The 115,572-nt window shown below is 51.7% G+C and overlaps 3 protein-coding genes and 1 long non-coding RNA gene across 8 annotated transcripts; 2 read left to right on the top strand and 2 right to left on the bottom strand.

Annotated features, from left to right (window-relative positions):
- Positions 1–19,755: 19,755 nt before the first annotated feature.
- On the top strand, positions 19,756–39,061 carry LOC121672984 (retinoic acid-induced protein 1-like). 2 transcript variants are annotated; one of them, XM_042045972.1, is made up of 5 exons: positions 19,756–20,442; positions 29,719–35,335; positions 36,531–36,624; positions 36,931–36,980; positions 37,358–39,061. In XM_042045972.1, the coding sequence occupies exons 2-5, from the start codon at positions 29,735–29,737 to the stop codon at positions 37,370–37,372; spliced, it is 5,760 nt and encodes a 1,919-aa protein (XP_041901906.1). In that variant the 5' UTR covers positions 19,756–20,442; positions 29,719–29,734; the 3' UTR covers positions 37,373–39,061. The 2 variants fall into 2 exon arrangements, with proteins under 2 accessions (XP_041901906.1, XP_041901905.1); XM_042045971.1 differs by lacking the exon at positions 19,756–20,442 and having other exon boundaries at positions 29,689–35,335.
- A 322-nt stretch (positions 39,062–39,383) lies between these two features.
- Positions 39,384–49,961, bottom strand: LOC121672986 (sterol regulatory element-binding protein 1-like). Its single transcript, XM_042045973.1, has 19 exons — positions 49,663–49,961; positions 45,963–46,346; positions 45,648–45,817; positions 45,436–45,576; positions 45,139–45,357; positions 44,938–45,052; positions 44,644–44,855; positions 43,988–44,192; positions 43,385–43,569; positions 43,036–43,297; positions 42,764–42,930; positions 42,512–42,680; positions 42,325–42,433; positions 42,143–42,252; positions 41,919–42,051; positions 41,584–41,746; positions 41,160–41,345; positions 40,970–41,081; positions 39,384–40,409 (listed from the first exon to the last, which is right to left on the bottom strand). Exons 1-19 carry the CDS (start codon positions 49,766–49,768, stop codon positions 40,186–40,188), a joined length of 3,372 nt encoding a protein of 1,123 aa, XP_041901907.1. The 5' UTR covers positions 49,769–49,961; the 3' UTR covers positions 39,384–40,185.
- Positions 49,962–54,053: 4,092 nt separating this feature from the next.
- Positions 54,054–110,858, bottom strand: LOC121672983 (TOM1-like protein 2). Of its 4 annotated transcripts, XM_042045969.1 has the most exons (17): positions 110,756–110,841; positions 96,138–96,358; positions 92,132–92,216; positions 91,112–91,190; positions 89,372–89,521; positions 85,025–85,159; positions 83,936–84,094; positions 83,138–83,254; positions 80,369–80,502; positions 77,766–77,814; positions 76,565–76,688; positions 75,637–75,754; positions 73,338–73,413; positions 70,177–70,242; positions 62,517–62,576; positions 59,938–59,974; positions 54,054–59,407 (listed from the first exon to the last, which is right to left on the bottom strand). In XM_042045969.1, the coding sequence occupies exons 3-17, from the start codon at positions 92,167–92,169 to the stop codon at positions 59,259–59,261; spliced, it is 1,491 nt and encodes a 496-aa protein (XP_041901903.1). In that variant the 5' UTR covers positions 92,170–92,216; positions 96,138–96,358; positions 110,756–110,841; the 3' UTR covers positions 54,054–59,258. The 4 variants fall into 4 exon arrangements, with proteins under 4 accessions (XP_041901903.1, XP_041901901.1, XP_041901902.1 ...); XM_042045967.1 differs by lacking the exon at positions 96,138–96,358 and having other exon boundaries at positions 110,756–110,858; XM_042045968.1 differs by lacking the exons at positions 70,177–70,242; positions 96,138–96,358 and having other exon boundaries at positions 110,756–110,858.
- A 413-nt stretch (positions 110,859–111,271) lies between these two features.
- On the top strand, positions 111,272–114,025 carry LOC121672987. Its single transcript, XR_006019090.1, has 3 exons — positions 111,272–111,377; positions 112,216–112,389; positions 113,789–114,025. It is a non-coding gene; the product is annotated as an uncharacterized LOC121672987 (long non-coding RNA).
- Positions 114,026–115,572: the final 1,547 nt, after the last annotated feature.

The following is a 115,572-nucleotide window of genomic DNA, read 5'->3' as shown; positions in this document are numbered from 1 at the left end:
CCGAGGGTGTGCGGACAGAGCTTTTTCTGGATTTATTTTTCTCTTGTGCAACTCGTGTGCTGCTGCGATTGAATGGATGCACGGCGCCGGCATCGCGGAGTTTGGGGAGGGAGGGGGGATTATACGTACGTGTGTCTGTGCTCTGTGTGTGTGTTGTGTGTGTGTCCTATTTGCAGCAGCAACGGAGGAGCCGGGGGGCGTGGGGGGGGGGGTTGTTTTGCTTTTCTGGAAGTAATAAAGAAATTTGCAACCGGTCCAAAACCCCTCCTGACTTGCGGATTGATGGGTGTCTGAACAAAGATACAGCTGAGACTTGGAAATGTTTGTGTGTGTGGAAGGGATGGATTCGTTTTGCTTGTCCTGACTCCCTACTTTTGCAAAGTTAAAATAATAATGGGCACGGGGCTGCGAAATCCTCTGCAGAGGGAAGTCTTCCCGGGGAGGCTTATTTAATTGAGGAGTTATGGATGTGCATGGTTTTATACTTCCAAAAGTTGCGGCGGTGCCGCGGGCGGGCGCCTGGCTCTCCTTGCCGTTGTCTGCACGTGAGAACGCTGACTTGATGGATTTTCTTTCTTTTATTCGGTGGCTGGCGGGGCAGGAAAAAATGGATCTAGCAGATAACCCAAGGAATCGTGGGGTTTGCACATCTGGCTGCGCCTTTGGAAAGCCCCTCGGTGGGACTTTCACCTCCCGCTCCCTTTCTCCCACGGCAAATTTTGCCTCCCGATCCTCCGTTGACATTAATAAACAAACAAACCAGGGAATAACCGTGGAGCCCAGTGAGGGGGCTCGGAGTGCTGCCCGGGGGTGGGGGGAACCGTGTGCTTTTGTTTTAAATAACGAAACGGCGATGATTGAAAACATATGAATAGGATCCAATGCCCCCCGGGGGCGTCCCGGGCCGGGGGGGGAAGAGCTGGAAAACTGCTTATACGACAGAAGCAGAGCTTGAATGAGTGTGGTGAGATGAAAGGCGAGGGGTCCGTCCCTCGCCCGGCTGCGAGGGGGGGCGATTCCCAAAGGCAGAGGAATGATCTCGGGGGGGGGAAAGCTCATTGGGGTAAACGAAAAAAAAAAAACCCAAAAAACCACAACAAACCTGAAGTATGTGATTATATCCCATCCAACTTTGCCGGTTGCGGCGTTAATAGAGCTAATTGTACTCAAAAATAATAAAACCGGGGGGAAATATGCCTGTGTGTGGAGGGGGGAGATGTGTGGAGGTCCCGAAACCCCACCGGCCCCCCAAAAGCGCCGCCGAGGTGGGGCATACCGAGGTGGTATCCAAACGTGGCCGGATTGTGTTTATTTGGGCGGAAATAAAGATGGAGCAACTGCCCTGGGGAAGGCTGTAATCCCCCAGGGAACGGCTCCGAAACCGCGCCGGTGCTGCCCTTCGCTGCCTGCCCTTCGCTGCCTGCCCTGCCTGGCCTTGCTTTTGTGTTTGTTTGCTTCCGAGGAGGGGGGAGAAGGGAGCTGGGGGGGGGCGCGAAGGCGGGGAGAAGCCGTGAGGGCGGAGAGCCGATTTAAATTGGACTTAATGGATTCCCAGGGCAGCTCTTTTAGATGAAAGTCAAAATAAGAGCCAAAGTGAATCTCAGCAGACCTGTCTGTTGCATTAGAGATGCAGCCCTTCCTCTCCCTCCCTCCCTCCCTTTATTCTTTAAAAGAGAGGGGGGAAAAAGTGTTATCCGTACGGAAGACGGCGTGGAGTTTCTCATTCCTATAATGCGAGCTCTAATTGAAGAACTTGCAGCCTCTTGGGAGAGTCTTTACTGATAGCTGCTTTTGTTATTCATGCCGCGCTCTGTTTTCTTGGGATTTTTTGGGGGGGCTGGTGCAAGTCTGGCTGTGCCGGGTGTGATGCTGTGTTCCCCCCCAGGCTGGCTCTGTGGGCTGATGGCAGGTAGGACCCCCTGGTCCCCTCCTCAGGGGGTCACACCGGGCTCCCCCGGGTAGGTTGTGCTGTGCTGGAGGAGGAGATGAGCAGCTGAAACCCCCTGGGAGCTGTCGGGGTGAGATGCTGCAGTCTTGCTGCGGGTGGCTCTCATCCTCACAGGACCCCCTGGGATGGGGATGGATCCTGCCCAGCGTGGCACATGGGAATGGGTGCAAAGCAGGGCTTCTGCCTCCTGCTTGCGTGCATTGCAATGACTTAGGGGTGCCTTGGGGTGCCACAAGGCTGCTTGGTGCAGAGGGCACAGTGCAGTCCTGCTGTCACAGCTCTCCTATCCCACGGGGGTCTGTGGTGTCACCTGGAGGGGACAGGTGTTGTGTCAAAGCTACATGGATCCTCTGCCCACCCAGGGTGAGGAGCAGGACACAGTCACAGCGCACAGGACTTGTGCTGGACAGGAGAGGAGAGTTTCCCTCCTCTCTTGCCTTTTCTGTTGTTCAGGAATTCAGGATGGGGGTGCACAGGGAGACTGGCAGATGGGGCTCCCCCTTTCAGAGATCTCATCACCCCCACTTCCCCTCCCAGCCCCCGTGGGTGGCCAGAGGAGGTGGTGGCCATCCCCAAGCCTGTGTCCCTGGTGATGCTGCCCGTGGCAGTGGGCTGGTTTGATGCAGCCAAAAGCTCCTGGGGGGAGGTCCCTGTTGTCCCTGTGTCCCTTTCCCAGCCTTGGGCACCCGTTTGAACTACACTTGAGCTCTACATGGATGAAAACAAGAGCCACAAGCCCCGGGGCTGCTCTCGGTGGCATTTGGTGGCTGTGGGGTGAATATGGCTGGGGAAGAAGATGTGCAAGCAGGATGGGGCTCCGCCAGCCCATCGGCTTAGCACGGAGGCAAAGCAGTTAACCTGGACATCTGATCTCCCCGGGAATTGTGTATTGACCCTGACGGCGATGCATCAGGAGCGACAGACTCTCCATCATCGATCCCTCTCCTCCCATCACCAGGTGTCGACACTGACAGTCGTGGAGCCAGCTTTAATTTCAGGCCTCTGGCTCCAACACGTAACACTTAGCCATGGTCCCAAGGTGCCGCCAGGCTTTGCAAACAAACACCTCCACGGGCAGGTGACCATCCCCATTTTGTGGCAGGGATGGCGCTGCTGCGGGTGGCCAGCTGAGCTGGGGACAGAGCTGGCAGGGGACCATCTCAGGGCCGTTGGGCAGGGTGACATTGTAGCCTTTGGTGGGGGATCCAGGGATGACCTGGAGTTCCTGCTTTGCCAGTCTTTGCTAGGAAAACCCTCTGATCTGGTCCCCTTGTGCCATCACTGTTGAACAGCAGAGGATTTGCTCAAGCTGGGGTGTCCCAGTCTTTTTGTAGCCTCTTCTGGGTGACCTCATCTGGCCTGGATATGTCTTGCCTTCCCTACCTCTAAAATGGCCACTGCCAAATGTGCTGGGTGGTCAGGTGTGTGTGCCACAGAGACCTGCTGGGGAGCGTGGTGGGTTTTTTGGGTGCCTGGATTCTGGGCAGGACGCAGGCACTGGCGGGGGCTGGCTGGCACATCCTCCTTCCCAGCATCTTGAGATTTCCGAGACGCACGCAGCCAAGCTGAGGCTGAAAAAGCTGCTTGTGGTTCAAGAGCATCTCCTCGACAGAGAAGAGAGGGAGGCTTTTCATTCCTCCCTTTCTTTTGGAGCTATCCAAGCTCCCCATACCGGTGCAGGGGCTCTTCCTGCTCCCCCTTGCAAGGGAACGTTAAAAGCCAGGGGCAGCGGATATCTTGACACCCCGTCAATCCGAGCCTTTTACAGCAGCAGTCTCTGAAGGCTGGCACTGCTGCACAGAAGAAAACAAGTGAGAAGAGGGGGGGAGGTGAGAGCAAGCCTTTGCAGCCGACAATCGATAATTGTGGTGTCACTCACTGCCTTGGAAGTTCCCGCATCCCCACAGTCGCTGGTGGAGGGGAGAAGGGGAGGGTGAGAGCTGGGCTCTGCCCCGCCAGCACCGGGCATGGGGCAGGGAGGGTGGCGGAGGGCGAGAGCCTGGCCCCGAGCAGGAGCCTCCCGCTGCATTACTCACCACTTGATGTAGCTTGAACCTTTCAACTCCCTCCCCTTGGGGATGGAGCGGGCTGGGCAGAAGGTGTTGACGGAAAATGCACTCCTTTCTTAGCTTTGAGGGTTTTTGTTCCCCTTTCCTTCTTTTTTTTTCCTTCCCCACCTCTTTCTATGTGCATTTTGGGCTTTAATAAACCCCCCAAAATATAAAAGAAACCCAAAAAACCCCCCAACCCAGCTCGCGCTCGTGTGTCTCTGTCTTAGCAAAAGCCGAGGCAAAAGATCAAGGAATTCTTCCTTTTGTGCAGCTTTCAAGACCAAAGATGTGCTGGTGAAAAGGGGAGGCTCAGAGTACCAGGCACACACAAGTGTTAAAGGAGAGGCTTCCCTTTTGTCTCCAAGGCAATCAGCCGGTGAAGGGATCCACAAATTAATTAAAAATTGCTCTGTCTTGATTGAGTTATTCCTGCTCGCATCCCACCTGCCTATCAAAAGACTGGGAATGGCAGGAGGAAATTCCTATTTCTTTCCCAAACAGCTCAGACACGTACCACGGTCTGTCTCGCTTGCCTTTTATCCCAGGCAGCAAAGGAAATAAAAAAAAGAAAGGGCTGGCGCGGTATCCAAAGAGATCTCTCCCGGAGGATGCGTCCCCTCTCCTGCGCTAACAAATGCTGCGGTATTTGGACGATTTGGAAGAAAAATGAGCAGATTTATGTGTCAGGCATGGGCCAAATTGTAGTTGTAACTCCATGAAGTTGATGGAGATCCATCGGAGATTAATTTGGCCCCAGGTCTGGCGCTTGCTCCGCAGGGAATAGGCTGGATCTCTGCCTTGGTTGAAACGAGGTATTCAAATGGGTTTGTTGTGGCTGTGCTATGCCCAAGTGGTAGAGCCGAGCAAAAATCCCAACTGGTTGTATCCCCGGTGCCAAAGCACCATAGATGCACCTCGAGCTGTCAAGTCCTGCACAGTCTCTACTGCATTTACCACTGAGAACGCTTCAAGGGGGTAGATTTATCTGTAGGGGCTGTACACAAGTCTCCCTGTGTGCTTTGCTAAGAGGCTTGAACTCTGTCCCGGTGTCCTGATGGGGGAAGCCTTTCTCCCCTCCTGCTTATGGGATTTTTACCTGAACCGAGCCTGCGCCAGGGCTCAGCCTGAGCCCCAGAGAGCCCAGCCTTCCTTCACTGGGCTCAGGCTCTGGTTTGAGGGGGCATCATCAGTCAGTGCCTCTGAGCAGGATTCGAGGGGGTGGTTTGCTGCTTTGCAGTCAGACCTTGCTTCCTCCGCTTTATTGTCATCTCCGCTCTTAGTCACCGCTCGATGCCTCACCAGGGGACACTGCTCCTGCTGCATTTATGGCAGCCACTAAAATTGGCTGCTCCGACGGGGAGGGACACTGGGCATCAGGGAGGCTCTGCCCAGCTCCCTTATGGTCCTTGGTGTCGTGTGGGGAACGTAGGGGAGCTGCAGGGCAGGTCAGTCACCAAATGGGTCCCCTGTGCTGAGCTGAGGATGGACCTCCAGCTCTGCTGGGTCCCTCCAGCTGATGCGTGAGGGGATATGGGAGCAGTGCTGGAAAAGAATGGCAGCAGCCACGTTCTCAGGTGGAGATGGCCGGCGTGTAAATGAAAATCAGATGCTCGATAAAGTAGGAAAGCATAATTAAAAACGTTCACAGCTGCTGGCTCGCAAAGCGTGGGCACTCAGTGATCCAGCGAGGCACAGCCATCCCCCCCTCCCCAAACCCCACAGCTCTCATCCCGCGTCGTCCTGTAATAGCGTGTCCTTCACATGCCTGTCGCTACATGATCTATAGAACAGGGCTGGCCTCTCATACCACTGCCTTCCACCAGGCCGGTGACTGGAATCTCCAGAGGAGACTCTAGTCCTATCATAGCATGTCCTTCACCGTGACTGCTGCTGCACAGAGACATGGCAGCACGGGGCTCTAATACCTTGTAATTCACTGTGACTGCTGTGGCAGGACCTGCACCGTGCTGTGCTGCCGCAGCCCTTCAGACCCCTTGGCTTTTGCATCTGCTTTTGGGCTTTAGAGCAAGGGCTGGGTGGGAGGGGACATATGGTGGTGGGACCTTGGAGATGTCCTGGGCTTGGAGCCTGGTCCCTGGCTCCCTGTGGGCGTGGGAAGGTGCTGAGTATCCCTGGGACACGGTCCCATCCTGGCTCCTGGGTGGTTTAAAGGAGGGAGTGCTGGGGGCCAAGCCCTGCCTTGGCAGGGGAGAAATCCCTGTGAGTGTGCCAGGGTGAGAAATGGCCCTTGGATGCAAAGAAAGCATCCTTCCTCTGGGTGCTTTGGGCATCATAATAAATGTCAATATCTCCGTGCACACAAAGGAGAAGGGGACATTTGGCTACCGAGCGCGTTTGTTCCAGGAGCTGATTTACTTTGAAGACTTAAAGGGTTCTTTGATGCTTCCCTCTTCGCTGGTTAACCCTGTTCCTTTGCCAGTTAAATAGAAATGCAGCTGCCATCAATAAAGCCCTTCTGGAGGCTGTTCCATGGACATTGCCACACCGCTCCCAGTGCTGTGCTGGACGTTGCTCCCTCTTCCATTGATCTGGTTTAGCTTCTCCATGGGCAGAAGGCGGCTGCACCCCTGAGCTTTTGCTGCCCTGGTAAAGCAAGGATCCCTGTGAGGGGTGAGGGTTTTCCAGCCAAGCAATGGAGATCCCAATGTTCACAGCATCCCCTTGGAGCTGTGGGCCTCAGTGCTGTGGATGTGCATGGAACAGGGTGTGGGTGACCATGGCTCAGCCAGGAACCAGATTTGGGGTTGCTGCTTTGTGTTGCTGGGTTTTCTTTGAAGAGGAGGCATTGGAAAGCCTGGAAGCTGGAGCCTGCAAAAAAAGTGAGGATGTCTTGTCAGGGCTCCCAAGATGGGAGAAGAGAGTGTTTGGTGCTGAGATGGATGAGGGAGCAGATTTTGGGAGCTAGTGCTTCCCTGCAGCATGATGCTCGGCTTGTTTTCCAAAAAACAGGATTTGGCATCTCCTGTTTTGCTTCCATACAAATTGTCAGCATTGTTGCTGCTCCTGCTTGCAGTGGGGAAGGAGGAATTTGGCCCAGTGGCTTTTTTTCCTCCCGCTTCCCCCAGCAGCCTAGGCTACAGATCTGCAAACAGCTGTAAGGATAGCAGAGATCATTAGCTGGCAGGATCAGATGAGATAGTTTCTTAAAAGGATTGTCTGATTTCTCTATTGATCAGCCTGATTTAAAAGGGGGAGTTGGGTCAGAGGGCATAAATTATCATTGAAGGAGGGGTGAAGGCCTCAAAGGCTGTGCTGCACTTAGCTGCAGTGCTGAGGAATGTATCTCTGGGCAGGGACGTGCAGAGCTGAGCACCGTGGCTGCCGGCCAAGCTGGGTCTCCTCTACAGTGAACTGGGAACTGAGTCAAGGGAAGTGCATTTAAACTTGGGTAAAGAGCCTCTCTCTCTTCACCAAACTGGTTTCTGCAACCCCCACTGGTATGGCAGCAGTGGGTGTTTGGGGTCAGAGGGGGAAGGGGTGCAGCGTGTGGCCCCGTGTGAGGTTTGGGGTGCGGCGATGGGTTGGGGCCACTGTGGGGTCCTGCTGGCTCTGAGCTCCCTCCGTCCCTGCCCGGAGAGAGGATGCTCTCACCCTGCAGAGACCTGCGACCTCTCTCTGGCTTTCCCCAGGCTCCCTGTGTGGTCTCCAGCGAGATTTTGAACCACGGGAGGTTTCTGCCTCCCTGGCTGTAAAATGAAGCTAATCTGCAACCTGAGGTTGCTGCTTTCCCTGTTCTTGTGATCACTGCCCAGGACTTCTGCATCTCCTGCCACTGGAGTCACAGGACTTGCAGGCTTTGCAGTGGCCCCCACAGCTCTGGATTATGGGAAGAGGAATGGGAAAACATCCAGGGAAAATAAGACACCATTCACATTGATGGCAGAGGGTCTGGTTTTGGGGACATGGCACATCTTCCACACCAGCTTGCTCTGCTGCAGCACGGATCCTTATTCATTTTTCCCTCATTCTCATCCATCCTCATGATGGAGGAGTCTTTTGTGCCCACGTCAGTGTCCTGTCTCTACCTTCTCCCAGGGTTTGCATCTCCCACAGCTCTCTGGGGCAGGACCGTGGGGATCTGCAGTGGGGTTGTGTCACTGTGACAGGGTTGTGTCACTCCAACAGGGCATGAGCTGGAGCCAGGACAGGCTGTCTCAACAGGGAAAGCTGCAGGAGCACTTTGGGGATGCCAGATCATCCTCTGATTGGGGTCTGTGCCCTTTCCAACCCTGATGGAGTTTGTTCCTCTTATTTCTGGCTGTGCTAAAATGAAACGGTGCAAGAAGTGTGATTTCTGGAGCTGTGGGCAGGTCTGAGGTGCCCCAGTGAGTGCTGGGTTGGGGCATCTGCCTGGAGAAGTGTCATGGGGGAGGCAGACACAGCCACACTGCTGGTGTCCCCAGGCTGGGGGGCTGAAAGTGGGCCTGTCTGCCCTTTCCCAGTGCTGTTCCACAGGCCAGTGGTGCAGCCAAGGCTGCTGCCCACCCTGGTGCTGCCCATCCTCTTGCTCCTGCCCTCCTGCATGGAATCATTGAATCACAGAATCATGAAGGTTGGGAAACCCTTCTGAGACCATCGAAGTCCAACCGTTAACCCAACACTGCTAAGCCCACCACTAAACCATGTCCCCAAGTGCCACATCCACACATTTTTTGAACACTTCCAGGATGGATGAACACTCCACCAATACCCTGGGCAGCTTGTTCTGATGCCTGACCACCCTTTTGGTGAAGACATTTTTCGTAATATGCAACTTCAACTGCCCCTGGCTCAACTTGAAGCCATTTCCCCTTGTCCTATCACTTGTTACCTGGAGCAGAGCCCGACCCCCACCTAGCTGTACCCTTCTGTCAGGGAGTTTTGGAGAGTGAGAAGTTTCCCCCGAGCCTCCTTTTCTCCAGGCTGAGAAGTTTCCCTCAGCCGCTCCTTGTGCTCCAGATCCTTCCCCAGCTCCGTTGCCTTTTTCTGGATGCACTCCAGCACTTCAGTGCCTTCCTTGGAGTGAGGGGAACATCCCCATATGCCCCATCCCTGTGCATGGTGGCTGCTGGGGACAGCAGCATGGTGGTTCCCCATGACGTGTGGCTTGGAAGGAGATGAGCCAAGTCATTATCACACAGCGCTTCTGCCAGGTGGAGAGCAGGGGACCAGCATCCCAGCCCAGGGCATGGCTGGGAGCAGGCAGTGCCAGGCAGAGAGTTCAAAGGCTGAGCCATGGCAGCAGGGGCTCGCAGCAGCCCCACTCCCACTGTGGAAGAGAGCATCTCTTCCAAGCATCCGCCAGCACTGGCCTCCCGGCATGGCTGGGGGCGCAGCCACCAGCGTGCGGCAGCTGGGCCGGCATTATCCTGGAAATGTCATCCGAATGCCAGCCCGCCGGTGAGCGCCAGGACGTGGCAGGAGGCGGTGACTCGGCTTGCCGGCATTGGCTACCATTTTAGAGGAAATGTGGAGCGGCGGGTAATTATTTCTCGTTCTTAATTGAAATTTCAGCCTCAGTGGTTTGCGAGAGCAGGCGGGAGCAGGAGCACAGGCGAGTGTGACACGAACGCAGGGCTCGTTGTGGGATGAGGGGGAGCACGAGTGAGCCAAGCCTGTGGGTGGCAAAGCATCTCCCAGCTCATGCAGGGTGCAGCACTCCTGGGAAGGAATTCCCATAGCCCACAGCATGGCCTGCTCACGGTTGCAAAATAAAACCAACCCTCCAGAACGCCAAGATTTTAATTTTTTTTAGCGGGGGAGGATGGTTTATTGTTTCTTTATTCCTGTATTTCTGTTTTGCTTCGGATGAAGGGCCAATTAACTGGAATTAGGCGCTGCAGCCTGGCACCCTGCGTCGGCTCGGAGCAATCAGGTGTAGCGCAGCATGGCTGATGAGAGCCAATCAAGATGTATAAATGAGGTGTTGACATTCAAACAGCAGGTACCCGCGCCGCCCGGCCGCAGCCGCGCCTGCGTGCTGCCGAGCCCGCAACACGGGGCCAGGCACGGAGAAGGGCCCGGCCCGGTGGGGCAGCCAGGTCTGCTTTGGCTCCGAAGTGTTTTGTGTTAAGCGTGATGGTGGGGACACACTGAGCTGCCCATGCTGGGGGTGGTGGGTGTGAGGGTTGGTAGTGGACACCCCTGCCAAGGTCTGTTTACTGGCAGCTCCTGTGCCCAGTGCTGATGCATCCCATGGTCAAGGAGGTGCAGCAGCTGCCCAAGCCCTTAGCGCTTCTCCAGGGTGGGGAGCCAAGAAAAATATTGTTCCTTTGGGGAAACTGAGGCACGGAGCAAGATGGTGGACAAAGTCCACAATGCTGGGGCCTGGTTTCACCCTCAAGGTTTTGTATTTCCATTGCTGGGATCAGTTTTGCCTCCAAGTCCCTGGGGCTGAACAGCATTGGGACACATCTGTTCCGCCACTGCCTAGGGACCATGGATGGTGACCTTGGTGTGACCACCATGCTGGCAGGTGCAGGGCCGGCACCCTCCAGCAGTTTGTCACCCTCAGCTCTTGGGTTGCCATAGCTGCCACCATGGGACACCCTGGGAGGTGGGGACCAGGGACACCAGTGGCGTGGCAGCACCACACAGGCCAGAGGAGCTCAGAGGCCATCCAGGGAGGAGAAGGCAGCTCCGTGGCGAACAACCTCATCAGCGTTTCCTGTCTCACGATGGAGAAATCGCATGTGGTGAGAGGCTCTAAAAATAGGCTCGGCAAACTTTTAACCACATTTGCAGATGTTAAAGGTAAAGCCAGAGCAGCTCCAGGGAAGAAAACATCCCTGGCCGTGCCTCCCTGGTGTTAACCCTCAGCTCCACTGGTGGCAGGGAGCCGGCTCTGAGGGCAGGAACCCCCGGATGGGCAGCGGGGCCGAGCCTCTGCCTCGTCGCATCGCTCTCCTGCGCGTCCCCATTAAGCGTGCGGCGGGAGGACATTAGGAGCAGGAGCACGTACTGGCAGGCTCTGTCTAACAGCGCTGCCGCCTGACCCTGATTTGTAGCAGGGCTGAGCAGGGAGGTTTGCTGTAGTGTTACAGCTCTTCCTGTGGTAATAGCCAGCCGGGCAGCACTCGCACAGCACTGCCAGTGGCACCGGGAGCCCACAGTGGCACAGGGAACCCACGGCTGATGGGGTGGGAAGGAGATGCTGTAGCTGGGTCATGGCACATTTGCTTGCAAGAGAACTGAGGGGGCATGTGGGGACACGGTGTTGCTGCTGGAGTTGTGTCTCCCCATGGCAGCAGTGCTGGTGCCCAGCATGGTGGCAGGGACACGGCTGAATCTGCCGCCTGTCCTTGTCCCTACCAGCCCAATGACCCCATGTCCAGTGGCTTGTCCTGCACGCTGCAGTGGGTGCATGCCACTGGTGTTGCTGTCTCCTTGCCTCCTGCTCCTGTGTCACATCATCAGGGCTGGAGTCATTTGGGGACAGTGGCCAGGGCTGCCACGTCCTCTCCCAGCTGAGGCGTCAGCTCCCTGATGGTACCCAGGGGATGTTGTTTCACTTCCCCCTATTTCTGCCATGCCAAGGGTGACAAACCATCAGGGGGTGCCAGCCCTGTGCCCACAGTGGCCACAGCAAGGTCCCTGTGTACCGTCCCTGTGGGGATCTCTGTGTGGGCATGGATGCATCCCATTGCCATGCATTCCATGGGACTTGCAGAGGCAAAACTGACCTGGTAATGAAATGGACATAAAAAACCTGGAGGGTCGAGGTGAACCCTAAGGCTGTGGTCCTTGTGGAGGGCTGGCAAGGGGCGTTCTGCCCACAAAAGATGGAAGAGGCAGCACCATCTGCCAGCATCGCTCCGGGGTGCTGTGGTCCCTGGCCTGTGCCAGCCCCACAGTGCCAAGTGGGAGAGAGCAAGAATCTTTACCCTCACGAACATGGGAGGTTGACTTGGACCAGCAGAAAGATGAAAGAGACAGAGAGAGGGAACGATTAAAGGGAAGAAATCGAGATTCCTCGCGTTACCTTGGCTGCCCGCTGCCTGATGCTGGCAACTCGCCGGCCCTCGGCACCTCTCGCACGCAGCTCAGTGCTGGGGCACAGGAGGGCACATGACTTTCTCCTCAGGAGGGAACTTCCCAGGAAGATTTTAATAGTTGCTGTTTGTGTGATGTCTGGGGGAATCCATTCCTTTCTGTCTGCCATTGCCTGGCTTCACCTTCTGCTGCTGGCAACTGCTGCATCCTCACGGCTGCATTTGGGGTGATGGTTTGGGTTGTTGTCAGACTTCACCTGCAGCCCTGGAGGGGAAAAACTGTCCCTCAGAGTTTCATTTAGCTAAAAAATCCAACCCAAACCCAACCTCAAACAGGTGCAGGCTGCCTCAGGGTGGAATGACCGGGATGCTGGGGAGCAGCGCTGGTCCCCAAGAGTCTCCGCTGGCCACATCGGGATTGGTGTTTTGGCAAAAGGTATCACCTTGCCAGTAGGAATAATAGCCAGGAGGGGGAGGGGGCTGGGGCAGGCAGACAAGCAAATCCGTTTTATCAGACGCTGCATATTTTATGAAAGCACATTTCAGCTCTTCAGCCTTGGAAAGCTTTTCATACCCTTTAATTTTCTAATAAAAAGGAATTACGTTTGCTGAAAAGCCAGTAACAAGATTCACTGTCATTGTCTTTTGTACAGACCATAATTCCTGGCTGGGGCTCCTGCCTGCAGCCCCGTTGTGTGGTCCCAGGTGTGGGTCCAGAGTGCTGGCAGGGGGGCCCAAGGGCCATGGCTGTGCCGGCAGTGGGCAGGGGAGAGCTTTGCCAGTGGGAGCTTGTGGCAGGTGCCCAGGAATGACGAGGGTGGAGGTGACCACCACATTTGTCTGCATCCACAGTTATCCCTCTTGGTGCCCAGCACAGATCCCTGAGAAAGCAGCATCTGGTTTTGAGGTGGTTCCTGTTGTCTGTGTGTGCCAGGTGGGACGGCCTTTGAACCAAAAATCAGTTTAATTGCCTGGTCATTGGCCTTATAACTATGAGCTTGAGAGTGGTGTGAAGTCCTGGCGAGGCTGGTGGCTGGCAGACAGCTTTCCTGGTCTTTGATGTGACTGGGACAGGTTGTGGTTACACACGTGTCGGAGCAATGGGGTGTCTTTGCTGGTGTCCCCCGGCTCCGCGCTGGCCCTACAGATCTGACTGGTGAAAACGTTCAGCTGGGCAGCTGGCGATTCCCAGTTATCCCCCGCCATCATGGGTAGCCCTCCTGCAGGCTGCAGGATCTGGCATGCAAACAGCAGCTACCACACGTGTGATTTCAGCAAGCCCAGGGCACTTCCAAAATCCAACCAACCACAGCCTGTGACAGTGTGCAAAGCATGTCTGGGTGCCGGCTGGGGCCGGCACCAAGAGCCACCATCTCCTCCCAGCTCCCCGCAAACCCCGAGCACATCCTGGCGGTGTTTGCAGCATGGAGAGCCCTTACAGGTTTGCCCACACCCCACTTTCCTACAGGGGTGCATCCCCCTCCGAGCGCTGGAGCCGCAGCTCTGCCCGTGCCGCGCGGGCTCCCGGCCGGCTGCCACGTGGCACCAGAACCACGATGCCGCAGCCGCTGGCGCTCCGTCTCCTTCCGAGTTGCTCATTTGAAGTTTCAGCTTGCCGGCTGTTTTCATGCAGGTGGGATGCAAAACCAGCCCACAAACACCAATAAATATCTTCTATATCCTCCCCCCCCGCCTCCAATTCTCGTTTTCATTCTTACTTCCCAGCTGGTTTTGGGGGGGGAAAATGGGTTTTCAAAGCTTTCCGTAAACGTGTGTAACAATAGGAAGCATTGCCTTTTAGCCTGCGGCCGGCACAGTTTTAAATGAGGTCCCAGGTAGTCATGGTTACCTCTCCTCTTCAGTAAGAGATGACTTTTATTTCCTGCCTTTTGTATTTGCACATCTCAGATATACATTCTCCTAAACCATAATTGGTATTCACGGATAGACAGGAGCGCAGGAGCGAGCTGCCACAAGAGGGGAAGAGCCAGATGGACGCAGGGGGTGTCAAGGTCTCCAAGCCCCCAAACATCAGGAAATCTTAATTTCAAGTCATTTTTCCTCCCCTGGCAAGGGCGGGGAGGCAGACCTGTCTCTCCACAGCCTCAGGGCTTGTCCTGATCCCACCTCCCTCGCAGCATCCTGGTTAGTCTGGTTGCAGCGCCAGAATTTGGGATTCACCCTGTGGTCCTGCAAGCCGTGTCTGGCATCCTGCATCCCTCCCAAGCATTGTGCTGACCTGGGAGGGTGAAAGAGGGGCTGTCCTGTGCCCCTTGTCCCCAAGCAGAGTCCTGACCCCCCAGGCACTTGGGGGGCCAAGCCTGCACCCCTTGATTTTTGGAGGCCCGAAGGGGAAGCAGAGCTGTGGGGCTGTGCGCTCGCAGCGGGCACAGCCTGGGGAGCGGGCGCGGGAGGGAGAAGCGCTCAGCAATGATTGATGAAAGATCATAGCCTCATTCCACGGGATCATTGCTCAGAGTGTGGGCAAAGCTGCCTGTCCCAAGGGGACCATCGCCTGGATGCATGCAAGCCTGCAATTCAGGGCAGAGGGGATGCAAAGCCACATATTTTATGCCTTTTTTTTTTTTTTTTCTCTCTCTCTCTCTCTCTAAAGCACCAGGAAAACAAAAACCCAAGCTGTCTAATCAGAGACAAGCAGATTCCACCCACTTCCTTGGAAAACTTGCATTTGCTAGGAAATCATCTCGCTGCATTTACAGCAAGCAGAGTGCCCCAGCGGTAGCTCGTGCCTTTCTGGCAGGATGATAACCAGCGCTGAACAATTATTGCGCTGGAGCGGGAGCAGCAGACATATTGGCTTTTCTCAGCCAGCAGGAAAGAATTTGCAAAACTAAGCAGGCGACTGGAGCAGCTCGGATTTGCAGCGTTGGATGCGCGGTGCCGGGGATTCACAGCTCACCAGATTTGCTGGTGGCAGCATATCAGGGACTCACACACCGCATGCACCTGGGCTCCTATTTACATGATTTTTTTCTTCTTCTTGTTTTTTTTCTTTGCAAGGGAAGGGCCTGTTTTTGCTGCCTGGGAAATGCCTCTGATTCCCAGCTTCCCCCATGGATGCTCAGCCCCCCAGGTGTGCGCTTGGGCAGTGCAGAGAAGTTGTTTGCTTTTGTATTTTTTCCCTTTTAATGAGAAAAATGTGTACTTGTCACAGAATCGTAGAATGGTTTGGATTGGAAGGGACTTAAAGTCCATCCACTTCCACCCCCTGTCATGGGCAGGGACACCTTCCACTATCCCAGGTTGCTCCAAGCCCCATTCAACCTGGCCTTGGACACTTCCAGGGAGGGGGCATTCTCAGCTTCTCTGGAAACCTGTGCCAGGGCCTCGCCACCCTCACAGGAGGGTGTTCTTAAAAAAAATTCTGAAAAAATACTGTCAAAATTGTTGTCAAGGAGGTTGTCCTTAAAACCCAGTGCTGGGAAGAAAGGCAGAAGTTCCAGCAGGATCCTGCCCCATGCCAGCCTGGCTGCCCTTAGCATCATCAGAGGAGCAGGGTCTGTCCGAGGGTTCCCAGGGGAACCCTCTTGGGACACAGACACAAATCCCCAATCAAGGCAAAACTCCTTTGCTCAGTTGTAACTTCAGTCAGAGATGTATGGGATTGCTGGAGCAACTCCCATCCCCCAGAGGTTTTTGGTTCTTCCACAGGTAAAACTCTCCCTGACTGCGGGTCCCACATCTGCCCTTGGCTTCTCCATGGGCTGAGCAGAGTGGAAGCAAAGAAATCCCTTCTCTTCAGGCTTGTGGGGTTGGGAACTGGATCTGTTCCCATTTCCCTCTGCCCACTCACAGCAATCCCTGTCTCTGCTGGAGCATTTCTGAACGGGACGCTCCAAAGTGGAAAAGTGGCACGGTGGGGTTTTGGTGTGGATTTGAACTGTGTTCCCATTTTGGGTGCTGTTTGGCAAGGACAGCGAGCAGAGCCTGGCCCAGGATACTCTTCCCAGCCCTGCTCGGGATGCAAACTGCGCATCAGTTGCACCAGCAGCTGATGGAGACTCCAGTATATTAGCAGCATTAATTAAGTTACAAAAATTATGCATGTTATCAGTTATGAGACGACCTTTCATAAACTCAGCTATTAAAGCAATAAAGCATAACCCGCTGGTCCTAACCAGTCTAATGGCTGGCTAAGAGCGTGGTTTTTCACATAATACTTTTAGCAGGTCATTAGCCAAGCAATAAGATAACGTGGAGAGCCAAAGTGATGTGCGGGAATGGCAGCGGAGGCAGAGACAGTGCTTGATGAGGGGACACAGGGCTGGGGGTCACCCATCCTCCCACACTGCTCGTACGGGTGTGCATGGCTCTGGTGGTGGCTGTGGTGGGTGATGGTGGAGTGGTGGCTGATGCCGGTGTGCTCCCAAGCCTGTGCCGTGCTGAAATCCCAGTGCCATGGGGCAAACCCAGCCCTGGGGCAGGTGTGGGGCTGGTGTTGGTCCTTCCCAGCCCTGGTTTCACTGCCAGAGCCCACCCTGCAGAAGGGAGAAGAGGTGGTGTGATGTGGCCATCCTGGCTGCAGTCCCAGTGGGCTGTAGGATGAGGATGGGGACCCTGACCTTCCATGAAGCCAGGGGTGGGATGGAGGGGCCTGGGCTCCCTCCGCCTGAGTGGTCTTGGTGTACGGACAGTGCTGGTCTCAGCATATGGTTGGTGTTGGTCTCTCTGGGCTGAGACTCTGATTTGGGGGTATGCAGGTTGGTCCCCTCCCTGGCATGCCTGTGGGGACATTCGAGGCATCCAAGGCCACCCAGAAGAAGCCACCAAGCCCTGGTCCCCAGGTCCTGCTCCCTCCACACACTGGTGCTGTTATTGAGCACATCCCAGCCAAGTGTGATACCCTCCCTACCCCTGTCTATGCCACGAGACCTGGACATGCCAAGAGCTGCACCACAATCCAGCACCCCCGGCACCCCCGAAGCGCCTTTCCCGGTCCCCGCCAGCCGTTTCCAAGCACTGACCCTCTCCATAAACAAAGGAGAGGGAGAGGGAGGGTGGCTGGCATGTTAATATACTCTCCCCCCCTCTTTTCCTCCCTTCATCCCTCTGGGAAAGGCCTTTGCAGATATAAGCAAACCTTGATTAAAAGCTGCCTGACAGGCAACGGCAGCAGCAAGCAGCAGGCAAGGAAGCTCTCCAAGTCCAAAGGGAGCTGCTTCTGCTGCTGCCGCTGCTGCCTCCATTCTCAGATGTCCCTGATCCTTTAATCAATCACAGCCGCGGAAGAGAAGAGCAAACACCCGTGCCGGGGCAGAGGTATGTGCACGCATTCGTTCCAGCCGCAGCCGAGGCAGCAGGGCGGCCGCACGCCTTCGGCTGGAGGCACGGAGCCGTCCCCGCGCCTGGAGCTGCCCTTTCATCTCACGGAGACAAGCAGGGGCTGTGTCCCTGTTGGTGCCTCCGACAGCCCCAAGGATTCAGGCGTGGAGGATGGTACCCCACGGGGTGCAGGTAGCGGGAGGAGTGCGGGCAGCCTCTTGCCCTCTCCCCAGGTGCTCCAAGACGCATTCCCGGGTAGAGGATTCTCCCAGCTCCCATCCCGTGGGCTGTGCCACACCGGCACTGATGTGTCTGGCTTGCAGCGAGCGAGGAGAATGGGGTGTTTGCAGATGTTGGGGAGCTGTGGGAATGGAGGCTCCACAGGGAGCCAGCCTGGCTGTTGTGTCTAACACGGGGCTGGCCAAAACCCACCCATCCTTTGATTGGCACCCCATGGCTGGGCACACGGAGCAGTGCCCGTGGCTCCTGGGGTGTCCCCCTTCGGGGAGCAGAGCCCCATCCTGGGCTGCGTGGGGCGGACAAGGATCCGCTCCAGCCCCGGAGGGCCAGGCAGGGCCTCACACCAGCCGTGGCCATGCCCGGAACCACCAGCGTGCAGAGAAACCGCCCACCCCCGGGATGATTTGTCACCAAATCCTGTGTGTCACCGCGGGGCTCGCTCCTCGGAGCGGCTGGAGATTGGGGGCGGAGGGAAGGGGAAAACACGTCGCTTTAATAAAACCCAGCAAAAACCTCTCGTTCCTGACATGCTTCCCCAGCTCGCGTGTGGCAGCGGGAGCTCCGCCAGTGCGAGGCCGGCAGGGGCAGGCAGGGACCACGATTTTCCTGCTTATTTTTGCCGTTGCTTATTTTTAGCGCCGCGTCTTAATATATTGTGACAGTGCCCTGGGACGTAGCGCGCCTCCGGTCGCAGGAGAAGGTGTCTGGGGCAGAGCTGCTCGACGCCGCGAACGAGTTGCAGCCAATCTCCGGCACGCCGCCGGCTAACGAGGCACCCGCCGCTAACGGGGGTCCCCGGGGAGCCCGGGGGAGTGGCGGGGATGAAGCTGTGCATTGAATTTGTCGGGGCTCTGCAGGGAGGGGCTTGGTCTTGGGGGAGTCACGGGTTTTAATATGTTTTTTTAATTAGGCCGTTCTGGTAATGACGGGCTGGTCACTGGCAGAGCTGGTGCCAGGCAGGAGCGGTGCCTTTGTAGAGAGGGTGCCCGCACGGACAGGGACATGGATGGTTTGATGTTTCAGGGACCTTGTGCGTACTGGGGGACTCCAGTGCTGTGCTGACTTCGATCTCCCTCCTTGGAGCTGGTTTTTGGGAAGGGTTGAGTGGTTTCCATACCAAGGTGTGCCTCATGGTTGCCTTTCTGGACCTCCAAGTGGGTTTTGATGCAAAGCAGAGAGGCAGCTGGCAAAGGCACAGATCTTACTGGGATCAGGATGAGATCCCACCAAGGCAGGGGTTGCCAGCACTGGCTCAGCCATGGGGGTAATTCTGGTGGGGATGCTGTGTCCGTGGGGAGATCTGGGTGCAGCGTGGTGCTGGGTTTGGCAGCAGGAGTCTGTGTGCACGGGTGCTGCCTGCCCCAAGCCCATTAGTAACAGATCTTTGTGGAATAACCCTCCTCATTAAGGAGAGCTACCCCATGTGTCAAAGCCACTTTATAAGGAAATTATACTCAGCTCCAGCCGGGATGTGCGTATGTAAATGGGGCGATGCACAGCCCTGATTGAGACATCATGGGGCAGCTCAGCCTGGGACCCCTGGGAATCTTCGATTCTGGGGGAAACAGGAGCTCCAGAGGGGCTGGAGAGTGCTGGTGGTGGGGGATGCACCTCAGCCACCTCCTGGGGTTTGGGAGCCCCTGTGTGCACCCAGAGTTTTGGCAGGAACCGTGGACCTGGTTAGGGCTGGAATGTCTCCAGGTGTTGGAGGCTCCAGCATCCCAGCTCCAGTCGCCACATCTTCCCTACAGCATTGCAAAGTATCTCCTCTCTGCACTGTGTCACCTCTCTTGGTTTGGAGGAGCAGAGGGGAACCCCCTCTATTCCATCCCACCCCCCAATTTTGTCAAGATGTCACTGCATGCCCAGCACTGGTGGAGGAAGTGTGGACTCCTCCTCTGCTCCTCATGTCATGACCTGAAGCCCTACTGAGCTGGGATTAAATCCTCCTGACCACACATCTGAGGTGTTGGGGTGCTCCACACACACATTTGGAATGTTGGGATGCTCCAGTGTTTGGGAGAAGCAGGAAGAATGTACCAGAGCTGAACCCATCACAGGGCTTTGCCCAAAGGACACCGTGAGACACCGAGGTTCTTCACACAGCACCTGTGCTCACTGCTCCTTTCCAGGAAGGAGTGGACACAGCACGCACCAGCACCCCGGGATCCAGCTGGAGCATCCCCATATGCCGGGACATTGGCACCTCTTTGTGGAAACAGGGTGGCAGCTCGGCAGGGAAGTGAGACCCTTCTTTTTTTTGGCAGCGTGTTCCTAATCAGCAGGACCCGCGCGTTCCGCCGCAGGCACGCCGCGCACTGCTATTTACGGAGCTACTTGAAATACACCTGCAAGAGGGGAGAGGAGAGAGGAGCGCCAGCAAGTAAATAACCCAGCAACCCGACGGAATGAAAACAGGGAGGAGAGATGCAGCAACTGAAGGCAGAAAAAAACCCCAAAATGAATTGTGATGTGCAATTGAGGGGCTGCGTCCCAATTGTGCCGTGGTTTTCCACCAGGGTGCTCACTGGTGTTGGTGGTTGGTGGGGAGACCCCATCCCATTGTTGGCCATGAGGGTCTCAGTGCATCCCTGAAGTGGGCAGAGGGATGGATGGATGGATGGATGGATGGATGGATGGATGGATGGATGAAGCCCTTTGCCCACCTCCCCACTTGCTTTGTTTACCTCATGCTGCTGTTCAGCTCCTGCCTCCCCCCACCCTTTTCTGAAATATTATAAATCAAACAGCTTAAAATGTAAAGCATCAAAAATTCTAAAACCTTCATCTATTATTAACTGTGACAGTAAATTCCACCTCTGAATGTTTCACATAGCAACTGTTACCAGGACTCAGCATCCAAAGCTGATGTTCCAGCAACTTTCCATCACGGCGCTGCTGCTGTTCCAGCGATGCTGACACCGGCCTGGTGAGACTGGCTGCCACTCCCAACACTTTCTATGGGATTGGGATGCCAGCAGAGAAACCGAGCTCAGATTTAGTGAATACAGCCCAGGATTGGAAAGGAACTTGGTGCCTGCATGTGGGAGCTGGTGGTGGGATCCCCCATCATGGTCCTACCTCTGTGTTGGTCATGCAACCCCCCCAAACTTCGTTACTTTGACCATTGTGTTATGAAGCACCATAAATAACAAGGATGGGAATGGAGTGGTTAAAATAAATGGATAGGGAAGGGTTTTTGCAGGGGTTGGTGTTTGCCTTTCTACCTCTGCTTTGTCCCGGTGCTGGATGTTGTTGTGGCCCCTGAGTGGTAACCTTCACCCTGGCATGGGCAGGGCGTCTCACTGCTCTGAGCATTGGGTTGTGGTGAGTTTATGGTGTCCCAGGTGCCCACAGGGACCAGGAGCCAGGTGTTCACCACTGGGGTTTGTTCACGTTTCAGTGGTTGTTTGCCTTCCCCGTGTGCCATCGTGGCTCTGTTCTGTGTTGTGTCCCCAGCCTGGAGGTTGAGCTGGGGTGTTTTAGGTTGGATTTGCCTGCATGGCAGCACTGTGAGCCTGGTTGGAGGTAGGGAGAGCCGTGGCTCTGCAACCCCATGGAATGCTGAGCCTGCTCTGCTGAGAGCCCCACCAGTGCACCGGCACCATGACCATGGCAAGGCTCACACCGGCACCCCAAGTACCCAAAAGCACCCAAATTCCCCCAGCAGCATGCACCAGGCCATGCCTGGTGCCCCCATACCCTGGCACAGGAATCCTTGCCTTGCCGTCATCCTGGCTGTGCCACATTCCTGCAAATCCTGTGGCTGCCCACTGGGATCTCGTGTCGTGCCATGCCATGCTGTGCTGGCTGCGGGGCCAGGCAGCAGCGGCTGCTCTGCTGTCTCCCCAGGGACAGGCAGCAATTTTCCTGCTCTGAAGAAGCTTGTGAAGGTTTGAGTGAATCTGGGAAGCAAATCTAATTGGCAACCTGGTAATTCCTCGGGGGGACATGTACTTTGGTCATATCTAAGTACATTCCAGCCAGTGTTTAAGACACGCTGAATCCAAACTTGGACAGTCAAATACCAGCAGCTCTAAGCTCCTTATCTATTTCAGGCAGATTAACTCCTTAATCATCTCTTTTGGAAGTTCCCTGCCCCAAATTCCTCTCCCCTCCTCTTCCCCCTCCCCAGTTTTTCAGCAGGAACAAAAGGAACCGATTTTGCGGGGTGCCAAAGGTGGGGACGGCGCCTGCCGTGATTGACAGAGTCAATAACCGGGAGCCGGGAGAAGGCCTTTGGAAATCTGCTTCCCACTTCACCTGCCCCAGTATTTGTCTTCAGGATTTGAAGCTGGGGAATATATAATACCAAAATAATTTACCACACAGCATCAAACCTCGATTTATTATTTTCAGCCTTCTTTTCTTTTATATTTTTTTTGACTTGATTTATTTCTTTCAACCCCTTTTATTCTTATTTTTCCTTTTCCCCAAGGGATTTTTGCTCAGCATCCCCCTAGCAGGTGACCACTCCACAGCCCCCAGCCCCGCTTGTGGCAGGGGGATGCTCATCCCCTCCCTGGCAGGCACAGGAGGCCGTGCTGAGCCATGGGGACGCAGCCGGTGCTGGCCACTGTCACTCAGGGGAGTGTCAGAGCATTACGCTTCATTACCGAGCTGTCTGCTGCCAGCAGGGGATGGCTTAGGGCAGAGCCCGGCAGCAGCACAGCCGGGTTTGGCTCCGGTGGATGGACCTGTCTGTGGGCAGATGCTGAAACGTGGCAGCTGTGGGGTGCCCGTATCTGAGGGGTTTGGCTGCGATGGCAGTGGGGAGCTGGTGGTTGCTGGATCATGAGATTGGCTGCCCAAAAAGTGAAGGCAGGAGTTGCCACAGGAAGGCAAAAGGGGGACAGGGTAATGCCCCCCGTAACAATGGATCCTGGTGAGGGGGTCTCAATGGGGCTGGGACTGGGGATGTCTCTGGGATCACCAGTGATAATTGAATAGCGCTCATCTAAAACACAGGTGTAAATGTCCCCATGTACCCGACATGGTGGGGACACTGGGACAAAGCCCCATCTCCTCCCAGAGCTTGAGGTGGGGAGGAGGCATGGGATGGTGCCAGGGTCTGTCCTTTGCTGTCAGCAGCCATCCCACAGCAGCTGAGGCCTCCTGGTTTTTGATGTTGCAGCGTGAACTTGCCGGAAGTTTTCCCAGTAGAGAAGCTGGCTGTGACCAGGGATGAGCCAGAGCGGCTGGACCCAGTGGCACATTCAGAAGAGCTGGGAATGTCCTGGGGGTGATGGCCACCTGCCAATCTTTGGGGTCTCCAGTTCTGTTGGGGATGGAGAGATGCACTGGGGAGGAGGTCCAGGATCCTAGGGCTGGGACATGAGCCTGCTCCATTCCCATGCTCCTGGGCTGGCACTTCCCAGCCTCAACACTGTGGACAACACAAACCCGGACCACCCTACAGTGGGGAAACTGAGGCACAGCTAGAGAGTGGTCCTGGTTTCAACCCAGTGGATTTTCCAGCTCCAAGCTGCTGGGTGAGTGCCAGGTCCTGCCACCAGGTTTGGTGTTGGTTTGCTGGGCTGAAGGGTCAGCAGGTGCCAGGGGACCACGAGCCATCCCTGTCACATTCCCCAGTGAGTGCAGCCTTATGCATCCGACCGCATCCATGAGCAACCATCACAAGATGCAGACCAGATCCAGGACTCCAGATCCATTCCCTCTCCCATACTTGGGAGAGCTTTTATTTGCTTTTATTTTTGTTGCAAGAAGCATGAACCCCTTGGGGCATCAGCATCCCGGAGGAGGGTGCCAAAGGCATGGCATCTGCTCCCTGCCTTTCCTTGCAGGGATGGAGCTTCTGTCCTGCTTCTAGGGAAACTGAGGCAGGGGACAAACAGGATGTGGGAGGAGGGAGGGTCAATATTAGCGGTCACAGTAATGATTGGAATGGTTAATTATTATTGGAATTGAAGTGAGTCAGGCTGAGAGCAGGAGAGGAGGGAGGAAGGAAGGGAGGAAGGAAGAAGGATCCAAACCTGTCAGGCAGAAAATGAGTAAAGAAGAAAAACGTGAGCGTGTGGGGAACTGGCCAGGCTGTTGCTTTGCACCAGCACCGTGCTGGCCCCATGCTGCTCACTTGGGGTGAGGCTGGAGGGGTGGCTGAAGGTCACCATGGTGGTGACAACAACCCCACGGCCACAGCTGTGCCCATCGGTGCCCTGGCGCCGTTGTACTGACAGCTCCAGGCAGGTCTACACCAGGATTTGGGTTTGGAGGATGGAATTGCTCTGGATCCCTCCTAACCTTGGCTGTGTTTTCAGCCTCCTGCAGGGCTGGTTTTCCTCTCCCCTCAGAGCCCCAAGGTTGATGTCCAACCGCTGGCTGGGAGTGCGATCATGTGGAGCCTCACTCCATGGTACATCCGGCCATGAATTTTGCTCCGGAGTGGAACACAGTTCATCCCAGAGAGGGGATTTGCCCAGGAAGGCTCAGGCTGAGCATCTGTTTTGCTGTGAGCCTCCAGCCTTCCCCCCTCCCCTCCCTATTTTCCTTTTCTTATTTTTCCTTTTTTTCCCCCCCTCTCCCCTTTTTCTTCTTTTTCCCTTTTTTCTTCCTTTTATTCCCCTTTTTTTTCCTCCCTTCCTTTCCAAATCCTTCCTTACCGACTGACATTTTCCACCACCAAGAAAAAGACACAGCAGCTTGCTCTGACTCCCAGAACCTCCCATCACTCTCCCCAGCCCAACCCTCTGCAAGCCTCCCATCCCTGACATCAAGGATCCAACCCCCCCTTTCCAAAATAAAGGAGGAAAAACCAAGGGGAGAGAGGCTGGAGCTGGCGGCTGAGCCGGATTTCCATGTGAGGGGATGAGGTTGGGGCGGCCACGGGCTTCCCCTGGCAAGCGACAGAGGAACCGGGGCCAGCAGAAACGTTGAGTCATGAGTGCGGTTCGCAGGCGGTGGATTTTTTCCCAAGAAAAATTCCTCACTGGGGAGGAGCAGAGCTGGGAGGGGAGCAGCAGTGAAGGACTGTGGCCCCCAAATGGGACACTGATCTGGGGATGGGGATGCACCCCATTGCGATGGGAATTCCCTGGGCAGGTTCCACCCCCCGGGAGGGCGGTTTGGGCTGGAGGGGAGGGGGGGGACCTGCCCAGGGAATTCCCAAGCAGCTGGATGGGAGGAGCAGCGTGATCTGGGGGGGGGGAGGGGGGGGGCTGCAGAAGATGGGGACCCCATCCTTCCTCCTCCTCCTTACCCACATCCGCCCACCCCCACGCAATGGGCGGCGCAGCTCCAGCTCCATTTATCATCATCTGCGGGCAAGTGAAGTGTGCAGGGAACAGCTGCTCCGGTCGGCTGAGCGCCGAAATGGGGCGGGACGCGGGGCTGGGGGGGCGCGGGGGGCTGCGGGCTGCCCTGGGGTACCATAACCCCCCAGTCGCTGCTCTGGGAAGGAGCACTGGCATGGTGGGAGATGGTGATGGGAGGGATTGGGGAGGTGTATTAAAGGGGTTCACTGGAGGGAGAGCACATTATTGGGGTGCACTGGGGCAAGGGTGCACTAATGAGAGTACATCGAAGGGGTGCACTGGAGAGAGGGTGTATTAAAGGGGTTCACTGGGGAGGGGGACCGTTATTGAGGTGCATTAAAGGGGTTTATTGGGGGACAGTGCAGTAAGGGGGTGCATTGAGGGGGTGCACTGGGGAGAGAGTGCATTAAAGGGGTTCACTGGAGGGGGCACTGAAGGGGGGGTGCATTTGCAGCGGGTGTCCATGGGCTGCAGGGACAGACAAACAGCAGCAGCTCCACAACTGTGCGGAGGGTTTGCCCCTACCCCGCACGAGCCCCACGGGTCCCTCTGCACTGCTGAGGGGGGTCTGCCTGTATTCCATCCCCCCAGTGGCTCTCATTCCCAGCTCCTGAGGCAGGATGCCCTTTCCTGGTCTGTCCCACACACCCCGGCTCCCCCCCCGCAGCCTCCCCTTTTCTCTCCTCCCTTAATAATCAAATTCTCCGGAGCACTTTGCGGTGTGGCAGCCAGCCAGAAAGGGTTTCTTTAAACTCCACCAGCTCACAATTAAACAAATCCGGGGCTGACGCTACTCGATAGGCGCTTATTCCCCTCCCTGAGAGCTGCCGGGGGATCCAGGGGGGTCCAGTGCCTTCGTTCCCAGCTCCGATACCACCTCACCGTATGGGGCTGCACATCTGACTGAGGGACGAGGGCTGGGAGGGGGTTTGCGCCAGGGGTTTGGGGTGGGGAACGGGGTGTCCGCTGTGCCAGCGCTGCTCTGATGGCAGAGCATCCCCCTGCAAGAGCGTGCTGCTATTTTTAGTCGCTGAGTCCTTGATGGCGCAGCATCGAAGGCAAGGGAGCAGCCGGAGGAGCAGCAGGGCTGGATCAGGCCCCGCGGGATGAGCAGCAGCTGGGAAGCAGGGCCAGCGTGCAGGGAAACGGGGAATACCCTTTGCCCCCTGGGGCTGAGGCGTTGTGGGTTTTGGGTGCTTACCGAGGGTCCCTGCCATGGGAAGTCCTGGGCTGCCTTCAGAGGGCTCCGGATCTGGCCATGCCATGTCCCTGCCAGGCTAGAAGAAGGGGGAGGAAAGGGGAGAAGGCAGGGAAGGAAAGAAGCAGGAGTGGGGGGAGGAAAATAACACGGAATCCAGCCACGCAGCACAAATCCTCCTGGGCGGCAGGCGGGCTGCGGGCCACCGTGTGAGCGGGCGGCTGTGCTGGCCTGGCAGTGCCGTGTGGTGGCCCAGCTCGCTCCCAGCACCAGCCCCGTGCCATGCATCAGCCCCCCGCACCATGGCAGCCCCCTGCACTTGCAGTGTGACCCTGTGCACCATCATAGCCCCAGGTCATGCCCTGGTGCTGGGTGGTGCATCAAGTCCTTCTGTGTGCCCCATGAGTGACACAGGGGCTGTGCTGGGCTGTCCATGCTCCCTTGGGGCCAAGAGGATGGGATGCTCTGTGGTGGCTATAGCCAGCAGTGAGCACTGCTCCTTGTGTTCCGGGGACAGGGTTGCACCGGTGCTGGTCACCATGGTGGCCCCAAGTCCCTGCCTTCTCCCTTCCCAGGGACCCACACCATGAGCCCTGGCCATGGCACAGCTTTGCCAAGGGCAAGTGTCCAGCCACAGCCATGCACTGACAGCCCTGTACAGATTCCAATCTCAGAGGCAGTGGCTAGAAACTTCTTCAGGGTCAGGAGAGCATGTCCAGCAGGGACGTGGCAGGGACAGTGAGTGTGCAGGGCCCCTGGGACCAGCCACAGCCACCTCCCTCTCCGGGGGAAGGCCGTAACCTCCCTGCTGTTGACAGCTTGATTTGATGCCATTAAAGCGTTTGCTCGGAAACAGCCTACATCAGGCACAACATCTGGCACAGCCCTTCCCCAGCAAAGCTGTGGCAGATCCAAGGGCAGAACTGGCCTCTGGCTCTGCCAGTGGGTCCGGGTGCTGCTGGTGATGAGTGTGTCCCCTGCCAGGGACGGCCTGGTGCCCAGGTGGCCCACAGGGACATGGGACCACGGCTCTGGCTCATGGGATTTCAGCTGGAACATATTCCCTCTGTGCATCCCTACCTCTGTGTGCCAATGACTGATCCGTCCCCTCGCACTGTGCGCTTTTGCTCATCCTGACATTGTCCCAGCTGTTTGTAAAATTAACAATAATTAATTAATAACAATAATTAATTAATCATGATAATTAATAATAAAGGAGAAAGGGGAGAAAAGCTCCCCCTAAAGCTTCAGCCCAGGGTCTTCTCAAGCCTATTTCATTTTTCAAACCCACTCCCACACAGCATGAGGGGCCCTTTGCTCCCATTAATTCTCCTACCACTGCCCAGGGCTGCCCCACAGCCTGGCTTTGATTTTCCTGCCTTTGTTCCAGCAGCACTGGCACAGGGCTGGCACAGGACGACATGCTGTGGTAGGCGGCTTTTGTGCCAGCTTTCCAGATGTTTTTGACCCACCTTTTCTCTGGAATTTAGGCTTTATCTGCATCCAGTTGCCTGCAGAGCCTGCAAGATGCAGCTGCAATATGTGGCAGTGACATCGAAAACATCCCAAAAGGGGATGGGGAACAGGGAAAGATGGGGTGCTGGGCTAGTGTGGGTGGCACTGAGCCTGGCTCCAGTGGTGCCCGAGGACACCTTGTGATCGGTGCATCCCTGAGCAGCTGGTGTTTATGGAAATAGAGCTAAATAAAGCCCCGTGTGTGTGTGTGTGTTTGTAGACCCCTAAAAGGTGCTGAGGTGTTACTGGTGGGTGCTGCAAGGAAAAGGGACCGAGCTGGGACTCGTCAAACCAGCAGTGTGGTTTATGTGGCTGTGGCAGAACCTCCAGCAAAGGGACTGTCTGGAGCCATGCAGCGTTTGGCATGTTGTGGTGGTGGCATGACAGTGGTGCAGGGACATGTGGGGACACAAGTGAATCCGTGTCCTGGCTCAAGGCTGCCTGGCACCACAGGAAAACGTGCCAGGAGCTGGGGTGGGCTCGGCACAGACACCACCAGCACCCCACCCCTCCCCTCTTGTTACACTCATTGCCTTGATGGAGGCTGAGGGGACAGCACTGGTGTCACCGCTGCGTCACTGCTAAGGGAGCAGCACTGGGGATGTCCCTGGACAGCTACAGACCCTTGGGGCTGCCCTAACCCAGGCTGCCAAATCTCAATTCACGTTCAAAACAGGGTTGTGTCCACCCCAGTACCTTCAACCCACTGGTGCTGGGGACAGGCAGGATGCATCCCCCTCCCACCAAGCCCTTCATTAGCCCCCACAAGCCACTTGACTGCCTAAAGAGATCAAACCAGTGACCCAGGTGTGTCTCTGCTCCCAGAGCAAGCGGGGTGAGGAAATGGGGAGCTTTAATGACGACGGTGGTGAGGCACTCAGTAATGACGGCTGCTGGCGGGAGCAGACAGCTTCCAGATGGCATCGCACCGGGGCAGAGGGATCGCTGGGGCCGGGGGGGCTGCAGGAGGCAGCAGCCGGCAGAGACGGGCAGAGCCAGCAAGTTGAAATGACTTTTTTTGCAGCAGAGCCTGTGGTTCTGGCCCTCTGTGCTGCTGCTTCCAGTAATTAGCCCAATAATTAAAAAGAATGGCGATAAGAGGGGTGTGCAGAGGCGCTCGCAGGATCCCGGCATCCCTGGGGAGGCGTGTGAGAAGGGCGGGAGTGATTTGCAGATGTGAGGGGTGGTGGATGTGTGAAACACAAAGCAGGGCTGGAGGACCCCGACACGGTGTGGGGGTCACTGCACCAGGTGGAGCAGGCAGGGAGGGGTGGGCAGCTCCAGCAGCAGGGGCAGGAGGGTGTCTGGGCCCACTGCAGGCAGGGAGGGGGCAACCAGATCCCAGCACCCTCCTGCCCGTGGGCACCGTGCTGCCATGCAAGGAGGTGGGATAGAGGGGAGTGCAGGACGCTACAAGGTGGGGATGCAGTGCCAGGCAATGTGATGCAGGGTGACATGGCACGATGCAGAGCGATGCAAGGTGACGTGGAGCCAGCTGCTGCCATCCAGGGCAGTGCAGTGCACAGGGAGGGGATGCAGGGCAATGGGATGGGATGCCATGCAGGGCAATGAGATGCAGAGCCATGCAAGCCGATGCAATGCAGGGCAGCACGATGCAGGGCGATGAAATGCAAGGTGATGTGGTGCAGGGTGATGTGAGGTGAGGCAGGAGGATGCGATGCAGGGCAATGCAATTCAGGGCGATGCAATGCAAGGCAACACAATGCAGGGAGTTGAAATGGAAAGTGATGTGATGCAGGATGATGCACAGCAATGTGATGCAGGGCGATGCAAACCAGGGTGATGAAATGCAAGGCAACATGAAGCAAGGGTAGCGTGAGGCGATACAACGCAGGGCAAATCAGGGCGATACAATTCAGGGTGATGCAAGGCAACAAGATGCAAGGAGATGAAATGCAGGGCAATGTAATGCAAGGCAACATGATGCAAGGAGGTGAAACACAAGGTGAGGTGTTGGAGAGCAATGCAAGGCCATACAGGCAATTCAATGCACCATGGGGTGATGCCAGACAATGTAGGGCAATGTGAGGTGATGCAGCATCACGTGCTGTATTCCAGGGCGGCTGTGGGGCGATGCCCAGCAGTTGAGGTGAGGTGAGGCGATGATGCCCCCATGGTGCAGGTGACGCTGGCCTTCTCGGTCCCCGGCCCACCACGGTGGCGACGCTTCATTTGAATTCTCGCCTCTCTCTCTTCGCAGATAACAAGCCCGCGCCATGCAGTCCTTTCGAGAAAGGTGTGGTTTCCATGGCAACCAGCAGAGCTACCAGCCGACTTCACAAGATACATCACGCCTGGAGAATTACAGGCATCAAAGTCAGGCAGGGCCGAACTGTGAGCGGCAGAGGCTGGTGGCGAAGGAGTACTACAGTCAGCAGCAGCTGCCATATGCGGGCTATGAGAACAGCGCCGTGGAGAAATACCACCGGGGAAACAAGCAATTAGCGGGGCAGCAGCTGCAGGGCAGGCCGGCCTTTTCCAATTACACCGTGCAGGAGAACAGCCCTTATCCGGCCCGGTATTCCGGGGACGAGAGCCTGCAGGCGTGGGGTGGCCAGCCACAGGCGCTGCCCGGCGGCGTGGCCAAGTATGAGGACAACCTGATGAAGAAGACGGCGGCACTGGCGGGTGGGCGGCCATACCATGAGCCAGCAGCCACCTCGCTGCCCTTCCGGACTCACTTCCAGCAGCAGCCGCAGCAGCAGCAGCAGCAGCAGCAGCAGCCGCCCGCACTCCCCTACCCCAAGCTGCAGCGGCAGAAACTGCCCAACGATGTCTCCTCACCCATGCCCTTCTCACAGAGCCCTCACTTCGGGCAGCACTCCCAGTCCTTCCCTGCCTCCTCCACCTACTCCTCGGTGCCGGGGGGCAGCCAGCCGGCACACTCCTACAAGAGCTGCACGGCGCCCTCGGGGCAGCCGCCACTCGAGCGGCCCCTGGGCAGCGCTGCCAGCCTGGCCCCTGGCCCTCGCGTGCCCAACCTGCACGGCTACCAGCCCAACCGCATCGGCTATGAGCAGCCCCCGCAGCCACCGCCGCAGCCCCCGCAGCCACCGCCACCACAGCCCCCACAGCCACCACAGCCCCCGCAGCCCCCACAGCCCATGCAGGGGCGGCATCATGCCTCAGAGACCCTCCACTACCAAAACCTGGCCAAGTACCAACATTACAACCAGCCAGGCCAGACCTACTGCCCGGGCGATGCGCCGCCTGTGCGGACGCCGGAGCAGTACTACCAGACCTTCAGCCCCAGCGCCAGCCACTCGCCGGCTCGCTCCGTCGGCAGGTCCCCGTCCTACAGTTCCACTCCCTCCCCACTGATGCCCAACCTGGAGAACTTCCAATACAGCCAGCAGCCGCTGAGTGCTGGTGCCTTCCCAGCTGGCATTGCTGACCACAGCCATTTCATGCCGCTGCTGAACCCTTCTCCCACCGATGGGACGAGCCCCGACACTCAGTCTGGGAACTGCAAAAACTTGCAAAAGGAGAAGCTGCCCGAAAACCTGCTGTCAGACCTGAGCCTGCAGAGCCTTACAGCACTCACCTCCCAGGTGGAGAACATCTCCAACACTGTCCAGCAGCTGCTGCTCTCCAAAGCAGCTGTGCCCCAGAAAAAGGGCATCAAGACCCCAGCAAGGACCCCCGAGCAGCTCAAAGGGCAGCACTGCAGTCCTGAGAGCAGCACCTACTCGGCAGAGCAGGTGGGGACCCCCCTGTCCGACCCACTGAGCACCCCCCAGTCTGTCCACGCTGAGACACAGGACACTGACTATCTCAGTGGGTCAGAGGACCAGCTGGAGAGAAGTTTCCTGTACTGCAACCAGAACCGCAGTCCTGCCCGCGTCAACAGCAACTCCAAAGCAAAGCCTGAGTCAGTGTCCACCTGCTCTGTGACCTCCCCAGATGACATGTCCACCAAATCAGATGACTCATTCCAGAGTATCCATGCCACGCTGCCCCTGGAGACCTTCACCAAGTATGTGACCAATGAACGGGACTGCCCCCGACTGCTCCTCAGCGCCCTGTCCCAGGAGGAGCTGGCTTCTGAGATCATTGTCCTGCAGGATGCCATCAGCGAGAAGGCGGACAAAGCCTGGGCCAACTTGCCCATGCTGAGCAAGGAGGCCACTAAGTCCCCCTTCCAGCTGGAGAATCACCGGCCCAGCCTGGACTCCATGGTGAAGGGTGCCTGGCCCAGCCAGGGTGACTCCAGCACGCTCACTGAGCCCCTCAAGTTGGACAAAGCTTCAGGGGCCAGCACGGGGAAGGACTTTAGTGAGGAGGTGTATGAGGGTCCCCAGGTGGAGTTCACAGCCACTGAAACCAAGGATGTGCTGAAGGACACGGCCCCACTGGCCTTCAACTCCAAGCCCAGCATCCCGGCAGCAACGTCAAGTGCGGGAGCCACTGGCTACAGCTGCTACTCAAACACCACTGCCAACTCGGTGGCGTCTGAGAATGCCATGGAGCATTTTGAGTGGCCGGAGGAGAGCCTGGGCGAGGCCTGCCTGCGGTGGAAGGACCTCCAGGCCACCGACCTCCCCAAGGGCTTGTTCCCCAGCAAACTGGTGAGCTCCTGCAAGGAGAAAAAAAACGCCTGCGGCTTAGACCTGTGTGATGGAGAGCAACCAGCCAAGAGCGAGCCAGTCCAGGACTTTGGCCAGCAGGTGATGGAGGAGGAGGAGGAGACACTGACCTACGATGAAGCAACAAAGGCAGACAGCGAGAGGTGGCTGCAGGACACCCGGCACTGCTGCTCGGCCGGGGACTTCAGTGAGATCCCCATCATCTCCTCACCGGATCTGAAAGAGTCAGACCTGGAGGCAGAGGAGTACTCCTCTCTTTGTGAGCTGGCTGGCTCAGAGCAGAAGTCAGTGACATACGATGCCTCACCACCCAAGCCCCCAGAGATGCCGGCCGTGCTGTCCTCCAGCGAGGTGCCTGTGTCTGCTGAGGAGACTGTCAGCACAGTGGAGAAGGAGAGCTCAGCTCCCACTCCACGCCTCTCCGGCCAGTCCGTCATCCTGCTGGGCCCTGCTGTGGGCACGGAGACCAAGGTGAAGAGCTGGTTCAAATCCTCCCTGCCCCACATCCAGCCTGAGGAGGAGAATGGCGGAGGGGAGACGTCTCACCTGGAGGCAGCTGATGCTGAATCTGCCTCATCGGTCATGGTGAAGCAGCAACTCACACCCGAAAATGTGCTGGGGAAGATGGAGCCTGTCTCACGGGGCAAGAGCCTCCGCCACAAGAGGGTCCACTGCCGGCTGCCAGAGGGGGATGGCCCTGGCAGCACCATGCTGAATCCATTCGATGAGCTGCCAGCAGCCAGCAGTGTGGCCGGCACCTGCCTGGGGCCAGACGGACAGACGGAGGTACCGAGCAAGAGCACCCAGAGCCAAACGCCCCGGTTTCCAGCCGAGGGCCTGCCAGCACGCATGTGCACCCGCTCCTTCACCGCCCTGGCCGAGCCCCGCGCCCCCGCCCCACTGGAGGGACTGAAAGCCCCCGCACACCAGGAGAAGCTGGGGAAGAAGCCTGGCTGCGGCGTGAAGCAGCGGGTGGCTTTCAAAACCAGGAAACGCAACAGCCGGCCGGCCCCCAGGGTTGTCCAAAACACCAGTGATGCTGCACTCCTGGTGCCTGGCTTGGTGGCGGCAGAGGAGGTGGCAGGGCCGACACCACTGGAGGGGGACGCGGTGGAAGCTGGGGAGAGGGACCAGCGGTCGATGATCCTGCGCTCCCGGACAAAGACACAGGACGTTTTCTACACCAAGCGGCAGAGGGGCAAGCGGGCAGGTGATGTCCGGCTGAAGAACTGCAAGGCACCCAAAAAGCTCATATCCAACAACCACCTCCCACCTGCCTTCAAGCTGCCAGCACCGGGCAGCCCCCACAAGGAGGGCAAGGTGGGTGCCCGGATGAAACTGCCCAAAGCGGGGCCGGGCATGGGGGGCAAGATGTCAGAGCGGCCCCTGCACTCACTGAAGAGGAAGTCCACCTTCATCTCCCCAATCCCCACCAAAAAGAGGAACCTGGTCCTGCGGAGCAACAGCGGTGGTGTGAAGGAGGAGAAGCCAGAGGGTCCCCCCAGCCTCTTCAAGAAGATGCCGGTGGCCAAGAAGGTGAAAGCCAAGCTGCCTCCCAAGAGCTCTGGTGAAGCCATCCCGAAGCCCCCCCTGCCAAAGGAGGCCCCTGATGTCTGCATCAAGATCACCTCCCGGGCAGCTTTCCAGGAGGCCACTAAGACCAAAGTGTTGCCTCCCCGCAAGGGCCGCGGCCTCAAGCTGGAGGCCATCGTCCAGAAGATCACCTCTCCCAACCTGAAGAAGTTCACCTGCAAACCAGCAGCCACAGCAGTGGCAGCCACAGTGGCTGCCTATGGCTCCTCCCTGAGCCCAGCTGGGGTGGAACGGGAGCGGGTGGTGAAGCACAGTGGGGTGGCTGTGGCAGTGGGCGACGCGCGGCTGCCCAAGCTGGCGGCAGCACAGAAGATGCCCACAATGCCGGTGGCTGAGCCGCTCTGCCGGAACCCCAATGGCCGAGCACCAAAGGGGAAGCCGGGTGGTGGGAAGAAGCTGTCCCATGATGGCTGCCAGGGGGAGGCCTGTGGGTCAACGCCAGGGACCCAGTCCAGCCCCAACGTGGTGGCCAAGAACCTGGGGCTCCTGCCCAAGAAGAGGAACCGCAAGGGCAAAGCGGCAGCGCTGGGCATGGCCAAGGCGCCCCTGAACCCTGCACTGCCACCACCGCTGCCCCGGGAGCGTGTGGCCGGCCCGGGCGGTGCGGAGGAGGCGCCTCGAGAGAAGAAACCAAAGACTGAGGAGAAGGAGGCAGGGAGCAGCGACGGCCCTGCTGAGGGACGTTCTGCCGCCGGGTCGGCGCGGGGCCCGAAGCCGCGGGCCAACCACTCCAACTACAACGGCTACTCCAAGCGGCAGCGGAAGCGTCTGGGCCACGGCAAGGCCAAGGCGGTGCCGGCGCGGTGCAAGAGCCGCGGGAAGCGGCGGCGGCAGCCCCAGCAGGCCCCGCTGCTGCACCCCGCCGAGCCCGAGATCCGGCTGAAATACATCTCCTGCAAGCGGCTGCGGGCGGACAGCCGGGCCCCGCCCTTCGCTCCCTACGTCCGCGTGGAGCGGCGCGGAGAGTTCACCACCACCTGCACCGTCGTGAACTCGCCCGGCGACGAGGCGCGGCTGCAGCGGGGACCGGCCGGGCCGGCGCCGCGGCCGCGGGCGGCTCTGCCCGCCTCCTCCACCATGCACATGGGGCCGGTGGTGTCGAAGGCGCTGAGCGCCGCGTGCCTGGTCTGCTGCCTCTGCCGCAACCCCGCCAACTACAAGGACCTGGGGGACCTCTGCGGGCCCTACTACCCCGAGGACTGCCTGCCCAAGAAGAAATCCCGGCTGAAGGAGAAGGCGCGGGCGGAGGGACCGGGCGAGGACTCCACCGTGCCCGCCGCAGCCGAGCGGGCGCCCCGCGGGACTGAGGGCGGCTGCGGCGGCGGCGGCGGGAAGGCGGCGCGGCCGGAGGGGGCCGCCGAGGCGGCCAAGCAGAGCGCGCTGCGCTCCAGCCCGCGGGGCATGTTCCGTCGGCTGCAGAGCTGCTACTGCTGTGACGAGAGGACAGAGGGCGAGGAGGCGGCCGAAAAGCCCCGGCGGCACGAATGTCACAAGGCCGAGTCCCCGCCGCAGGAGCCGGCGGGCGACACGCAGGAGCACTGGCTGCACGAGGCCTGTGCCGTATGGACCGCTGGGGTTTTCCTGGTGGCGGGGAAGCTCTATGGGCTGCAGGAGGCTGTCAAGGCGGCTGCAGACCTGGTAAGAGCTCGGCCGCACGCCCGGGGCCGCATCCCGAGGCGGCATCTCCCGCTGGCCTCCTTCAAGCATTCCTGTGTCTGCACCTCTGGTCGGGATGAAAATTAGGAGTTTTGCCCTGGGAAAGCAGGGCGGGTGCTCAGCACCGTGAGCCCCGCTGGGTCCCTATGAGATTTGTGCTGCTGCGTTGCTGATAGCACCTGAACTCTCCTTTTTAGGCACAAAAATACCTACGGTATTATGTTTTAGGAAGGCGACTGGGCCCCCCTGGGATTATCACATCCCCTGGCCCAGTCCTGTGTTGCACAGGGTGGCTCAGAGCAGGACAGATGCTGCAGGGTGGGAGATGAAAATGGGCACAATGCGGCCTGATGCCACCGTGATGGGCAGCAAGGGAAGGGAAGCTGGAGGGAGGGGAGGACGCTGCCCTGCTCCTCTCCCGCAGTAACTGAAGCAAGGCCGCATTGTGTGAGCAAGATAGGGAGGTTGCTGAAGGGGACAAGAAGTTGTGGCTGCCCCATTCCTGGAGGTGTTCAAGGCTGGATGGGGCTTGGAGCAACCTGGTCTAATGGAAAGTGTCCCTGCCTGCGGGAGGGGGGTAGAATGAGATGAGCTTTTTTAGGGTCCCTTCCACACCATTCTGGGATTCTGTGACGTGGATTTTTAGTACTAGGGAGAGGGAGGAGACAGCCTCCCATCAGAGCCTGGGCAGGAGGTTTCCAGCAAGTCCCCCAGTGCCAGGTTTGAGGGCTGGCTGTATTCCTAAGCCTGTGTGCTCATTTCATGGCTGTGTGGAAGCTGCTGCCCTCACCACAGAGCCAGGTCCTCCCATCCCACCCTCACCCGCTGGGGATGGGGCAGGCTGGGCACAACCCAGGTCATGTCCCTTCACCTTCTTCCCCATGGAGCACAGCTGTGGGCTCAGTGTTATCCAGGAGAGTGGTATGGCAGGTAGAAAGCTCGTGCATGGCTGCAGACAGCCAAGTGACAGGAACGGTGTTATTCACAGTGTGCTGACACGGGAGGAAGCATGTTGCCTGGGAGAGGCAAGGAGGGGCTGGAGAGAATCGGGGACACCCGCGTTGCCCTTGCTGCTGGGGCTGTTGTGGTTCTCTTCTTCTGCACTGGGCTCTGACGGGGTTTCTCTGTCTCTCCACATCTCTTCTTCCCTGCTCCGAATTCCCGGGTGCGTGTACAGAAGTGCTCAAGCTGCCAGCAAGCAGGAGCCACCGTGGGCTGCTGCCAGAAGGGGTGTCCCCACACCTACCACTACGCATGTGCCGTCGACACAGGTGAGCTCGGCCACGGGGATGGGGCACGGGGTCCCGGGCACTCTCTGAGCCAGCTGAACATGGGGCCTGTTGCTCCAAGGTGAGGGGTGGGCTCGTGGCTCACTGGCTTGCCAGGATGGTGATGCCCACTGTGCTGGCAGCACTGGCAGGTGTCACAAGCTTGTCTGGCCTCACCTGAGCCCTTCACACAAACGCTGTGGCTGCTTGGTGGCCATGGACCAGGGGGACACTGCATTCCCCCTACTCAGGGACAGCTGCTTTGCAGCGCAGGATGTCCCCTGACACATCCTTGTCCCCTCCTCACAGGTTGCTTATTGACCGAGGAGAGCTTCTCTCTGAGATGTCCCAAACATAAGGTAAGCCCAGAGCCAGCCCCCTGTGCACCCTGCAATGCTCTGCAGCTCCCTGTGGCATGAGGACCTGCCTTCAGACCCCAGATTCCTGGGGACACCCATACTGGATGCTCAGCTCAGTGTGGGCATCACATCCATGGGGGTATCAGGGGGGCCAGTGACTGCATGCATGACTGGGACTCCCCAGATGGGTCTGAAGGGTCTTATCCCCTTTCCTCAGCACAGATGAGGTGGTGAATGATGGTTGAACTCCTTCTCAAAGCGCTGTGTCCCGGTGGATGCCCGGTATTGGTGGGGCGGGGGCCGATGGGGACAACACAGGGCCACCTCCCCCCGCCTCCAGCGGGATCCCCGGGCTGACACCTCCGTTCTCCCCGCAGAGGCAGCCGGTGTAGCGCCCGCGGGCACCCGCCCCGCCGCCAGCGAGGGACCGGCAGAGGAGGCAGCGCCTGGAGCGGAGCGGGGCCGGGCCGTACCGGGGACCCGCCGCTGCCCGTGAGCGCCCCGGGACCCCCCGGGACCCCCCGGGCCCGCTCCGGGGGGGCGGAGCCAGCGCCGGGCTTTCCTTCCCGCCGGGTCCCGGCAAAACCCGGTCTGGATACGCGGGGGACGGATCGGGATCCCCCACCCGCGATGGCTGCACAGGGGGGCGGGGGGGTGTCCGTGTACAAGGGGGGGTCCCGGCGATGTTGTCTTACTCTGGGGCCGCCGGACCCTCCGTGGGTCCCGGCTCTCAATATCACACTGATCTGATCTGAGATGTTGCCTTCAGCAAACCTCATGGTGTCTGTATATAGTTCAGCGGAGAAAAGGATAAAAAAAAAAAGACCAAAAAAAGACCAAAAAAAAAGGAGAAAAAAGAGAAAAATGAGAAAAAAAAAAAAAGGCAAACAACGGCCTGCTGTTTGAAACGTCACTCTGCTTTTTCTGTTTTGTTCTTCCATCTCCTGTTTGCCCCCATCCACACCCAGGGTGCTGGGGGGGCTAAGGTTGCTTGGCCAGGCTGGTGGGCACCCACTGAGCTGCCCCAGCCCCACTCCCATACCCCAAACCCTGACTCATTGCACCACCACCCTCCCACTCCATGTGGCGCTGGCACTGCTGGGCTGGGGACACCTTGTCCTGCTGTCCAGGACCCCCCAAAACCCACCCTCCTGCCTCTGCTTGGCTTCACCAGCACCCATTCTGTGGCTCGTCCTGTGCTTCTGCTGAACTCCACAATTCTCCATGCTGAATTGGAGGAGGAGGAGGCATTTGCTTCCTCCTTCCACATGGGCCTGGCTCACCCCTCACTGCCCTGGGTTTGCTCAGCTCCCTCGGCTTTTGCTTCCTGGCCACCTCAGTGGAGCTGGGGGGCTGCCCAACACTTCAGTAACCCCTGCCCATGTCCCCAGGCTCCACAGCCCATATTTGTGTCACCCACACCCTGACACAGGTGGCAACCAACCCAGGGTGAACCAACTCCAAATCTCATCCTAAAAATGGCCACTGGCTGCCACCCACCTGTGCAGCATCCTGCAAAGGGGGGCACACTGCTGGTCCCATCCGTGTCCCCCGTAGAGCCAGCGCCCCATGTCCCCACCACCTCTTGTGTCCCCTCCATCCCACCCACCCCAAGGTTTGCTGACCACACAATGTCTGTTATTTCAGCAGCTGCCTCGGACACAGGAGTGAAAAACACAAAAGAGGAGGTGAGAAAAACAAAAAAAAAAAAAAAGGGAGAAATAATAATAAAAATAATTAATTTAAAGAAGAAGAAAAAAAAAAATCCCTGTGTCCTTGGCAGCGTTGCCTGAAATCTGGCTATTTTTAGTGACATCTTGTACATATGACTGTAAAATGGTAAACCGTGTGTATTATATATTGCCTCATTATATAGTGTATATATATGTATACATATACATATATATAATATATATGAAGACTGTAAATGTTAAGACTAGTGTTCTTATTAGTATATTGCTTCACACTGAAGATTGTGTGTAACAAGCTGTTTCTAAAAGATGTTTATTTTCCTTAAGAGTAAAAAAACAGGTCATTGCATTCAGAGCGTCAATAAAGATACAACGATTGTTTTGGAAGTACGTGGCGCCCTGCTCGTGGCCTCTCTTTATCCTTGGGGGGCTGCTGGGGTCCCCCCTGGGCTGTGACAGCCCCTGGCTGGTCCTTTGTCCCCACAGGTCTTGCTGGAGGGGATGGGGTATGGGAACAGGGAGACAGCACTCGCCGGGACATCATGGGGTGAAGAGGGGGTGAATGGGGTCCCTCAGCACCCAGTGCCCCCATCCCTGCCACCTTTGTCCCCCCCTCCCATGTAGCCCTGTGGGGACAAGGCATCCACAGCTGTGGGGGGTCCCTTGCCCCCCACTTTTGGTGTCAGTCCACCTCCAATCCAGCACACACCAGTATAAATAATCAGCTTTAATTGTCTGTACAAAACTCTCCAGCTATGAAAATACCGTTTAAAAAGGGAAAGGGGGAATGGGGGGAGGCGAGGGGAGGGGTCTATGTACAAGAGGGGGTGAAGCAAGGACAGAGGTGCACCCACCAGCCCCCCAGGAGCCCCGTGCCACCCTGCCATCCCTTCTCGCAAAGCCTGTCCGTGCTCCGGGGTGGTGGCAGCTCTTAACGGGGGGGATCAGTGCTTGGGGGGAGGCGATAGGGTGGGGGACCCCTCTTAGCTACCATGGGCATGGTCGGGGAGGGGGCACTTCACCGCTGCCATGGGGCCAAACCTCCTAAACCAAGCCCCAAACCCAGGGGGTCGTGCAGCAGTGGGACCCACGGGGGGCCGGGCAGAGACCCCAGGAGGGGCCCCCACCGTGTGCACTGAGGGGTACAGGTGGCACCGGGGGATGCAGGTGGCACCGGGGGGGGTTCCGGTGGCACCGGGGGCAGCTGCCGCGCGTGCCGGTGCCCTGCAATACTGTGACAGTGTCACTAGAGGTCCCCACGCCCCGTCCCCCACGCGGGCTGGGGACACGGACACGGCCGTGGAGGGGGGGGAGCCCACCCAGGGTACCCCACGTGTGGCGTGGGACCTCCACCCCGCGCCCACATCAGGCACCACCCGACCCCTCCGCACCCATCCCTTCCCCTCCAACACCGCTCCCTAACATCATCCTGCAGGGAAACTGAGGCACGGCCTCCTACCGCCCCACATCCCGCACCCAAGGGGGTGGCAGGGGGCTGGTGGCCCCTTCCCCACCTATCCCGACGTGACGGTGGTGCCACTGCCCAGCTTGATGATCATCTGCTGGCAGTCGTGCAGCGTCCGGCGGTCGCCCAGCTTGTCCAGCGTGCGGGCAGCCTCGGCCAGCATCCCCACACGCTGCCCCGGGCCTGCCAGGAAGCTGGGCGGGAGGTAGCAGCAGGCCAGCAGCAGCGCCTCGGCGTGTTCCCGTGGGGTGGGGTGGCTTTCTGGCTCGCCAGCTGCAGGGGACAGAGCCAAGGTCAGCACCAAGGGTGCCCGTGGACATCACTGAATAAATCTTGAGGGGCTCAGCATGGGGATGGGGTTATTCACCCACCCTGGAGCTGGTGCCACCACCAAAGGAGGGCCTGGGAGCTCACATGTCCCAGGTCTTGGGGTGCTGCAGGTGGGGTGTCCCACCCCATGACCCACCATCTGTGGTGTTGGAGTGCTGCAGGTGGGAAAGGGGTGTCCCACTCTATGTCTCACCCCGTACCGCATCATCCAAGGTTGCAGGGGTGCTGTGGGTGCAGATGGGGTTTCCCATTCTGTGTCCCACCACTCAAGAGTTGTGGGGACTGCTGTAGTGGTGGAGCAGGGTGCCTGCCCTATTTCCCATCCTCCAAGGTGGTTACAAAGGTATCCCACCCCATGTCCCACCACCCAGCGTGCAGGGGTACTGTGGGTGCAGAGCGGTGTGTCCCACCCCTGTCCCACCACATATCCCACCACCCACGGCTGCTGGGGTGCTGTGGGTGAGGAGCAACGTGTCCCACCCCATCTCCTACCCCGTGCCCACCTGTTTTGCTGCCCTGCACCCCTCTCCTCCGCAGGCTGCGGTCCAGCAGCTGGTGGGTGCGCGTGGGGCTGGCCCGGGCCATCAGCCTGGCAGTGGCTTCGTGCAGGAACACCTGGATTGGGGGGGACAGTGAGCACAGGCGAGTGCCGGGCACCAGGGGACCCAGCAGGTGGCAGGTCGGGGGGCTCACCCGGCGCATGGCGGGGCGCAGGGTCTGTGCCAGGCGCCGGAGGCTGCTGAGGTCCTGCTGGAAGCCACGGAGCTCCAGGGCGGATGCCTGGTAGAGGCAGCTGCGCTGCTGGCTGGCCCCCATCTGCTGCTGCCACAGGTTGGTGCGGGTGACCAGGAGCAGGTCACAGAGCAGGAGCTGGACTGCCTGGAAGGACAAGGGGATTGGGGTGAGCAGGGGGTCGGACAGACGGACGGGGGTGCCGAGGAGGTCCCTGCGGGCAGGCGCTGCTGCGCGGGACCCCCGCCGGGCTGCATGGCAGGGGCATTGCACTCCCAGTCTGACACATGCAATGCAACTACAATGCACCCCCGCGAGGGTCGGGGGCACCTCCCGCCACGGCTGGGGGCTCGCGGCCGCTTCGCGCCTCCCCAGCCCAGCTCACCTTGTCGATGGTGCCCTTAGGGGGGCTGCCCAGCTCCAGGCTCTCCCGCAGGCAGCTGCTGGCCTTCTCACAGTGGCTCAGGGTGGCCTGGCTCCCATCCTGTTTGCTCAGCAAGGCACGGACAGCTCGGAAGGAGTGCAGGGCAGCACGGGCAAGGGGCTTCCTGCAAGGTGGAGGACACATGGTCACTGCAGACCCCTCACTGGGCATGGCTGTGCCCTTCTTCAACACCCATCAGGTGCTCCAAATGTGTTCAGAGAGGCTGTGCCAATCCAAGGGGGAGGGGAGGCAGGCAATGAGGTTCCACCCCTGTCCCCAATGTCCCCAGCACTCACTCAGAGCTCTGCAGTGCCCGGGGCATGGTCTCCACCAGCGGGTAGAGGCGCTCAGCCCCCTCCTCATCTCCCTGCAGCCAGTGGATAACGATGCCAATGAAGGATGCCCACCACTTGGACACGGGGTCAGTGCCTGCGGGGTGGGAGGGACACAGGAGCAGGGTGTTCCCACTCCCATGGCCCCCCACATGAAGTGATCCCAATGGGGGATGCGCCAGCCTCACCTGTGACAGCTGCCAAGCCGGAGGTGATGGAGGGTGCGGGGCCAGGTGTGCCACTGACATCTGAGCAGCCATTGAGCAGCTGGAGGTACTCGAGGGCGTCAGAGAACCGCCTGTGGAGAGGGGCTGTGAGGTGGCTGGCTCTGCACCAGGCAGGGGGAGAGGGTGCCCACCCCAGCACTCACCCCTCTCCCTGGGCAGTGGGACGGCCGGGCTCAGGGATGGCCACACAGCACAGCGCCTTCTCCAGGAGGTGTTCACGGAAGAGCTGGGTCACCTGTGCCAGCGGGTCCACTGGGGCACAGAGGTGGGGTCAGCGGGTACACCACACCCCAAAATGGGCGATGTGGGGGTTTGGGGGCTTGGGATCACCTGGGTTGCCAGCGGAGCTGTAGATGGTCTCCCTGGGGACACCCTTGACCGCCCAGTCCCCATCAACGAAGAAGCGGTGGCCCAAGGGATGGCAGAGCCACTGCATGGCAGGGGGCACAGCCCCACCATGGGACAGGGCCACGCGCCGGGCACTGCAGAGGAAGGGGCGCTGCAGGGAAAGCAGGGGGTCAGGGGAGACCTGAGACCCCAATCCCAGGGGACACAGGGGATGCCCCAGTGCCCCACACTCACCGCCAGGAAGTGGAAGCAGCGGTGCAGGCTGGCCTTGATCCGCAGGGCAGCTGCCACATAGATCTCAGCCAGCGCTGCCACAGAGATGGCGTCACCGGCGCACTCAGCCAGGTTGACGGCGCTCAGCGCCAGGTTGATGGCCAGCAGATGCCCTCCAGCCTGCTTCCCTGTGGGAATGGGGGACAGGAGGCTCAGGCATGGGGTCAGGGGGTTGTGGGGACACGTGGGGCACAGGGGTCCCGTCCCTCAGTCCCCGTGGCATGGAGCTGTACCGGCGAGGTGGAGCTGGTGCAGACGGTGATAAGCCATGGCAGCGTCGCGGGCGCTCTGGCGGACATGGGCAGGGGGCGGGGGGTCCGGGCGCAGCCCTCCGGCACGAGCGGCCAGCCAGCGACCCACCCAGAGGCGCTGGAGCAGGTGGCGCAGGAGTGTCCAGAGCAGGCTGCAGGCCAGGTCCCCGTGAGAGGCCGGCAACGGCCGCCCCAGCGCCCCAAGCGCCGTCCGCAGGTGCTGGGCCCCCTGCGCGAAGTCTCCCTGCGCCCCGGAGAGAGAGGGTCAGTGCGGGCAGGGTGAGGGGACAGGGCAGGGGGGGCAGGGGACATCATGCACAGTGGGACATACCCGGTCGAGGTCGAGGTCGGCCTGCCGGCGGTGCCGCCAGAAGAGGATGGAGGGCTCGGAGTGGGGGCGAGTGACGGGCTCGCCGCAGACGAAGAGCCGCACCACCGCGCCCAGCACCAGCGCCACGTTCAGTGCCCAGAAGGCCAGCGTGGGCCACAGCCACTGCGTCCACCCCCATGGCTCCTCTGTGCGGGGATAGGGTCAGCAACACCCTGCCAATGCAGCCCCATGCCCACCCCAGGGTGTCCATCCCAGTGGCTTTCAATATGTGCCCATCCCAGCAGCATCCACCCAATGGCCTCTCCCCCATGCCCACCCCAATCATCTCCCATCTCAGACCCACCCCCTGCTAATGACCTTCACTCCATGTCCACCATGACCACCTCCACTCTGATGGCCACCACTCTGACACCCCCCATACCAACAGCCTTCAATTCGTGCTGACCCAAACAGCCTCGAACCAGGTAGCTCCTACCATACACCCACCCCAACATCCTGCACCCTGACAACAGCCTCTAATCCATGCCCACCCTGACAGCCTCCATCCCACACCCATCCCAACAACCTCCATCCCAATGCCCCCCACCCCACACCAGAGCTTACCCAAAGTGCCAGACTCAGCCATGATGCTCCTGCCGGGACCAGCAGTGTCCTGGCTCTCCAGAGGGGCTGGGGAGCCAGAACCCCGGAGGAGGGAGGCCAGGGGGTTGAAGGAGAGGCAAAGGAACACGAAGGCGCAGAGGGCCATGCGGGAGCGGTCCAGCATTCCCTGGCTGCTGGGCGAGGGTGGAGGGTGCTCCTGCTTCACCTGCATGGGCAGAGCTTCTGTGAGCTCAGGACACAGGCATGGACATGGGATGGTGAGGCACACACATGGGATATAGGGCCCGGGATATAGGGCATGGCATCCAGAGCATGGGATACACAGCATGGAATATCGGTGTGATGGAGGACCGGCATGGGATATAGGCAATGGGATATAGGGCTTGGGGTACAGAGCATGGTGAATGAGACACAGGCTGGAATACAGGGGCACGGATTTCAGGGTATAGACATGGGGCACAGAGCACATTTTAGGGTAGAACAAAATTGCCTCCACACCCAGCCCCAAATCATGTGAGGAGCAGCCTCAGAGAACAAGACCAGGGCTCTCAGCTCTTTCTCCATCTGGTACACTTTGCCTTTGGCACCTCCTACATGAAGCAGCAGATCCCCTGTCCCACTCAGGGCAGGGAGATCCCCCTGGGGCCCTCCCTCACCTTGCCATGGTCACAGAGGGGGCTGTCAGGCTCTGAGTCGCTGCTGCTGTTGCTGCTGCCGCCACTGAGCGAGAGTGGGCTGCTGTGGGATGGCGAGCCCACGTCTGAGGGCGGCGGCGTGAGCATCTCCATCACCTCTGCCTTCACCACCTCCATGGGGGCCTCCACCTTGGCCCCCCGCCTGCAGTGGGTCCCCAAGGCATTCGCGGGCTCTGCAGGAAGCAGAATAAGCTGATGGCTGCTGGGGGCATGGAGCTGAGCCCCCCCCACCCCAAGAGCTGCCCTTCCACTCACGGTTCTTCTGCATGGCCATCTTCAGGGCGAGGTTCTCCTGCTTCAGCTTCTGGTTGCTCTGCTGCAGGAAGCGGATGTACTCGATGGCCTTCCTCAGGATCGCCGACTTGTTGAGCTGCCAGTGGGCAGGGACGGTTGAGCCCAAATGCGGGGCAAAGACCCCCCATTGCCCGGCCCTCCCCCACCACCCCCCACTCTCACCTTGGCCTCAGTGCCCACCACCAGGTCCTTGAGCTCCACGATCTTGTCGTTGATGGAGGAGCGGTAGCGCTTCTCGATGGCGTTGTGGGCCGTGCGCTTCTCGCCCCGGCTCTGCACCAGCGCCGGCTTCCCGCTGGGCGCCAGCCGGTTGATGGGCAGCTTCTCCGCATCCACCACCAGCGGCACCGTGGCCAGGATGGCCCCTCCGCTCACCAGCGCCTGCGGGGGTGCAGGGTGGGGTCAGTGATGGTCCTGAAGCAGCCCCCCCACCCCGCAGCTTCCAGCGGTGGGACCTACCGGCACCTGGAGCGGGGTGGCAGAGCCACTGGCACTGGTGGCCAGGGAGGCAATGGTGGAAGTCTTGGTGCTGCTGGTGTCTGTCTTGACGGCCGTCAGCAGCAGGGAGTCAGCCTTGATGAAATGGGGCTGCAGGAGAACCTGAGGCGCAGTGGGGGGTCAGAGGAGCTGTGGGGGTCATCGGGACCCCCCACCCCTGGCCCTGGGCTTACCGGCACTGGCTGGATCTGTGGCGAGACAGACTGGGTGGTGGGGGCGGCGGGGGCCAGGAGCTGCTGGGGTGCCACACTCTGCACGGGGCCGGGCAGTGTCACGGGCTGGCTGGGTTGTGGGGCGGGCAGGGGGCTGGGCAGGGTCTGCCCCACATTCCCAGACTGCACAGCTGGGCATGGAGCAGAGGACAGCGTTACAAGAGCCCCTGGCACCAGCCCACCCCGCACAGCCCCATCCTGCAGGGACACGTCCCCCCTCCAGCAAGACCTCCATCCTGGGAGCCCCGATCCCGCCCTGCACCCCCAAATCCTCACCAGGGAAGCTGTGCTGGTTCTGGTAGCCCACCAAGGGCTGGGGAGTGAACGGGCTGGGGGACGCAGGGACGAAGCTGGGGGCCAGTATGACGCCGGGCTGGGGCTGGCTGCTGGGCACCACAGATGGCTCCTCCTTGACACCCAGCGATGGCGCCGGCAGGAGCGGGGCCGGGGGCTGCGGGGCAAAGGCGGCCACCCCGGGAGACCCCACGTAGGCGCTGCCGCTGGGGGCGGCGGGGGGCGGCTTGCTGGGACCCAGGAAAGTGTTGAGGGTGCCCGGCGTGGAGGGGAGCCCCGAGGGCACGGCGCTGTCCGGGGCACTGAACGATGAGTCAAATAGCCCCGAGAAGTCACTGTCTGGCGTGTTGATCAGCTGCAGCATGTCTGTAAAACACACCCCCCGAGCCGTCAGCTGCTGCTTCGCACCTCCCAAGGTGGGCCTGGGCTGGCCCTGTGCTGCCCTCCCCACAGTGTAATATTTTGGGGGCAGATCCCCATAATCCAGGGGCAAAATTCCCCAAGAGCCCATGAAGCTGCTGTGCCCCGTTTCTCTCAGCCTCGCAGCCATCCTGCCAGTGGGGAAACTGAGGCACAGCGCTCAAAACGGGAGTGTCGGGGCTTGGCCAACAGCAATCTGTGGTTTTCAGCCTGGTCTGGGAATGCCAGGGCACACCTCAGCCTGTCTCTGATGTTGAGAGGGGCTTGTGCCAGCTCATTCATTCATTTACTCTGTACTGGGAACCCGACAATCCCCAAATCAGCCCCTGTATCAAGGGGAGGGGGTGCTCGTACTGCGACAGTGGGGTGGCACCCCCGGGACGTGCCAGACCCCCGTGGCAGGTCTGTTTGATCAAAACAGCCCTCAGGGGGGCAGCTGGGCAAGGACAGGGCTAAAACAGCCTGAGAGGGGATCTATCCCACTCAATGGGACCTGAGTGCCCTGGGGTGCCCCCACAGACACATCGGGGTCTCTCCACTGAGGTGTCCTGGGATGCTCCCCCCAGGCAGGGAATGCCCCCATCCCAGTACCCCCAGGTTCATCCCACCGGGGACACACAGACCCCAGGATACCCCGCACTCCGGTACCCCCAAGCGCACCCCCCTGCACGCGCAGACCCCGGGATACCCCCAGGGCACCCCCCACGCACACACCCCCGGGATGTCCCCACCGAGCCACACAGCCCCGGGACACCGCCTGCCCCATGGGGTGCAGCACTCCCAGAGGGACCAGGACGGTGACCCCGCCAGACGAGGAGGAGGCGGCTGGCGAGGCGGGGGTACCTTTAAAGGCGCACTCCCTGCAGGTGGGAGTGGAGGGTCCCCAGGAGGAGGCTGCAGCCCCCGCTCAGCCCCGTGCCGGGCAGCGACGAGGCCCTGGGATATTTTAAAGCCATGTTCTCGCCTCCTCCCCGGGGCCCTCCCCGCGCTGCCCGCGCCAGGGCTGGAGCGCGGCCGGCGATGGGGTGATGCGACTCCGCCAATCGCCGCCTGCGCGCCCGCCGGCCGCCCCCGGAGAGCCCCCGGCGCCCAAGGTGAGCCCGGCACCGGGTTACTCGCGGGCACCCGCCGCAACCCGCCCGCGGTTACTCGGGGTCACACCCCGTTAACCCCTTTGCCTGCGCCCCATCGCCCCCGGGGCCCCCCAGCCCCGTGTGACCCCCCTCACTCATTGCCCAGGAGTCCCCCCGCAACGATCGGGGTCTGCACACAGCTCTGTTACACCCAAAAAACCATTCAGCCCCCGGCATCCTGCCCTGTGCAGGTGGGTGTCCTCCCAGCTCCCTCCCTTCCACTCAAGAGACACACACACACACACCACACCCCCCAAGGCTCCCTCGTGATCCAGAGCAAAGTCTAGGGTTGCAGAGAGGGGGTGCTCCCTCCTGTACCCCCCCTCGCTTCCTGTTGCCCAGACTGGGGGTGGGCACAGCTGTCCCACCCTCCTGGCACCTTCCAGGTGTTCCTATCCTGTGGCACCCGCTGCCACCCATGCCATCAGCAGGACATGGGCACCCACCAGTGCCACCTCCACCCCCCCTATGGGACCCTGTGGGGCAGAGACACACGTCTGTGGGTCCTGGCAGGTCCCAGCAGGCTCAGGGCACCCACATCCCTGGGCACACTTCCCACATCACCCTAGGGTTGGCACAGGCATGAGGGACAACCCGTGGCCAACTGGGGACCAGTGACAAACCCACTTTGGGCAACTGTGGGGTACGAGGTGGCCTGGCTGGCTGTGATACAAAGGAGCATGGCAAAACCCCACAGTGGGAAAACCTCATCCCATACGGCACCACTCAGCCCTGGCACAGCTCCTGCTTCCCTGCCCACGCCAAAACCTCGCCAAGAAAAGCAGGTGGCACCTGGATCTGCTTTGATCCACCCCAATCACCACTGGGATGAACCTGCAGACCTGGGATGCCATCTCCACCCCAGATCTCAGAGGAGAGACCACCACGGACCACACAGTGGGGCAGCTGTTGGAAGGTTCAAGTCCTGCTCCCGCCTTGCCGCGTATTCCACCGGCTGTGCCGGATGGCGTGGACCAGCAGAGCTGGTGGAGCATGTGGCAAGGCGGGTGCGGGGCTTGCCGAGGGCTGGGATCCCAAATTTTTTGGAATCTCCGTTTTTTTGGGATCCCCAATTTTTTGCTTCCCCAGTTTTGACTCCCCAATTTTGTGGAAACGCTGAACTCGGCGCACGTGGTGCTATGGTGGTGGGAAGTGGGTCCCCTTGAGGAATGTGTCCCTTTGGGAAGTGGGTTCCCTCCGGGAATGGATCCCCTTGAAGCATTCCCATCCCAGGGACCCCGAGACCGGTGGGGAGGTGGGTGTTGGCGGGAGGCAGCCCCGGGGCTGGAGCAGAGCCGCCCCATCTCACCACATGCCGGTTGCATGGGTTGGGAGAACCCAGGCGTCCTGGAGGGAATGACCGAGAGTAACCCCGCCGGTGACGTCACGGAGGGGCGGGGCTACCGGCGACACGATGCTGTGACCGGGAACGGGGGGGGGATCGTCGGGGCTGTCCCGGTATCGGCACCTCCAGCCCGGGGGTCCCGGTGTCCTGTGTTCCCCCACTCCGAGCCCCCCGCTATGGACCGGCCCCCGGTAACGGAGCCAGCGCGGTTCTGCACCGACTCCGCGCTCCAGCAGCCCCGTGTCCCCCTCCCCACGCCGGGCCCGGCACCAAGCCCGGTCCGCCGGCCAGCACCGAGTCCTGGTTGTGCACCGATCCCACTGCCCCGGCCATGTCCCGGTACCAAGTTCCCTGACCGTGCACCGAGCCTGGACTCCCCGGCCACGGCCACGCACCGAGCGCGCCCGCCCACTCACCGAGCCCCGGTTATACCCCCAGCCCGGTCCCGACCACGCATCGAGATGCGGTTATGTCCCCAGCCCTGTTCTGACCGTGCACCGAGCCTGGTTACACCCCTACCCCGGACCCGGTTGTGCCCCAAGTCCCGGTCATACCCCTAGCCATGTCCCGACCACACACCAAGACCCGGTACCGCACCGTGCCCAGCCCCCGGCCATGCACGGAGCCTGGTTTTCCCACAGCCCGGTCCCGGTCATGTACCGAGCCCCAGGACTGCACCGAGCCCAGAGCCCGCCGTGCACCGAGCCCCGGTTACTCCCCCAGCCCTGTTCCGGCCATGCCCCAAGCCCCGGCCATGCCCCATCCCGTCCCCGCCGGGACCCACCGTCGATGTCGCTGAGCAAGGCCGTGTCGATGTCGCTGGCCCCGGAGAGGCCGAGGGACGGTGCCAGCCCCTCCAGGGCCGCGTCGTCGAAGGCGAGAGAGCTCATTCCGGCGGCTCTGGTGGCTCCCGGTGGCTCTCGGTGGCTCCGGTGGCTCGGGCGGCTCTAGGGGCGACGGGACCGCCTGCCCGCCATGGCCGCGCTGGCCCGGGCACAGACACCACGGGGACGAGCCGCCAAGTTGCTCCCGCGAACCGTGCCCAGAGCTGCCACCGGGAGAGGAGGGCGGGGGGGATGGATGGAGGCGGGTCCGCCGCCGCGTCCCGCCCCGCCCCGCCTCCCCGCGCCGCCCCGCCGCACCGGGACCCCGGCGGCACCGGGCAGGGACCCGCGGCACCGGGCGGGGAGCTGGTGCACCAGGAGCTGAGCAGGGAGTAGAGCAGACTGCAACCCCTGAGCAGGACACCGTCCTCTGGGGATGTCACCGACCCCTGGGGATGTCACCGACCCCTGGGGATGGGCACCGAGCCCTGGGAACAGACACTGAGCCCGGGAAAAGTCATCGATCTCTTCGCGTGTCACTGAGCCCTGGGGACATCATTCACTCCTGGGGACAGGCACCAAATCCCTGGGCTGGGCTCTAAGCACCTGGGCCGGGCATTGACCCCCTCAGTCCCAGACAGGGCACACAGGCAGCAGGTGGGAGGGCCAGCATGGGCAGGAGGTGGTGGCCGTGGCTGCAGAAGCCTCTGCACCTCGTGGAGGCCACGTGCTGGGCGCGAGGTTGGGCGACTGAACCAGCCCTCTCAAGGGCCCTGTGCCTTCCATGTCCCAGCTCCAGGGCTAAGAGCACATCCCACCTGTGCTGCCTGCCCATGGCATGGCCCACGGTGGGAGAAGCTCACACCCCCCTGGTTAGGGACACACCAATGCTGCCTTGTGAGCCTCAGCTGAGCCCATGCACCCTCCTGAGGGTTGTGGGATCCAGGAAAAACGCTGGTGCCATTGGGATCAGTGCTGTGGCTGCTGCCCAAGTGTGGTGGGTCTCAGTGTGGGAGCCTCATGCCAGGACAATGCCATGCCCTGTGCCCTGCAGAGCTCCATGGTCTGTCCTGCTGCTGGGATTCATTTAGGACAAGAAAATGTGCTGCAATATCAGCTCTCTGGAAGTTTGCCCTCTCCTCTTCTGTGTCACCAAGCACAATCTGAGGCTACCTGGGAATTCATTAAACCTGGCTGCACCTTAGAAACTTCCCTTCAGCCTTACTGGCTCCCACGTGGCAGCACAGCAGGCACCCCTCTGCAGTGTGTGGCACGGAGCACCCCAGGGCTCATTGGGGACCACAATGAGCACCCTGTGTGTGCACGTGGTGGCAGCAGAGCTGGGGGTGCAGAGCCCTGCTGGTCCCCTCTGCACCCTCACCCCCACTCCAGCCTCCTCAATCCGGGGACATTGGCCTGTGCCCGAGCTGGGGACAAGCCCAGGGAATCCTGGCTCAGCTCTGCGCCAGCAGCTGGGGCAGCGTCACCCACACATTGGGCACCATCAGCTGCTTGGACATCCCTCACCCACAGCAAACATCACTGAGGGAAAACCCTCGGGAGATCCATGACCTGCCATGGGACATGCAGGGAACAATGTGCTTCCCTCCCATTTTTATTGGAGTCACTGGGGAGAAGCCAGGCTCTGTGGTGGTGCGGTTTCCCTTTCCCTGGTGCAGTCCATGTGCTGCAGGAGGAGAGGGCAAGTTTCCAGGGCTGGGGAGATGGATGTGATGTGGCCCCCATGGATTTAGAGCAGCCTCGTGCAAGCATGGGGGTCACAGACCTTTAATAACCTCTGCAAGATCCGGGGCACAGCTCTCCCTGAGGGATATAGAGGAACAAAACCACATAAACACAGAGGGGGAAAATCGCATACAAACATGGAGGGGGGAAATAATACATGCAAACACAGCTTAATCTTTGCACGAGCTGTGTGCAAAGCTGGATTTTGCCAGGGCCCTTCCCCGATCCCGATCCACAGGGTCCGAGGACGCCGGGAGCCCACACGTGGTGCTTCCCCTGCTCCGGGGTCGGGGGGACACCCCAGCAAACAGCAGCATCCTCCGTGCACTGGCGAAGGACGAAGCAGCGCGGAGACTCCGTGGGCCGGGTTTGGGGGCGATGGATTCCACGAGGGGTGGGGCTCCTCGGGGTGCGCTGGGTTGCGGAGTACGGAAAACCCCGCCCGTAGGACCAGGGCCACGCAGCCAATAAGCGCGGCGGCCCTGAGTGGAGTGATTCTACATCACGGCTCGGGGCCCGCGATTACATCATGTCAGTCCTGCGGGGATGGCGGACGGGCCACGTGGTCGCTCCGGAGTCGCTGAGACGTTTTCCTGAGCGCAGGCTGGGAGGAAACCGCAGGATGAGACAGAAAACAAACCGGCCCCGGGATGGCTGGGCTCTGGCCGCCGAGCCGGCCGGGCGGGCTGGTGCGGCTCCGCGGGGCTCAGGCGCTGGAGCATCTCCCCGAGCGGCACCGGAGGCAGCCGCAGCTCCGGGACGTGCTGTGCCTGAACGGAGCATTCCTCATCTTGCTGGCCCCTCGCTCAGCCAGCTGGGCTCTCCCAAACTTAGACCCCGGGTGTTTCCCACCTGCCAGCACACCTTAGCCCTGCGCTGGAAGCAGCGTGCCATGCTCCGTGCCCAGCCTTTGGCATCCTGCCTGCCCCGGAGGTTGTTTTGTTCTGGCAGAGCGCGGCGTTAATCATTAATTTGTGTCGCAAACAGATTCAAAAGCCTCTTCTCTCCTTCACTGCCTGTAACTTGGCTTTGCCAACTGTCCCTTCCTGAGCCACAGCTTGGGGAGATGCAGACAGGTTTGGTGGCACTCCAGTGCAGCCCCTGGTCCGGGTTTATTTACCCTCAGGTGAAATGGGAAAAGGTAAACGCCCCTGTGGTCATTTCCCATTTGCTGCCCATTCCAGAAAGCAGTGACACACAGCCTGCCCGAGGCTTTTCCCATATGGGGCTCCGTGTCATGCTCTGTGCCTGGGCTTGGCAGCCCACGGTGGAGGGCAGTGATGTGTGGAAGCCCCCAGCCCATGCTGGGAGTTTGCACGGTCGCTGTGGGAGCAGGCTTGGAGAAGAGAAGACCAGCAGGGTTCACAAATCTGGGGAAGCCATGCTCAGTTTGGGAAGTTGGATCACCAGCAGCTGGAGAGGCACAAATGGGAAAAACAAGTCCCTATATGCTTGTCCTGCTATTACACTCTTCCCTTTGCACTCACTCTGGCCCCTGTTGGAGGCAGAATTTGGGGTTAGAGGGATCTTTCCCTCATGAGTGTAACCGTGAGGCTGCGGAGGACAATGCGGTGAAGCTCCTGGAAGGAGCAGCCCCCTGCTCCCACAGCCCCTTGCTCCCACAGCCCCCACTCCCACAGTCCCTGCTCCCACAGCCCCTGCTCCCACATCCCCCACTCCCACAGTCCCTGCTCCCACAGCCTCTGTTACCACAGACCTCTGGCACAGCGCTGGACATTTTTGACCCAGTGCTTTTTGTGTGATTCTGCCCTGTCAGGGTAGCAGCAGCTCCACACCTTTCCCAGCAGAACAGATCCAGGCCAGGAACCTCCCTGAATGTATCTGACATCGAGCCAGGCACATGATCAGCACGGGGTAAACAAGCTGGGGCAGGGCTGTTTAATGCTAGTATATGGCTACAGGGAGGGGAACCCATCTTTCCAGCTATTCCACACCCCCCTTCCCCAGCTTTAAACCATCAGCATGGCTCTCCATGGGCAGGATGGAGGGCACCATTCTGCCGAATAAGTTCAGTTTGGCCAGTGCCACTTCTCCGGGGTTCCTAAGCTGGTGCTCTTCCTTCTCTGCCCATCAAACCCACCATCATAATGGGGATGTTGGAACAAATTCCTGGCTGATGAGTCAGGAATGTGGCCCTTGGATGGGCTGGGAACATCACCCACCACTTTCTAGGTCACCAGGGTGGTGATCCACAGTTGCCCTCCAAGAACTATCAGTTAAGCCCTGCCAGGTGGGCAGGTGTCTCACTGAGCACCCAGGTTGTCACCCGTGTGTCTGCCTGATGTCAGTGTCAAAAGAGGTGCCAAAATTTAATGGGACACGAATTTAGCAGCACAGGCAACACAGCACCGAGCAGAGCACAAGCCACGCAAAGACACAACGAGAAACTGCTGGGGACAAGCCTTCTCCCAGAGGGAATGCCCAGGTTCTGTCACCCAGAGGACACCAGGGACTCCAAATTTTGTCATCTGTTGGGCACCCAAGGGCCACACGTGTCCCCCGTGCTCACTCATTCCCTGTGCTCAGGCCAGGCAGTCGAGCCAAGCGAGTCCCCAGCTGAGAGAGAGACGATAGCACTCCCAGCTCACACTAATAGTGTATTTATTGGAATATCTCACATGCAGGAACCAAGGAGATGATTTCTGGAGCAAGTTAAACAATGGCAGATTAATACAGTTGTCTTGTCCTTAACAGAAACACTTTCTACTTGAATACAGTGATGTTTTAGTGTTGGGTTTCTCTGCTTTTCGTGTATTTTGTTTCTCTTTACATAGTCGATCTCTTTAAACAGTTATGTCCCTTTTCTCCCCCTACCCCATTCCCAAACAAAAAAATATCCAGTATCTTCAGTAAATAAATATTATCCACCTTTATCTGGAAAGCCTACAGCTGTAATATACAGAGAAGCTATTACACAGGTTATGTTTGTAGGGTTAACAACAGCTCATGGGAACATGTAGGGAATGAGGAGCTCATACTCATAAAAACACGGAGCAGGGTGGGAATTTCAGAGTAGTGGGTTTGTCACAGGCTAAAGAGAACCAGCACCAGAGCTCGGCATTGCCCAAGGCCAGCTGGCTCTTGGTGATACACAGCCTCACCTCTCTCCAGGTGAGGAGGAGGTGTGGGGAACCTGGGGCTGGAGCAGGCAGGCACAGCCTGCTCCAGAAGCTGCGGTTTGGGGTGGACGGGTGGAAGGTGCTGTGTGGGCACCTCGTCTCCACAGCCCATAGCAGCAGAAGGGTTACCTCCAACACAGCTCTAAATCCACTCACTGCTTCATTATTTCCATAAAAATAACTGTTCTGAGCTGTGTTTTTCCAGGGGAGGCTCCACAAGGCTTGTGGTCAGCCCTGAGGAGGTAAACAATGACGGAGCTGGATGGGGATGGACGGGGATGGAGATAGCACAAGCAGTTCCCACTCCAGGGCTCCCAGCAGCTGCAGGAGACTCAACAACTCATTGGATGAAACAGAGTGTTGGAAACCCATCTTGTTTGCTCTCCTGGGCTGCACATCCTGTCCCTGTAGGTGACATCAGGAGAGCAGGGAACAGAGGAGCAGGGACAGGCTGTGCTGGCCAGGCTGCGGAGCTCCTGCACAGAGGGACCATCACCCCTGCCCTGGGCCTGAAACCACAGCCCGGATCTGTTCTTCCACCACTGGAGGGAAACATCTCGCCACCACAGCCAGCTCCCAGTCCTCCATTTCAAAGTGGAAATAGCCAATCAAAAAATGCTGAATGAAGTCAAACAAACAGAACCTCACTAAAAATCCTTCAGCTTAGAGGTGGAAGACCAGCCCTGGGGATGGCAGAGCTGGGTTGATCAGCACATCCCAGAGATGGAGGCTGTGATAATCAGAAGGGAAAAGGTATGTTGGAGGCTACGTGAGGGTCCCAGTATGGACCAGTCTCAGCATTTACGCTGTTCCCTTTAAGAGACACCGTGCTACGTTTCTATGAGCAGTTCTCCTATGAGCCTTGCCTACATCCTAAACACCCTAAATGTCTGTACAGCACATTTTTATCTATTACACCTGCTGAAGATGCAGCTGAAATCCACACACGACAATTAAAAAAAACAGAACCCAGAGGATATATTTAAATAGAAACCATTGAATCCTTACATCTCAGCACATGAAGAGTTAACAGAAGAGGTTAAAAAAACACACTGGAAAGAAAATATATAGACAAAATAAATATTTTAACCTAGAATAGGGAACGATTAGAACTTACAAAGGACCCCAAGAATAATTTAGTGTCATTGAGTGTCAAGCTGTGATTCCTAATATGCCTAGAAAGCACTGGGATGTTATTTCTTATGGAAAGTGGATCAGGCTGCGGCTCCATCCCTGTTCTTGCAAGCGTTGGAGCCACGCGAGTCCTCTGCCCACTTGCACAGAGGAAGTACTTAAGAGTGAAAGCGGAGGAAGGATAAACCGAGAAGTTGGTCTCCTGAAGTGAAAAACCCCTTCCCTTTCCCTCAGACAGTTCCCACCACTCCGGTTTTCTGCAGACCACAAGAGGACAGGGAAGATGAGAGATCCTGATACAGGACATTTGGGAAGCTCTAGCGTAGCTCTTGTATTTGTTAAAGAAGGTTTGGGCTAAACCACCTGTTCTGCCACACACTCTGTTCCTTTTGGTGCTTCCAGCCCCGAGAGCCAAGTGTGGTGGATTTGGGCTCCAGATCCATCCCAGGTCCTTCCAAAAGTACGTTTCCTCCCAAGGAAGGCATCTCCTGGGAGCTGCCCTACTTCCAGCAAAGCCACCACTTGTCCCAGTGCCACCTGCCACCCCCTGCAAGCAGTGCCATGGCTTTCCAGAGGATAATGTAGAGTGTCAGCAGGGACCATGGGTTTCCTGGGGCTGCACACACCAAAAGAGCCCCTTGAGCTCTGCCAATACACACCCTGTATTTTCTCCCAGCTCCAGCCTTCTCATGCCATCTCTTTTCCTCCCAGCTGGAGAGAGCAATCACTGACAGACAGCTCTGCAGAATCTTCCAGAAAGTGAACAGATTCTACCTAAAGCAACTCCTTGGAGGTCCTAGGACAGGTTTAGTGTGACAGAAATAAGCATTAAAAGCACACTCCCCCAGCACCTTTTGGCTGAGGGGTGGGGGATGAAGGGCCAGCACAGCTGCAGCAGTGGGACGCTGCGAGGGCTCGGTGACAGTGACATCCGTGCCAATCTGCACCATCTGACAGCATCCCCATGCCTGAGCAATGCGATTATCTCCTCCGGCTTGGCAGGGAAGCTGGATTAACATGCTTAGAATCACCTGATGTGGCCATTTACAGGGTCAATGTGTTTCAAGGATTTAGAAGAGAAAATACACACTTAAAACACCCACAGAGCTTTCTGCCTTGACAGGAATACCAGCAATTCATTCTGTGCTGGTGAGACTGCTCAGGCGATCACCAGATGCCGTCTGAAATCAAATCAGTGTCGCCACAGAAGTTTCCTCAGGTTTCAGGGAGCTGGTGGCCACATGTGATGTGTTGCAGCAAGCTGGCAGTGCCAATCCCTGAGCATTAGGCTCATCTTATGTTGAGCAGTGAGGGCAGAGGGTGAGAGCAGGAGTGTGCAACGCAGCCAAGGCAGACTGTCCTGGCAGGTTCCATTAGCCACGAAGAAGATGGAATGGGAAAAAGCCTCTGCAGACCCACACAGAAGGGCTTCAACTGGACAGAGGGCCAGCAAGTGGGGAGAAAAGCTTGATCCCCAAGTTATCTCCATCCTTAACATGGTTTTCCCTGTCCACTTGTAAACTGTGCTACACAGAGCAGTGATGAGGTGTCACATCAGTGCAGAGGCGTGGCAGGACAGCCTTGCCTGGGCCCAGCTACATATGGAGGGATCCTGGAAGAGGCTGCAGGCAGGGCAGGACAGAGGAGATGATGAGCAGGGAGGGCACAGAGTGAAACCTGACCTGGGACAGCCTGGAAATCCTGCACCAAACAACGTTTCCCTTCAAAGATTAATGTGTCCGCTGTCAAAGTCCATCAGTGGTGCAATCAGGCATAGGGTAATAGGCTTTGTGTGTCACAATGTCCCAAAGGGGGTGGTCCTCAGAGAGTATGGTATGGGCTGATAAAATGCTGTGCTCAGATAAAAGCTTCTATCACTTGGCCTAGAACAACTTTCAAGAGAGCTTGACACATATCAGCATCCTGGGAAGCTCAGACATGTCAGGTCAGAGGGAGATTGCCTAAACCAAGGAACACCCTGAGGAAGAGGGGCTGGAGCCTGCTGCCTGCACGGGCATTTAGCTGATAAAGTGCCTCTCTGTCAGGATGGGAGATTCTCCTGCCATGCACTGCTCAGCTCTCTCTTTGATCCTGCCATCCTGTGCCACTGGCTTCCTCCCAAGGAACACGCTGGGGGATGCAGCGATGGCTGGAGCTGCCTGCTCCAGCTCCGCCTGTCAGCCCAGCAAGGCAGGCACACATGCTGGAATCCCTTCTGGCAGCCCCAGAGGAGCAGGAATCCTGGCCATGCCTTTGGCAAGCAAGGGAATATGCTTGTTTGCACAGAGACTGCAGCCCCATAGGAGCCGGGAGTTAATGAAGGGCAGAGGGATCAAAGGACGTTCCAAAAATTACAAATAGCACGGTCACAATCACTTCAACACTTTCTTCAGCCTAAAACTAGAAGGAAATGAGGAGTTTCACCTCCAGCACAGGCTGGCACGGCTAATCCCTCCATGGTAACCATCTCCCTCAGTGTTCCATACAAACCTCTGAGGTTTGCCTCTTTTCCTCATCCCTATCCCCAAGAACCAGCATGTCTATTCTACCAGGCATTGCAGGGAATCCAGGAACCTCAGCTCACACCCAATCCATGAGCAAGTCCCATCCATCTGCATGGATGTTTACACCAAGTGCAGAGCTCTACAGTCGCTGAAGAAGGAATCTAAGGTAAAGAGAAAATAACCAAGCTAGTTTAAAAGGCAAACACACCAGGGAAATTCCTGTGTGACAATGGTCTCTCAAAGAGCGAGGTGCTTCCTGTGCCATCGTTAAAGCATCCATTTAGCCCAGCATTTTCCATCCTTATCAACTGCCAGAGCTACTGGACATGGCCAACAGACTGCTTCAAATTAGAGCAAGCCCAGATAAAACACAAGGCAAAAAATACCCTGTGAGATTTAGAAATGAAACGCCACAGAAAGTGGGGAAAAGCGACCACCATATGGTACCAGGAGATGTGTGAGTGGGAGAGTAAAGGATTTTAACTTGTGAAGCACATGTTGAAAGGGGAACAGTTGTTCCTTGCTGTCGAATCCAACACGAAAGCCAATACATTAACATTTTATCTAAAAATAAAGACACACTCCTCCTGAACATTCCAGCTCAGTCAATTACATGCTGACTGACAGAGCCGTCTACTTGGCAGGACCTGCCTACAGAAGAGGATGATCCCTACATAAATTGAAGGGCAAGGCTGCTCTCTCCCCCCTGGGCTTTTGTTTCAGCCCAGTGTGACGTACTCGTGCATTCTGAAGGGGTTTTCAGCATCAAGAGCTGGTTTTGTGCAGCTGGGACAGGAAGGAGGGGATTAAGCGAGTGCTGGAGAATCGTGGTCTGGCAGGAATAGCGTTGGATTTAAATAGAAAGAGTCAGCTTGTGGGGGTGGATCGTTTGGGGAGGGAGGGAGGGAGAAGCAAACTATGGAATGGGGGGGATGGGGGTCGTTGTTAGCCAAGGACTGTGGAGGACAAAGTGGCCGTACGGAGATATTCTCTGGCGGAGCACAGGGGTGGGAGGGTGGCTCCGTGCCATCTTCACAGTGCAAAGAGGGCGTCCTCCGAGCGCTCCTGCTTTTTCCTGCTGGAAGGATTTGTCGGAGGGGTGGGGGCTTCCAGGGGAGGGGATGGCAGATTGGGAACCATCTCCGCCGCTTTGGCTCGCTCTTCTAAAAATTTGTCAAACTCTGCAATGCAAAAACAGAAGGAAGACAGGTAAGAATTGGGGCCGTGGGTTTGGCCCCAGGGACAGAGGCTGGCAGGGGCGGAAATTCCAGGGCCTGGCATCCTGTCGGGCTGTGTTTGCAGGCACAAATACTGGTACAGCATGACTTCCTCGGGAAAGGGTACAGCTGTCCTTGGAGACACCCGAGCTCAGGCAGCAGCTGGAATCAAACCCACACTATGCCACCGGCTGTGACAGATCCAGGGAAACATCATTCCAAAGGGCTGAGCAGCTTGGGGACACATTCCTGCTGGCACAAACACAGAGCACAGCCAAGGAAGATGGCAGGGAAGCACTTGGAGCCAGGAGGGCTCCCCACACCATAAATATGAACCTTTGCTGTGAAATGCTCTCCTCCTGCTTTTCTGAGCATGGAAGCATTTGCTGGGGAACATCAGGCTGGGAGAAGGCAGCATCTCAGCAGGGATCAGAGCAAATTCCATCTGAGCACTAACCTGAGAATGGCTCATAGCCACGGGCATCTCTGCTTACCTTCACTGGTCACTCCTTCTTCCAGTTCGTTGCCTTTCTGCAATGGGAACAAAAAGGCATGTGAGCACAGGCAGTGCTTCCCCTTCCCTGTCATCCCCTCCACCTTTAATACAACTGGACAGTTTCGACCACTTGTTTCCACATATTAACCATCGGAGCAGGGGGACCTGGGGAAATCACAGGGCTCCCACATCAGGAGGCCAGAGGGGACTGACATTTCACTGCATTGCAGAGCAGGAGAACAAGCACTGAGGTGCTTCTGAAGATTGCTGGTGGATAGCTAAGCTTTCCCTGTTGATCTGAATGTCAGTCCAGCACTGTTTCCCCTTCAGACAGTAATTCTGGTCCAAATCTGAGCTGTGTGAGTCACACACACAGATGGCATCTTTTCTGTCACACAGTCCTTAAAAAAGTCAGGACTGGGGTTTGCATTGTGTCTTCAAGTAAAATGCAGTTTTAGCTGACAAAGGACACGTGCAAAATTGTTTGGGGCCAACATTCCTCCTGTGAGAGTTCATTTTAGGTTTCATACTAAAATATAGCAGCTTTCCTGTGTCCATGCTGCACAAAGACAAGACCAGGGTGAGCTGGATGAGAGATATTGACAGCAGTTAGTGTCTGTCCATGAGAATCAAAAGCTGGGAATGACACAGGGTCACTGCATTTCCACCAGTTTGTGCATTTCAATGTGCATTTCAAATAATGAAATTAGAAGTCCAGGGATAGGCATCCTTGTCAATCTATCAGGATGTTAAAGATGGGTAAAAATACTAGTTGAAAATCTCATGTTGAACCTGCTTTGAAAAAGTAAAGTATTTGTCTATACCTGGCTTCTCTACCAGCAGTGGGAACATACTGACTGGCCTCACAAAGGCTTTTAGAGCCTGAGCATCTCCTGGCTTTCTACTGCATTGAGGTTTCCAAATGTTCACACAGCAGCCTCTTCACAGGCAGAGCTGCTGTTTGTCCCAGTGTACTCCAAAAAGGGTAAGGAAATAACAATTATCTAACCTAACCTGCAACTTCCTCACCTGGGAAGGAGAGAATTGAAATGAGCTGTTAACAAAACAAGGGGGTGGGGACCCAGAGTGAAAAACAAAAATCCAGTCCAAATTTTCACAGGCATCTTTCTGCTGCACACAGGGTGCAATATAGGGTTGGGATGGGGTGCCAGGGACATCCCCAGGCTTGCTCAGGCATTTCCAGGACACTTCTCTGCTTTGTTCCTTTTGAGCAAGTCTGTCCTGGGGATGAGAGATGCACAGAGCTACCTCCATATCTCTCCATCAGATCTTCTCTCCCTCTAAATTAATTTAAATGGCAAAGACAAAAGTTTATTGGTTAAGCAGAGTGGACATGCTACATTTACCATATTTCTTCATCAAAATGAGGCCAGTTTGTAATTAAATTTGAAAATGACTCCTGTACTGAGGTCTGACAAACCTACCTGCAGCTGGAACTCAGTGACATTTCAGAGACAGCCAGCCAGTCTGCCAAAATCAAACACTGAACCCAGAATCTGTTTAAGCACTTCAGGCACCTCTGGAGAGCTGGAGAATTTGCTTCCTTCCCGTACAGCCAGCTTCTCCAGTGCCAGAGCACAGGGCTGACGTGCCAGAGCGTGCCTGCAGCTCTGCTTCCAGAGCTGGGGAATGGAGCCTGAATCCCACAGCTCCCAGCTGGGAGCTGAGCAGGCAGCAGGAAGGGGGTGGGGGAGACCCTAAAGAGTTGGGAGTTTTCTGTCTGAAGCTGGAAGAATGGAAGGAGATGATCCTTGGGGATATGGTGAGCGCAAGTTCAGTTCACTAAAACCATGTTTAAAAGAACCATGTGAATACAACCCAGCACCCACCCCCCAAAATGCACTTGGTTGATTTGAGTCAGATGCTTACACTGAAAAAAAACAAAACAGAATGAATGTGTACTTGTTGTATCCTGCTTAAACCAAATGTGTTTTGGGACAGCAAAACAAACTCCAGGGTGAAGGCAAAGCTACTTTTAGTTCTTTTTGTTTGTTTGTTTGTTGAATAATTACCAGACAATCATAATTTAGGAGAAACTGAAAGTTATAAACACTGAAGAGAGACTGTTATAAATTTTTATTATTACTATTATGAAACATGTCAAGATTGCCTGCCAGTTTAACAAAGACATCTTGATTGGAAAGGAATCTAAGCCCTGATCCAGCATCTCTTAAAAGCATGCCTCAACATAAGCATGAACTTAGATCCTGTCTAAATAATGCAGCTTTAAACATGGACTTTAAGTCTGGTGCAGAAAAATTCAGCCTGTATTTAATGCTTCCCCATTTGGGGACCAGAATCCCACGTTTTCTGGAACACATGCTATTCTGTGATGCTCACATGGAGAAGGGAAAATAAAACAGCTCAGAAAAGAAGTGTTTTGATTGAATTGCTGAATGTGACCCTGACTCCTCCTGCTTAGATACTCCCTTCAAAGGGAACCAATCTCTCTGCTTGGGAAGTTTCACTGCTTCCCGCTATGAGAAGTACCAGGAACTCAGCAATGCATTGAAAGTTAACTGTGCAAGTGAAAAATGAAAATATAAAGAGTCTCACCAAGTCGGTACTGAGCCACTCCTCAATGTCATCCATGACAGAGGACTGTGCAACAGGGATCTAAGGAGTGCAGCGAGAGAACAGCAAGGCAGGCAAAAACCAAAACACATCCACAATCATGGCCACAGAGCGATGGAAAACGCCAGAAATAAGATTAAAAACAAAACAAAAACAAAGATGTAAGATGTGCTGGAAAAAAAAAAGGCAACAAAATATAAATGGCATTTCAAATAAGGAAACAACTTGGAAAGGAAATTATGAACAACAGGGCTAAAAAAAACAAGAGAAAGATTATGGGGAATGACGTGACTGGATGCCAGCATAAGATGAGTAAGTTCTCGACCACATATTAAAACCATCAAGATGGACTGATGATTCTAATCTTGATCGTGAAATGCTTTTAAGGGTAGAATACTGGATATCAGTAAGGTTTTGAAATGTTAAATTTACACCTTTTTGGTTTTTTTAAATGGATATTAGCCACAGTGAAGGGTTAGAAGAAAGAGGCTCTCAAAGTCTTCAGGCAACACTCCTATGAAAACAATTTGGTTTTCCCCACAGGTGGAGAAGTCAGAGCCCAGGGTACAGTCATGCTTCCTCCCAGATCCTCCTCCCACCACACCACCGAGCCCTGGCAAGCCTTGGCACAAGGGTTTAAAGCAAAACTCTCCCAGCTCCCAGTTCCCACTCCTCTGCCAAAGGTGACCCTCAGCAGCAGAGCCCAACATGTGGCAGTGCAAAGTGCAGAGTCTCAAAGGTAAAGGAGGAGGAGGATGGGGCAGAGGAGGAGAGGACAGTACCAGAGCTGCAGCAGGGCTCTCCAGAGCAGGTCAGGCTCCAGAGCAGTTTAACACCCAGGCATGGAAGGTTTTGCCTCTGCCCCTGCAGTGGAACTGGTCACGATACCGGTGTGACTGCAACGGGCAGCGCAGAGGCAGCTGAAGGGCAGCGATTTCACACAGTGCGAAGGGTAACTGGGTCAGCAAAGGGAAATTACTGAGTATTAGGTGTAGAATTTCCTGACTTAACTACATTGCTTAAATACAACAGAGGCCTACTGACATAAACAGGAAAACACCACAATAGATCCAGGTAAGGACAGCCTCAAAAATAGTTGGAAAACAATGTCAGACATGTGAGTTCCAGGCCAGGGCACGGCAGCTGAGCAGTGGGGCTGGCAGGCAGGAGACCTGGCACTGTTAGAGGGACTCTCCTAGGCAGAAAAGGTGTCAGGGGCTCTCCACAGCTTTGCCTGAAACCTCTCACAGGAATTGCCCTCCCTGGAAGTGATAAAAAAACCTGTGGATGTGGTGCTTAAGGACATGGCTTAGTTGTGGCCTTGGCAGTGCTCGGTTAATTGTTGGACTTGATGATCTTGGAAGTCTTTTCCAACATTAATGACTCTGTGATTCAAAAAGAAGAGCTGGAAGAGGCTCTGCAGATGCATTTCTTGGGAGATGTAGATTTCTCAGGCAGCTCTAGCAGAGGAAGACAGACAGATGCTGGATCCCAGAGACTGAGGCTGTTTAGTAAAGCTCCTCAGGAATTTTTTCACAGAATCAAGTGGCCCCTTGTACTGAGGAGGCCAGTTAAGCCCTTGCTTGAGGTGAGGCCTGCTAAAATGGGTTAGTGGTGTCAAAGAACTGGAAATCCAGAACTCAATCCAAAGCATCTCCCCCAAAGAGCAGCACCAGGAAAGTGGCTGGGCTCTGACTTGACAGGTTACTGGACAAAGTGACATTTCCTGGGGTCAGAGGTACAAGGTGTCATTTTGCTTCCAGCGAATTCATAAAGATCCCAAACCGAAAATAAATTCCTGCAGTTTCCTTTGGAATGGACCAGATAATTGCCCCTTTCTGATTTCCTGAATCATGCACACACAATGCTATCACAGTGAGCTGAAGCTGCTGCAAGCTGGCCCAGACAGCCACTGACAAGAGAAGAGCTCTAAGCATCTTCCAACACATTCCTTCCCAAGGACAAGTTGCATCTTGTACGACTGTCTCCTTGGTTTAACAGCTTTATAAAATATTGGCTTCAGTGATATAATTAATTTATTCAGCCTACAGCAACCTAAAACCTACTGCAGAAGTTGCACTGCTGCCTCTCTCCTGGGTTGCTTAACCTGCATGCAGTAGGTAACGCTGTGGAAGGTGCAGCCTCGGAGCTGCTGGCTGGTTTGCAGCTCAGAGAGGTGCTTATGTTTCTCTAAGGATAAGGAAGTGGGCATGGAAGGGAGGAGGAAAATAACTGGTTTATTTTTCCTTTTCTGTGAATAAAATTCACAGGAACACAATCCCTTAAGGGGCTCCAAGAAAGCTGGAAAGGGATTTTGGACAAGGGCCTGAAGTGGTAAGACAAAGGGGAATGGCTTTAAGATGAAAGAGGGTAGATTTAGGTTAGATATTAGGAAGAAATTATTCCCTGTGAGGGTGGGGAGGCCCTGGCACAGGTTGCCAGAGAAGCTGTGGCCCGTCCCATTTCTGGAAGTGTTCCAGGCCAGGTTGGACCAGACTTGGAGCAACCTGGCATAATGGAAGGTGCTCCTGCCCATGGCAGGGGGTTGGAATGAGATGATCTTTCTTTCCAACCCAAACCATTCCAGAATTTTATGATTTTATGAATATAAGAGCAGCTGTTATAAAAAGCATGGTAGTACTGTGCCCCTGTATTAGAAGGAACAGCAGCTCAAATCTTGATTATCCTGAAAACATGACAGATGACTGATCAAGTACTGAATTCCTGAGAATCACAGGACTCTTGAATTTGCAGAAGTCCTCGAAGAACAGCTCAGCAGCACAAGAGTTTATGCTGTGGTGCTTCGGAAGAATTTTAAGAAAAGAAAGAAAAAAAAAGCAAAAAAAGGAATTCCACTTTCAGCTAGAGCTACTTATAACAAACAAACAAAGCCCTCAGAAGTGCAAGAGCACTTCTTGCAGAGAAGCAGACAAAGCTGTAAGATAAACATCTGAGTGTGTCAGCCGTTTGCTATTCAGCACTGACCTTTTAAAAAGCTTCCCCTGTCTCCCAGCACACCCACAGAAGTGCTGAGGGTTTGTATCTGTTGCTCCTTCCATGCTCAAACTTCCAGTTTACTTTCCTCAGACTCTGAGCCCCATTTCCTCATAAAACATGGGTTACATGTGTCAGGTTTAATTTGTTCAAGAATAAAGAGGGAGGAAACTCTTCAGAGAGCAGCTGGAAGTTTTATATTATTTTTACGATAACATTGTACCATTTATGTTTCATTTTAAACTGACCACACAGAGAAGCTCAATTTTTGCCAGTCAGTTGGGCAAGTCTTCCCCTTTCAGAAGCCCTAAACTGAAAAATGTGCCTGGGAATTTTGTTATAACTAATCCCTAAATCACAACAGAGGCAATGTAAAAATGAATTAACTAGTTTACACATTAAAAAAAGACAACAGTTTCTGGGAACAAGCAGCAGTGGCAGCCACAGACTACACGGAAAAAACTCTGGAATGGGACACTGTCTTGTTAATACTTTGATTACGCAAACTTCCATGGTCTAGTGAAGCTCTCAGTCTTGGCAAGAAAGCTCCCCAGTGCTGGCTGCAACAGCTATTTGTATAAAGATATTATGATTTATTTTTTTTTAAAGTCTATACTCAAAGTAAATGGAAATCAAGTCACAAAATATTTTTGGGTACTTTAAGTAACTGGCTTTAATTAAAAGTTGGGCTGATCGTTTAAATTCCTTTTTTTATTTAGTCTTTGGAAAATCCTACAAATGGGATCATCTCAACAGTCCTGAAAGGGAAATGGAAAAGGAGAGCTGGGAGAACAAAAGTGTGTGTTCAATCCCACAAAACCCACAGGAACCTGGAATTCAAGTTCCTACTTATCTAAGTTAGATTGTGTTGATGTTCTCACTAGCAATCAAAAGCCAAAGAGTATTGCCAATATATTTCCTCAGAAGTCATAAAATCCAATATTCTACCCTTAAAAAGACAGTTTAAGGTTATTATTATCACATTTTATTTCTATTAAAAATGATCCCACTGGAAAAGAAGCAGGTATGAAATGACAATTCAGGTCTCTAGGTGAGCTCATTAATGTTCTTAAAATGTTTAAAAAGGTTTATGCTAATTGTTGCTAGACTACTGCCTTGTAATAGCTTAGTTAATTCCACTTCTTTTTAGATGTTTAACAAAGCTGACATCAGTCCTTGGTTAGTTGCTACTCACTCCTCCTTGTTGGTTAGCAGTAGTAGAGGTCTGTCATTCCTACAGCAGCACTAGGAGCACACTAGTAGGCTACTCCAGCTTACTACTACAGCCTTACCATCTATTTAAAGCTGTTGTGATCTTGAAATAGCTGCTTGGCCTCAATATTAGAACACGCTTGACTTTACATGTAAGGATTAAATTAACTCCTTGATTACTCGTAATCATTACGCATTGCACGGCCGCGCCAGGCAAGAGCTCGGGTGCAGCACGTTCCCCAGCAGAGCCTGTTGTGCCCGTACAACAACCAGCCCATCTGGATCTGACAGGCGTGTCCAGACAGTGCCAGCCCTCACTGACATGGGGGATTGGGTTGTCCTTGCACAGTGCTCTGAAAAACACCGCGGCTGGGAAGGTAAGGAGATCCCCGCGGTCTTCAGCTAAGTGAAAACCCCTGCTTGCCTTCAACAGGGAGAGGGGTTCCACCACATGGAAGAAATGAGATCTTCATGTGTCTATTTTTGGGCTTATCCACAGTTCAAGCACTTCAGTCTCCAAGTAGATGATGGTATTCAACAGTCTCATGTTACCCAAATCATTTCCACATCTCAGATCCTATCTCTCTCTTGAAGGTACACATAGCAGCATCCCACTTGGTTACTAATTAACAGAGGTTTCCTTTCATCTTTACTCACCTATCTTCCCTACAAAGAGGGCTCTCCTCTCTAACCTGGCGGTCAAGGCAGAATGCTGAATGGTGCTCATATAACTTTCTGTGAATTCTGGTTCAGTTTCATCCTTCCTCTGCCACTGTCCCAATTAATGTCCTGATGTGGTGGCTTAAGCAACACCTACTTCTCACTTTCAGAACAAATAACCCATTTGGCATGTGAGTGGGTTGACAGATTATTCTAAGGAATATATTAATGCAAATCTCAATAGCTGTCCAATCTCATGAGAAGGGAACTGAGACTACCTGCACTAAAACATGGCTTTGTGGTAAAGTCTCTGCCTAATTGCTGCTGATACGGAGCCCTGTGTGAGACCTGCATGGCAACACCCTGACCTCACACTGCAGACAGATCTGTCACTGGAACAGCTCACCTGCCATCCCTCAGTCATATAAATACCAGAAACATTTTCTGCCAATATCATTTTGTCTACTTTATTCTTGTAGGTAGTGCTGGGATGGATAAAGGTGTGGCTTGTGTCTGTTTCCATGGTCCTGGCATCACCTCAATGGCAGAACTGAGCCACAGGTTAACTTGAAACAAGAACAACACTGCCAAATTCACTGGGAGAGGAGAGACAGAGACTGCAAAGGTGTGTGGTGAACTGGGATGCACAGAAATGGAGTGGGAAGGACTCAACCCAAAGCTGAAATGTATCACAGTTTGGACAGAACAACGTCAGGTCATGAGGGATGCGAGAACCACTCTGGCAGGTGGAGAATTCCCTTTGAGTGGTCTCAGTGTTGTACAGGCACAGGGAACAGCAGTGTCAGCTCACCCCTCTTTCCTCCTCCTCAAAGTATAAAAAGTACCCCACAGAGTGGGCAAATCAAGTTCATACCTGGGATCCTAGTTATCCACTGGCATTGTAAATGCTTACAGGTCATATTAATAAATACTGTTAAGAACTACAGCCAGTTAAGAGAGAAACGGAGTTAATGATTAGTTTAGTTTTATTTTAGGTATTTCTCTCTCATGTTTAGCATACAAACAAGGTGACAGGCTTGTAAGAGCAGTGACTGGCCCCCTTCCCTCCCCAAAGCCATATGCCTCCATGAATGCTGCAGTATCCTTTTTCCAGACTGAATAACCACAAGCCAATGAAGGAATATGCTGTTTGCTTTTTTAATAAAGCAGTGGTGTGAGTGGTGTGAACAGCAGGGGTGCCGATTTCATGCTTCCCCGCTCTTGTAAACAGTGGAAAGGCAAAGAAGAGGAACTAACTCAATCACTGGATTATTCATTATAGATGAACATCTAACAGTGGCACAGCACATCCCTGGCTGCAACAGAGCCACCGAACAGCGAGAGCCTCTGTGAGCCACAGTCAACAGTATCAGAGGCAAAACTCATACTGCTGCTCATTTTACAGCTTTTCATTCTCATCTTGTGAGCTGTGGGTGTTTGACAGCACCAAAATGACACTCTGGCTCCCAGGGACAGGTACCCACAGTGGACTTACCCACATGTGTGAGCAGGCATGGAACTGCTTTTGTGTGCTTGCATGGGCAGGCAGATACAACACCTGTCCCATCACTGTGTGTGCACCAGCCATGCAAACTTCTGCCAAATTTCCAAGCTGACCCTGAGAAATAATCTGGATTAGCCATAAATCCAGAAGAAGAAATGCAAGTGTTTAACAGAGTAGATATTGCACAATCTGGATTTTCTGAACTTTAAACTTTCTGGGTTGTTTCTCTTTTTAAGCATGGTGCAGCTTAGTCTGGGACATTCAGGGCTCTCCTGGAGTGAGACATTCCTGCTCCACGGGCTTTCTGGTGCCTGGCCCCACGTGCTGCACTGCCAGCACACCCCAGAGCAAATGGAATTCTCCCTGCACCTCTCTGAACTCAGCTGCAGCCAGGACTGTCTCGGGAGGATTTTCTACAGTTAGGTCACATTATTGGTACTAATCTCAAACACTTAAAGTGATGGATTACATTGTCCAAAAAAAATGATCTTAAAACTTGGCTTTAAGGCATAGCTGAGGCTATTTTTTCCCTTCCTCTGGCTTCTGCACCTAAAGCAGGCTTTGAACTTCTCTCTGCAAGCACATTGATGAAGAACAACTTCAAACAAGGTCAGAATGTGCACAGGTTCAGTGATCTTCAGAAGCCTGATTTTATCAAGGCACTGGCATCACCAGACACAGGAATTAAATTCTTAAAGCCAGAAACACTATTGTACCTTTTTGAGTCTGATTCCTAATGCCAGTGGGGTTGAAGATGTCAGTCTGGGTAGCAGCTCTCCCATTCCCTTCCTTGCATAAAGAACTATCACTACATTACTCGATTCAACTACATATGATCCTACAACTTCCCTATGTTTATTCCAGACCATGAAGCTAAGCACTACCAGAAAAGGCTCCTTTAAAGACAGATAGCAAGTGTCCTCTTTATGAATAAGATCCATGAGACTTGTGTTTATCCCTCGAAAAGTGGATACTGCAATAAATAAATCAAGACAGTAGAAGGAACCAATTGGATCCCCAGGCCTCTTCTGAAGGTGACGTGGGATCCTACAAATGATTCAGTTGTTTACAGGTCTTTGTGCTGTATAAACCAGAAATTGGTGCAAATCTTTCCCTTTGCCCCAGGTAATGATGTAGGTGGGACATAAACTCCTTGTACTGTCCGATTTCAAGCGGTTCAATAGGGCAGGACGAGAGGTGAACGGAGGATGGTTATTCTAGGTCAGGGACTGGGGTGGGCAGTAGGAATCGCTTCACTGGTGAAGTCCTCACCATTCCTTGTGTAATTAGCCACTTGTCTATGGGCTCCATGTCTGAGTTCCCACCTTTACCTCTCCTCTGTGTTGAGAACAGAAAGGTCCATAAAGAGAGAAACCACAGCAACAACCCGTGATAAAGTAATAAAACAGTTAAAAACTTCACATACACAGACACACACATACACACAGAGTTGCCTATAGTAGCTTCTGGCAGCAGCTGTGTCCCCCTCTGCCTGTCAGCTCTGTCCATGGGGGGACAGAGCTCACCCCCAGTTCTGCACTTCCTACTGGCAGTTCACAGCCTTTTAGCACTGCTTCCATGATGCCCTTAAAAATAAAAATAATAATAAAATAAACCAAACACTGGCTAGTAGTGAGGCTGATGTTTGTCATCTTCTTAGAAGAAGGAAAAGTGAGGCTGTACAAGCTACTGCAGTCAGTCAGACTGCACTGGCAACTCTCGTGTCACACTCCGTGGAGTCCCCCTTGTTTATGAAGCTGTGGGCTGCAGCACACCGTGCTCACATCCTTGACCTCAGCAGACAGACTGTGCCCCTCACTAACAGCACAGCAGCTCTGCAATGGTGTTGAGTGGAGGGGAAGTCAGGGCAGTTTGCTGCAGTGTCCTGGCAGCCTTTCAAACTGCCCCTCCTGAAAAGCGCAGAGGTTAAAGGACTGCTGATGCATCCAGCTCCCCTGAGCAGGCTGCAGACTGCATGGCACAGCACCACAAACACTCTAAGATGGTTTCTTGTCCTTCAGCATCTCCTCCCTGAGCCAGGGTGGGATGCAGAGTCATCTCCAGCTCTGGAGGGGCTTGCCCAGGCTTGGCAGAGCGCAGTGGCTCCAGCCCAGAACTGGGTGAGCTCAGCAGAGAGCCACTGGTGTGTTATGTACATCACCCAGACACCTGCACACATGGGACACCTCTCCTGTCCCCATTAACACAGGTAATGGAGAATCAGCTGCAATCTTTTATGTCTCATTTCCTGAGGAAAAAAAAAAGGGAAATCATTCCAATTTCATCTACTCTCTGTGTAACACCAGAGAATTGTTTCTTGGACACCTCTCCTCCCAGTTGTGATCATGCAACAACTCTGTGGCAACAAAAGCAATTCCCAACATGGAAAAGCAATATTAAGAAAACAGTGTATTTTTAGCTCATCTTGTTTCCAGCTGCTAAATCACATTAAAAGACAGCTAATGCCACGTGATCAGCCTCCTCTCTGCAGACCATTCCGAGAATGACTACATTAGAAACGTCGGATGTGCTGAATTCTACCACTGGACAACTGTGCTGGAACGAGACGTGTGTGAAGAATGTGTTGCAAAGCTTTTGGCTCCTCCCTAGAGCTGTTCTTAAATTAGCTCTAACCAAATTAAAGCCTGTCTTTTCATTTACTGAGCACTGCCAGGTTTTTGCTACACATGCTGGGACTGGTAACTTTAGGAGAGTTTAATTTTTATTTCCTTTAAGAAGAGACATCCACAAGCCTCACAACAGTTGAGAAAAAGTGTTTACAATTGCAGAGTGACTGCATTTCAAAACAAGCTCTTCTGATTACATGATACAGTGTCCCGGACCTTTGAAAAGAGGCTGAAAGTCTCAACAACACCTTAGAGCCCCAAGTTCCACAACCCGTAAGGCATTTGCCCCAAAAAACTTTGACCCTCAGATGAACTTAGCCACAGCCCTTTGAACTGACAACACTTGGGGCAGAGCAGCAGCTCTGCTGGTGTGAATGACATGTTGTGCTGGTGCCTAAAGCAGAACTGGCTGGGAACAAAAGTGTTAATAAATAAGGACATGACCCCAAGGCCACTGGGGGGAATACAGCCCCCTTGACCAGCTAAATGCAAGCTCCTTGCATTTGGTTAGCCAGGAACAAAGAGCAGAATCTCAAATCCTTCCCCAGGTCCTGCTAATAACAGCTCAGTGATACTGGGGGTTTGAGATGTCCCACTGACTTCAGGAATTCCTGTGAAGGAATAATTCTGCCCCTGCCTCCTCATGCTTCCCCTTTTCCCTCACTACGAGTGCCATGAGTTTTTGTGGGGCTGAGCTCCAGTAGGTCATGAGGCTGACCTGGGTTATAAATTACCCTTCGTGCAGGAGGACAGGGACAGGAAGAAGCAGGTAGGTGGGGAATGCTCTGTAAGAGCTGAGGCCCTGTTTCCACTGAACGATGGCCCGAGCAGGCAGGCAGCTGTGATCTGACCCCAGCTGGCTCCCAACACAAATTCTCCCTGGCTTGGAGCACAAGCTGCCAGGCATGCCAGCTGCCCAGAGCACTCCCACTTCATGTCATGAAAGAACCAGGGCGGGATCAGCCAAGGCATGGGGAGGCAATTCTCCCTGGTGAGAGGCATGTGCACGCTGCATTGGCTCTCCCATGCTATGCTGGCTCTGCCGTGCTCCCTAGTGGTCATCACAGCCCAAAATTGGGCTGGAAAAGGCTCTGAACTTGCTCTGTCCTCTAAAAACTTACACACAGCTGCGTACAAAAGAGCAGCACAGTTTTAAAAAGCAGAGTGGTAGAAAGGGGTCGAGGGATGATCTGAAAGCTCCTTCACTTCTGCCTTCACCGGGGGATGCAGACAAAGCTGGCCAAGCTCTCTCACCCGTGTTTTTAGTGTCAGCTGCTGCGAGGTGACAGCACATGGGGCTCTCCTGCCCACACAAAGAGCGGGAGCCTGCCCTGGGCAGACAGAACAGGCTGCATGCAAGGGCAGTTATGGCAAAAAATGTGAAGCATTACAAGTCTGCATCATTTCTCTCCCTGTAACTCACTCGTGTATCCATGCACTTGGAGCAAAATCTAGTAGATTAAGACTTTCATAAGCAAAACCAAACCAAGCCAATGCACACCAGTGTTCACAGGACATTCCCCATGTAATTCTTCTCAGCAGTGATTCCAGCCAAAGAGCTGGACTCCCCAGGCAAGCTGCAAGGACACGGGAGAATTTACCCACTATGATTCTGAAGTCTTTTAGACTGGAGTGCTCAGCAGCATCTCTTTAGAGATCATTACTGAGCAAGTACTTGTTCTCAGATATCAATTTCAAAATAGCCATTACTACCACGTTGCTGGAATACAGAATGAGACGCTCAGTCAAAGCAGCCGCCTACAGCTTGGATTCTACGCGGATAACAAACACAGAGCCGTGACCTACCCCTCCCGTGTTCTGTTTCCGAACATCCAGGGCAGACGCCAGTCCTTTGACAGCCTGTGGATCCTCGTACGTCACGCTGAAAGAAAGGAACAAACCACAGAACTAGAAGGAAGTCCAGCAGTCACCCATGAGTAATCATGGAATCATAGGAAGGCCTGGGTCGGAAGGTACATTAAAAGATCATCTTGTTTCACCCCACTAGACCAGGTTGCTCCAAGCCCCATCCAACCTGGCCTTGGACACTTCTAGAGATGGGGCAGCCACAACTTCTCTGGGCAACCTGTACCAGTGCTTCACCACCCTCACAAGGAAGAATTTCTTCCCAATAGTCAATCTAAACCTACTCTCTCACAGTTTGAAACCATTCCCCCTTGTCCTGTCATTCCAGACCCTTGTAAATAGTCTCTCCTCATCTTTTTTGTAGGCTCCCTTCAGGTATTAGGAATTGGGTCACCCCAATCCCTTCTCTTTTCCAGGCTTTCTTAATAGGAGAGCAATACTCTGGACACCCTGATTTACTCCCCTGGAAACCAGAAAGCACATTCTTTTTCTTAACAAGACTTGGAGGGTGCTGTCTGTACCCCAAGAAGAGGAGTGTGCTATGTACAAAGGCCACCCATCAATTTTGGAAAGCACCTTGAAGCAAGTAAGAGTAAGATCAGCATTATGTAAGGCAGGCAAACAGGTCATGAGGCACCCTAAGCATGTCCAAGAGCAAGCGGGGGAACTGTGAAAGGAGGCCTGATTGCAGATTATGTTTAACAAAGATTTGGAGATGACATCTGGAAGCCTGACCTTGATGTGTGTATGGGGGGAGGCAGAGCGAGACTCGAAGAGAGATGAAATTATGCAACTGCAGTGAAGCAGACAAAGAAATGCACTATTTACAGAGCTGTTAAAAGCTTCTTAAACTGCAATGCAAAAGGGACATGTAGCAGTCAGGTGACAGAGGCAGCAGCTTCATCTCTCAGAGCACAGTGGTGAACCATGAGCTGCAGCAGACACAAACACGTGCCCATAAATCAGCTCCTGGGAGGGGCTGCCTGGCTGAGCAGGGGGAGCCCCCTCTCCTCCTCGTGCTGGCTTCTCCCAAGCTGTGAGCACAGCACCCAGAGCTCTCACACCCAGAGCTGTCACCTACACACCACAGCAAGTCACACTCATGCCTTTCCTCCTCCCTGCTGCTTCATTTATACCGTGCACAATCCAAGGAAGATAGAACAATCCTCCCTTGTGAAATCATGGATGATCGGTGCTCCTTGTTCCATTAGGTACAGTGTGGGAAGAGTAGTTTTGTGCTTCATTTAGCACAAGAGACAGAGGGACCTTGATTAGATCTCTCCTGCAATGTATCTCCTTTCTAACTCTACATTAAGGCTCCCAGCCCAAAATCTCCAGTGGTGGCATATCCCTCTACATTAGAGCATTTCTTCTCAGCACTGATACCACAGCTGAGGCAGTACCAATAGCTATATTGATAACTGCAAATACAAGAGCCCAATAAATTTGTAGGCTCAAGTTTTCTAAATTTTTGATAGACTATTTAACAGCATTTCTTAGCTTAAGACAAGATATTGATGATGTTCTGACTGCTGGTAGCCACTACTTCCTCTAAAATCTGAAGCCAGGAAGCAAGAAACAATATATGAAAGAAAAATACCTGAGTGTGTCTTTTACTGAATATCACTTGACAGGGATCAGAGGATTTCTAAGAAGTGCACAGACTTATTTTACATTAAAATAATTTCACCTGTTAAATGCCCTTGAAAGTGCCAGATTTGCAGCTCTATAGATGCAAGCCCTATGCATATAAACAAATTTGGGGTAGCATGGAGCCAGGCAAGCTACAGTGCCTTGACAGCCTGTAAGAGTCTGACTGGGGCCAAAAGAAGGGTTAACTGGATGGTAATTCTGTTTCCAAGCCTTTGATGACAGTAATTCAGTCACCAAAGTACATCCATGACCTTCAGGTGAAGGACCCTTCTGTTCCTATATCTCAAACAGGGGTGGATGGGATGACAAGCCTTTAGGAGAAGGCAGAAGTAAAGGCAAGCACGCTTCCAAGTTTCCAGTGAGCTCATTAACTAAGACAGGCTGTACCCATCCAGTCTGCTCTGTCCAGCAGCAGGAACTTCTCCACTTGCTCATATTAATAACAACCAAAAGGATAAGGATTGGATTAAAAGCACCAAAACATACACCAAAACTACTTTTTCAGTCTGAAGTCAGAAGTTTCAGATTTATGCCCTCAGATAACAGCAGTGCCGTGACTCAGTGCTAAAGACAAACTCCAACTTACTTCTTTCGCTGCTCAGCCAAGGAGCTGCCTCTTGTCTGTGCAAACATGTCAAAGTCATCACGAGGATTACTGTGCTGGAGGGAGCTGAGTGTGCCACTGACGCTGTTTGTGCCCAAGTCTGCAACCAGAGGAGAAAAAAAAGTGAACCAATGAAGTAACAAACCATATGTAAACACCATCCTCATTAACAGCTGCAGCACTGAGGACAGTTTTCTTCAAAAAAGGCTGGAGGATGCTAATCATGAGTTCTTAAAAGAAAAATGTTGAGATTGTCTAATTCATCCTGGAAGCACCACTCCATAAGTGGTCCTTGTCAAAACGCCAGCATTTGGGAATTGGTGTGTACTTGCTGCTAATATCCTGAGATATTTACTAGTCACTAACAGTCCAAAATTTTGGGCATGGACAGTAGTTTCTCCACAATGTTTTCTCTCAGTTACTGACTGTGAAACCAACACTTTCAAATGAAGGGATGTGGTATTGGTGCATTGCTGAAAGAGGCAGAGAACCTTCAGTCAAATGCAATGATCCAATCACACAATCTTTGGTTTGATTTAATGTAAACCACCTAAAAGATTCATAAAACCTTTCACCCAAAGGTTTCAAATATTATTTGTAGAAGGGAAATCAAGAACATTCACCAGGCTGATTTCACAGAAAACTGTAACTAAGCAGAAATAAAAGTAGTAGTACAAGTTCTGCCATGAACAACAACCTGCACCCTTTCCATCAGTCTTCCCTCTGATTAATAAATCCCTCCCTTTGTGCCAGGCTGGTTGTGCCAGGCTGGTTCTCAATTGCAGATTGCCAAAGTGCAGGGAGTGGGAATGCCTTCTAATCCTCCTGCAAGCCACGTACCCAAACCTTTCAGAGGCCACATGGCAACATTACTAGGTAGTGAAGAGCATGATCTAGATCAGGCACTCACCAAGCCCTGCAAGCTGTGAAGAAAGTGAAGATGGAGGTGCTGAGTTTCCAACCATTGGGCTCACTACAGCTGGAGAGCCAGGACCCAAATCTATTAAATTATCTTCTGTCACCTCATTCAGTACCTGTCATGACACAAGAAACACAGAAGTTACACATGCCAGAAATTTCTTCTTGTAGTACAGCACTAAATATCACAAAATAATGGGTGCTTCCTATAAAGTTCTCTCTTGCATGCTGCTAAATGGACCAGTTTCTTGGATATTACAGTGATGAGTGCAGAATAAAAAAGGTCAGCCACCAATAAACCCTCAGTTTGACTGCTCAGCACAGCAGGAAACTCTCCTGGAGGTCATCTACATCTTTTCAGATTCAACTAATGTGTTTAACATCAGACCAACATCAGAGCTAAGTCAAACTGATTCTCCTACCAATTTTCCACATTAGGTATAAACTGTTTTCCAAAACAAAACTTCTTTGTTGTGACTGCAGTGTCAATGCAGAGTCTTTGCTGAAGTTTGCATCACACTGCAGCAGAAGTGGTAAAGCAAAGTAAACAGAGGAAATGGCTATGAATGCAGAACAGAAAATGTAATAGAAGTACAGATTCATCATGAACTCAGACCTTGAACGCTATAAAACAACTACAGAAGAGTTTTCATTTAAAGAATAATTAGAACTCTTCAGCTGGGAAAGGGGCTGCTTAAATAGGAGATGAGAGTGGTTCCTAAAATTATGAATGGCATGAAGAAAATCAACCTGAACAGTGGTATTGTAAGACACAGTGAAGAAATATTAGGTGAAGCAAACAAAAATCATTAAGTGACTTGATCAAATGTAAACAAAATATTTGTTATATATAAATGCAAAATAAATATGTAAAAATGTATAGTGAAACTGTGGAACTTATTGCTTAAGGACATTGTGAACTCCTAAAGTCCACACGGACTCAAAAGCAATCAAAAAAGTTAATAGAGGAATGAAAACCCATCAAGGATTGTAAACACAGAGATGTTTTAGTGTGAAGTGACTTCCTGAGCTAGAAGTTGTCCCTTGGGGTTTGCCACATTCTTACTTTTCCTGGCATCTGCCAGTAGCCAGGCAGGACACAGGGCTGGACAGGTAAAAGGTGTGATACTACTGAAAGTACTACAGCTGGTATGGTGCAGCTGCTGAGAGAATAAATGGAGCGAGGTACTTACTCCATTGCTGGCGTTCTGTGTTGAGCGTCCCGATCTGTATCGTTCAAATCTGTTTGGAAAAAAAACCAAACCAAAAACCAAGATGGATTATCAAAGCCACCAACAAACAATAAAAGCCATGAGTTAATAACCAAGTCATGACATGCTTGCCACTGAATTTAGTTTCCTCTGGTTCAAAAGGGAAGCCTGAAAGCTTTAACTCCAGGCCGTTCAGAGGGAGGATTGCTGAGAAGTTGCATTCTTGGCAAAGGTGGATTTTAAATTGACTAATCTGATCTTGCAGCACAAACATGCCTGAAAAACACTGTAGGATTTGTCTTTTGGTTCAGGGGTTTTTTTAATCATTAAGTGCTTTGTGACAGACTGTTGTGTGAGCCAAGGGACAGGAGGAACTGCAGCAAGATTGATGCTCACAGCTCAACAAGCCAAGCACCGAAGCTCCTCTCACTCCCACTTACCAGCTCCCTCTTGCTGCAATAATGTAAATGAGGAGCCATATGTGTGTGGCACAGCCCAACCCAGGCACATGTGGCATGAGGGACAATGAACAGCAGATTCACTGCTTAAAACATCCTGAGTCGACTCAAAGATGGTCAGAGCCTATGCTGAAATAGGTTGGTACTGTCCAAGAAGGAAAAGTAATGATGTTGGATAAAACCTTCATACTTCTAAGGGGAAGAAGTCTGGCTAGTCAAGTTCTGGTCTCTTCTCTACTTGGTGCATCTGGGGCCACAAACCTAAACCCAGCTTTCACAAAAGTCTTCAAGGCCAGGCTGAATGGAGCTTTGAGCAACCTGGTCTAGTGGAAGGTGTCCCCACCCATGGCAGGGGGATGGGATTAGATGAGTTTTGAGGTCCCTTCCAACACAAATCATTCTGTGATTCTATGAACTCAAAAACAGCAGGGGAACTGCCTGCTCCCATCACCTGTCTGAGGCCAGTCTGATCTCCTTCCTCACCATGGAAAAACACCATGATTTCTTGGAGGTTTGAATTTTTTGAAGTAGTTTCAGAGGTAACCTCTTTCCAGCAAAAAGCCCATAATATTCATATAATCCTCTGGGGTTTCTCCCAGATGGACAAAATACATCAGGGAATGTCAAGCAAACTGTTTTCTTAATGTAACAGAGGAAAATGCAGACTTAAAAGGCAGCAAAACCAAATTCAGGCCCAAATTTCAATTTTAGGAAACTGTGGGTGTTTGCTATTACTGGAAATCCAACTCTCTTTGCTGGAAACCTAAGACACCTCCCACCTCATTTCTCACCAAAAGGCTTCTGTTCATTTACATCCCAAGGCTTCACAGCGAAGGCCAGAGCTGCTGCTTGAGTCACTGACGGAGCTTGGTCCCTGTGCTAGAAATCAGCATGATGGATGTGGAGCTTTTGGAATAGCAGAGGAGGAACTGGAATTTATTGAACGCTCAGACCAGTGCAGCTATTCCACCACAAACGGCTTGCTAACATCACTCAGCTCCCCTTTCATGAATAAATGACTACGAACACATCAGCTGCAGTCAGCAAAGTCGCAGATGGGCGAAAATAGAAAAAATATTGAGGGTGACCAGACTAAACCTTAGTGATAGTTACACTCTGCCACTTGTAGAATCCTGCTTGTGCATGAAACACACACCATTTCACACAAAAAGACAGCGTTTGTTTCAAAGTTTGCCCCATCTCCTCTGAACATGAAATCAAAGGCAAAATCGAGGGCACCAAGTCGTCTTTGCAGCCTTTGCCGTGACAGCACAAATTCACAGATCTAGAGTCTAATTTATTTTTAAAGGCTTGAGAAACAAAGCCCTGTGCTAAGAGCAAGGAACAAAGGGTACTCTTTAGTGCCTCGCTCCCCAGGCCTGTCATTAAGGGGAAGATTAAACTTTCCCAAGACTGCGGCATCACGTGTCACCTCCTGCAGCAGATGTGCCTGACAGCGCCTTTGTCTCACATGTCGAAAGTCCTGTGCCCCAAGTCCTGTCCCTGGGGATGGTCCCCGCAGACCAGCTCTTCGAAACATTAGCTCTGCACAAGACAGGCTTTTTTTTTTTTTTCCAAGATTTTAAGTGTTACATAAAAACAAACCCTTTGCACGCACGATGCTCCCGCCCACCTCAGGCAGCTCCCCTTGCACCAGCACTGGGACTAGAAAGCTCGGAGATCAGAGGGCAGAGAGAGCTCACGGGAGCCTCCCTAAGCCAGCAAGCAGCACAGACATTTGTGCAGAGCCCAGGCTAACAGGGCTGTGACTGTGCTATTTTTGGTCCCAAGTCCCTACACCTGTACTGCCCTGCACAACAGGGACTTGCAGACTCAAGCCTCTGCGTTCAGAGCGTTTTCACAAGGTTGTCTTGCGTTTTATGGATAAGCCCCACAAAAATTCAATGCACAGTACAAAAAAAAAATCATAGTATTAAAAGAATCAACTGAATCAGGAATGTTACCATAAAAGGCCATAAAAACACTGTGTAAATGGTTCCTGTGGTTTGGTTCTCTGCATCATGTTGGACCCTTGGCCCAGATGGCCCAATTTCACCAACTGACCTATTTTATTCTTAAGTGAAAACCCTGCATGAATGTAAATGGTTGCTGGGAGAGGTGCCCCACCTTTCATATCGGAGGAAGACGTTATTTAAATCATCATTCACGTGCAGCAGCTCCTCTGTGACTTCTTCATTGGACACTCTTGAGATAAGCTCCACAATTCTCTGCTGCATGGCTCTGCAGGTTCGGTTCAGTTCCTAGGAGGAATGCATTGTGCACACACACAGTCTGATAAGCAACAAGCAATAAGTAGATTTAGTTGAGCTCTGTTCAGAGCCAAACATATCCCCCAGCTGAGAAACACTAAGACAAGTTTATCTTTGCATGATTAAATGTCACCCAAAAGCACATCTAATCAAACGCCCTTCAAGAGATGATGGCATAAAACCTTGAGAGCCTATTCACAATTCAACTTCCTGATTCTTCTTTAACTCTGAGCACTTCAGAAAATAAATATCTGTATTTTAGTCATCTTGTTTAAGAATAAAACATGTTAATACAACAGCTTCCCAGAAGAGAGCTTTCAAGGAAAATTCAATCTGCTCTTTTTGGCAAAACCATCCTTAAAAACAAAATTATGTGAATGGTGGAACATGTTGAGGAAAAAAGGTTCATCAGGGCTACCACAAATACTAAGTGTGTACTAGGATGAGAAGTGCTGGTGACACAGAACTTACCAACTACAGAGAACGTGAGGGCAAAGACAAAGCAAGGAGCAGGAGCATGAAAAGGTGAGTGTTCCACACACCTTCCAGTACTGAGACACAAAGAAATGTTCCCTTCCACTGAGCAAGTGCACAGACAAGAGACTGCACAAAGGCAATGGGGAATTTCAGAAGAACATTTTAAGGAATGCAGAGTGAGGGCATTTATTTTAGAAGTCTCTTATCAAATAATCTAGATTTCAGTTTGCCTAGACCGGGAGTTCTCATGTTTCCAAGACATCTCTTCCATCACCAATTACTTAGCAGAATTCTGTAGTCCTGAAAGGCCTCAAGACCAAAAGTCAAACTGGTCTTCTGAGGAGAACTGCAAGAAGAAACATGACATATGGCAGGGCGCCTCTGATCAGGCCCACAGTTTTACTTCAATAAGCACAGACATTCCAGCTAAAGCATGTCCCTCTGTCATCTTCCACTCCTCCCAGCTCCACTTCACAGCAAAAATTCAGCACTAAACAAGGATGACTTGTTGGTACACAACCTTCAGCATGAAAGCAAAAATGTGTTTGTTTTCCTTGCATGGTCTGACATCCTAAGCTCTGGATAAATTTCACCTAGTGCAATCCAGCTGCCTTAACAGCTTGAGGAATGTGTTCTCCAATGTCAGTTTTGATCCCATCACTTTCGAAGCAGATTGTGACATTTCAGAGGTTTGTTTGCTGCCTTTCCGAGAGGGCTGACAGTACCTATCTATTCTGCTCAGAGCTGGCTCTCTAGCAGGCTGTTTACATTTGATTGTTGGAGAAAATGTCAGGAACTATTTAAGGAGGAGGGCTATATAAACCTCAAAGCAAGGAGTCCTTGCATGCTGCACCCAGCTCACAGCCCTCAAAAGTCACAGTCTCAAAAGACTAACCATCCTTTGTGATCAAAAACGGGTTCTCCCCAGCTCTGTGATTCAGATTTAGGCTGCATCAGTCACAGAAGGGAACCAGCTGGAATAAAGAATCGTTGCTGTCACTCCGTTTTATGATCAAGTTCTTTCACCTTAAAGCTGTGCTCTGAGGTTACGCTGTCAAGATGCTGATGGTTATTTCTCAGTGTAAGCAAACTGTTCGATTTCGGCCTGTCATAGTTTCCTGGAAGCTGCTTTTGTTTTGAGCAGCTCGACCCAAACGGGCAGTAACTGAAAGGCTCTTTATTGCAAAGCCTCTCATCAGCTGCCATGATGGCTCCAAGACAAACACACAATGCCACTGAATGGGAGAGACCAGTTTTTGGATGGATTTCAAACTCTGATGTATCACAGAGAGCAATTCCCTGCCTTCCTCCAAAGGGATTGCTGTGGGAGCCCATCCTCCCCACTTGAGGATCAAAACAGAAGGCTATTTCTGAAGCTATGGAAAGGCAAATACCACATTAAGGGCAGCAGCTGGAATGTCAGATTGCAATGCTCCTCATCTGTGGGACTGTGTGACTTTTCTTCAGCCAACAGGCCACCCCACGACCACTGGCCTTGGGAAACAGGTGTGAAGCCTGAGACATGAGCTCAATTCATACTGTTCTCCCTCTTGAGATGCACAGTGCTGCACTGGATTGAGATTTTCCAGCAAAGAAATCCCTTTCTGATTTCCCAGTCTAGCTCTCTGGACACCACAGAACTTCACCTGAGCACCTGCTTTAAGACACTACACCTTCAGGAGAACACATCTTCTGGAAAGACAGTTCATTTCAAGTGGCAGAGGATCCAAAGACCCAGCTGGAAATATGGAATGTTGGTTTCTTTGTTTTTTTTTTTCCTGCACGGTGACTGGGAATGTTTTGACACTGTACAAGTGGTGATGGGGAGTGTAAAAGAAGCAGAAATGCTCAGGGCTTACAGAACCTGTGGCTGATTCGTGGTAAAGGAGACTTGATATGCAACATTGGGAAAAATTTCTAGCTACACAAAGAGGAAAGCACTGGAACAAATTTCAAGGGAAGTCAGGAAATTCTTGTCACTGGAAGCTTTAACGAATGGAGAAAATCAAGTGATGGCACAAGGGTCAAGCACAGCCCACATCCATTATGAATCCAAGCATGGGCTGTGAAGTGAGCTACAACAAAACACACCCCCCCAGAGAAACACAAGCACAGAAAGGATCAGAATCATATTTTCTAGGAAACTTACCTGGAGTAACTCAAGGTCTGAGGAATCCTCTTGTCCAGGTACCATTTCTGTCAGCATTTCAGACATCACTTTTGTATTCCCACGAACAATATCCAGCTCACTGCGCAGCCGGGCAATCTAAATTGGGGTAACAAGACAGCAAAACACTGTGTAATCTGTTGGTTTAAGCAGTTCATTTTCAAGAACTGACTTTGAGATATCTCTGGTTCTGTCTGACTTGATATCTCAGCCTCCAGACATTCTAGCAAGAAAAAACCAAAAAAGATACAAAGTTTACCAAGGAGAAAAGGAACAGAAAAAGGAAAGAATTATCATCACAAACCCAGATGTGCTGTGTCTGTATGGAAGAGAAGCAATTGCAAACAGCACCTAAAGTCAGACCTTGGCTGCAGTGCCTCACTCCAGTGTGGGGAAAGATGTACATATTTTAAGTAGAATCTTTGGCTCTGAAGTTATCATTTTTTACAGGGAGAAAAGAAAATCCTATATTAGGGCATTTGCAAGGGCTTTACTTCCTACATCTGCAAGACATTCTGTGCCTTGAAAGGAGAGGGGCTAATGGGAATAACTGGCAAAATACTGCTGAGTGGGCTGGACCAGCAAATTGTGCTGCCATTACCAGGCCGTAGAGACACATCTAAAGCCCAGATCTTACCATATAACAGGAAGAAAGGTTTGTAAGTAGAGCCAGACCTAGGAGACAAAGTCCAAAAAACTAAAATGAAAGTTCCTCTGCAAATTAATTTCTAATTTGATTTGCTGAAAGAGTCTCACTTGAAAAAATCAACATGCCAATACCTGTTCAGAATTAGCAGTGATGGGACCAGTCACATTCAAGGCTGGGGCCTGAGGAGCAGAATATGCCGTTGGAGAGGATGAAGAGTAAGAACCGATGCTCATCCTTTGCTGAGACTGGGAATTGTGCATATTTGCTGCAGGATCAACTTCAGGAACACTCTGCCACATCAGAAAGACAGGAGTTCAAAAGCTGAATTGGGACAGCACTTGCTTTGTCAGCAACCTCAGGCCAAACAGGCTCAAATATAGAACATAATTGCACCTTGTGGGAAAGGTCAGTGCAGCTACTAGAACAGACTGGCAGCTCCAAAAATCTTCCATGCCCGTATCTTTTGACCCAACCCACAAGAATTTAAGTCCATTTACAGGAAAAGTGAGAAGCAAAATAAAAACAAGAGCCAAAGAGAAATAATTATAAATGATTTTAAACTAGGAATTAAGTTGCAGGCTTACCAAAAAATGATGTGATACATAGATACTGAATTTAATTAACCTTGACACAAGAATTGTAATCTCTCAGTCCTTGATCACTTGCATTTGCCGCTTCAAAGATTCATTAACCTCAGTTTTCAGAGTGAATAATCAGAACACCTGTGATCATTTAGTTACTTCCAAGCAGCAGTTCTGTCAACTTTCCAGACCTAACTTTCCAGAAGCGTAAAGTTCGCACATTACTGTGGGATCAGAGAGAGATTCAGACTCTGTACACCTCTAATAGACAGGCAGACCTTGGCTCAGGGTTATTACCAACAGAAACAACCACACTTGAGTAAAAGAAGTAAATCTCAATCATAAATCCTGCTGGGCTCTCTTAGAACAAATGAGTTGCATTTGTTTGGTGGTTTTGTGGTACAAGATTAACTGTTACAAACTCTTTTCTTCGTCTCAGCTCGATGATTGACTCAAGGGAGGAGACAGCTTATCAGGCTGTACTATGCCTTTCTTACATGCCCTTTCACTATTAAAATGTCCTTCCAGGAGTAAGAAAATGAGCCAAATTCAGAGAAACGGGAGGGGAAAGACAAGTAGTTATCCAACTATTTGGACATCCTGGGAAAACACCCCCGGAACTGCAAAGCTGCAGCTTACCCTCTGTGGTGTGTGTATTGGAGACAGAGCATCAAGATCTGCCATGGGGAACTCGATGCCTTTTCTCTTGAGTTCTTCATAAATATGCACTACTCCAGTTAAATCAGGGCTACTTCGGAAGGCATCAGCCCAAGCCTGGAAAACACGAGGGATTATCCATAAACCTTCCAAATTAAGCTCCAGCCACACCCTGACCCCAGATACTGACTGTAAAAGCTTTCATGGATTCCAGCTTTAAAGGAAAGCTGGAATCATCAGACCTGGTCTAAAAGGTCCTGCAAATATTAAGACAGTCACCTGTCTTACATTTTATTCAGATATAAAATAGACAGGAACCCAGTGCAGAGTAGCTGTGAGTAGCCCCTGACATCATCAAAATCTGTGAACATACATGAAAGTCTCTTCCCATCTCCTCTCCTCAGCAATGATTGATGCTGATCTTTTCTGGCATATTGCAGAGCAAATGACCCACCAGAAAAGGGCTGTGTGAAAGATTCAACAGATCTAACCAAAATTCACAAAGCTGCACAACAATCTTAAGTAATCTCCATTCACTTTGTGAAACATCCTCATTTGTTGCCAAAGGAAAAACAGAGCCATCAAGTTGTCTTCAGTGTTTTATTTGGACCAAACTTGAATTTAAAAAAAGGTCCTTTCTGAGGTTCTGTTCTTATGAAAGAGACAGTCCCCTGAGCAGCAGAACTAACGACGCCTGGGTTCTGACAGAGCATATCAAACACTCAGACACCCCAGTGTGGCACAAAGGACGAGTTTAAAAGAGAAATTCCCACAGCCAGAACATTCATAGTATCTCTCCTGCATGAATTCTCTGGTGTCTAAAAAGACTTCAATTCACATTTGAGCTTTTCCTTCAGAGGGAGTACTAAGTGCTTCTCTTGGCTAGCCAGCCTCCTGCACTCACGAAGCTGCTGGGAGCACTGTATGCTGAAAGCCTCAACCCCCTTTTGCTTGTGCTGGAAATTAGCCAAATATTAAAAAATTAGAGAAAGGAAAAACTGAAATATTATGACTCAGTTAAAAAATGAAGCATTCCACAAACCCCCACATGTGTGGAGCAGAGTATCAGTGTGCTGGATCCAGAACGACTGCGAGACACGTGTGTGGGCTCTGAACTTAATTCATTTAGTCATCATTTTTACACTAGCTCTTTGACTATTTTTCCTTTAAAAGCTCTTTGAACCATTTTTTATATTTGAGAGGACAGAAATCAAAGTTAGCAAAGTAAGATAAGAAATAATATTAATTTTTAACTTGCATTCGTATTCTGTTCAGTTCTAAGAAAGAGCATTTCCTACCATCTGTGCCCGGGAGACAATCCATTATCAGGTACAAGCAGACAATCCTGGGTTTGCTTCTCAGCTTTGTTAAGAGTAAATTAACTGCATCAACTGTTCTGATGCAGTGCAAGTCCAAACAGCCCTGCTTGAGCCAGAGGAAACAGCTCTGACAGCACACAGCCATTGTTTCCTTGGAACTGACCTTCCAAAACATCCCCAGTTCTGATGGAGATTTTGACTGCACAAGTAACTCCACCTTTGCCATTTCACTGCCTTTTCTGTTTACACTGGAAGCCACCTGAATGATGCTTCTACATAACGATGTTCACCACTTCAACTCTATTTGCAAGCAAAAGGGAAAAGTGTGAGGCGAGGGATGTTCTATTTAATAATCGTCACTCAAAAGAAACTTAGAGACAAAAATATGCTGCATTGCTGCCCCCAGTTTTTAATGAGGCTTGTTTGTCCAGGAGGATGTACTAACGCATTCCCTCTTTCATTGGCTTCCTGTGGATTTTGCAAAATGATCTCATTTCATCTGCACTCCACCTTTTCAAAATATTCTCTCTTCTGCAACTCTCTTCCCTGGAGAAAGGAGACACTTCCATTTGTATTCTTCTTCACCTGAGCTGGGAGCATTATCTACATTAGTGTGTCTCAGAGGTCACAAGCAGGACAGGCACTATTGTTCTAAGTGCTGTCTACACACATTGTAAGACAATCCCTGTCCTAGACAGCTTAAAATCCAACCAGGCAACTGCAATATTAGCTCTGCTTTATGGATAAGGAGCTACACTAGAGCTTAGGAGACCTGCCCATGGTCCAAATACATGTAGGACAGGGGGGAGACTGAATTCAGAGCTTCTAAGACTTTGGGCCAGACTATCAAATGTAGATGCTTCAGGATAAATCCCACTTGGATCCTCAGTGTGTCCAAACAGGTCACTTAAATCCCATTGTAAATACAGCCCCTAGATCGGGGACCATCCCAGTGTTTGAACACTGGGTGACAGGCGAGCTCTTACCAGGGGCACAGCCACAAGGAATATTTCCAAGGCCTCCCAGCAAGGTAAAGAAGGAAGGATAAGCACTATGTAATATATGCTAATTCATGTACACTGGGAAATAGGTTGAGAAAGTGAGACACAAGATGTTCAACATCTCAAAACAAGTCAAGCCTCTAGATAAGAAACTGGATGGCAGCTTTATCTACCCTTGTTATGCAAAGGCCCACGAATACCACAGCTGTGTGGCTGAAGACATATGCTGTATGTACAGCTCCCTTCCATGCTTCCAAGTCTGGACTATTAATCCTCTCATTTCCATTCTTATTAATTCCCTGATATTAAATTCTAAGAGGGATACAGAAAAGGATAAGTGTAGTGTTGGTGGGACAGAGCTGAGATCAGCCCTCTGGGCCAGGGTTAACTCCAGCCCCAGGGAACTCTACAGAGCACAGCCTGAGCTGAGTGAAGCTGTTACCACATACGAGGTATTTTGGGGGCGTGTGTCCATAGGGCACCTGGGATGAGCGACTGGAATCACTCTTCCAAACTTGCCAGGCAATCTGGAAAACAAACTTCCCAGCTAAACAGACACTAACAGAATCCACCCACAGGCAACCTTCGTAATTTTCAGGCTTTTTATATCAAAAGGCATTTAGAACCCAGAGTGAGGCTTTTAGCTCTACTGCACTAAGTCTCCTCAGATAAAGCTGTTTAATTCACTGGGGCAATGACTGTGGCTTTCTGATTACGTTACAAACACTTCCATCTTAGCTGCATTCATGACTGGGAATCCATTTAAACCCAGGGCCCAGCAAAACCAGCATTCTCTACAACAACATGGAAACACACCCAGTTTCTCTTTATGGGACAGTTTTTAACCTCATCTCCTGGTCACTGCATGCATCCACTCTCCCACCAAACCAGGTGGAAACCTGAGGGCTCAGCCAGTTGCACAAGAATTGCCTTTAATAATTTCATTAATTTTGCTCTATTTTTTTAAAAACACCATAAAATCAGATCCCAGAAATAAAGGGACCCCACAGACCTTAACACAATGCCCACTAACTCCACCACCCTACCTATTTCCTGCTTGAAAATCACTTATTTACATTGTCATGCTCTAAGCATGCCCTATCCCTGTATCCAAATAACAAATAAAGCAGCAGAAATCCAAGTGCGTGCTTTGCCATAAAAATCAGAAGTATATCTGGCAAACGATGCTGCGCATTTGTAAATACCTCCCCACAAGGAACACTGCAGCAGGTTTATATCATTTTAAATACGCAGTGTCTTTTAGTCTCTGGTGTACGCAGTAGCCTGTGGAAGCTTAGTGATAAAGCTTCCTATAATTGTCAGATTTCCTCCAGGCAGGCACCAATGTTTCCTCATGTGTGGCTAATGGTTTGTGGAATTAACACGGCTGTTTATTGTTGTGCTGCACAGAAGGAGAAGTGGCAGACAAGCCCATGTCTGAACTTCCCACTGCAGGCAAGGATCTTGACAGCGTGCTTTTACTGCACAATAACCAGAGAAAAGACACCAAAACCATTTTAATTCCTATATGGTCATTTACTTTTCTATAACCATCTTTGAAAGGAATGCAGAATGCTTTCTAATGGAGGGAAACAGCTCCATTTTACGGTCAGGGAAACAGACACAGAAAGGCAAGTGTTCTGCAGCTGACACCAAAAGCACAATCCTCTGAAATCTCCTGGCCTCAGATGACAAGCCTATCACCAAGGCAAGTCTCCAGCTTCTAGATACGACTGTTAAATTGCAAAAGCATCCATTTATCTTTTATTAAATCCTCCTATTTTAGAGTGGTACCTCTCTAACTAGAATCCAGACAGTTCTCCCTGGATAAAATATCTGTGTGTGTGCATGTCTGCTTTTTCCCACCAATCTGGATATATTGTTTGAGTTTATATATAAAAAACTTGCCACATTTTTAACGATGACAGCATGTTTAGTGATGCGTAGCATTGAAGCAGACAGTCCTTATTTTAGGCAGCAACATATGGAAGCAGAGACAAGCTGTGTACCTGAATCAGTGCTAGGACTTTATCCTGTACAATAGTGGGGGGGTTGTTCTTGGGTGAGATGATTTTCACCAGAACGCCATCGATGAAGTCACGATTTGCCACCAAGACATGAAAGCGATGGCCACAGTTCTTCACACAGGTCTCCAACACCTATACACACAAAAAAACCCCAATATTCATTGTTGGAGCAAAGCTTGATCACACACAGAGCATCTGATTGTTTAATTTATTTTAAAGCTTTTGATGGGAGGTCAAGAAGATAGAGGGAAAATTACACTTTTACTTCTTCTCTTCTTCCCCAATTTTTCCAAAAAACTTCTTTTCTACACACATTCAGCTGTACCTCACCCACTGTTAACATATTGGGCATTTTTGTGATCCACCTTTCCTGTTTTCAAGGTAAAGAAATAGAAAGTTTCTTCATCTTCAAAGCAGAACTTTCCAGCCAGTGCAGCCGAACAGCCAAGTACACAGCAGCACATCAGGAGCAGGTAAGACAGAGGACATCCTGTCACAGTGAGATATTATCGTGCTGTGCCACTCCACCATTTTCTACGTGCCTGGAACACAGCTGGACCCAGTTGCTCCGAGCTATAAGCCATGTTTTAGAGTTGGGAATTCAGGTGAATGATCTTCACTCATTCAAAACACTCCCCAGTGAATGCTCTGACAGGTTATACTTTGACACATTTTCCCCCTGCAACCTAGCTGGAGGCACCTTCCACTTGCCATTCAACTGCCATGGAAGAACAGCTGTTGATTTCTCTCTGAAGAACATGATTAGCATGGAGATAAATCCAACACGTCACTTCTCCTTACAGCCATGCCTAATAACCACTGCGACTCTGTACTGAGGAGTCTGTAATTACTCTCCTCCTTCAGCTACTTTCATCAGCCATGATGACACGGGCTCATTCCTGATGGATTTTGCTCTTTCCTGCACAATGGATAATCTCATGGTTTGGACTTTGTTAATCTGTCAAAATGACAATCCAGGATAGGAAATGGCAAGAAGACAGAAAGTACGGTTACGCCTCGTCAGGGAGATGCAACAAGAGCTCTGTGAAAGAATCATACAAATCACCTCCCCACAGCAGGATAACTTGATCTAGTTACTGCTAGAGCCAGCCCAGCACCCCACTCAGGAGGACTGCACTACCCAGGAAACCTCCAGCTAAAGCCATCAGCAGGAAAGGTCACTGCTAAATTATCCCACACCTTAGCAGTGCTGCCTAAATGCACAGAATATAATTTACACTTTATTGAGTGAAATTAGATCAGCATAAATTAATGTATTGTCTCTTAGAGAGATTCATTCACAAGGGAAATTGTGCATCAGCTACTTATGAAGCTGAAAAGATAGCAAGTTCATCATCCTCACTTGCAGATATGCCCACAGCTGTTGCCTTGGAGTGGGGGAATGGTTGGACAAAGGGAAATGAGAGTAGAAAGGAAAACCTCAAAGAGTAGCAGACCCATTTGAGCTACTTTAACTTTCCTCAGTCAGTACTTGGGATGAATAAGAGCCATGAAAAGAAGCAGAAATCAATTGAGTCAGAAAACCGCTATGCAAAGCTTCCAGCAGCTCTCCCCAAGGAAGTGAGGAGGCAATTGGAGAGAAGAAAAGGGCAGAGCAGTGGCTGTTAAAGGAAATAGTGTGTACATTCAAGAGAGTGCCAGGAAGAGGAAAATGACAAAAGGGTTCTGCCCTTTGAGGCATTCCAGCCTGCCCCCACTCACCGTCAGCGCCAGCATGACCTCTCTGTAATTTTTGTTTCCATTCAGCCTCTTCTTCAGTGCTCGAATGGCATCCTTGGGCCTGAAGGAGAAACACACCATTTTAACAGACAGCTCAGACAGGCTTTTCAGATCCCATAAACTGTGGGAAAATGAATCCTTTGCCATTTCCAGCTGGACATAAGCATGTGGGTTAACTTCAGATTATTTGACTACAACCAAAACAGGGTCATGGAGAATTATGTGAGGAGACAAGGTATTACAGAAGTCAAGACTGGAGGAATGCCCCAAGTCTCCAAAAATCCAGGCTGTTGATTAGGCACGGAAGACTGAGAGCCACTCTGAAAAGCCCAGGGAATAAGAGCAGTGATCAGTTCTCCTGCAGACTGCAAGCAGCAAAGCTTTCTAGTGCTGAAGGAGGTGTGTCAGAAAAGCTGTCTATGCAAATAGCTGAAATTAAAGGCATTGCATACACCTACTGAAAAACAAACTTGGTACCCTCTCCAAGAAGGAGTTTTTCATGCCAGCCCTCCCAAGCAGAGACTGACCAGAGAAAGTATCGCAGAATCATTTGGGATGGAAAAGCCCTCTTAGATCATTGAGTCCATCCATTAACTCAGCACTAAGCCCACCACTACACCACGCCCCAAAATGCCACGCCCACACGTTTTTTGAATGCTTCCAGGAATGGCGGTTCCACCACTTTCCTGGACAGCCTGACCCAATGCCTGACCACTCTTTCAGTGAAGAATTTTTTCCTAATAAATCATCTAAATAAGCTACTCTCCTGGCACAACTTGAGGCTATTTCCTCTTGTCCTGAGTCCCACAGGTACTGCATCATACAGAATTTTCTGAGAGCAGGAGAGGTCTAAGGAGCAAGAAAACCAAGCAACTGATCTGAAAACTGCATTTAAACCATGAGCATCTGCCCCCAGCCTCGCTGCACCTCCTCACATGCTGAGTACAGCTGGAGGAAGACTGTGTTCAGGGACCTTTCCAAGTCTGCTGAAATAGCACATACCCTTCTTCTGTCTCGTTGATAATGTCACAGATCTCCATGTTAAGTGTCCAGTCTTCACTCTGCAAAGAGCCATCTGTGGCCTTTTCTGTAAAGTAAAGAAAAATAAATCTTTTCACATCTTCCTGATTAGGTCTATGCCTCAATCCATCTTCAGTTACTCTGAGCTGAAACTATTCAGTAAAAGACAGGAAAAAAAATCCCTGCTGACAGTAAACAATGTCAATCCTTCCATCCTGGTTTTAGGGATCAGCATGGAGGTTTCCAGACAGAATCAATTATCCCTCCAGCCCACATAGATGGGCTGTTCTTCAAAGACTCCTGAATTCCTGGGAGAGTAGGAAAATGTCAGCTAATTCCAATTTAAACTCTTCAGATGCTGCATTGCTGGCAAGTTATGAGCTAGGAAAATATCCCCTCAAACCAACATGACCTCCTCCCTGTTTTAGCAGATAATACCTCCACATGAACTGAGGGAGGAAAAATAGCAACCTGGAAACAGAATTCAAGGAATTCCAGCATGAAAAGACCCAGCAGTACATGAAAACATTTAGCACATAACAGTGCAGGTCATGATATCATGACATCTGTCCCATGCTATGTCCCTCTCCACACTGGGGCTCCATACACACCTCCCAAGCTCTGCCTTCCTCCCGACTCCTGAATCTTCCCTCACTATTTGCGTGGCAGGTTAAGTCACTCAGGCATCACTCAAATCCCAGGGAAAGATGACCTACAGCACTGTGACAGTGGCAGATGCCAACTGTTGGCAGTTTAATTTATAGACATCTGCAAGAGTAGCATAACCATAACTTGTAGTAATCGGTTGACAAGAACTATTTCCTCCTTGGGATTTCCTCCTAAATCAATATAGTTCTGTCTAGCAGTGCCTGGAACATCCCTGGAAATTTTCACACTCCTCACTTGCAGCATTCAAATCCTATCTGCTACCCACAGTCAGGAATGATGTCAAGTTGAATGTAAAGCCTGTCAGTAGAAAGACCTGAAAAGGGGACCTTCGAGCTGAGCATGACCTTCTCTAAATTAGTCTGGGTTTTTCTACAGAGCCCTGGCATCCAGTGTTGGAAGGCAAAGAGGGTAAGCAAACCCACTTTTAAACACTTCAAAGCAGAAACAAAACCACGGGTACCATCTTCTCCAACTATCCTTCTGTCTTTACATCTGACCCCAATCTGTACCCCAGAACAAGGCAGATTTTGTTTGGAAAGTCCAGGCTCCAAGGACTTCACGCATCTCTTTTTGTTTACCAACACCATTTTTTCCTATTAATATTTTCATCACTGTGACTGAGGATACAGATGCCCACAGGCCATAATTATGGGACATTATTTGGAGAAAGACAGTGCCTGGGTAATTCACGTTTCAGTGACTTATCTGCACCAAAATTGTGGTTAAAGCAGCTCCACCAAGGACAGCAATTACAGAAGTTTGAGACAAACCAGACAGCTATGCAAAACCCCAGAAGAGAGAGCTGAACAGAAGAGAGAGGACACCATGGAAAAGGAGATTATGGAACAGGAAAACATTTGTTACAGACCTTGCTTCCCATTCCGAGAAGCAGCACTGCAGGGCAGCCATTAGGGAGGGAATGGAGGCTGAAAATCTCCCAGCTGGATCTTTTTCAGCCGTCACCACCTCATGGTAAAGTTCACTTTGGTCAGTAAAAATTCTTTCTGTTTGAGAGATGCACAGCTTCCATAATGTCCAATAAATACTGAACAGGTTACTGAGTATTTTTAATTTACTGCATTGACAGTGCAAGCAGAGCTGTTTAATGTTTTCTAGGATACAGGAATTTATCTTTGTGCAAAGCTACTTGTAAGAATCACTTTTATTAGTTGCTTTTTGTTCTTACACTGTACATAAGGTTTTATTGCTATAGAATGTGCTCTGCCTTCACCTCCATATAGTCCTTATCACTTAGAAAAACATTTTATTCAACATTCAGAGATATAAAAAAAAAATATATCACTACATCTGATCTGCTAGAGAAGGTGATCCCCAGAGCTGCAAAGGATTTACAAGTCAAATGCTCCAAAATAAGAGATTATGCCTTAAATAGAGAGTATTCCTGAAGCTGGGCACATGATTTGTTTCCTTAATCTTAAACTATATTAACAAATTTGTGTGTCCTTCACAGCATTTGGCATCAGGCAGCAACTTAGCAATGTTCAGACTCTCTGGTCTGCTATAATCACTCTTTATATATGATTTTGGAAAATGCTGATCCTGCACAAAATTGTGCTGGCAGCCAGTTCACTCACTGGTCTTGTAAAACGCAGAGAGTTAAGGTTTATTTTGACAAAATGTGGATATGGCAGCACTCCGCAGGTAAAAACTGTAATATTTTGGAGACGGCAGAGCAAAGAGATGCTGCTGCAGCACTGTACAGAGGTTAGCAATGGAATGCTCATCTGTAGTCTCCAATAACCTTGGTTGTATTCCCTTTCTGAGATACTTCAGGGAAAAAGAAATCCCCTTTCTCCCAAAAAACTTGGTTACTACCTTTTTATTTCTGCATTTCTGCATACACAGCTGAGACTGTGTGGGTTTAAGACATAACAGTTGTCTTCTTGAGAATTAGTTCTTTTCCCCTTGGGTAATTTTTAATTCGAGTAAGAGTCAGAAGTTAATTTTAGTCTCTTCTTCAGCAACAGAGAGCACACGAGCACTTGTCATCTAGAGTTGTGTGTCCTTTGTTGGGTGTGTGACCCAGATTTGCTGCTGCAGTGCTCTCTCAGCTGTACAAAGGAGTTCACTGGCCGCAGAGAAGGTTTGGGTGGGATTTGTCTGAAGAGCAGTATTGCGCTGCGACGAATTGAAAGCCTGCAGAGCTCTTCTAGAACCAAAACACAGCAGGTTGTAGTTCTGGATTTCTAGTGAAACAGCTCTGCCTGCACTCAGCTGTAAGAGGATCCCTACCCAACACAGCCAAAGTGCAATAAATTAAAAATACTCAATAACCTGTCCAGTATTTCATGGACATTTTGGAAGGCCCCTCCTCAAATAGCACCCAGATACGACTGACAAGATTAAACAGATTTTGGAAACTATCACAGAACAGCAAAGGAATGGCATGCAAGTCATGCAAATCCCCTTTGAAAGGAGTAATCAGTTCCTCGACCTCTTTCACACTCATTAAAGGGCATTGAAATGGCACCAGTTTGTTCACACAAGGACTCTGGAATGTGACCAAAGGATTCCAGGGTGCAGTAAGAAATGTTAAGAGGAAGGTGACAAGGAGGAGTTCCCCCTGAACTGAAGAGTTTGTGGCATAGTTTAATTGCATAACTGCCAGAAGGGCTGGCAGCTCCCAGCCTGGTGCCAAGGGCTCCTTGCACAGCTCCTGATTCGGGAGCAGCTCCGAGCACTGGGATAATGCCGGGTTTGTGTCTCACACAGCAACACGATACCATCAGTGAGATTATCAGAAAGTCTCTCTGAAACAAGATGCTATTGGTTCCCACCACGTGTCCCAAATTAAAGCATAAATGTTCTGGTGGGAAGAAAGACAATCTGGCACTCCACGCCTGACACACAGCAGACCTTGGGCACTGCATATGCACACACAGCATCAGCTTATCTGTAGTCTGTGAGGAAAAGGAGAAAAAATTGTGCTATTTTTTTAAATTCACACCTTTCCTCTAAGATCCAACTCTTGTGGCCACATTTTCATGCTCTGCCAAATGGCAGTATCAGCATTTCCCTGCTCACACTGAAATCCTGTATAATTTACAGCACTCAGAGGGTTCAGCAGTGTAAAGTTCCCAGTATAAACAGTCTCAGTGCACACACCCCCAGCCAAGCCTCTGCCCAAACAACCTGCTCTGACTGGAGATGTCACCACAAGGAAATCAGGTCAGAAATTCCCATACAGTCACCACGTAACAGGTTGTGCAGGGCAGGGCAGGAATTATCTTCTGAATGCAGGAAGAAAACAGAGGAACTTTTACCACCCATTCTGAAACCAGGTAAAAAGGGATCTCACCGAGAAAAACCAACAGTGCTTCTCCTCAAGAAGTTGCTCTCTGCCCTGTTCAATCCATACTACCGCTCCATGTGCATGTTTGTACAGCTGAGACTGGAATTCTGACTGCTAGAAGCACTGAGAGCAGCTACTCCAGCTGAATGATGACAGGACCAGGGTAAAAATCTCTCCAAAAGTCCATCTGTAAGTACCAATAAGTCTTTATGGTGCTGCAGAATGGTCTTGAGAGAAAAGGCAAAAGGGAAAGTTAAATGTGGCACTTGCTAGAAATAACATTAAATGAAAATAGCACAACTGCTGTTTTCTGTTGGAATATCAGAATCTCATGAATGAACAGATCTTTGTTTTCAGAGAACTCACAGTTTTCTCTCTTGGGTCTTCTCCAGATGTTGCTTCAGAGACTCTCAATTCATACATTTGGGACAAATTACACACACAAAATCACCTTCTATTAATGCAAGAAACATGCACACCAGTGCATCGCGTTACAGAGATCCAAAACCAAGAAAGTTCCAAGTCCAAACTTCTCCCCTTCCTTCCAACAGTGTTTGGTGTTCAAATAGCATAAAACATCTTGGGTTTTGCAGTTGTTTTTCTTTTTTCTTTTTCGCTTGAAAGTTCAGAAGATTGCAGATCTTAGATCTTTGCCTTGTCTCTTAACAGTCCACCTGCCTACCAGCTGTTCTCCACCACTGAAATTAGTGAATCAAACAGTCAGATATGTTATATTTCACTCTGCATAACAGGGATCAGAAGAAGCCATAATATCAGCAGGTTTTTGCTTCCACCCTGCTGGTCCCCCTCCCTTCGGTGCAGTGTTGCTCTCTCAGAAGTGAGGGGAGTCAGCTGAGGGCAAAAGCAAAATGCTTTTATAGACTGGTCTTTCAGGAAAAAAGCAAGAGTTTTGCAAGGCGATGCAAACCAGACAAGATTGCTCAAATGAACGAGACAATGATATCTCTGAGCTGTAGCCTATAGAACTGTTTTACACTTTAAAGCATCATTACATTTTGTGACTGCAGTTGTCTCTCTTGGATTCAATAACTCATCAGTGATCTGCACAGCACCATCAATAAGATCTGGGGAAAGACCATACAGAGGCTATGGAAACATGCTTCAGCTGTCCAAGCAAAATGAAGGTAAGACCAAAGACCCTCAGCACTCACAAAGCTGCTGAGTTCAAGGCATCTCACTTGGGAGACAGAGACACTCAAACAACACACTTGGATACTACTGGACCCAACAGTCTATTCTTGTTTCTCTATATTTGCTTTCAGAAAGACAGTCACGGCCGCTTAGACATTATGGTAACCAACAGGAGGATTGTTCCTTTTTATCAAAACGCTCCTATTAAAATATAAATGTGACTCATTCAAAATTCAAGATCAAAACTCAGCTCTGGAGTGACTTACTCATAAAACCCTGCCAGCTTCTTTGTTAGAGCACACAGCTCCAAGAGCATTTTTCAATTAGCCACCTCACTGCTCCAAGTCCTTTTTCTACATTCCTTATTTCACACTGCTCTGAAAATGCTGAGCTTCACACTTCCAAGGAAAAAGCCAGTCAGCTAGAACAAACGGGCTCAATCTGAACAGCAAAGCACTACAGAAAACGTGATTTGGGTTGGACTGCTGCAGCACTGGCCATCCACTTGTCATGACTACTGTGATTTTTCACTTGGTTTTTAGCTATGCTCACATTGAAACTCTTTGGGATCGTTCATCGTTTTGCCAAAGTTTCTGGTGCTGAATAAATGAATAGTTGGTAATAGCTGCAGAGTCTATGTTAAAATAAAATAATGACACACCGTGGACATGCACATGCGCAGTCCTAATGAGTATTTAGCTCAAGTGCTGTTGGAAGGCACAGCAGTAAACTGGGAACTGTCATTTTCTCCAATTAACTTTCAGGCTTTCTTCTTTTTGAAGGTGCCACCCAAATGCCAAACTTCCTCCAACCTGCTTTCCAGATCACACATACCTGCAATCATGAATATACAGTACGTAATTACTGTGCCTTTTTAAGGACCTCATGGTAGTCACAGTCATGCTACAACATTCTCGTGATTTAGACAGGCTGCAGAAAAAACATCACCCACCATCTCCCACAAATTCAGCCTCTCAAGAGAAGGAAACTCCAGGTGATTAACTGAGCATAGCTGCACTGCAGTTTCAGAAACAGAGCAAGGTGAATGGATTAATACATATTAAACAAGTATTAACAGCTGTACAACAAAGAAGAGTTTGCTTTCATACTCAGATCACAGCTTCACCTGAACAAAAAGAAAACCAAAACAGAAAGTCTTATAATAATATCAGAGCAGGCAAGGGAGCATATCAGCATGGCTCGCTTAGTTATCACAGCTCAAAGGTCTTGATACATTTGCAGGGTGTAAAACCAGCCAGACCTTCCCGTCTGCTATTGTATTGCACAAAAAAAGGCCTGGCATGAGAACCTGGTCTAGGCAGCTTCTGTACTCAGACGTCTTTCATCTGAGGCATAAATGGTGGTTTAGTCACAGTCCTTAAAAGCATTTGGAAGCTGGATCCCAAGCAGAACGGTGTGTTTCTATACAATAAAGACTTTTGTTATGAATCTTCACCCTGAAGTTCCCCCATCAGCAGAAATTGTTGCTGCTGACAGCAAACTCCACTGAATGACATGTGTATGTAAGTTGCTCTCTTCCAAAACAGATGGCAGAGAGACACTATTGCTTCTTTAAAACACAGTGAAACCCATCTGACTTCTCCATTCTACACAGCTTTAGAAACAAAGCACAGAAAAACACCTTCCTCCCATGCCTTGACACTCATTAGAGCTCACATGTTGACCCATGTACTGTAAATAGCCGTCCTTCAGAGCGAGGTCATACACAAGCAGCTCCCAGCCCATCAAGCCATTTGCATGATTCAGAGGCACTTTTCCCCAAAATTCAGCCTGCACTGCACGTTTCCTCATCTCTTTTAGCAGTGACCTTGGCTAGATTCCCACCTCGCTGCCAACCCACGATATTCAGATGATGGTGGTACTTTACGATTGACAAACAGGGTCCTGCTCATGTCAGGAATCGATACGCCAAAGCCTTCAATCAGAAATGTCAAAGCAGTTTTAAAATCTATGCCCTGTATTAATGGATTTTAATGGATTTGAATGGAGATGTTTGATTTACTGTAGGGGAGCAACAAATCAATGATCCTTTATGACATGTCACATCTCGTGACAGTGTCCCCTCGTCCTGTTGTGTCGGGGGGATGATGACTTGCCACTTCACAGACATCTGTGATCTATTAGGCAACACTTTCAGTAGTTTAATATCATCCCACTCTGGGTGTCCATCTTTCTTCTCTGGATGAGAGGCATGAAAGCATAAATTAAAACCTCCTGGGTGATGAAATGGTCTCCTTCAGATTTGCCTTTTCTAAATTTAACTGCGACTGCTGCGATGTGTTCATATGATTCTGTGTGGGAGAATTTATCAGCACAGCGTTGTTTAAACAGGTCAGTGCATCAGGCTGGTTATCCAAATCTCCTCCTCCTTTGAACACTGTCCAGCAGCCAGTGTTTTATAAAAAACCACTGACATTTAGTCACTTCCATAGCCAGAACTTAGATTGTAGCCCGCCACTTGCCATGGAGAAACTTGTTTTAGTTTCCATATCCCAGCAGCACAACATGCTGTAATCACCATCAAGAGCAAGGAGGTGTCCTGATCTGTGATTATCTGCCGCATTCAGGACTTCAACAGCATCCAGTAATTACAGGTGAGCCCAAAAAAAAAAGACTTTATGAAAAGTTATGGATGATCAGTGTGTCAGTGAGCTATATTTGAAATCTATCAGCTCTTGATGGCCAATTTTGTACTACATGAGTAAAGCAAGTTCTAATAACTCACTTGGGACTTCACTCCAGTACTTACAAGCTACGTGCTTTTCATATTCATAAAATAAAACTAATTGCCTTTCATGGATGAAATGTTCTAAGAATTTTTAATCCACATCAGCTGCAAACTCTAAAAATCCATCCCTATGTATTTCAAACTCCCCCTCCCACCTGCTCACTTGTAACATGTTTGCTGCAAACAAACTATGAGGCAGAGAGAATCATCATGCTCCTACATCAGTATTATTTGTATTATTTTTTACAGGTTACTCCTAAAATCAGTTGCCCACATTCTCACATGCTTAAAATAAACTGAAAATACTATTTAGTGAGGGGAAAAAATAGGCAAAATCTCCCATTCCTACAAGGAGGCAGTTACAAGAACAAGTTTACTCCTTTGCTGCAGCGTGCTGTACAAGATTTTTATGCAAGTGTCCATACATGATAATTAAAATGTGTTATGAATGAAATGACACAACACTTGCAGTAACTTCCACGTGCATGTTCCCACCTCCAGCTCTCCTACATATCTACAACTACGAAGGTGAGAGCTGCATCCTCTGGAAAACCACAATTATCCCACGTGTACAGTGAACTAGACAGAGGAATCTGCAGCTTTTGAGGGTTGACGGGCCATGTTTTCTAGCGTGAAAGCTTCAGTTTGCATTTCAGTTTTTCAGCCTTCCCTTGCACTGCTCTACAGGATGGCAGCAGGCCTGTGCAAGAGGCAGCAAGCTCCACTCCTACCCCAGATCTCCAATATCTCCATGGCTTGAGGATCAGTGTCTGGAATACACTAAGTGTTTTCACCACGGGAGGAGGGGAGAGTTGGCTCCTCTTCCACTTGGTGACAAGAATTACTTTTGCCAATGCTGTGGTCACTGAAGGGCCCCATTGCCAGCTGCCCATTCCAAGAAGCCAGGCTTGCTATGTCTGCAGAAGCTTAGTAGATAAACACTTCCCAGCAATCTCCTCAGGAAACCCGAGTGCAAATCAGGCAACAGCAATAACAAGATACATGTGTGCAATCCCATCTTGGGGGATGAGAAATGTGGATTTCTTGGTCTTTAGTAACCCTACTAAAAATTCTGTTCCATTTTTACAGCCCTGTTTCTCATGTGCCATTGCTGTAGATAAGCCTGAAAAAGACTGATAAATAGAAAATGTAAATACCAGAAGTTTAGGTCAAGTATGCAAATGCCTGTTTCTGAGACTGTCATTTTAATTTTCCCTTAAGTCCCCATTCACCAACTTGTGTTATCTAGGCACATGACTTTGTAAATTCTTCAGGTCAGGAGCTGTCCCAATCCATTTCACGTTCCGCTGCAATTGCCTGTACTACATCATACCATTAGTGTGGCAAAATTAATAAAAATGTAAATGTATCAGGGGATTGCAGCATAATTTTGGAAAATACTGGTTTAACTGTCTTGGACAGTTAAAATTCTAACTAGAACAGATTTTGAGCAAGGCTTACAAACAGTTTGGCTTATTTAACACGTGCAGCAGGGAAGCAAACCCCCAGCAAATGAAATAGGCTGCTCTGGTGCTGAGTACGGATGGGAGGGTAACTTTCCCAGTGTGAACACATGCAATCTTCTGGAATCTGCAGAGAACCAGTTCCTGCTTGGGAAAGCCATGAGGACCAGCAGCCTGCCCTGTTCACTGTGACCAGCCCAATGACAGAGCTTCACCAGCTCTGGCCAAGGTCAGCTTCTCCTGGGCATTCCCTCCTGTTTCTGGGTGAATCACGACTTTCTCCACTTCCTTTGGGTTTAATGTTCATGTACACTGTGCACGTCCTTCCTCTGAGCCCAGCAGCAGCTCCCTAAGCAACCAACAACTGCGTAATGCTGCTTTTAATGAAAGGGAGCCTTTAGAGGTGCAAAGGCTGAGCGAGGCTGCACCACTCCAGCTCCCTCCTGGTGATCACCGACAGCCAGGAGATGATTCTGCATCCAAACTGAGCTTTGCTTTAAGCAATGCTACACGTGAAATACCTCATTACCCACATCAAGACTCCAGGCAATACCCATTAAGGAACCTGGTAGGAAAAGGGGTTTTTCTACTCACTGGCTATGCCAAGTCATTGGCATGGATAGGGATTTAAAAGGCAGTTTTAATTATAGTAGGTAAAACCCACAGATGATCAAGCTGCAGTGTCAGAAAACCATCAGAACTGAACACTGACCCATTTGGGTTGTTTGCTGAACTTTAATCACTTTCCAAGTCTGACAGCTGCTCAAACTTAATTGCTCATTACACTTGTAAATAAAAACTGATCTCACTCTCTGATTAGCCAACCATCTTATAGTTGCCATAACAACTTCTTGTCTAATAAGTGATTTCAGATTTACCATTATTTGTACTAGCAGAAAATTTCACAAAGGTCTGAGTTCGCTCTTTTCAGCAAAATACCCTTCTAATTAAAACCACCGAAAATCAGTAGAGAAAGGGCAGCTCAAAGATAATGAAAAAAAACCAAGCTATTTACTACAACAGCTTAAATGTGAGCTCAGGGTAACACAAACCCAAATACATGCTGCATCCAGCCCAACCTCTACATCCCACTATCAATCATCTTATCATGCCTATATCCCATAACACCTGCTCAGGAAAATACCAGACAGCATTCAGGAAATAACTCAGGTCACAGTGTGGAGGCGGATTTCAAGACTCACTCCAGATGAAATATTCCAATAAAATTTGTGTATTTTCTCTCCTAATCCTTAAATTAGGAACCAATTAACTGGTGAAATTCCTTAACACTCTGTTAACTGATCAGAGAGCTTTTTGGTGACAACTGAGCAGTTAAGATCCTCAACAACTTATATAAAAGAGGGAAAAGTGTTGAGCCAAACAGATGTCCATTGCTTCAACTGCAGTCAAGGAGGTTTTTGAGGAAAAGCTACAACATAGTATCTAATCTCTGGATCACTTCAGTCAAAACCTTACTTCAGGCAGGACTTTTTGGACAAAACTACTAATTAAAGCCTTGCGGTTGTCTAAAAAAAATTAACTGTATTTCAGTAAGTATTTGGTCACCAAAGCTTAAGTAAAATGCCTCTATTAAATATACAGATGTATTTATTAGTCTCGGAAGACAAAGCTATGAAATAGCCCTCACCTGTAGGCCCAGAATATCATAAAAACTTTCCAAAATGTGCTGACAAAGCTGCTGAAGCTTGCAATTTATTTAATATGCTCAAGGTAGTTTTTTGTGTTTATAGGCAAGGAAAGACACCCCCTTCCTTCCAAAAGGAAAATAAATGCAGAAAGCTGTAATTGAGACAAAACAAAAGGGGTTTTTTTTTAATAAAAAAAAGTCAGGAAATACCAGATTTTTAAAAAAGACTTTCTGCATTTACTAAGCTAGGCAAAAACCCAGAATTTTTTTGTTATTTGGGTCAAATAAAAAACCAGTCATATTTCTTGCAATAAATGTATCCCATGGAAATAAAGAGGATGCAACATGTTCAAGTTAACCTCTTCAACATTCCTGACCACATTTGGGATGCAACGAAGTCTTTCCTGCCTTAAGAACAAGAAATCAATGCTCTGAAAAATTCTTGGGATTCAAACACAGTTTACAACACAAATCTGCGCCTTCACTTTGTGTATGTTTTCTTTGATCTGAATTTCTTCCCAAGCTAATTTAACCCAGAACGTTTCTGAGGACCAACTGGGAAACAGGATGCCTTACGCTCAAAGAATAAGCAGGCTACAAGGTAACCAACTTATTCAACAGGTTTCTTCTGAGTATCTCCTCATTTTTGAGTCTCCTGAAGCTCTCTGCGACTACACTGAGCTGCCAAATGCTGTGAACCAAGAGATCCAGGAGCATGGGTAAATAGTCCATACACAGCCATGCCAGGAATTGCTCAAACACAGACAGGGCATGGATTTTTTTCATCCTTCATCTTTGATTTTGAAATGAGTTACTACATTTTGGAGCCCACCTCACAATTCTGTCAGGTAGAGAACTACCATGGAGTGCATATTTAAATTTAGAGACAGTGCTGCCAATAACAGACTGGCTGGATTTATTTGCATCTCTCCCTCTTGAGCAATGGGAAATGTTACCTATAGATGGAAGATCTGACTCCCTGGGTTGTATAAAAACATGTTCACCTGTAGCAAAGGAGCTGCTCCTAAGCGAAGAGAGACCCAGCTCTAGCAAAGCTTCTAGACCGGTATCTTATGTGCTGAAGCACCATCAGTTTAAAAAGAGCCTTTTGCCACTGACAGAAACTGAAATGATCGGGCAGACCATCAGCAGAATAACTACACAAATACAGAAGATAAGACTTATCTATTCTTGGTAGGATTTTTATGCCCAGCTACAAGTTTTTTTTACATAGAAAACTAGGAATTCCCCAGGCAGATGCAAATGAGAAAGAGGAAAACAAGTTCTGGATGATCTGCACAGACTCATCGCTGCATTTCACAGGCTTTAGGGGCCCTTCCTCACGTCTCAGGGCTCCCACAATGTCCTTTCTCCCTGTGTTCTCTAAACATTTATGCTCTTATCACCTATACATTGTACAGATTTTAAACCCAAACACAAAGGATGAAATGACTTTTAGTCAAGTAGGAAACACCAGATGAGGAAGGAGGTTGCTAGGCCAGCCTCGAAGAGCCCCAGTCCTGAAGGTACCAGGCAGCACCTTCCCCAGGAGGGATCATCTCACCAAAACTTCTGCAAGAGCTGTTGCTGTCCCTCCACTGACTGCTATCACTGAGAATACCACAAATGCCTTCATCACCTTCAAAAACTGTTAATTAAAAACTCAGTGTAGTTTATGAATTCATAGGAAAGTCTGCCTACCTTAAAACTGTTCCTCACTAAGGAAAACACACAGTACTTTTTTGGGGGAAAATTGTTTTGAATGAAATATTAAAACTGTTGGAAGGGTTTGTGGGGGATTTCCTGGGGCTTTTAGGCAAGCATATTTTAAATATGAAGTTTAAAAAAATCTGCTGAGTTCATGAACAGAGCAGTAACAAACTGGGAACAAGCTGTCCTCACTCTTACATACAGACAGCTATTAGAAGCATATGGAATATACATTTAAGCGTAGCATGCTGAAAGAGATAAAACAGCATTACTCAAAAATACATGTTATAATACCTTCACAAACTACAATCTGCTTTTGTGCCTATAAAATAAATCCAGTCTTAGAAACCCAGTATTAAATGGTATTATACTAATTACCCAGCTTCACACGTGTAGGTAGTTTCTCCAAGTTGCCAGATTCATGACTCAGTATTTATTTGCTCTTCTAAAAGCAAAGATATCCATTTTCATATTTCATGGAGATTTTCCTTACAACATAATCCATTGTCATGAAGTGAAAGCAGATCCAAATAATCTTATAAAACTAAAAGCACTTTATCAGGCTCTTTTTGCATGACAAGCACAATTCTGAATGAGCAGTGGGGGGGCCTGGATTTCTAACTGACCAGCTACAGGAGTACCTAGAAAAGTACTTCAGCTCTGAGGAGAGAACTTCTTGTGCCCTTTTTACTGCAGGCAAAGGCAAAATTCATCTTTCTGATACAGCAAGAAAAGTTACTGCCACCTTGTACTGACAAAAACTTCCCTTAGACCAGGGGACAACGCTTCCGTGGTTATGGGTAAATGCAAAGGATGTTTTATTTTATTATAAGGCAATGAATGAAGAGAGAGAGGATTCAGAGCCCAACAGCACACTGCAAAAATGATATTTTATGGGGACCACATTCTAAGAGTATGGTGTGCACTTTAAACACTGATTTCTAGCACTGGGGAAAGGCTTGTCTTTAAAAAAAATGTTTCACATACAGCACAGCAAAGTAGTAAGTTTACTTTGAAGGGAATTTAGGGAAATTGTGGACAAGAGAGCCTGGATTAATGCCTCCTGCAGGACTACCACGGGCTGCTGGCTCTAATGTATTTCTCTGTTCCTGCATGCAGCTATCAACTCATTTATTTAGGAACCGTTTTTATTCTAAGACTCATAAAAATCTTAGAGATATAAGAAACCTGAAGAAAGGGCTCAAGTGCTTCTCACGGAAGGGAAAATAAAAAGGTGTTTTAAACCCCCTTAGCTGGAGCATTTTCCCATTAAAAAGAAAAAAAAAGGGGGGGGGGGGCAGGCCGGAACAAAACACCAGCTCTGAAAACAGACTGTATCCACTATACATATTATCAATTTAACAGCCTTGAATGGAAACTGCAAGTGCTTTGATACAAATCAATTGAAAAGCTGTCTGCCACACTGTTGCTTCTATAAAGTGCCTCTGTATCTTTTGCTGAAACCTTGTTTTTGTAGCCTCCTTACACAATACTCTGTATTAAATCACCACACTGCTCCTCCTCCAAAAACAGACTCCAAGGCAAGAGCCCAGACTGGCACCATGCATTGAGACTTCCCTTCAGCAACAGGGACCAGGGGTGTAAACCAGTAGCACCTGATCCCCACTCCCAGCCACACAGGACAACGTCCTTTCTACTGTATTGTTAAAAATTAACTTTCAAGTCTCGCTGCACTGAATTCAGGTGCTGAACTTCCCTCCCAGAGGTCTTTGGCTCTGGGTCAGGCAGATTTGGGGCTGCAGTGAGAAGAGCTGAGTTCAGCAGCACACAGAGCCCTGACCAGAGCCTGACCAAAACTGACCTTGATGCCCCTGTCCAGCACCCCGTGAGGAGCCCATTTCACACCTCACTGCCCCAGGTCAGCCCTCTGCACCTGCATGAGGCGGGCAGCAGCAAGGCTTGGTTTGGATTCAAAGAAATAAGCATTTTCCTGAAGCCTTTGCAAAGTCTCCAGAGTAAAACCAAAAAAACTAAACCAGGCTTTCTCGTGTCTTCACATGTAAGCCATATGGCCACTATCAAATAAGCAGAATGGCCACAAAAGAGTCACCAGCACTCCACATTCTGGTAATTCAATCAGCTTTAATCGGCGAAGATGTTTTCGCCAACCTGCAGCAAGGGTATTTGTTCTAATAACCTTGAATAGAGTGGTGACACTTTAAAGATGGCTCCATTGAACAAAGAAAGATAAAAATGCAATTTATGGCAGGATGGTGAATCTCAAGGCAAATTCCCACTACTGTAAATTGCAGCTTTTTCTCCAGGCCAATCCCTCTCCACACAGCAAGCACTCTGTCAGCGCTGCTTTACTACACATCTTCCTGCTCTTCTGCTCCTCACTGGTTGGGATATTCTTCAAGATAGTATTTACAGTAGTGATTGGAAAAAATAAACAGTTCAGTCATAAGAACTGGGCCAGCAACCAATGCCACAAAGGGTCTTGTCAACCTCGATGTACTTGGCAGCCTACGAAACCCACGGCACCCAATTCCGCCCTCTAGACTCTCACCAGCTGTCACAAAGACCTTCTGAAAAACACCTCACAAAACCTTTGGGAAGTATTGGATTCTGCTACAAAATCCTGGGTGAGATTTTTGGTTTATATGTAAAATGATGCTATAAGCTCCCTTCACAGCAACCTCCAGGTTAAAAGCAATATGGAATGAAAATGGTTTAAGTTCAGGAATCTCTCAGGTACAGCTGCCTGCCTTCCACACAACAGCCCCACCAAAAACCACCTGCTCTTCTCAGGAGAGGACCTTGCTGGAGACACAAGGCCAGTTTAGTGTCCAGAGGGCAATTTAAGTACTATAGCCAAATTAGGTAAGGTTCATAATTAGCAGCCATGGTGATGGCTTATATTGTTTCTGCTATGCCACCACTGGGAATTAAATACAGGGTACCATATAAGCCAGTTCAAAAATCAGGTCGGTTTCAGCCATGAGGAACCTGGCTGCCACTTCAACTGGCACTTTAGATGCAGGAGACTCTATCCATCTCCATTACAAATCCTCTGAGCTCATCCTAGCATTACTTTCCCACATTAAGCAAGAGTTAACATAAAAAGCCTGCCTAGCTTCAGACATTATCCAGATAAAGAGGAGAAAAGAGAAAATCCTTTGTATTACCTCTCTCAGCTCTTCCCAAACCTTTTCTGACATCTTTGTTCTTTCAGACCTGGCATTTATCTGCAGATATTGTAGAGCCCTAATTAAATCTTCTCGTGAACCTCTGCTACTTCCTGGCAGAGAACACACATTCTTGGTGTGCTGATGGACCTACAGGATTTTCTGCAATTCTCCCTTATGGTGAGTGTTAGGCCTTGCTTGAAAACATCACAACTGTGTACAACACAATATGTTTAAACAGAAATACAAAATTATTCCATTTCTTTCAATGAATGAAGAGAAACATAAGTGAAAATTATATTCCACAAGCTCATTGGAAAAACAAACTGTGGAAGCACTGGGCAAATAGCAGTGTCTGAGAACAAGGCATGCTTTTGTTTTACTGCTGTCTCAGAAAGGGATAACTGGCAGCGATAGGAGAAGCAGAAAAATTTGTCTTCCAAAATAAAATCTGCAGTTATCTCTTCCCCCTGGGAGTAAAAAAAAAACATTCTGAAAGTGCAGCTGAATTTTGCATTAAGGGAAGCTGCACACCTAACCTTATCTGATGGAAGCAGCTCAGTGTTCAAAGCCTCAAAGCTGGCAGCAACCGCTCATTCAGTGAGAGAAGGGATGTGAGAGCTGTGAAAACCTTTGCACTCTGGACTTAAAGAGGCAGAAGGCTAAAAAAGAAGATTTTACTGCTCCTCCCTCCCTGTCCCCCAACAATCCTTCAGCTCCTTCAAACCACTGACTGATGCTGAAAGAAGCTGCCAATGAAGAAGGAGAAATTGCTGCCTTCCCTTCCCAGGCTGACGGCAGAGGCCTGGCCCAGCAGCAGCTCTCCTGGCAGGGGTGCTCTGATGGCCAAACACAACAAAGCCAATTCATTCCAAAATCACCTTTCAGCTGAGCTGTTCTCATTATTCTCCCCCGATTCCCAGCACTTCTCTCCCTAAGCAGAAGAAATAAACACCCCAGATGGCTGAGGATAAACAGCAAGTTATACATATGCTCCACATAGCCTGACAAAGAGAGTCCGGCCATGCTCAGACCACAGCGTGAGACTCACCCATGCAAGGGCCCCTTTACCTCAACAAGGGGTGTCCCTGCACATGGGGATGAGGAAAGGATGATAAAAGAGGTTTGGAGCCATGAGGTGACACTCTGCAAAGTTTTCTCCACTATAATTTTCAAAGACTTCCATCATTCCATAAGTCAACGTAGAGCAGCTACAGGCTAGACTACGCAGAGCTGTATGTTACAGAATCACAGAGTGGTTTGGGTTGGAAGGGACCTTAAAGATCATCTCATTCCACCCCCTGCCACAGACAGGGAGACCTTCCACTATCCCAGGTTGCTCCAAGCCCCATCCAGCCTGGCCTGGAACATTCCCAGGGATGAGGCAGCCACAACTTCTCCAGCAACCTGTGCAAAGGCCTTACCACCTTCACAGGGAAGAATTTCTTCCCAATATTCCATCCACCCCTACGCCCTTGTCAGTTTGAAGCCATTCCCTCTTGTCCTGTCACACCAGACCCTTGTAAATAGTCTCTCTTCATCTTTCCTGTAGGTTTCCTTCAGGTATTGGAAGGCCACAACTAGGTCATCCCAAGGCCTTCTCTTTTCCAGGCTGAACAATCCCAGTTCTCCCAGCCTTCCCTCGCAGCAGACATGCTCGACTGAGCATCACCTTGGCTTTGGGACTGCCCGCCCTCCTGCACTGCAGGAACCTGAGCCAGCCTGTTCCTTCCCACCACAATGTCAGAGATATTCAATTTCTCCAGGGCCCAAAAGAGGAAAGCAGGAGGCACTGAGAGCCCACCCAGCTGAGATGAAAACTCAGTTACCAAACTCTGCACAAGTGGTGCCCAGGCTTTCTCCTTTCTCTTCTTTGCCCCAGCCATGGCAACCCAGACCAAAACATTAGTAGCCATGAAAGAACATGCCTGTGGGAGGGAGTAGCCACAGCAGCCCAGGGAGGCCTTGACTGGCCACACAGTGAAAGCTTGCTCAGAATAGCCTGCTAATGGCACCAAAGCATTACCAAAACCACAATTCAGGCTCCAGGCTGAAAACCGAGTGCGTATTTGTATCTCTAAACCACATCACCCCCCTGCCTACTCAGAGGTACAGGGAGGTTTCAGTACTTTGGGAAAAGCTGGATCAATGACAGGGTGGTCTGGAAGAAGGTGCTCAACTTCAGGAAAAGGAGTTGGGGGATGCAGCAACTTTCCCGCATCCATCTCGATGTGGAGTCACTCTCTTCTCACGGACAACAGCCTGCCCAAAGCCCTCCCTGCTCCCCCGGCCTCGCCTGCCCACTGATCCCTCTCCACGACCCCCACTAACTCCAGAGCCCCCACTGAGGCCTCCAGCACTCCCAAAACGCAAAAGCCTTCCAACACCTCCAAGCTCCCACCAACCCTGGAATCCCTGCTCCCCAGAGACCCTCCCAGACTCCCAGAGGCCTCTCACAGCCCCCAGAGCTGCCTCACCACCTCCAGATGCCCAATCAATCAATCAATCAATCCCCACTGATCCCCATAACGCATAACCTCCACTAAGCCCCAGAGCTCCTTACCGAGCCCAAATTTTCCCCATGGGCTCTCACAGACTATCCACCCACCGCTCCCACAGCTCCTCATAGACCCCCCACAGCCCCTTACCGACCCCCAGAGCCCCCCGCTGCGTCCAGCCCCGCCCGCTGGCCGAAGCCCCCGCTGTCTCGTCGGGCTCTCCTGGACCCCTCCGCGCGCCCCAGGCCGCCGTACCGAGGCTCTGCCCCACCGGGGTGCTGAACGGATTCCCCAGCAGAAACTCCATCTTGGGATGACAACAAACAGCGGCCCGGTGCCCGCCCCTCCCTCACCGCGCCCTGACCGACAGCCCCGCGCACCAACCACAGCGAGTCCTGACAGGCATGTCCCGCCTCCCTACGCTCGATTGGACAGCTTCAGGACGTGCCGCAACACTATTGGTTAAAGGGTGTGTCCATCACTGTCAAGCGAGGGCCCCGCCCCCGCGGTAGTCCCGCCCTTTCCCCGCCCTCCCTTTGATGGACAGCGGGGACACCGAGACGCCATTCTCCATTGGGCAAAGGCCGAACCTATCTGTAACATTATTGGGTAAAAGGAACATCAATCATTCGAGACCTCTCCGTCTCGAGGGCATGGTCCCGGCATTGATTGGCTTACACGGATTTCTCGCGCTCTGATTGGTAGCCGGCCTTCCCACCCACTCCCCGCCCATTGGCGGCTGAGTCTCTCACGTGACCGCCCGTAGCAACGCACCCGTGCTTCCGTAGCGACGGGAGGCGAGGCGCGGGTGGGGGCCGGGAACCGGGAACCGGGAACCGGGAACCGGGAACCGACCCAGAGCCCAGGGGACCTGCGGGTGAGAGGCCTGATGGGCCAGGATCTGGGCTTCGGTGGGTTCTGGGAGCGGGAGGCGGCGGCCTCTTCTCACCCACCGGGCAGGGGTGGTTAGAACCGGCATTGACTGAAGAGACGCTGGACGAGTTCACATCCCTGGGAGTGTTCAAGGACAGGTTGGACGGGGATTGGAGCAACCTGGTCTAGTGCAAGGTGTCCCTGCCCATGGCAGGGGTGGAACAAGATGGGTTTTAAGGTCCCTCCCAACCTAAACCATTCTGGGATAGTACAAGGAAGTGGGAGAGGAAGGTCAAAGATGGATAAATCCAGAACCTGCTGCTCCTCGGCCACAGAGGGGTTTGGTTTGTTAGTGAAATGCCATGATGAAAACAGAACTCTCTGAACTCTGACATTTATTATTCCTGTCCTATGCAAAAATAAATCAGAACTTACTCTGTAATTATCAACATCTTATGCAAGCAAAAGTTTGACAGTTCAAGTCTGTCACACTGATTCATTAACTCTGCACACTTCGAAAAAGCCCAACAGTCTCATTGCCCCCAGGGCAATATTAGTGATATTTAAATTTCCATGAAAAATTTCTTCACTGAAAGGGTTGTCAAGCATTGGAATAGGCTGACAAGAGAAGTTGTGGATTCCCCATCCCTGAAAGTGTCCACGGCCAGGCTGGATGGGACTTGGAGCAACCTGGGCTGGTGGAAGGTGTCCCTATCCATGGCAGGGGATGGAATGAGATATCTTTAAGGTCCCTTCCAACCCAAACCATTTTGGGATTCTGGGATTGCTAGAAATAGTAGCCAGGCACTGATATAATTTCTTTTTCTTTTCTGTCATCTAAGGCTGATTCCGTCTCACAATGAGTCAGTTTTTCAGTAATGTTGAGCCAAACATTATTGATGATGAAATGGTTCAGAAAGCCATCGAAGAGAAGTGTCCAGAGGACCTTGGAGATCTTGCCAGAGTGGAAAATACTAACTTTAAGGTTGTGACAGAGCTACAGCTTAGTTTTAAAAGTTAGTATCAGAATATATACATATTTTCCCTCTTCTTTTGCTAGAAGGTAATAGAATAAAGCATGAAGTGGGTAACTGGCAATTAAGCAATCATTATTAGCTTGGATTTATTATGTGAAAATTAATGTCTGGAGTTAGACTTTTGCTCATACCTGTACAAAGTAGCTTCATCAGAGGGAGCCAGGTGCTTTTGCTGGTGGGTAACTTCAAAGCTGCTTCACTTCCCACTCTTATTGTCAACTGCTGTTCTCATTTAACATTTATATTGTGCTGACACCTACAGGCCACAGGCCTATTAGGCCCCTCGGTACGTGGCCAAATCCAGCCCTGGGTAGGCTCTGCCACGGCTGGTGATTATGGGAGAGCTGTTTGGGAGATTATGGTGATTACAATCCAATCTGATGGCATTCTCTGGTCATCCATAGCATTACCACAGCTTGCCTCCTACTGTCAAACCTGTTGTAAACTTGCACTCAAAAAATGAAAAGGAAGAACATTTGGCTCAATATTTGAGTATTTGGGGAAGAGGGGTAATTTCATAGGCAAAAATCTACTGTTGATTGTTCTTTGTGTGCTCCAGTAAAATAATGTGTGTATGAGTTGATTTTCTTAGAAAAGACTCCCTTGACCTGATCCTGCATAGATTTGTTTGCAAATACAAAATACAGAACTGTGTGAATATTTTGTGCATGCAATTCCTTGGTTTATTGTGCCCTCATTAAATAAGGATAGCAGGACAGCAGATGAAATCTTTGGGGAAGCCATTGCAGGGGAAAGAGAAATGGGAGTGAGAATGTTCTGTATTTCCTGTCGCCTTGGTCCTGATGCTTTGCTGTGGGGACTAACGGCCTGCCCTTGTGATTCTGTTTTTGGAGGAAACTAAATGCAGGGATATTGATTAGTTCTAAACTGCAGCCTTCACAGAAAGAGTAGACTCCAACTTCTTCCCCTGTGATGAGAATCCTGGGAGCAGGAGAGTCATTTACAAAAGCAGGGGCTGGGCACTGCTAGACTGCAAATGCAGAGAAAAGCAGAGTCTCATCCCAAACCTCCCGCTTGGAGCTGGAGAGGAAAATGAAGGTCGAGGCCTCCTAGCAGAGGATTCATAAAGCCACTGGAGTGCAGGGCCGTAGTCAGCATCCCCTGCACGCCTCGTTGGCCTCACTGATGAGCAGCGTGCACTGGTGCAGGACACTGAGGTTAAGTGGGCTGTTTCATTGAAATCTCGTCCAGCCAGTGCACCTCTGAGCTCTCCAGGGCACTCATCACATGCTGAAAATCCTTTTGGAGGCAAGACTGGATGTGTTTTCCTTGTGCAAGGCAGCGTGTCTGCTAAAACGAAGCTGTCTCACATGAAAAGCAATTTTCTTTTATTTTCTTTTTTTTCCTGCGGCTTTAGGTATCCTGCAGATTGATAATCTGTGGCCATTAGGGAATCTGACTAAACTGCAGCTGGACAACAACGTCATTGAGAAGATAGAAGGTCTGGAGAGTCTGGTTCACCTTGTATGGCTTGGTGAGATACAGGCATAGGAGGTTGGATGCCTTCACAGGTGCAAAGCAATCTGTGATAAACCACGATGTCACCTTCCTTCTCAAACACGACTGATAGGAGCTTACCCTGGGAAGGCTGTCAGCTGTCTCTATGTCTCCTTATTTGACTGTCAAATGTCAAAATGCCTGAGTATCAGAGCTGCAAAACAATCCTTCAAATGTTTAAAAACTGGGTTTAATGCATTTGGTGTGGCAGGAACAGGAAGCTGAGGTTTCAAGGTTGTTTCCAAGATTTGTATTGTGTTTAGGGTGACTTTCAGGAATATTTATGGAAACACCTCTGTTATTTAGAAGCCTGTATTTTGTTTTCAAAGCTGCTGCAGGCATTCCAGAGCCTACAACCCACCATCTTTACCCCTGTATCCTTAAGGGCTTGGTGTCATTGTTGTCCCAAGGAGTGCCCATCCTTGTATCCTTATGTGACTGCTTGCAGCTACACAGATGCACAGCTTAGAGCATTCCCTGGAACTGCAGCCATGCTGCTGGTTGGAATTCTAAATATATCCTCAGCATGCAGGGCTTCAGCTTGTAAGCACATTGTGAAATGTCTAATGGGTTCTTCCGCCCAGTTGTCTGCACTGTTCTGCTCCACAGATGACTGATGCACTTGTGAATCACCAACTGATCTCCACAGTGTAAGCAGAGTGTTTTGAAAGACACTCACATATTCCCTTTGCCCAAAGGCTGCAGTGGTTCAGCTGCTGCTACACGAGTGTGTCAGCCACCCAAGAGACCTCATAAACTGTTTTCGGACTCTTGGCTTTCTCAGTACTAGCCCAAGGGCAAATCCTGCCCTTAGTCATGGTGAGTGTAGGTGTTAGGAGAGATGTTCTGGCAGGAGAAGAGGATATTTCAATAAGTGAAACAGCTAAAGTGAGCCTTTGCATAATTATGCTGATGTGGAACTGCCATATCTTGGTCCTGTAGGAATGACCACAACTGTGGCATTGGTGTGGCAGGCCAGAGTCTGCAAGAAACAAGATGGTGTCAGATTTGTCACAGAAATTGCCCTCTTTAGGGTATTTCCCCACCCCTTTTTTGTGTTTCCCTGTAAGGCAGAAGTCCATTTCAGGCTGTGTATGTGGACTCTGCATGGACTAACTTCAGCTTTTTCTCTCATTTAAAAGTTGCACAGACCATTGCAAGGAGGAGATCGGGATGGAGGATGATTTAATGCTGAGCCTTTCCTGTGGGACACTGACCACCCCTGAGAAAAATCTGTACATAAACTCCTACATCCAGAACTAACTGCAAGGGCAGAATCAGGGTGTTCTGCAAGAAATAATGTAATGTTTGATTTCTAAACTCTTCCCCAGACTTGTCCTTCAACAATATTGAAGTAATTGAGGGCCTGGATACCCTTGTCAAACTGCAGGACCTCAGTCTCTACAGTAACAGAATATCTAAACTTGAGCACATGGACGCATTGCAAGAGCTGCAGATTTTCTCTGTAGGGAAGAATAACCTGTCCATTCTGGAAGATGTGAGTGTTCCCTGGCTTTGCAAATATTCCCTGTCGAAGGATCAGATATTCTAAAACTGGCATTTGCCATTGTGTCCAAGCCCCTCCTTAGCTGATGAGATTCTCTTCAGGATTTCAAAGTATTTCTGAGCTATGGTTTTGGTCCT

This window comes from Corvus kubaryi, unplaced genomic scaffold, assembly GCF_017639235.1.
Source record: "Corvus kubaryi isolate FWS band 111438036 unplaced genomic scaffold, C.kubaryi_AGA036_p1.0 65068, whole genome shotgun sequence".
Lineage (NCBI taxonomy): Eukaryota > Metazoa > Chordata > Aves > Passeriformes > Corvidae > Corvus > Corvus kubaryi.
This window is presented reverse-complemented; position numbering and strand designations above follow the sequence as displayed.

Coding starts and splice junctions, on each gene's coding strand:
- LOC121672983 (XM_042045967.1), bottom strand. CDS start 110,807: ATGGAGTTTCTGCTGGGGAATCCGTTCAGCACCCCGGTGGGGCAGAGC. Junction 76,689..77,765: donor CACAGAACGCCAGCAATGGA/GTAAGTACCTCG, acceptor GTGTCATGACAG/GTACTGAATGAGGTGACAGA. Junction 62,577..70,176: donor GGCTAATTACACAAGGAATG/GTGAGGACTTCA, acceptor TGCACTCCTTAG/ATCCCTGTTGCACAGTCCTC.
- LOC121672984 (XM_042045972.1), top strand. CDS start 29,735: ATGCAGTCCTTTCGAGAAAGGTGTGGTTTCCATGGCAACCAGCAGAGC. Junction 35,336..36,530: donor TCAAGGCGGCTGCAGACCTG/GTAAGAGCTCGG, acceptor GTGCGTGTACAG/AAGTGCTCAAGCTGCCAGCA. Junction 36,625..36,930: donor CGCATGTGCCGTCGACACAG/GTGAGCTCGGCC, acceptor CCCTCCTCACAG/GTTGCTTATTGACCGAGGAG.
- LOC121672986 (XM_042045973.1), bottom strand. CDS start 49,768: ATGAGCTCTCTCGCCTTCGACGACGCGGCCCTGGAGGGGCTGGCACCG. Junction 42,681..42,763: donor GCTGCTTCCACTTCCTGGCG/GTGAGTGTGGGG, acceptor CTTTCCCTGCAG/CGCCCCTTCCTCTGCAGTGC. Junction 42,253..42,324: donor CCCACTGCCCAGGGAGAGGG/GTGAGTGCTGGG, acceptor CCCTCTCCACAG/GCGGTTCTCTGACGCCCTCG.